A 144,179-nucleotide genomic window follows, 5' to 3' on the forward strand; every position below is an offset into this window, starting at 1 on the left:
TTTACATCAGCACCCCCAGTAAAAGAAAAAAAAAATCATTCCCAGTGCCCTGATTGTGTTCACTCAACTGGCTATGGTGACATAGAGACCTATATGTCTACATTAACTTGTTAAGTATTATTTCACATTTCATACCACCATATATTTCTTCTGAAACATTCTTATTCATTTCCTTGCTTACCTTTCAGCTATCGATGGTGACTTCTGGCGACTCTTGATGCCCGGTCTCTACACAATCACAGCCACCGCTCCAGGTTACGAGCCCCAGAGTCGCGTTGCAACCGTCAAGAGGAACAGGTCTACTTGGATGACTTTTACCCTCCACAAGGAAGAACCCAAACCGGAGTGCATCGAAGAGGAGGAGGACGAACTCGACAATGCGAACATCCTCTTCGAGATCAAAGAAGCTTTCAAGGATATGGGATACGCTAAAAAGAAAGGCTGTGCACCAGAACGTCCGAGAGAGCAAGTAAACAGAGGACCGCTCCTTGCTACGACCTGAAACAAAGAAGAACAGACACTGAATTTAGTGATTGCGACTACAGCATAAAACAAATAGCGATATTTTTGTATTGAAGATGACAAAAAAATTATTAGCATTTAAATTAATGCGATATGCGTACTGGAATCTGTTCTACTTTAGCAGTATTTTGTAGACATTTTGGGACTTAGGCTTCTTTTTAATGCTTGTCCTGCCAGGTATGATGATATATTTTATTTCCACTGGAAATTCTCGTAGATGGTCAGTAATTCTCAGATCATCTGATATCATCATGGCTTAACCCGCTTCGTCTGCTATCAGTTGACCAGTTTGGAGTTACTTCATGGGCAATTATGGCCAAATGACCTTATTTCTTTCATTATGATAGGCAGATTTTAAAGCAAGATATTACGTAAGCATGCCTTACATAGCAAGATGGAGAAATGGAATCGCACAATAACGTCGTTGGCCTATTAGAGTGCTAACAGTAAGCCCAGTCACATCTCCCACATAGTGAAGTCAAAACATTTATTTCAATGTGAAAGTAATGCATTGTCGCTGCCACAACAACTGGTTGTAACAAGGCCTCTGTTTGCGTATTGTTAGCTCTAACAACGTTTCTGTGCGATCGTATTATAGGTGAATGGAATAGCACACCAATGAACACTCTATGAAGGTATTTGTTCCATTTCTGCTTTGAATGCAGCATGCTGTACAATGTACTTGGCAAACTGTGAAATTCCAGTCGTTCGTGGACGCATTGTTTTTGTTATGTGTGTGGATGTAAATGAAAAACACAATTCACAAGAATATATGAATAATCAAGACATCTCATTAGATGTTGAACCACCATGTCGTTTTGGTACCAATGACCAGGCCTCTGATCATGCGGAGAATCTTCTAATCATGCGGAGACTGGAACTACGAACTGGCTTATTACCCGTTTGGTCCAATCATCCCATTTTGTAATACTCACTTGGTCTAACTATCAATTAGTTGAATGCCGGTAGTTTTGTTTAACTCCATTTTCTTCTTATTTACTACTTTGTAAAATGAAACTTAGTTGAAATTAATAGATCCCATAAAATGATACAGAATAAGTTGAAATGCCGGTATAGTCTTGTTTTAACTCCGTTTTCTTCTTATTTAGCACTTTGTAAAATGAAAATTGGTTAAAATTAATAGATCCCATAAAATAATATAGAATACGTAGTGTTTGATGAAGTTCATATTTGACGAAATGGCCAAAGGGGCCAAAGCCTAACAAGAGCTTAAACAAAATCATATTTATGGGTTAAAGAGCAATTGGAATAAATTGTTAGGAGACGAACTGGTTGTAGGCATACAAAGATTTGACCTTGATGATGGGTGGGAGACCAAACGATAGGTAGGAAAAGGAGGTGTACAGCCTAAATGTTGTTTTTTTATCATTCATGCCACATGCCTAAAATACAGGGTTATGACAAAAGAGGGCAGCATTCATTCAATCTCCACGTTGGGATGGGCAGCAAACACGCACATGAACTATTACATTTCTCGTATAGTGTATGCACAGAATAAAATAATGATAAATAATAGTTACAGAAGATCAATATTGCGTAGTTCAATTCCGTATCTAGAAAAGGCTCCCGTACACTATTTTTACTTAATAACGCTTTATTACAAGTCATTTAGTATAACCACCACGGCCATAAAATAGCATGGAACATGAGATAAAGAAAGTTATGACGGATACCATAGACCTAATCCATACGGATACCTTACGATTGGTTTGCGACCCGATTTTTGAACAAAACGTAATAGAATTTGACGCTATTATTGGCCTTTATTCCAAAATATAGTCCTGCAATCATCCAAAATTGTTATATTAGTATTCTTACAGTTTATTTGAACCTCATATAAACAAATACTTTTCATTCACATTTTTAGAAAATGAGCTAAATGCGATTTGTTCCAAAATCGGATCGTATAGACCAGTCGTAAGGTGTGCGATGGTCTTTAGACTTAATTCCAAAGATTTTTTAAATATAAGTGTAACTATAAAATGTATCAAAGCGCAGCAATGAGTGAGAATGGACAATGCAGCACAAAATAAGAATTGGTCCCGTTTCATAAACACTTGTTGTAATAACAAATACACATTTCTATAATAAATTTACGATCAGCCAATCAGATTAAAGGATTTCAGTAGCTTTTAACTGTTATTGTAAAGTTGTTATTGTAACAAGTTTTATGAAGCTGATCCCTGTAGTTTATTAAATGAGATTTGTAAGTACTTTGAAAGAGAAACATTGTAATGTTAGAAAATTTATCCTTATAATAATAGAAGTTCCTGCAGCAGAGTCTCGAGGACACCTGTAATCTTACCGAATTGCGTAATCCTACAGGAAATTGGTATTTGATGTATGGAATCTTACAAATTTCCTTGAATAAAACACCCTTTTCCCCCTTTTTAAACAGACCTGTTCTGTTAAATTGCAGAAAAATTCTTGTTTTATGAATTTACAGAATGATTCTGTTATTGCTTTCTACAAAATCTTCTGTTTATTTTCTGTAAAATCACGGTTTTTTTAATAGTGTGATTGATGATATTGACCAATCTTTGTGTATTAACAAGTATAAGGGACGTCAAAATTATGGCGCAACTTGCGAGCATTTATTTGAAACACACGTATAATGATAGTGCAACAGGTATGTGGATATGTTCAATATTTTAGTTTTATTGCAATTTAAAATATATTGTTCTTATTTCATTACTAAAATTGTCACTATTATTTTCTTTTTATCATTACTATTATGATCATTATCAATGTTATTATTTTTAGGGGGGTTGTCTGGAGAGAGAGAAAAGAACGGGGAAGGACATGGGGTGTATTTGAATGAGACTATCGTGATCTGTGATCACTGTGTAGATATAAACTTATCCTGATTCAAATCTTGTTATGACAAACAACTGTTCATTTTTTTTTGTATTCATTGAAGCGACACAGTTTTGTAAATAGAATGATTGCGATTTAATTCACACTTTCAATGCTCTCCTTATGTGATGTGGACATTCATGTTTTAATTGTTGTAGGTCAAGTCCGTCGCACAGAATACGTTGATTTGAATCATGAGAGAAAAAAATCAAACAAGCATGACAATGAAATGTAATCAAAATTGGATGTGAAATAAAAAAGTTAATGCATTTTAAATCTTCTTATTTTTCACAATACATTACTTGCACAACTTTGTGATTCGCAAATGATAGATTCGATGATGTCACTCACTTTTTTTGCTTTTGTATTGTTTGAATTATGCAATATTTCAATTTTTACGGATTTGAAAAGAATGAACCCTCTTGATTGAAACACACAATGTTTGAACAATGGCAATTTAAATCGTTAGTGAGGAATCTGTTTCACATGACGATGAGAAAACATTTTCTTCTTTCTGCATATTCTTATTTTACATCCGATTTGATGACAGTTTTAGTGTAATGATTTTTTTCTCTCTCTTTAATCAAATTAACTTTTTGTTTGGTTGGACTTGGGTTATGTGTTGACTAATGAGTGTGTCTGCATGGCAGAGAGAGAGGTAGAAAGAGAGATGAAAGAAATAGAGAGGCATACAGACTGTGTGAGAGGGTGTGTGTGTGTGTGTGTGTATATGAGAGAGAGAGGGGGGGGGGGGTGGAGGAATATAGACAAGGACATATAATGTGCTGTATATTGATTCCATTTGATGGAAAAAAGGTTATAAATGGTCGGGTATAAGTGTTTTTGGAAGGTATTATTATCAGCAAACGTGGACGGTTGAAGAACACTATTGAATCGCGGACGTTTGGTCGGCGTTTGGTCAAACAAAAATTGATAGTCATTGTTTTTGTGCTTCTTTAACGGATTTGAATCAGATGTATATTGAGCTAAAATTCTTCGGAAATGAAACAAAATTTGTTTGCAACATAATGTCCCCACTGTTACTGGTAAATTGATACGCATATTCCTCAAACGTCCCTGGTTGCCGGCATTCATTTGAACAGAAAAGTGTGTCTCAGATTTTCTTTGTCGTTTCAAAGTGTGTTATTTATTATCAAAGGTTGATCCTATAACTCCGAGTACTAGGGTGTGAGTGCGAGAGGGTGTGTGTGTGTCATAGATTTAAACACATTATTCAGAAAATGACATATTTCCCATTTCTCCATGGCTTGTTACGATCGTCTGGGATGGAGCGCGGGTGGCCGCATCCTTTCGAGAAAACCGGGGGAGCTTTTCTCGAAAGGGTGGGTTGAGGGAAGGGAGTCAAAATAACGCACCTTTTCGAGACAACCGGGGGAGCTTTTCACGAAAGGCAGTGCTGAGTAGTCTCTTGTACCAGTTGTTGTGTCTGTGTAAATTTGTGTGAGGGTATGGAGGCGGCATATGAGTTGAGGTTGTGTGTGGGGGTGTGTGTAGGTGCATGTCATCTTTGGAACACTTCGACGGACATTTGCATTATACAAGGAAGGAAAGAAGGAAAAACACAAATTTTGTGCATCTTCATATAGGCTTATTTGTTTTCAATATTCTCGCCGGTACACACTTTGTAACTATTAGTACTAGCTAGCAGCTTGCGAAGGAAAGCCAGTTTTAAAGTAATTGCTTCAGTGTTGTACAGATGAGTGGGGTAGGGCTTCGGGCGCTTGTCCCCCCCCCCCCTCCCCCCAAAAAAATCTCTTCCCAGAAAAAAAGAAAAAAAGAAAGGGAAAGAGAAAAGGGTGCATACTTTTTTTTTAAATTAGCCCGATACACCTTACATGGCCCCCCAAAAACCTTTGGCTCATTCCCCGCCACTGATTTGTTTCATCACGTTTCTAAATTCTATGCAAATGCAATTTTTTTCAGAGCAGAATTTTTTTTTTAGTATTCCGACCTGAAAATGGGTTATTGTTTTTACTCTTTATATTGATAGCGTGCTTATTTAATTTTACTAATCGATCAATCCCATTGTATAACGAGAGTTGATATTATTGCTCCGCTAATCTGAAGGGGGGGGGGGCGTTTTAAGGACTGTAATTTAGAGGGATATGAGTCTACTCATGCAGAATAATGCGAGCGCACAGCGTGAGCTGAAAATGTTTGATATCCAGCACTTCTTTTATCATGAACATTTACCATAATCATGATGTGTACTTCTTCATTTTCTTCTTCTGTCTCGTTGTACCTTTGCAACCTGTTAAAAAAATGAAAATTTTTGTCACCGATTGATTTGGAGCCTTCTTTGAGAGGATCAAAAACTTCTTTCCCTTCATCTTTTTTTTTTACTTTACTCTTTTTACTTCTCATTTTTTTTCCTAATTTTTTTCTCCTTTTGTTTAATTTCTGTTAATCTTTCTTTTTTTGTTTTCTTTTTCTTCTTTTTTCTGCATTCTTTCCTTTTCTTTTTTCCCGTTTTCTTTTTACTGTTGGAATTACCAGCTTCCCACTTCAGCCCCTTGTTCCATGCTCTATGGCCAGGTACAAACAAGTTCTTCGCTTGTCAGATAGTTTCTTGGGGCCCATTGTGACTGCTTTTGGTTTGATTGGAAAAGTTTTCACTTGTATCTATACACTTCTCTAGTGTGTACCACCCCAACAGAGAAAAAAAAACAATTATATTATGATTTTCTCCCTATTTTACAGGGAAACACTTTTCTGTTTATCCCACAAGGGCAGCAGTGACGTATTGGTAGCGAGGAGTCCCTGAGTACCTTCATGTCCTTCACCTAGTTTATACGACATAATTGTCATGCTGACATATTCATAATTCCACATTGAACTCTGGATCATGGTGATAATCACATTATTCAGCTATCATTCTCTGTCATCTGGCTCTTCTCCATACCCCCCTTACCCTCCCCCTCTCTCTTTCCTCCTTCCATTTCTCATCCTTTTTTATCTATAAGCCACTCATTTTCTCTGCCTTCTGTAAAGGCCTAGTCACACCGCCCGAGCGTTGTTGGAGCGGTCGTGGAGCGGTAGGGAGAGAGGATCATATTTCGCTCACAAATTTTTTTTTTTTTTTGGGGGGGGAAATGGAAGAAAAAAATCGAAAAAAAAATCGAAATCGAAAATGGTGAACGGTAGCGAGCGGTGATGATTTTTTCTCTCCGCTCCACGACCGCTCCAACAACGCTCGGGCGGTGTGACCAGGCCTTAAACCCTGAATGTTATTACACAGGAGCCACTTATTTTTCTTTTGTTTTTATTGTTTTTTCTCCTGAATTGTGATATCAAATTCAAGTGATATTGACTTAGAAAAATGAATCAAGTACTTTTAAAACACATTTAACACATTGCAAAGGCTATGATTATCATCAAATGTCGAATCATAAACATTGATTGAGCTTAAACATTACTAAATTTTCGTAGAGATGCATTGTTTAAACTCGTGTCTATCCTGTCTGTTTTATCATGGACCCATTCGTAATAGGTCCATGGTTTTATACCCCTGGACAGACAATGCTTACTCCCTAGTTGGTGAACGGGGTCTCGAAACATTTTTTTACAACATTTACCATAAGATTGTGCCAACATAAAAAATCGCTTACAACACCAATCATTTCACCCCAATGGTGTCACTCATCTTTATTGTGGCTGTACACTTAATTAGGATGGTTAGGACAAACAGGTTCTTTTCCTTGACGAACCAATCTCTGCCCTACTCAATACAAAGTTTGTTCGTTGAATGTAAGTTACATTGTACTTCTCGGGGATCACATTTTCTGCCAACATCACGAGCTTGAGTCGCTGGTGCAAAAAGTTATATTGTCTTTCAATTTCTATGTCATTGGGTGTATTTCTGTCCATCCCTCTTTACTCCAAAATATCTTTCACCTTCCTGCGCCTTTCTGCCATATCCAATTCATTTGCAGTTGCCAAGATATCACCACTTTTGTTAACTGGCTTCTGGAAACCGCTAATAGATCCGGTATGAATGCTCATTGTTGTTTGAATCCGGCTTGCAGCAGCATCTGCAATACTGCTTTGGTCATATTGGTATAGCCCCAGCTGTAGAGCCATGTTTAGTACAGCAGTTTTTCTCCCAGATTCTGTTTTAACTATCTCTCTGAAAAACTTTAGAGCAGTTGATTCAAATTTACAAGTCCAGCACTTGAATATGACAGTAACTGCAATTCCTCTTATTATTCTTTTTCTTCAGGAATCATCCAGTCCATGTTTAGGCTGCATGCTGTGGCAAGCTTCATGAATGGCCATGGTGAGCTTCTCTACATCAACAATGCGATGGCCGACAGCGGAACCATTAGTGGATGTCAACATTTTTTGCAAGTGGTACAGAGTCTTCTGATGTCTTTGGCCTGAGAATCATGGTTGTAGAAGAGCGACTGACAGGTTGATCATGCTCGTGAAGAAAGTTACCGCGCTCATCACGTGAAATTGTGCGGTCCAATTCCTCTCTTGTTAGACGTACATAATTAGTCTTGAGAACAATGTTGGAATTATCAGCTTCCCACTTCAGCCCCTTGTTCCATGCTCTATGGCCAGGTACAAACAAGTTCTTTCGCTTGTCAGATAGTTTCTTCGGGCCCATTGTGACTGCTTTTGGTTTGATTGGGAAAGCTTTCACTTGTATTTATACTCCTTTCTAGCGTGCACACCGATCAGAAGGGGAAAAGTCACAATGATGTCACGATTTTCTCCCTATTTTACAGGGAAACCATTTTCTGTTTATTCCAGAAGGCCAGCAGTGACGTATTGGTAGCAAGGAATCCCTGAGTACCTTCATGTCCTTCACTTAGTTTATACGACATAATTGTCATGCTGACATATTCATAATTCCACACTGACCAGCAATAAAATAATGTCCCTTATAGTATTACTGAATCATTACTCTGGATCATGATGATAATCACAATTTATCCAGCTATCATTCTCTGTCATGTTGGCTCTTCTTCCTACTCCCTTTCCCCTTCTATCTCTCTCTCTTTTCTCCCTCTCTATCTTTCCTCCTCTTTCCATTTCTCATCCTTTTTTTTCTATAAGCCACTCATTTTCTCTGCCTTTTGTAAAACCCTGAATGTTATTACACAGGGGCCACTTATTTTTTCTTTTGATTTTATTGTTTTTTCTCCTTAATTGTGACATTAATTTCAAGTGACTTAGAAAAATGAATCAAGTACTATTAAAACATTTCAAAGGCCATGATTATTGTAAGAGAATAATCAATATATATTTACAAAAAAAGAAACAATAGTTGAACTGTAAAATCAAAAGGGTTCACTAACCCAATACTACTTTGTTTATATCCACTTCATCACTACGTCACACTCACAAGGTTTCTTCCATGAAAATGACCATTACGGACTCAAGGTTTCTTCTTCATACTTGGTTCTCTCTTTCTCTCTCCCAGTCTCTCTCTCCCACTCTCACTCACTGTGGTCTTCCTAAACACACCCATTTCCTTCTTATCCAGAAATAGTATGAATAGTCAACTGGTCCAAGAATATAGAAACATTGTGATTATCATATGAAGTCCAAAGTATGAATATTATTATTATTATCCTTAGTGACATCACTGATCACTTTCCAATTTTTGCTAGGTTATCTACAAATAAAGCTATAATGAAAGAAACATTCAATACTCCATTTAGAAAAATAACTGATAACAATATAAACAATCTAATTAATGACTTAAATACAACAGACTGGTCGAGTGTTTTCGAATCCACAGACGTTGATGACGCATACAACTTCTTCATTTCCAAATTAACATCTTCTCTAGATACTCACGTTCCTTTTACTATCAACAGAAAATCAAATTATAAAAAGGTCCCACTCCACCCTTGGATTACTAAATCACTTTTGAGATCAATCAACCGAAAGAACAAACTATACTATCAATACATATCCAAACCAAGCGACAAATCCCGTTCTAAATATACATCATATAAAAACACACTAACTTCTTTACTTCGTATTGCCAAAAAAGAATATTATACCTCCCAACTTGATTTGCACAAAAATGATATGAGGAATACTTGGAAAATTATAAAAGGTGCGTTAAACAAAAAGAATAAAAGTTCCACTATATCAAGAATAAAAACTCACAATACAATCATCGATGACAACAACTTAATAGCAAATGAGTTTAATTCATATTTTTCCAATATTGGCAACAATCTGGCAAGCAAAATCCCATTAACACATAAATCATTTAACAGTTTTCTTGACAACCCAAACAGCAACTCTTTATTTTTTAATCCTACCAACACAAGAGAAATTATCAATATTGTTAACAATCTGCAGACTAAGAAGAGCCCAGGATTCGATAGCATTTCTAACTTCCTACTCAAGAAAATTATTTTAACTATCGTCGATCCTTTGGTGCACATATTAAATATTTCTATGAACACAGGGAAAGTACCTAATCTCATGAAAATAGCCAAAATCATCCCTCTTTACAAAAAAGGCGACAATCAATTTGTTTCTAACTACCGCCCCATTTCATTACTCACCTCATTGTCTAAAATTCTCGAAAAACTTATACATAGACGTTCAAGTACATTTTTTGATAAACATAATATCTTTTCTAACTCACAATTTGGGTTTCGCAAAAATCATAGCACTTCACATGCAATTCTGTCTTTTATTGATAAAATCACTACATCCATAGATAAAGGTTTTCATACTGTTGGTATTTTCCTGGACTTCTCCAAGGCCTTCGATACCATTAATCACGAAATACTTCTTTATAAACTTTCTTTTTATGGTATTAGGGGGAAGGCCTTGGAGTGGTTCAGGAGTTTCCTAACAGATAGGTATCAATTCGTATCAGTTGACAACGCTACTTCTTCTACTCTTCATATCACATGCGGAGTACCTCAGGGTAGCTTACTTGGCCCTCTTCTTTTTATTACGTACATCAATGACATTAAAAAAAGTTCAAATTTACTAACATTCATACTGTTTGCAGACGACTCGAATATTTTCTGTTCTCATGATAACGCAAATAAACTTGTAAGAATTGTAAACTCTGAACTCACACATGTAACCGACTGGATTAAGGCGAACAAACTATCAATAAACCTGCAAAAGACGAATTATATGCTTTTTAGTAATAAACACACACATTACCTGACAATCTCATTTTTGATAACACCGTTCTTGAAAATGTATCGCAGACCAGATTCTTGGGTGTTATTATTGACAATAAGCTATCATGGAAACCACACATTGATAATATATGCAAAACAATTTCAAGAAACATCGGAATTATAAACAAACTCAAATATTTTCTTCCATCTCACACTTCACTTACATTATATCATACATTAATATTACCATACATTAATTATGGCATTTTGGCATGGGGTTGTGCAATCCAAACGCAGTTACAAAGGATACTGTTGTTGCAGAAGAAGGCCCTTAGAATAATTTTTCAAACTAATTTCAGATCACACACAGATGTCCTTTTTTTCCAAAATAATATTCTTAAAGTGAATGATTTATATCTTTTCCAACTCGCTCAATTGTTGTATAAACTAAGTAAAAATGATCTCCCCACAATTTGTTCAAATATGTTTTGTAAAAACTCCTCCATACATGATTACCCAACGAGACAACGTAATTGTTATCATGTACCCCCAACCCGTACTCTTTTAGCAAAAAAACTCTTTCGTCTCTTTTGGACCAGTGTATTGGAATTCACTGCCCAATGACTTTAAAGAATCGCCAAGCATTAATATTTTCAAGCGCAAACTTAAAAAGATATTAATTTGTCAATACTCCACACCAACAAGTCAAGCTAATATATAACCGTAACTTAACGTATTTACAATTAGCATTTAATTATCAACAAATTTGTCTAATATTATATATTCTAAATAATGTCACTACAGTGCCCTATGACCTGTGCACCTGTCATGTTCCTCTTTTCATTTTCAGTTTATTTGCACCACCCTTTTCTTCTCTCTCTTTCCTCTGCCTCCCTTTTCCACTCTTATAATTTCTATAAAAAATTTTATCATTATTATCGTTATCATTCCAATTATTATCTTATTTTCCACTTTTTGTTGTCGCTTATACGCTCTATTTTGGTATTTTGTAGATTATGTATTTTAATTTCGTTTCCACCCGTCTCTTGTATATAGGTTATGTTAATTAGTATTGGAACTATGTTTGGGGACTTGCCTTTTTTACAAGCTCTGCTTCTCTTGGCAAGTCCCTCCGTTCAGTTAATTTTACCTTCAATATTTGTTATGAAATGTTATAGAACTGTATGTATTATTTTGAGTATGTATTATTTTGAACATGTATTACACTGTACTTGGTTTATATCTTTTTTTTGAACGGAAATAAAAAAATAAATAAAATACAGAGTACAAAAATATATTTGAGAGATTTGGGGTTATTGAGCTACCGCTCCTCTCCTCCTCCCCGCCCATCCCATGGCTCTAAACAAAACACACCACTATAGTATCCGGTAGTTTCAGGGTTCCCCTTTAGACCCGTACCGTGATGTTTAGAAAAAAATATTCATATAAAATCAACGGTGAATATCTGAAAAAAAATTATATGGGCATAGAGAGGGATTCCATTGAAGAGTAGCAATTTGCCATTGCTGGATTTTATGGGAACTTAATTAGTTGCCCAAGAAACCCTGTGAGCACTGTGACTGCAACCAAGTTTGCATGTAGTCTGGGTTTGAGCCCCTGTAGCGCGAAAAAACTTGCTGAAAACCCCTTTTCATATTTATAGTGTTTGAAGGATGAACTAACCACTAGCGTACCTAAGGGGGGGGGGGCAGGGGGGTCAGACTGCCCCCCGACAAGTCACAAGCAAAAAAAAAAGAAGCGATAAGAAAGGGAAAAAAAAATCGCGGACGAAATATCCTTCGAAAAATTTGCCCCCCTTTTGGAAAATCCTGGATCCGCCGCTGGAACTAACGAATGATAAAGGTTTGGATGGTGTCATTATTAAGACTTATTTTGGGCGATTTTTTCAAGTCTCATTTTCAACACATGATTTTTTCGGGAAAGGGTTACTGGTGTGTGCCCTGGAAGCACTGCCTACGCCTGATTTTCATTTGAACGCAAATTTCTTACAATGCCCTTTACGGCCTATGCGTATATTTTGTTAAAACCCCCTGTGTAATGTAGTATTCTCTTAAGATACATGAGGCGACCTCAACGTTTAAAGCATATCTTTAGTTTTGGTAAATACCCCAAACGTGCATATCACTATTCCATTTCATTTCTTGTTATTAATGCATGTGCCCCCAAAATCAAGCATACATGTTGATTTAATTCTAAAATGATCCGCTATATATCCTTCAAGTTGGATAGTCAGATATGAAATTTCAGATAAATTTCCTGTGTACTGGAACTAAACCTCAGTCTCCCATTAAAAAGCAACAACCTTATTTCATATGAATATTTTTTTTGTTTTTATTTACTGCTACTTTAATACCAGGGGCGAGTAACACAAAGCTTCGCAATCATCGTAGAACATGTATATGATATAATGTACAGATGTATAATATACATATATATATATATATATATATATATATATATATTATATATAGTGCGTCCCCCCAAAAAAACGAAACCAAGATTTAGCGATGATTTATCATAACTTAATCATAAATACAACAGACAAATGACCTACCAATTTAAAGCTTAGAATCTCCTCTTTCATCTGATATTACTATAGTATTTCTTATTCACGCATGAGTGAGCAAAAACAATTTGAAAAAAGGATACCGAAAATTCACCTGGCGGGGGTATATGAATTTCAAAAAGAAATTCACATGCCTAAAAAGTTCATTATGTTCTTTTATTTGATACCTTAATCACAGAAAATGGACAAGGAGAAAAAAGTTCTGTTCCCTCGAAACAATGCTTGTATTTCCATAATTTCATTGAATAAACGTGTTGTCACCGGTTCCCCACAGAAGCTGTCGTACGGTTCTGCTATGCAGACTCTGAATGTCTCGTATGGTGCATGGGATCTCAGTGCGCGCAGCGCGCTGATGCTGGTTTCCACTGAAGCAAACCAGCCTGAAAGGGTGAGCGATTGCAGCCATAGTAGACCTAGTCTGCTATGCAGACTAAGTTATCATGTTTCTATTCGCAAGTTGTGCTGTTTATGTGAATATAGGCCTGATGTAGGCCAGATGAAAGGCTGAAAGTTTGTTTAATAAGTTGGCCCAGAAAGCTACGTCTTGCGTCATTTGTCTCTTTATCTAAGTTTCCCCACTTCCTTTTCTCTCTCTCTCTTTCTGCGAGGCTCGACTATAAAGCAACACTCAGAGAATTCAAAGGATTAATCCTAGCAGGTACCCATTAACCTCATCCTACATGTCAAGTGCAGCTAAATATGGATACATTTCAGCCAAACGCCAATGTAGGGATTCGAACCGACAACCCTCTGTCTGAAATACGATAGTCAGAAGTCAAAACCATCAGACTGTGTCACCCTCCTCACGCACGCACACCCTCATACCCGGGCCTCATCCTCATACACACACTCTGTTTATTCAATAATCAATAGATGAATGGTAATTCGGAAGCCTGTTTACATCCGAGGTGAGCTTCGAATTTCATTCACACATACCTGTACAAAGTGCATATCCTATTTCCACCATTGAGAATACCCACTGGACCATTTTGATAATTCAGTCGATACGCCTCTGACAAATAAAAGTTTGCAAAAATACAATTATAATGGCATATGTCATGCGTAAAGGATGATGTACATTTAATGTGGAACCTGGCTATGAATTGAGAAGGCTGCCGTTGAATTTCCAATACAGCAGTGTTGCACATATACATTCAGAAATCGATCTTCCGTCGAATACAGGTTCGTATCATACAGCAAATTATAATTAACTTCATGACTTACATAATATTTCTTTAATACTAGAAGAATTTTCTGAAAGAATGGGTTTCAGTTGGGTATTTTTGTTTCCAGCGCGTCGAGATATTTTGACAGTTTGGTACCCAAAGGTTTCACTGGATAAAATTCAATTTGTAACCTGATGTCAAAAAAAGTTTCGTCGCACACAGCAACCACTTCCACGAATGTCTGGATATTTACCATGTGGGGGCGGGGTTTGTTTGTTAATATTTTATCTGAACATAAATCATCTTTATTTGGGTGTGGAAAAGCTTTTCTTTCTTGTCAACAGCACCCCAATTCAAAATCGTTCCCAGAACTCTTACGGAGAGGGGGCAAATTCACAGCTTCATTGGTGAAATCGATAGGCTTTTTTCTTTCAGCGCGCATTATAGTAGTGAAACTACCAAAATACCCATCGGTTATTGTCCCGTCGTATAATGTAGGCCCATGGAGCTAACATGGTAGGCCTATTCATTGTATTAACCCTAAATAGATTGGCATGTGCGTTACCCATGGCATAATCTCCATGACTTCATAACTCTTTACTTGTTAGTTGCAAGACTTAATTCACATTAATATGTGCCAAATTTATTCCTTTTTTCGAATTTGTTTATTGTATTATCAGTAATTCTAATTTTTAGTATTTGTATATATTTACTGTCATATGTGAGATTTCTGTTATGTTTGTTTGCACGGCCCTTTTTTGAACAGCCTTTTAGCTGACTAGGGCTTTTGCCGTGAATAAACAAACAATTCAATCATCATTCTTTTTGCTGGTCGCTACGACATCTTCCGAAACACCACTCATTTGCTAGATTGTCAATGTGGATAAAACTAAAAGTGATTGGTTAACATTGGTTTGACTTTTAAAAAATCTGAGCTAGAAGGTCACACTTGTATGGGCGGCCATAAGTGCCAAAATTACCGATTTGAGAAATATATATGTACCGTTGAAAATAAACTAAAATGCAGAAATATATCTAAAAATAAAGAAATTTTTAAAATAATTAAGATAACAAAAAAATAGAAATTCACAGAATCAAACATTAGTGCAGAAATAAGGACAAACACAAAAACAAGACAATCGCAAAGAATAAATGATAAAAAATACGTAGATAACCATATAATTGAACACAATCACAGAAATATAGGTTCATGCAGGAATAGAGAAAGACTGAGAAATGTAAAGACATTCATAGAATTAAATACAACTTCAGAAATATAGACAACCGCAGAATTGAAGAGAACTACAGGAATAATAGAGACGTCAGAAATAAAGACATTTTCAAAAATATAGACAGCCAGAGAATTGTAGACAACCTAATAAAAGACAATCTCAGAATTTAAGAAAACTTCAGAAACATAAACAACAGAAATATAGACAACCTCAGAACACAAAAACTTCAGAAACATAAACAACAACAGAAATAGAGGCAACCTCAGAAATACAGACAACCGCAAAATTAAACAAAACGACTGAATTATAGTCCATCGCAAATAGCGCTACCTCGTCGAAAATAGAGACTGCAGAAATTCTGGAGAGCACAGAAATTCTGTAGAGCTGAGAAATAAAAGTACAGCACGTCAAACATACTGGAAATGAGAGGGCAATAGAGGGCGTACTACCACCACGCACGTGTATGATGCATGCATGCGCGACGAATGCGATCGAGCATGTGCTATGGTTTTCATCGTTACCGGTATTTTGTATTACATTATCCCACTTGTTTTGGGATTTAATTTCAACCTCTATGGTTGATTACGTTTGTTGGGCCTGAACTTGGTAAAGAGGACTTCGTGAAACAGCGGACAAGTAGCTCACTATCTCCGATTCAGTCAAGAAGTTAGACTTATAACGGTGTTGAGAAACGGGCCCATGATGTCTAATCTACGATGACCGGCGTGAAGTTGGTTGGATATTCGATATTCAAACTGTGAAGTTGGTTGGATATTCAGGTTCGATATTCAAACGCGTGTGAAGTTGGACAGATATTCAATATTCGATATTAAAAAATTAGGGGTTTTGAAAGCTAGCTAGGGGGTTTAAAAGGTGGAACACGTCTCGGGCAACCATAAAATAGCTGGCTTGCCCTAATACGAGGATTTTTTAGGGGACAAAAGTCAGTGAATAAAAGGGTTGGAAATTTCTAATTTAATTGTTTTTTTCAAGGGGCCCCCAGGGATATCCCGACGGCCTAGCCAGGGTAACCACCTATCCTAACTTGTAGAACTCGATTCGGGTAACAAGATAAACACCTGCTTGACCCGGCGCATGGCCATTAAGGGGCTCAAATTAACAAAATTAAAGTGAATAAAGGGCTATTTAGACCATTTTTTAATTTAAAAAGTATTTTTTTCAAGGGGCCCCCAGGGATATTCCGACGGCCTAGCCAGGGTAACCACCTATCCTAACTTGTAGAACTCGATTCGGGTAACACGATAAACACCTGCTTGACCCGGCGCATGTACATTAAGGGGGCTCAAATTAACAAAATTAAAGTGAATAAAGGGCTATTAAGAGCATTGGGAACTACTGCCCGACTTCCTCCCTATCTCTTAGTGCCGGCAATGGGAAGAGTAGAAAAAAAAACCAATAAGAAAAGGGAGAAAAGAGAAAATGAAATAGAAGATATAATTTATTCTACTCTTTTATATTGTATTAATTATATTTGATTTTTTATACAAAATTATGAAAAAACAATAAAAACTTTAAAAGATAAAAAAATAGAAGAGAGAGAAGGGAAAGGGACTCGGAGAGAGAGCAAAGAAAAGGAGGGGGAATATAAAGAAAAATATAGGGAGAACGGAGAGGTCATAATACATGTAATAGTATGAACAGGATACTTTAGGATTGTGCCCCGAGCAACTTTGAGATTGTTTTAGACATGCATGGTGTGCAGAAAATGAACATCATATATCTTTCATCTTCCTTTCCTTTCTTTCCTTTTGTCATTTCTTTTTTGTTCCCAGTTTCAGAACTTTTTGGGGGGCTTGGGGCAGTGTTATCGGATGGGGTCCGGAACAATAATGGCACAAGGGTTTTTATCCTATAAGGAGGCAAAATAACATTCTCGGTGGGGGGGGGGGGGGGTGACACACAATTTCTTTAAATCGAGCGAGAAGTGCGAGCTAATTTTATTTCAAAAATAATGGTGTCCCTCCTGACTTGAAAAGCGACCTGTTAAGGACTAGCTGTTTGCATTAATTGGGTCATGAAGATGATATCTCACCAAATAAATAGTGTGAGCGCGAAGGGATGATACCTGGACGTTCTAAGCACCTTTTTTGTCATCATGAACTGAATGGGTATCTAATTCGCTGAAAATATTTCAGTTATGAAAATTGTGGACACGCAGGATATGTATCTCGCTAAAACAAATAATGAAAACTCTAATGACATTGGATTTTAAGACCCATGTAAATAGATAATTTACTTATTTCAATTATTAGTTACTGCGAGCGCGTAGCGCGAGCGACATCGTGAATTTTATATAATGACCTGAAAGATCTATGTTAGTGACCAAAATTGTCGGGAGCTAAATGCTAACGGTGAATGGATGAGAAAATTTTCAAAATTTTAAGAACAAAAAAAAAAGTCTTGGAGAATTATGACAATGCTTACTAAACATTTTTTTCTTCAAAATTTCGGGGGGTTGGGCAACTCACTGGGCCTCATCCTTTGGTGCCACCACTGGTCTGGGGCGGAGCCCCGGTACCTCGTGATATTTTAAAACTTTGCAGATGGCCAACATTTTTTTATCATATCGCGGGTATATACACCACATATTATATTAAAGGGATGGTCCGGGCTGAAAGTATTATAGCTTATAAATAGAGTAAAATTCACTTAGCAAAATGCCAAAAATTTCATCAAAATCGGATAACAAATTAAGAAGTTTAAATTTTAGCAATGTTTTGTGAAAACAGTATGGTCATGATATTCATTAGGTGGGCTGATGATGTCACATCTCCACTTGTTCTTTTGTATTTTACTATATGAAATTAGGTCTATTCAAATTTTTTTCCTCCAAGAGCTAGAAAAATTGGATTGTCCATTGATTTATTGCATTTGATATTATTTTATTGCTGCAACTTATTTCACTATAAGGGAGACATTATTCACACAAGTATGAAATAACGGGGAAAAAAATTATGTATTAACACGTTAAGAAAAATGAAAGTTGAGATGTAACATCCACAGCCCATCTAATAAATATTCATGATGATTGTTTTCACAAAATATTGCTAAACTTTAAACTTGTTTGTTTGTTTTATTTCATAACAATATAGATACAATAACGGAGGATCGCCCAATTCAGCTGTATTTGCAAAATACTGCTGTTCTTCCTTGGGGTCCTACATTTACCAAACAAAGTAATATACACCAATAAAAATACTAAAAGAAAAACATTTCCAAGTAAAGTACATTGACAGAAAAGTGTTCAAAAAAAGCTTACTAAAACTATGAAAACAAAAAGAAAGAAGTAAAAATACAAATGCTCAATCTAAATAATCATAATAGAGTATGAAAGCAACTTAAAGTTGGTACATTATGAATTTCATTGAGCAATCGATTAAAAATTGATATCCCCGATAGAAAAATGTCCTTTTACAATTGTTAGAATTTGGCTTGGGTAAATTAATAACAAATACTTTAGTATTTGTTTTCCGATTTTAATGAAATTTTTGGCATTTTGCTCAGTGAATACCACTCTATGTATCAAAATATAAAATATTTTCACCCCGGACTATCCCTTTAAGTTCAAAGCAGTTCAGTGCGGATAATAAACGAAATATATTAAAGCAGCAAAACATAGCAAAAGTGGAAAATTTGTATAAGTCACCAGCGAGCGAAGCGAGCTAGAAAATCTTGGCCTTTTAAAAAGATTTTAAATATAAATTCAAATTATGTGATGGTCGCATTGGCAATTTAGCCGATCAATCAATCAATAATTAGTCACGCGATATCGTATAAAAGAAACATGTTAATTCATAATACAATTATTTTTTAGGGGTATAACTCCGTCCTTGTTGATTAATTGAATTGAAGGCTACACGTGCCATAGAAAATGTTTCCTGAGAATTATTTGAAGATTAGAAGAACGTTAAACTCATATTTTCAACAAGACGTTTTGTATCGATATACGGCCCCATATTTTTTCGGTATGCCTATTTTCTGCAAGAGCATGCAGAGACAGCCGATCTACAACAAAAGGCTAAAGATAATCATTCGACCCAACCCATTCTCATTTTTCTTACTTTGTAATCTGATTACAAAAAAGTAAGTATGTATAATGATTAGACTGATTCGAGAAGAAAAATATGGTTAACAACTCAACAAACTTTGTGCGAATAAAACAAAATACATGTATCACTCGGTTTTCGGAACTATGTTAGTGGCGGAGGAATTAGGACTGAGTGTCATTAATGAATAAAATCTGCTGATGAGATGCTTTACCGAGTTGCCCCTAAATGTGCATGCGCCGGGTCAAGCAGGTGTTTATCTTGTTACCCGAATCGAGTTCTACAAGTTAGGATAGGTGGTTACCCTGGCTAGGCCGTCGGGATATCCCTGGGGGCCCCTTGAAAAAAATACTTTTTTAAATTAAAAAATGGTCTAAATAGCCCTTTATTCCCTTTAATTTTGTTAATTTGAGCCCCCTTAATGTACATGCGCCGGGTCAAGCAGGTGTTTATCGTGTTACCCGAATCGAGTTCTACAAGTTAGGATAGGTGGTTACCCTGGCTAGGCCGTCGGAATATCCCTGGGGGCCCCTTGAAAAAAATACTTTTTTAAATTAAAAAATGGTCTAAATAGCCCTTTATTCCCTTTAATTTTGTTAATTTGAGCCCCCTTAATGTACATGCGCCGGGTCAAGCAGGTGTTTATCGTGTTACCCGAATCGAGTTCTACAAGTTAGGATAGGTGGTTACCCTGGCTAGGCCGTCGGGATATCCCTGGGGGCCCCTGAAAAAATACTTTTTTAATAAAAAATGGTCTAAATAGCCCTTTATTCACTTTAATTTTGTTAATTTGAGCCCCTTAATGTACATGCGCCGGGTCAAGCAGGTGTTTATCTTGTTACCCGAATCGAGTTCTACAAGTTAGGATAGGTGGTTACCCTGGCTAGGCCGTCGGGATATCCCTGGGGGCCCCTTGAAAAAAACAATTAAATTAGAAATTTCCAACCCTTTTATTCACTGACTTTTGTCCCCTAAAAAATCCTCGTATTAGGGCAAGCCAGCTATTTTATGGTTGCCCGAGACGTGTTCCACCTTTTAAACCCCCTAGCTAGCTTTCAAAACCCCTAATTTTTTAATATCGAATATTGAATATCTGTCCAACTTCACACGCGTTTGAATATCGAACCTGAATATCCAACCAACTTCACAGTTTGAATATCGAATATCCAACCAACTTCACGCCGGTCATCGTAGATTAGACATCATGGGGCCCGTTTCTCAACACCGTTATAAGTCTAACTTCTTGACTGAATCGGAGATAGTGAGCTACTTGTCCGCTGTTTCACGAAGTCCTCTTTACCAAGTTCAGGCCCAACAAACGTAATCAACCATAGAGGTTGAAATTAAATCCCAAAACAAGTGGGATAATGTAATACAAAAATACCGGTAACGATGAAAACCATAGCACATGCTCGATCGCATTCGTCGCATGCATGCATCATACACGTGCGTGGTGGTAGTACGCCCTCTATTGCCCTCTCATTTCCAGTATGTTTGACGTGCTGTACTTTTATTTCTCAGCTCTACAGAATTTCTGTGCTCTCCAGAATTTCTGCAGTCTCTATTTTCGACGAGGTAGCGCTATTTGCGATGGACTATAATTCAGTCGTTTTGTTTAATTTTGCGGTTGTCTGTATTTCTGAGGTTGCCTCTATTTCTGTTGTTGTTTATGTTTCTGAAGTTTTTGTGTTCTGAGGTTGTCTATATTTCTGTTGTTTATGTTTCTGAAGTTTTCTTAAATTCTGAGATTGTCTTTTATTAGGTTGTCTACAATTCTCTGGCTGTCTATATTTTTGAAAATGTCTTTATTTCTGACGTCTCTATTATTCCTGTAGTTCTCTTCAATTCTGCGGTTGTCTATATTTCTGAAGTTGTATTTAATTCTATGAATGTCTTTACATTTCTCAGTCTTTCTCTATTCCTGCATGAACCTATATTTCTGTGATTGTGTTCAATTATATGGTTATCTACGTATTTTTTATCATTTATTCTTTGCGATTGTCTTGTTTTTGTGTTTGTCCTTATTTCTGCACTAATGTTTGATTCTGTGAATTTCTATTTTTTTGTTATCTTAATTATTTTAAAAATTTCTTTTTTTTAGATATATTTCTGCATTTTAGTTTATTTTCAACGGTACATATATATTTCTCAAATCGGTAATTTTGGCACTTATGGCCGCCCATACACTTGTCACCTGTGTCTGTGATATGTTACAAAAATGAAGCCAAGAAAAAATTGCGTTCGAAAATAATTATTTAGTGCTTCAAAAATTGAAATATAAGTGACCGGAAACAACATCTTAATTACACCCCATACACTTATGTGTACTATTTAGGCATCTATAAGACGCCTATTTACAAGATCGGGGTTTGCCTTGTAGTTTTAGCTTTTCATTCTCAATAATGGATATTTTCAGGGTTTAATAGTTCTAATACATGTACTTGTACACATGTTTCATCTTGGTTTGAGAATTTTTTTTTAAATCGGCTGCTCACAAAGTTAAACAATACCTTTAACAGTGGAAAGTTTCACTGGCCTAAGCTATGGCCCTGGAACGATTTTTTTTTTACTGGGGGTGCTGATGAAAATTTGAATAAAGGTCCTGAAAATTTTGAAATTTTGAAGTTTCACTACAAAACAAGATCAAATTGGTCCCGAGAAATTTGAAAGCCCCCCCCCCCAAAAAAAAAAAATCCCCAAAGGGGGGTTTCACTACAAAATGAGGGTCATTTTGGTTACATTGAATATCTGGGGGTGTTACCTATGGAGAGTAATACATACAGCGCCCCCACTTCCCATTGTCGTGGCCTTAGCAGCAAACTACATATATCTTTGGCACCAACAATACTTCAAGTAGTCACAAACACACACTCGTCCAATCATTGACATGTAATATTGCATACCACCTTCGTTCTAAATATGAATTTTTGATTGGTGAAAATAGCATATTTTCTCAGGCGGTAGCGACGCTCCCTCGCATATTTTCAGCTATTGTGTCACAAACTTCAATCCTTGTTCTGTTTCCCAATTTCTCCACATCTCCTCGTACCTCTAACTTTATGATTTAGAGTACATTACTATAATTTTCACTCACGAGTGTTCAAAGAAATTACAAATATCTTGGGATGTATTCACTCGCCCCTTCACATCTTTTTTTGCCGGTGTACAGTGCGTATCAAAAAAGTTTACACTTTGAAAAACCCCTGGGAATTAAAAAATATACAACAAGTGGGTAATTTTTTCACATATTTTGGGGTTTGGGTCTCATCTATCCAACGAAAGTAAAAATTTTGACAGAATGTTACACTTGAATGAGCACTGTCCATTTTTGTAAAGCTTGCAGAAATCTGTTTGCGCGGAAATGCTTGTTTTCACGCCGTGTCAAAGGGAAAAGGTGAAGTTAAACCTACCCTGCGAAACATTTCTCATACATTTTTCTTGCACTTTGAGTCAATTAAGTAAAACGGATACATGCAAGCATTTTGCCACCTAAATCAAATTTTTAACACTTAGTAAGCATAACCTTTACCCTTTATGTGCCAGCTGGATCTGAGGAAATAACAAAATCCAAAACAATAGCCTATATCAGACATCTCAATTTTTTTCACTTACGTTTTTATCATTTAAAGTGGGTTTACATTTCATATTTCATTTAATACTTGTTTCTCCACACTTTTCCCAAGCTTGACAATGATTAACAAAATGAAAGTCACGCCTAAACCATTTCATGAAAATCACAGCTCAGTGTAAAGCAAATATCGTCACGATGGCCTCGATGTGTGGGGAGGGAGATGGGACGCAGTGGCACTCTTTGAAGTGTTTCGGTCAAGGAAAAAAAAGTTGAAAAAAGTAACAGGTATCTTCAAATCAATTTCACTAGCTAAATTCCATGTGTTGCTCATGATTAAGGTCTACTTTTATTCTCATAACTATTTCAAAGTTCTGCGCAAATCATTTTTCACTAACTTTAAAAAAATAAGTGGTGCTCACTCAAGCGGAAATATTTTTCGACAGTTTTATCGTCATTTGCTTAAATGTATCTGCACCAATGTTAAAATGTCGAAAAATCTTCAGGATATTACAAATGTATAATTTTACAGGACATTTTCTAAGTGTAAACTTTTTTTTATTGATACGCACTGTATAATTCTTAATATCCGTGACTATGTTAATGTTCCACTCAATTTTAACTCAACCAACGTTCACGGATTTGCATGGACTTCGAATGTACTACTTGTTACCTTACCGTTATTTTGAATCAATGTAGAATAACGACATTTTAACAGGTTTTTTTAAATTTCCGTTCAGCAGTCATGGCCAATTCATCGAAACAAGACGAAGTCGGTCCGTGTCGACCTGCCAGAGGGTTTTAAAACGTTGGTTCATCTTAGCCGGTCTGTTCATGGTATCTTTTCTAGAACTAGGATCAACCCGGGTACTTTCTCTACTTCTTGATGACTTTACATTTCAGTTTGATGTCAGTGCGTCCTACATCGGGGCGATATATGGTCTTGTTTCTGGAATGCCGTACTTCTTAGGTATTGTATTTACACCTTGTTAATGACACCTATAGCAACACTGAAAATGATAACCTTCTGTTTCATTTGGCCTCTTTGTGATTCCAAAGCAATGCAACTGAGATTTGGAATCATACCTGCCCATCGTCAGCATACTTAATAGAACGCAGTTCTTGTATAGCGCATATCACATTATTTCAACTCAATATCAAAGCAATTGATAGACAACGGGGAATACGATCATTGAATACGATCCTTGCGCACAATGCTAAAAATGATTATGTGATCATATATTTCAAACTGAAATTGAAATTCTTCTGTTCTTCCTTGTTCCACTTTATAGTTTATTGTGATAGTCCTTTCCATTCTTCTCCATCTTCAGCATTACAGGGCCATTCTCATTGCAAAAGTTCAACCGAGTCTTACTTCTCCCCACTCCCCCTCTCTTTCTCTCTCCATCTTCCTTCCCCCCCCCTCTCCTTCCCTTCCTCCTTGTATTTCTCCCCGCCTCTCTGTCTCTTTTCTCTTCTTGTTCTTTTATTCGTTACCAGAAGTGTGACTGTAATAATTAGCCTGAATCTACAGCAATTTTTGTGAGAGCAAGCTAAGCCGATTCGCAAATGAGAAAAAAACACCGAGTTTTAAAGAAAAGATGGGAGAGAGAGAAAAAAAGAGACCAAGACATATTAATACAGAGATAGGAAGTGACAATTGTCACGTGACAGTAAAATCGTGTAGTTTCGGATCATTGGATTCCACATCAGAAAACTCGCGAGTAATTTACTTTAATCGCGATGACAGAAAATCGCAAGATGACTCGCGATGTTTCGTGCGGTCGTCATCGCGGAGTTTCGTGCGGTTCTCTTTCAGAAAAAACAAACAAAATTATGCGATGTTTGAAATATCGCGATAATTTACTGCCAATGTGAATGGCGCGCCCTAATATTTTACGCGACTGGTCTATGTCTTGTGTTTAATTCCGATTCATCTGCTTGTGCAACCGCATAATACAATGTTTTTTCTATGCCTTCACAGGATTAATCACTGTACCTCTACTTCGCTACTTCTCGGTTCGACTGCTTACGATAATTGGTGGTATATTCGCATCGGGAGGACTGATTGCTGCCTCGTTCACCACGTCAGCACCACAGTTAACCGCATCTTTAATTGCGTTCGGTAAGCCACCACCCCCCCCCCGTCTTTATACTTTACAGTGATAATATATTACACAAATAATTTTGAATGCTCATACCATTTTGACATATTTCCAGTATTTTCGAATGTATAGGCCTACTTGTTGGCTTTGATGTATCTTTTGCCGCAATCACACAGTAGAGCTGTAATCAAACGATTTCGTCTCGCCGATGACATTAATGGTATTTTTTTTTTATATGTCTCACGATTTTCATCTTTATTTGATGCGAAATCTATCTCATGTTTAGTTACCAAAAATGAAAATTTCCTTTATTCTTGTTTTTTTCCACCCCCCTTACAGGTTTGGGTTTCGTCTTCATAGTTCTGCCAACTAACTCGAGCCCGGCTGATTATTTTCCTGATTATTTTGAGATTGCGACTGGAGTCTTAATCTCGGGTGGAAGTGTTGGTGTGATGGTCATGCCTTGGCTCTTTGACATTATCATTGAGAGTTATGGATGGAGAGGTGGCCTTCTGTTGTTGGGTGCACTAAACTCCCATTACATTTTAATTGGTTCACTTCTAAAACCAACAAAAAGCAGACGCAAAAGAAGGGACTCCTGCGCAAATCAGGATGTTGAAAATTTGGAAGGGCAGATGCATGCTACTTGTGAAGCTGATGCGATCGATTTACAAAGTAGAGAAGACGCTCACCAAGGACAACCCTTTTCACCGTCGCCTCATACTGATCATTCTGAACATGCAGCCGGATTAGCTTCTCTTGATCATGACGACAGAAAATTGACACTTAATTCAAACATTAGTCAGGAACTAAAAATCGAGCATGTCGATGGCCATTTAATTGAAGATGGTGCCGATGTGCATGGATATGTAAACACGAGTTATGAAGGAGATCCGCCTGATAAAGAACTAAATAGCAAAACACACTATCAAGGTCAATGTTTAGAAACAAAAATGCAAAGTGCCGTAAAAGAAGAACGTCTAAAGACCATGCGGATTTCTAATCTCGACAAAGATGAGATGGAATCCTCCATTGTGCATCATAGCAATAGACAGTCAACAGGATCAAACCTGAACAGAAAGACAGGACCCAATGCAAATTTCGAAGAAGTTGAAATGAACCGTACAGATACTGAAACCAATGACAAGAACGAACGCAAAGACACAGATAGCTCTTGTTTCTTTGGTGTTGTATCTTCAATTGCAGGGTTCTATAAAGAGCACCCCATAATGATCTTGATTTGTATCCAGGTGTATCTATTCGCCTGTACTTATGTTGCTTGGCTTCTGTTCACCATCCCCAACGCCCAAGCCAAAGGTCTATCTGACCTGAGGGCTGCCCAACTCTCAATCGCAGGTGGAGTTGCGAACTTCATCGGTCGATTCTCTTGTGGCTTTATCACCTCAAAAGAAGTGGCAAGTATCGAAGTCTGGTACATGATTGCCAACGCTCTTTCGACGACTGCATTCTTTTTAAACTATGTGGCTGATTCTTTTTGGTTCCTGACCGCCCTCTCCGTAATGTTTGGCTTTTCAATCGGTTTCAAGTCGCCTGCACAATTTACTCTCGTCATGAATGCTGTTGGAAAAGAACACTTCAAGATAGGATTGGGAATGCTATTTCTAGTTGGTGGTTCGGTGTACCCCTTTGTTGGATTAATATCAGGTTTGTTTAATATCAGCTTTTATCATTACCATTTCATTTAATCTATTGCTTCCCATTTTTCAAGTATAACACATACAGTGACAAAATTAGCATAAATCATATCAATTTCAATGAGGGCAATTAAATAGTAAAGAGTTGGACCTTGGGAGATATACCCTAACTTTACAAATATACGAAAAGCTTGAATAATAAGGAATCAAAATGTTACGTTCTACTGGTAAAAATCTACACACATCCTGTATGTCTTTTAATTCTACACTTTGCATTGGCCTGTATTGATGAATTGAAAAAATACAAATAATATTCCGGTAACGGTAGCTGCTGATTTAGAAAGAAATAACTTCTATGATTTGGCAGATAAACCTACTGTACAAAACACTGTTTTATATCTATTCTCTGTTCATAGGAGCAATCTACGACCGGACTCAATCATATGACATTACATTTTGTATCATGGGGGCTCTAGATGTCATTGCCGGCATTTTGATCATCGTCCCTATTACCTGGAATAGATTTTGCAGAAAACAACCGCCTGACTCTTCGGAATGATAGCAGGCTCTTTTTATGGCTATCGATGGGCAATCTGCCGGACTTACGACGTTCAGGGAAACTCTCTACAACGCACCAATGCCTTTGAAAATGCAAGTCAAATCGCATTGGAGAGCTGAGAGGTTTTTATCGGAAGTTGGTGGACCGGGACAGCATCGGAGTCTCTTGACTTGGGACCTTTCGCAATCCTCACGGACGCTAATATTAGGGTCCCCTAACACAAAAATAAACGCTTAATCATACACTTGATTTTTAAGATTGATTGTACATTATAGTCAATAGAATCAGACGTAGAAAACTGCTCTACAATCAATGCTAAGCTTTGTGTTACAGGGGTGTTACAAGCCCTACAGATCTGCTTTTCGTGTGCAAAATCCTTTCCCGCGACACCCGCACCATACATGTATGTATATTACGACTGATGTCTTGAGATATTCAAAATGCAGGACCTAAAGTAGATTATGACATGGATAAGAAAGTGGTTTTCAAACAAATCGAGTACATATTGAGTGAGGAAAAATTTAGATCATATCAGTCCATCGAATCGATATTGCATTTAATGTGGATTATTGTGGATCACTGGCAATTGATTTCATGGGTCAGATCAACCTCTCCAGCCGCACATTTCGCATGCGTTGATATGTACACAGCACTTATGCAATACGTTTGAACTCGCGGGTTTCTTTTGTTTCTTTTGTCGCTCCAAGGCCCCCGTTTTTTGCTTCGCCCGCGGCACACCCCTACCACTTTTTTGGTCGAGTGCCCCCCCGGGCACCCTCCTCTCGCACGCACACCCTCATACCCGGGCCTCATCCACATACACACACTCTGTTTATTCAATAATCAATAGATGAAAGGTAATTCAGTAGCCTGTTTACATCCGAGGTGAGCTTCGAATTTCATTCACACATACCTGTTCAAAGTGCATCCTATTTTCACCACTGAGAATACCCACTGGCCCATTTTGTAATTCAGTCGATACGCCTCTGACCAGTGGCGGACCGTGACACCTAGGAGACAAAGCATGGGGGGTCACGGCATTGTTCACAAACAATGCAGTGCCCCCCAATTCTTTGTCTCCTCCGGGTCACGGTCCGCTACTGCCTCTGACAAATAAAAGTTTGCAAAAATACAATTATAATGGCATATGTCATACGTGAAGGATGATGTACATTTAATGTGGAACCTGGCTATGAATTGAGAAGACTGCCGTTGACTCCAAATACAGGGTGTTGCACATACACATTCAGAAATCGATCTTCCGTCGAATACAGGTTCGTATCATCCAGCAATGGATTATAAATTTCATGACTAACATAAAATTTCTTTAATACCAGAAGAATTTTCTAAAGAAATGGTTTCATTTTGGGTATTTTTGTTTCCAATGAGTTGAGATTGAAGCGTCATTTCGTACTTTGACATTTTGGTACCAAAAAGTTTCACTGGATAAAGGAGACCGTCAACTCATTGGAAGGTATGTCGGGATCTACGTTCGCAGTTAATACCTTCAATTTTTAGTTCCAGTAGTTTTCGTTTTCAATTTGTAACCTGATGTCAAAAAAAAGTTTCGTCGCACACAACCACTTTCACGAATGTCTGGATATTTACCATGTGGGCGGGGTTTTGTTTATTAATATTTTATCTGACCAAATAATCTTCATTTGGAAGTGAAAAGCTTTACTTTCATGTCAATAGCATCCCCTCTTCAAAAATCGTTCAAAGACCCCTGGAGAGAGTGGGCAAATTTACAGCTTCATTGGTGAAATCGATAGGCTTTTTTATTTCAGCACCGCATTATAATAGTGAAACTACCATCGGTCTATTGTCCCGTCTTATAATGTAGGCCAATGAAGCTAACTTGGTAGTCTTATCATGGTATAACTCCTAAATAGACTGGGCTATTTTGATGCCTAAAAAGACTGGGGGGACGGGGGGCTGAATCAGCCCCCCCCCCCCCCCCCCCCCCATGATCTCGGCCATCGACCGCGCGATCGCGACAAAAATTGGCATGTGCGTTACCCATGGCATAATCTCCATGACTGTGGGATCAAATTTTCTGAAAAATCTCATAATGTTCGACTGTGACTCCATACTCCAAGCATACTACGAACAGCAGCGAAAACTTCCCCCTGGAACCAAGATGCCTTTCACTCTTCGCACAGATCTTCCTCCCAAATTGAAAGAGAAGCGTTACAAGTTGGAGATTAGTGCTTATAGGCTCAGGGGCGTCGATCCATTTTTCAGATTGGGGGGGGGGGCAAAATCATGAATCAATTTTCCAAAAGCGCTCGATCACACAAAACAAACTCACACACACACACACACACACACACATATGCCTATATATATGTGTACATATATATATATACATATCTCACCAGCAGATTAATGCGAGCGCGAAGCGCGAGCTGAAAATTTTGATATTTCGATCTGAAAAAAAATTGAGTTTAATGGACGTTTGTAATAAAGAGCAAGATATATATATCCAATAAAAGATTATTGCAAGTCGAAGTGGGAGTTCTTTTGAGGTTTAGAACTGAAAACGGGACCATATTCACCTATTTAATCATGGAGAGTATAGGTTTTTGTTACAGAAATGATGCGAGCGCGAAGCGCGAGCTGAAATTTTTTGATATTCCAATCTGAAAAGTGGACATTTTGGGCACGATTTTAGACGAAGAACGAGTTGTGTATCTCAATCTCTCTTGCTGATTTCTGTGTAACATTACAATCTTATTTTATTTTTAGCACATGCGGAATTATTGGGGGGGGGGGCAAAACGATATGTTTGCCCCCCAATATTTTCATTGGTGGGGCGATCGCCCCCCTGCTCCCCCCCCATAATCGACGCCTCTGGAGATTAGTGCTTATAGGCTAAGGAAAGAACAAGGAAAATCTACCAGAATTCGACTAGTAGGAACTGATCTTTCCCTTGAAACGCGTAACAAAGGCCAAAAAGAAGCACCATGGGTTAAACATGTTGACTAAATTATAACAAGCCTGTGCCTACCAAAGTACCATGATAAGCTGACACACTACATCTGGATAGATAGTATTTTCGTGACACTTTTTTTTATAGACTATACCAAGATTTATAGATATCTTTTGAGTTGAATTTCAAAGTAAGCTATTATTCACTTTAAAGTGAAAGAACTTACCATTTCTAAACCATATCAATAATACTTTGCTTTCATTTGATATTTCATCAAAAATCGGTCACGGTTTTCTGATTTACTGTTGGCTATTCCGGCCGGAGAGTATAAAGCTCTGGCTGGGGCAGTTAATGGTGGGTCGGGTAAATGTGACTCATGCATGGTGTATTCTTGCTTATTACAACATTCTTTGGTCAAAAATAAAGCAAACTGGGATTTTCTACAAACTTATGCAAATAAACTGAAATTTGCTTATTGCTGTTCATGTACATCTCAGTGTGCCTGCATGTAGATGAAAAGAAAAAAAGTGTTAAAGCTAGTCAAAGGACCAAAGTAACATGAATGAAGTAAAAAAAAATTGTTAAAGCTAGTCAAAGGACCAAAGTAACATGTATGAAGCAAATACAATTTTTTTTTGTTAAAGCTAGTGAAAGGAACAAAGTAGTATGTATGAAGTAAATAACTTCATTATGTTTTCATTTAAGAAAAACAAAAGTTCAAAAACTTATTTTTAGCTTTTATTTATTCATTTATTTTGCTCATGCATTGGAGCAACCACCGGTAAGGAGTACCTACAGGTATACGCATGCAGTGAAAAGTATTCAATATATTTCAGGTCTGATATTAGAGACTATACTATATCTGCAAATTCTTTTTCAGGCCTCACCTGTTTTTAATGTAATTAACATTATTTGAAATTACTAATGACATGTCTGTGCAGTAACAAAACGTAAATTACTCTAAACATGTCTATCTGACTATCTACACATGTATACCATTTTCTCCTCCTTGCTGCATATTGCAATGTGAAGGCCAGTATGATATTGGAAAGGTCTTATGATTTGAGAAGTTAAGAAAGTTACTTATTACTTATTATTTTCAGCTGTAAAGTATTATGAAAAGTTGTGACTTTAAGTGGGTTGGATACCTTGTCACAATGTCAAGCTTTATGGAAGAATTTTACATGTATGTTCGATGTATTGTCTACGTACATGAATTTGTAGATGTCTTTGTTCTATGTTCGTATAAAGAAAAATCCCACAGTAGATGTGTTACAACTTTAGGAAGAAATGTCTTGCAGAAAACATTTTATGTTAAGCTATCGAGTGTTTTTTATAAGGAAACAAGAATGTTGTTTTATTATGGCTGATGTCAAAATAATAACGGTAAATTGTAGAGGACTAGGTGATAAGAATAAAAGGAAGGATGTGTTTGATTACTAATGCCGTAAAAATGGCTCAATCTATTGTTTACAAGATACTCATTTTGATGCAGGATTATCTGACATAATCAAACAAGAATGGAATGGAAAAGGATTTTTCAGTTTTGGAAATACACAATCAAGAGGAACTGCCAGTTTATTCAATCCTAAACCTGATTTTACAGTAAATCAAACAAAAATAGATCCTGAAGGAAACTGGGTAATTTTGGAGTTGGTAATGGTTTCACTGAAATTCACATTGATATCATTGTACGGACCAAACGAAGATAATCCTGATTTTTACGAAAAGATAGGGAAAATTGTAACTGATTTCGATAATCCGCATATCATTATATGTGGTGACTGGAACTTAACACAGGATCAAAATGTGGATTAACACAGGATCAAAATATGGATAACTATAAATTATGTAAACATAAACAACCCCAGAGCTAAGGGAGTGGTTGAAGAATTAAAAAATAATTTTTAATTTAATTGATCCATGGAGACAACAAAATCCATATGTTAAACGTTTTACATGGAGGAGAACATCTCCAGTAAAACAATTCCTTTTGGATTTCTTTTTGTGTACAAAAGAGCTTTTGTCTATTTTAAAAGAAACAGATATATTGCCTGGTTATTGAACAGATCACTCAATGGTCACTTTTAGTCTTACATGCTCTGATTTTGCAAGAGTTAAGGGATACTGGAAATTTAACAACACTCTTAGAAGATCAAGCGTATACAAACTTAGTAGTTGAAAAAATTATTGATATTAAAAAACAATATGCTGTATCTCCATACATAAAAGAGAAAATTCAAGATATACCAAGTCAAGACCTGCAGCTGACTATAAATGACCAGTCGTTTTTTGAAGTCTTACTAATGAAAATAAGAGGTTCAACAATATCTTATTCTGTGAAGAAGAAAAAAGACATGATTGAAGAAGAGGTTTTGTTAGAAAAGAATATACAAAGATTAGAAAGTGAACTGAGCTTTAATCCCAACAGTGATCTAGAAAGACAAGTATTAGAAAAACGTATTCTACTTCAAGATATAAGAAATGTGAAATTGAAAGGTCAAATGATAAGAGCACGTATAAACGCCATTGCATATGGAGAAAAACCTTCCAAGTTCTTTTTAAATTTGGAGAAGAAAAGAAATGTTGAGAAAAGTATGTCGTCTATAACTTTGAGCAATGGATCAGTTGTTGACAACCCAAAAGAAATCACGGATGAATGTAAAAAATTTTATTCTAAATTATTTTGTAACAAAGATCATATTTTAGACACAGAAAGTTTTCATGACAGGTTAAAGAATTTGGAGATAAACAAATTAAAAGACCATAACATTTAAAAAAATGATGAATGGGAAGGCCCCTGGTTCGGACGGATTTACAGTAGAATTCTTCAAGTGTTTTTGGAAAGAATTGGGACATTTTTATGTCAGAGCAATTAACTATTCTTATAAGACAAAGAAGCTCTCAAATTCACAAAGATTGGGAATTATTTCTTTAATACCCAAAGGAGAGAGACCTAGACAATATTTACAAAACTGGAGACCTATAACTCTTTTAAACACGTCATATAAAATTGCATCTTCTGCTATAGCCAATAGAATTAAAAATATATTGCACGAAATTATCCATGAAGATCAAAAAGGGTTCATGAAGAATAGATATATTGGAGAAAATATTCGTATTATTTATGATACTCTCCATGAAAGTGAAGAATTAAATACTCCTGGGATGTTGTTATTACTTGACTTCGAGAAAGCTTTTGATTCAGTTTCACATAATTTTTTATACAAAGTCTTAGAAACATTTAATTTGGGGCCTTCCATTCATCAGTGGATTCAAACGTTTTATAATGAAAATATGTCTTCAGTATACATAAATGGTCATTTGTCAGAACGTTTCTTTATAAATAGAGGCTGTAGGCAGGGTGATCCCCTTTCCTCATATATATTTCTGTTATGTGCTGAAATTTTAGCAGTTATGCTTCGTCAAAATGATTGTATTAAAGGAATTGATAGTAAAGGAAATATTCGGAAAATTACTCAGTATGCAGATGATACAACCCTCTTTTTAGATGGTTCGAATGAATCTCTGAACAGTGCCCTTTCTGTTATTGCGATTTTTTTTATTCACTTTCAGGATTGAAAATTAATGAAGGTAAAACTAAATTTGTTTGGATTGGATCGAAAAAATATAGCCCATATAACATGGTGTTAGTCCATTCGAGGAGGGATATTCTCATTTTCACTTCACTGTCCTATTCTGTACCATGTGTAGTGAATTCAAAACGCTTTACCTGTTAGTTGCAAGACTTAATTCACATTTATATGTGCCAAATGTATTCCTTTTTTTAATTTGTTTATTGTATTATCAGTAATTCTAATTTTTAATTTTACTGTCATATGTGAGATTTCTGTTTATGTTTGTTTGCACGGCCCCTTTGTAGAACAGCCTTTTAGCTGAGTAGGGCTTTCACCGTGAATAAATAAATGTTTCAATCAATCATTCTTCTTGCTCGGTCGCTGCGACATCTTCCGAAACACTACTCATTTGCTAAATGTGGATTAACAGTACAAAGTTTCACTGGGTTAAGCTATGGCCCTGGGAATGATATTTTGACTAGGGGTGCTGATGAAAATTTGAAAAGAAAAAAAATGGTCCCGGTAAATTTGAAAAAAAAAAAAAGGTTTTCACTACAAAGTAAACACATGGTAAAGAAGATAAAATTGGTCCCGAGTAAATTTGAAAGCCCCCCTAAAATAACACCCCCCCCCAAAAAAAGGGGGTCCACTACAAAATGATTGCCATTTTGGTTCCATTTTTCCATCTTACACATTTTCCAGAATACCTGGGGGTGTTGCCTATGGAGAATTATACATACAACACCCCCACTTCCCAGGGTCATGGCCTAAGCAGCAAACTGTATTTCTTGGTCTCCAACAAGTAGTCACACATGCACACTCGTCCAGTCACTGAAATTTAATATTGCATACCACCTTCGTCATGTTCGTTCTAAATATGAATTTTTGATTGGTGAAAATAGCATATTTTCTCGAGCGGTAGCGACGCTCCCTCGCATATTTTCAGCTATGTTGTCACAAACCTCAATCCCTGTTCTGTTTCCCATTTCTCCATATCATCTCGTACCTGTAACTTTATTATTTGGTGTACATTACTCTAATTTTCACTCACGAGTGTTCAAAGAGTGTTCGAGAAAGTATCTCGGGGTGTATCCACCCCCTTCACAACTTTTTCTCAATATCCTTTTCCATCATGTGATTGCTTTGAACAATTCCAATGGCTACTGCAGTTCATGTTCCACTCAATTTTAACTCAACCAACGTTCGCGAATTTGCATGTATTATTTGTTACATTACCGTTATTTAGAATCAATGTAGAAAATCGACATTTCAAAAGGTTTTTTTCCGTTCAGCAGTCATGGCCAATTCATCGAAACAAGAAGAAGGTGGTACTCCATGTCGACCATCCAGAGGGTTTAAACGGTGGTTCATCTTAGCCGATCTGTTCATGGTATCTTTTCTAGAATTAGGATCAAAACGGGTGCTTTCTCTACTTCTGGATGTCTTTACATTTCAGTTTGATGTCAGTGCGTCGTACATCGGGGCGATATATGGTCTTGTTTCTGGAATGCCGTACTTCTTAGGTATTGTATTTACACCTTGTTAATGACACCTATAGCAACACTGAAAATGAAAACCTTCTGTTTCATTTGGCCTCGTTGTGATTCCAAAGCAATGCAACTCAGATTTGGAATCAAACCTGAATCGTCAGCAAATAGGCTGCCATAATAATAATAACAACATAATAGCACATATCACATTATGTAGACTGTGGGATGGGCAAGGAAAATGTCTCTAGTTTTTCATTTCCGTGGGGCGGCAAATGCAACCACGGTTCTTGGACATGATAATATGTAAAATATTATGAGTGAATACATGCAACATGTTCCCATCGCTTAATTCTGCTCCTGACCTCAAAATTAAAATAATAATATGCGAAATCGTACCATTGATTCGACTGGAAATTCCGCCTTTCAACCCACGTGTTAAGGACTTCCGCGAACGGGCGCAACCGTGTACAATGCATGTAACCTCGTTCGCGTTTATTTTTTATTCGTTTTTTAATCTACGATGGCAGATAAGATGTCGTCGTCTTCGTCGTGTTTTGACAGCGAAAATGACGATTTGCCACTAGCAAATATATGCTACATGCACGTCTTACCCAAGGAAAGAGGGCCAGTAAATTTCTTCAAGTAAAGAGCTGGAACAAATTTAGCCTTTGCTGCATTCGTTGGTGTAGACTACCTGGGACTTCGGAATAAAAATAGCTATTCGTGCAGCAGAGAAGTTTGCGATTGACTTGCATGCAGCCCGGCCCAGGGAGCAGTGGCTTAACAGGGGGGGGGGGGGCAAGCTGTCCCCCTGGCGGAGTTCACCGGGAAATTAAAAAAAGGGAAAAGAAGAAAAGGGGGAGAAAGAAAGGGAAAAAAGAGGAAAGGGGGAAGGGAACTAAGAAAAAACACAAAAAGTGAAAACTGGAAAAGGAAAGAAAGAAGAACAGTTAGATTGTCATGAAAAAAGTGATTTTATTTTTAAAAAATCGACTCGAGGTGTGCCCCCTCTTTTGAAAGTAACGCGGTACATCTATATTTATTTTGATCCATTCGGATCTTGCTGAAATGCTGGCCGGGCTGCATGCAAGTCAATCGCAAACTTCTCTGCTGCACGAATAGCTATTTTTATTCTGAAGTCCCAGGTAGTCTACACCAACGAATGCAGCAAAGGCTTAAATTTGTTCTAGCTCTTTACTTGAAGAATTTACTGGCCCTCTTTCCTTGGGTAAGACGTGCATGTAGCATACATTTGCTATTGGTAAATCGTCATTTTCGCTGTCAAAACATGACGAAGACGACGACATCTTATCCGCCATCGTAGATTCTACAACGAATAAAAAATAAACGCGAACGAGGTTACATGCATTGTACACGCTTGCGCGCGTTCGCGGAAGTCCTTAACACATGGGTTGAATGGCGGAATTTCCAGTCGAATCAATGGTACGATTTCGCATATTATTATTTTAATTTTGAGGTCAGGAGCAGAATTAAGCGATGGCAACATGTTGCATGTATTCATTCATAATATTTTACATATTATCATGTCCAAGAACCGTGGTTACATTTGCCGCCCCACGGAAAGTCACAATTTTAGCGACCATCCCACAGTCTAATGTCATAACGTCCTTATATGCGCTCACCCTGGCTTTATCAGCCACGCAGCCCTTTACAGTGCAGTGGCATTTGAAGGAAAAAATCCTGTCAGCTCGGTACCCATTCATCTCACCTGGGTTGAGTGAAGCACAATGTAGATGAATTTCTTGCTGAATGAAATTAAGCCATTCCTGGGATTAGAACCCACGACCCTCTGTTTTAAAGCCAGCAAGCTAATCTACTGGGCCACAAAGCTCCACGTTTCCTTATCCTTATGGGGGAAAAAAACGCTTTAGATCCTGCACAAAATATGTACCATAGTATCTTCAATTGTAAGTCTCAACCCCTTAGCTATTCAGAAAACCGGCTATATTAAAAATTTTCTCTCTATAGTCTCACTCGTTAATGGTTATTCTAACTTCAAATGAATAAAGAAACTAATAACAATGACAAATCTCACTTTTACGAATGTTGTCATCGAATATGTACACAATGCTCATAGATGGGTCAATTTCGGCATGACATCATTATCACAAAAAATAACTTGGTATCGCGAAACTATAAAACCCGAATATCGCGAATTGGTAACAAAGACTGTGCGAAGCGTCAAAGAAGAAGTAAACAAAAAACACCAAGAAAACCCCCAAAAAATGGCGTTATCTTTTTGCGTTTCAGGAAATTGCGCGAAACGTCGAGGTGGGGGGGGGGGTGATGCCCCCATTCCATAAGCAGGATCAAATGCAACAAATCAACGACTTGAACATACTTCAAGCCGCTTGTTTAGTGATTGTCAATGCATTCAAACATCAAGGTAACAATATAACAATTGACATCGTCGTTAACAAACCCATACAGATAGATGATTTGGGAATACAGATATCCCGGCCCCCTTCCCAGATGTGGAAATAATATTTCTAATCTCATTCCCAGTGTTCAACGTTTTCGATTTTGTTCTGGAATGAAATTTGTTTCATTTATTTTTCATAATTTGTATTCATTTCTACAATTTCGAATTCGTATTTTTTTCCTTCTGCTTTCAGCTATAGGGCATCTAGATTTAAGATCCCCACCACCCTTCATGTCTTAGTATTTATGTATTTACTAACATTTACAAGTTTTTTAACATTTCAACTCAATATCAAAGCAATGATAGACAACGGTTCAAATGAACATTGAATATGATCCTTGCACACAATTATTGCTAAAAATGATTATGTGATCATATAATTAAACTAAAATTGAAATTCATCTGTTCTTCATTGTTCCACTTTGTAGTTTATTGTGATAGTTCTTTCCATTCTTCTCCATCTTCAGCATTATAGGGCCATTATCATTTGAAATACCGCGATGATTTGACTTGCAAACTTTTTCGCAATATTCCTCCTCTTGATTCAGACTGGGGCGAAACATCGTAATAAGAAGTGATATGCAAAATCTCGAAGTCAGTTGCAAAAGTACAACCTAGTTTTACCCCTCCCCAATCCCCCTCTCTTTCTCTCTCCATCTTCATTCTCTGTCCATCTTCCTTCTCCCCTCTCTCCTTCCCTTCCTCTTTGTATTTCTCCCCACCTCTCTGTCTCTTTCTCCCTTCTTATTCTTTTATTCTTTACCAGAAGTGTGACTGTAATAATTAGCTTGAAACTACAGCAATTTTTGTAAGAGCAAGCTAAGCCGATTCGTAAATCAGAAAAAGCACCGATTTTAAAAGAAAAGATGGGGAGAGAGACAAAATATTAAAACAGAGAAAGGAAGTGACAATCGTCAGATGACAGTAAAAATCGTGTAGTTTCGGATCATTGGATTCACATTATAGAAAACTCGCGAGTAATTTACTCGTGATGATAGAAAATCACGACCACGGGTCATGAGGTCCAGTGGTTAGAGCATTGGACTCATAATCGCAAGGTTGTGAGTTCGAATCCCAACTCTGCCATTGTCACCACTTTGATAACAAGGCCCAAGAGTGATATCTGTCGTCTACTACGTCAGCCACTATGACTGATTAAGCCAGACGTAAAATGTTTCCCAGGTAATTGGTTTTATACCAGCTTGGCGTTTACCAGCAAAAAAATGCTGTCTTGTCGAGTTCCTACGGGAGTTATCACAAACAGAAACAGAAACAAACAAGATGACTCGCGATGTTTCGTGCGGTCTTCATCGCGGAGTTTCGTGCGGTTTTTCTGTTCTCTTTCAGAAAAACAGAACAAAATTATGCGATGTTTGAAATATCGCGATAATTTACTGCCAATGTGAATGGCGCGCCCTCATATTTACGCGACTGGTCCATGCCTTATGTTTTTAATTCCGTTTCATCTGCCGGTGCAACCGCATTATACAATGTTTTTTCTATGCCTTCACAGGATTGATCACTATACCTCTACTTCGCTACTTCTCGGTTCGACTGCTTACGATAATTGGTGGTATATTGGCATCGGAGGACTGATTGCTGCCTCGTTCACCACGTCAGCACCACAGTTAACCGCGTCTTTAATTGCGTTCGGTAAGCCACCCCCCGTCTTCATACTTTACAGTGATCAGGGGCGGATCCAGGTTTCGCCAATAGGGGGGCCGAAAAATATTTTGATCAACATTTTTTTGATTGGCCGCTACAATCTGGCTTTTTTTTTGTTTTTTTTTCAGGAGGTAGTCCTAACTAAAGACTGAAGTTTTAAGTATATGTTAGTATTTATTGCTATAAACAATATAAGGTATCTCATGTGGTCTTAATATATAATGCGAGCGCGAAGCGAGAGCTAAAAATCTTTGATATGTTATGTCCTTAGAACTGAAGATTCAGAGCAGTTTTTATAATCATGAACAAAGATAAGTATCCGACTAAACAATGCGAGCGCGAAGCGCGAGCCGAAATTTTATCATATAGTAACGTGAAAAGTGACTCAATTAGGACTGTTTTTAGTGATTAATGAAGAGGATACAAGTATCACCAATCAAATAATGAGAGTGCGAAGCGCAAGTTCAAAATTTCTGATATTCCGACCTGAAAAAAATAAACAGTCTAAGCGCGTTTTAAGCTGTGTGTCTCAAACAATTAAATGCGAGCACGAAGCATGAGCTTAATTTTTTGACATACTGACATGATAAAGGAGCATTTTGACAAATTTTGGTAAGAATTTCCAGAGTATAGGTTTCTCACAAATCAAACAATTTGTGTAAATCAAACAAAATAATGAAAGCTTGATGTGCGAGCTAGAAATTGTGTGCAAATTGATATCAGAACTGGATATATTGTATATATATTGGTTCTATATTAGTGTCATTTAACCCTCTTGAATGGGATTCATTACACAGGCAATGCGAGCGCGAAGCGCGAGCGAAAAATTTTACATAAAGTCTATTTTCCAATTCTTCCCCTCACCTTTTTTTGGGTATCCTTTCGGGGTCGGGCCGGTCGTTACGAGGCTGTAAATTACTCATCATGGGTAAAATACCTCTTTTTTACCTTTCTTTCTGTTTTTCGTAGTTTCTATCAACTTAAAAGGTAAAGAGTCCACTTTTTTCTGCAGGTTGTCAAAAAATAGGGGGGGGGGGCGGGGCCGGCTCGGCCCCCTCCTGGATCCGCGCCTGGTGATGATATATTACACAAATAATTTTGAATGCTCATACCATTTTGACATATTTCCAGTATTTTCGAATGTATAGGCCTACTTGTTGGCTTTGATGTATCTTTTGCCGCAGTCACACAGTAGAGCTGTAATCAAACGATCTCGTCTCGCCAATGACATTAAAGGTGTTTTTTCTTTTATGTCTTACGATTTTCATCTTTATTTGTTGCGAAATGGCTTAAGATCTATCTCATGTTTAGTTACCAAGCACGAAAATTTCTTCAATTCCACCCCTTACAGGTTTCGGATTCGTCTTCATAGTTCTGCCGACTAACTCGAGCCCAGCTGATTATTTTCCTGATTATTTTGAGATTGCGACTGGAGTCTTAATCTCGGGTGGAAGTGTTGGTGTGATGGTCATGCCTTGGCTCTTTGACATTATCATCGAGAGTTATGGATGGAGAGGTGGCCTTCTGTTGTTGGGTGCGCTAAACTCCCATTACATTTTAATTGGTTCACTTCTAAAACCTACAAAAAGGAGACGCAAAAGAAGGGACTCCTGCGCAAATCAGGATGTTGAAAATTTGGAAGGGCAGATGCATGCTACTTGTGAAGCTGATGCGATCGATTTACAAAGTAGAGAAGACGCTCACCAAGGACAACCCTTTTCACCGTCGCCTCATACTGATCATTCTGAACATGCAGCCGGATTAGCTTCTCTTGATCATGACGACAGAAAATTGACACTTAATTCAAACATTAGTCAGGAACTAAAAATCGAGCATGTCGATGGCCATTTAATTGAAGATGGTGCCGATGTGCATGGATATGTAATCACGAGTTATGAAGGAGATCCGCCTGATAAAGAACTAAATAGCAAATCACATTACCAAGATCAATGTTTAGAAACAAAAATGCAGAGTGCCGTAAAAGAAGAACGTCTAAAGACCATGCGGATTTCTAATCTCGACAAAGATGAGATGGAATCCTCCATTGTGCATCATAGCAATAGACAGTCAACAGGATCAAACCTGAACAGAAAGACAGGACCCAATGCAAATTACGAAGAAGTTGAAATGAACAGAACAGATACTGAAACCAATGACAAGAACGAACGCAAAGTCACAGATAGGTCTTGTTTCTTTGGTGTTGTATCTTCAATTGCAGGGTTCTATAAAGAACACCCCCTAATGATCTTGATTTGTATCCAGGTGTATCTATTCGCCTGTACTTATGTTGCTTGGCTTCTGTTCACCATCCCCAACGCCCAAGCCAAAGGTCTATCTGACCTGAGGGCTGCCCAACTCTCAATCGCAGGTGGAGTTGCGAACTTCATCGGTCGATTCTCTTGTGGCTTTATCACCTCAAAAGAAGTGGCAAGTATCGAGGTCTGGTACATGATTGCCAATGCTCTTTCGGCGACTGCATTCTTTTTAAACTATGTGGCTGATTCTTTTTGGTTTCTGACCGCCCTCTCCGTTATGTTTGGCTTTTCAATCGGTTTCAAGTCGCCTGCACAATTTACTCTCGTCATGAATGCTGTTGGAAAAGAACACTTCAAGATAGGATTGGGAATGCTATTTCTAGTTGGTGGTTCGGTGTACCCCTTTGTTGGATTAATATCAGGTTTGTTTAATATCAGCTTTTATCATTACCATTTCATTTAATCTATTGCTTCCCATTTTTCAAGTATAACACATACAGTGACAAAATTAGCATAAATCATATCAATTTCAATGAGGGCAATTAAATAGTAAAGAGTTGGACCTTGGGAGATATACCCTAACTTTACAAATATACGAAAAGCTTGAATAATAAGGAATCAAAATGTTACGTTCTACTGGTAAAAATCTACACACATCCTGTATGTCTTTTATTTCTACACTTTGCATTGGCCTGTATTGATGAATTGAAAAAATACAAATAATATACCGGTAACGGTAGCTGCTGATTTAGAAAGAAATAACTTCTATGATTTGGCAGATAAACCTACTGGACATAACACTGTTTTATATCTATTCTCTGTTCATAGGAGCAATCTACGACCGGACTCAATCATATGACATTACATTTTGTATCATGGGGGCTCTAGATGTCATTGCCGGCATTTTGATCATCGTCCCTATTACCTGGAATAGATTTTGCAGAAAACAACCGCCTGACTCTTCGGAATGATAGCAGACTCTTTTTACGGCTATCGGTGGAGAGGGTTCTTGATGGGCAATCTGCCGGACTTGTCGCATTTACTACGCACAGGGAAACTCTCTACAACGCACCAATGCCTTTGACAATCGCACTGGAGAGCTGAGAGGTTTTTATCGCAAGTTGATGGACCGGGACACCATCGGATTCTCTTGACTCTAAACAACGGGTTACACGGGTCTAATTACAACTGGCAGGCAAAAGATGTTCAATCAAGCCAATCCATTCTCAATTTTTTAATTTGATCTTGCTGATTGACAAAAACGAATGAGTATGATTGTCCATCTAACACTGATTCTGTAACTACTGAACTTCCTTTTCCCACATTGGAAAGATATATCACCAATTTGGAACTAAATTTTACTGGCGAAAGAATAAGGACCATTCTACCGTCACAGGTGATGTTGATGATGTTGTTCCCTAAGGTTTTGAGGCGCGTGTCATTCAGATATGAATATTTACGCCTATATCAATTTGTCGTTTTTGTGGTTATAAAATTTTGACGCATAATGGATTAGCGCTGCTTTCAGTAAATTTGAATGAGATCGTGAAAGGCGGCTCATCACAAATCCTTGATTGTTTGAATAGTATTTTCTGGCCAACCCGGATCAGTAATTTGAACGGGCTTTTTGATGGATCCTGCAAGCGTAGTCTTCATAAATGCCGATTTTTCTATTTATATATTTTTGTATCAAGTGCTTTAAAATAGACCTAGATCGAATTAAAATGCTACTCCAGATCCAATATATAAGAAGAGTAAAAAGAGTGAACTTATCTTTCTGATGAAAGATAGCATAATTTTTCAATAGCAGATAATGAAAGAAAGATGAATAATTGAGTATTGTACAGTATTTTGGGAACAATGATGCTTACACATGATGCCCTCATTAATATCCTAGAAATGGAAGTACGATGCCCAATCCCATACCTCATTCCCTTTATCCTGAGTTTACCGTTTACCTTTAAATAAACATAATTTCATTTATACAGGGCGTCCCCCCCAAAAAAAAACTATACACTTTTGAAATGGCTGCCAAATAAAAATATATATCACTTTGGGGAAAAACACTTACATAAAGTCATTTTTCAAATGAAACCAACAAGTTGGAAAATCATTCATGCTTGAGCGAGCACTGCCCACTGAAACAGAGGGTATGAAATTAGGCTGGAATTAGCTTTCCAATTTATGCCAGTTTTGAGAGGCAAATCCTTTGGAACTTTAGTTAAGGGAGTTGTGATAAATTAAAGGTAAAGTCCAGCCCAGCAAAATGTTGATTTGAATAAATAGAGAAAAATCAAACAAGCATAAAACTGAAAATTTCATCAAAGTCGGATGTAAAATGAGAAAGTTATGACATTTTAAAGTTTCGCCTATTTTTCACAAAACATGTATATGGACAACTCAGTGACATGCAAATGAGAGAGTCATCATCCTTCACTCACTAAATTAATTCTAAAATAAAGAATTATTCCCAATTTGATACCTTTATTATGAAAGCCCATATCATAAATTAACTTATGTGAGAATGTTATCGGCCGTGCATCAGTGGTTTGGAATAGTCTGTTATGTAACAACGGTGCATTTTTGTCCATTCCAAGTTTACAGCGCTGCATTTTCTGCACTGTTTTGAACCAATATTATAAGAGTGCGTTTTCTTTCATATATCCATAAGATTTTTTTAATGTTTGCACTTTAAATTTTAATGGTATTTAAAAACATCTGTTGAGAAAAGGACCTCTGAAAAGGTTTAAGCTGTGCAAGTTCAGAACTGAATTAGAGTACATTAAAATGTTACCACATAATTCAATACAATGATTGTACATTTTGGATTCGTCAATAACTTTTATTGAAGAGATTCTGAATAGTCAAATAAAGAATTTGAAAGATGGACAGGTGTAGATTAATAAAAGATTTGAATTTAAAAATTATGATTAGAATAAAGTGAACCATTTTTTTCCATTCCTTACTTTCTTTTGTACTGAACCTGCTGGATGGAAGATTTAGACAGCTTTTAGATAAATTGTAACATAGTAATTTTTGACTGATTCCAGTTCGATCAGCCGACAACTTACTGCCCGTCAAAGGGCTTTCCTTTTTTTAAAGTATGAACAAACACACAGTCCTGTTGCCACGCACTTTTCAAAGGCAATTCCCAGATCAGCCTCTGCCATACCAAGACCATTAGGAGAAATTACATCAAGTATCAAGAATTTGGTACCAGCGAGAACAGAAACAAATGAAGATCTGGTAGACGTCGTACAGGACGAAGTTTGCACCGTCAGATAGGCCATGCAAGCTCTTGACGGAGGCGAATCCCATCCTAAATGCTCGTCGTAACCCCCCTGAACCTGACGTAATAAACTATCAATAGGATTACCAAGCTTGATTTGAAGTGGCACCCCTACCAGATGCAAATTAGACACACCCTCATTCATTCCAGGTAACCGTCAGAAAAGATTAGCATTTGCTCATGGCTTATCAACAGGCCGTAGCGCCTGGGCCGCAGCGATTCATCTCTAAGGTTCTGACTGGAGATGTGGCAACATTCCGGATGAAAAGCACTGTGAACACCAGAAATGTACGCCACTTTGCTGACAAAGAGAACAGCCTAAAAATTTCACCTCCTATGTTCCACATTCTAAGGAGATAGTTACTGTCTGGAATGGCATGTTATTAGGGAACAACCACCTCATCGGGTCTTACCTTTTTCAACAGAATGTTACTGGAGCGGCATACCTGAATGTGATCAATGACGTTGTTGCCCCAGAATTGCATGCAAGATATGGGAGGGGTCGAAATGGAGCAGTGCCACGACTTTGGTGGTGCTGGGATGGAGCCCCTGCACACCGTACAGTCACGGTTAGGGAAAGACTCTAAGAACTTTTTCCCAACAGAGCCGTCGGATTGGCGCATGGTGTACGTGGCCACCAGGGTCCTCGGATTTTACCCCTTGTGAGTTGTGACTTTTGTCTTTGGGGGAACTTGAAGTCAAAGGCCTACACAACACCCCTTCTGAACATCCAGGATCTGACCACACGCATCTTAAGTCACTGCCTTGAGAAGGACAAGAATCGTCAGGCGTGCCGTTCATTCCATGATCAACAGGGCACATCATTGCATCAAACTGGATGGAAGTAAGGCCCGTAAGGTGGAAGGACGTGCTCGGGGACATTATGAAATAGATTGTGAAAGCAAAGACAAACAGTGAAACTGAACTTTTAGTTTTTATTAGACAGTTAAACTTCATTTCATCTTCTTGAAATAAAAGCATTAACACAGTTGTTAAACTGTAATGAAATAGGAAAACACAGTAAGGTGCTTAGTGTTTTATGTTGCATTGAAAACTTGAAATTGGCTAAAATGCAGTGTTGTTACATAATAGACTCTCCATTCAAAACCACTTATGCAACATCAACAAAATTTTCACATAAGTTTCAAAATAAAAGTATCAAATCTGGAATCAGAGGTACATTTTTTTAGGGGACGCGCTATATATATATACAGTGCGTCCCACAAAAAACGAAACTGAGATTTATCGATGATTTATCATAACTACAATAGACAAATGAACTACCATTTTAAAGCTTAGAATCTCTTCTTTCATCTGAAATTACTTAGATTATTTCTCATTCATGCATGAGTGAGCAAAAACAATTTGAAAAGGTGATACCAAAAAAGTCACTTGGCGGGCCGTATCTGGGTTTTAAAAAGAAAACCACACTTTTAAAAAGTTCAATATCTGCTCTTTAATTTGATACCTCAATTACAGAAAATGGTCAATAAATAAGAAAGTTCCGGTTATTTGAAATAAGGCTTGAATTTCAATATTTTCATTAAATGAAGAGGTTTTACAGGCTAGCGTTCAAACTCACTCGACACTCCTTTTTGTTGACGATCAACCATGCATTAAGTCTTTTCTTACCTTGCGATAGCTTTTGTGGGAAACCGGTGAAAACACGTTTATTTATTAAATGAAATTATGGAAATACAAGCATTGTTTCAAAGGATCATAACTTTTTTACTTCTTGACTATTTTCTGTGAGTAAGGTATCAAAGAAAAGAGCAGATATTGAACTTTTTAGTCATGTGATTTTCTTTTTGAAATTCAGATACCCCCGCCAAATGAGTTTTTGGCATCCTTTCTTCGAATCGTTTTGCTCACTCATGCGTGAATGAAGAATAATCTAAGTAATACCAGATGAAAGAGGATATTCTAAGCTTTACATTGGTAGGTCATCGCTAAATCTCGGTTTCGTTTTTTCTGGGACACACTGTATATATATATTTCTGGGACGCACTGTGTATAATATATATATATAGAGAGAGAGACGGGTTAGTGGATAGGGCGACCCAGATCAAATTGACCGTCAGATAGACAGATTTTCGATATATATATATATATATATATATATATATAGTGTGTCCCAGAAAAAACGAAACCGAGATTTAGCGATGACCTATATATATATATATATATATATATATATATATATATATTATATATATATATATATATATATATATATATATATAAACCCGACAAAGGAAATTATAATTGGTATGGTGTCGAAAATCTGTCTATCTGACGGTCAATTGGATCTGGGTCTCCCTATCCACTAACCCGTCTCTGTGGTCTAGTGGTTAAGGCACCGGCGTTCAAAGCTGGAGGCCCGGGTTCGATTCCCGGCGGAGACATTTTTTCGGCATCACCAATTTTTCCAAAGGGTAGATAGCTCTGGGGAACCTTGATTCAAGCTACGCCTACCATTGTTCTCTTCATCCATTTCTTATATATATATATATATATATATATATATATATATTGTAGCCAAACAGACTTTCTTTCCTGACGAGCTGGTTCGTTTCGGCTGCAATATACAACCAGTTGGTGTGAAGTCCGTCTTTTTCACCTCCGACTCCTTGCTCCTTCTCCGTAACTTAGATTATATCTCATGGATTTCAACATCTCCATTATCTCAGTCATTCCAGTATCTCCGTAATCTCAGCATTTTGGTATCTCAGTAATTTCGGTACTTTCCGTATCCTCACTCATCTCAGTAATCTCATTATTTTCAGTATATCGGTAAATTCAGTATTTTCAGTATCTCGGAAATTCAGTACTTTCTGTATTTCAGTTAAGTCAGTATTCTCACTCCTTTTATAGTCGGTACTTCTGCTTTTCCGACCATGTATACTTGTAGCCCCATAAAACAAAATAACGACAAGCAGGAAGCAGGGCATTCAGTTCCTATAACTTTACTAAAAAGTTCCATCGATAATTGAACAGAGTTTCGTTCAGAAACCTCTTACTGCAAAGCATATGCATGGCTTATAATCGAGCATGGAGCCCGATTATACTCGACAATTCAGGAGGGAGATTGTCAGGCCTTAACATTTAATTATCTTTTAAAAACAGTTAAGGTTATCAAATAAATCTTTTCAATTACAGCAATCGTAATTGTCATTACGATTGTATACCCGAACAGTGAAGATCAATGAAAGATAAACATCTAACATAATAAAACAGTTGCAAACATCAGTATTTATCAGCAAATAAATTGTACATTTTAAAGAAAATACCGACATAATCGATTACTGAATTTCCTTATGTAACTATATACATGGATTAACAACTATTCTACGCTTTTCACTGTTACGAAACCAAGCTGAACATTAAATAAACCTTTCATATATCTGTGGCGTCGCGCGAAACCCAGACTATTGGTGAGAGACAATATGCGTGTGTGTATTTGAGTTTTGTTTTGTTTGTTTGATTTATTTCCGAAATCAGATTAAAAAAATATACAATATACAAGAGAGATACATACAATAACGGAGGATCACCCAATTCAGCTGTATTTGCAAAATACTGCTGTTCTTCCTTGGGGTCCTACATTTACCATACAAAGTAATATACACCATTAAAAGTACTAAAAGAAAAACATTTCCAAGTAAAATACATTGACAGAAGTGTTTTAAAAAAACTTACTAAAACTATGAAAACAAAAAGAAAGAAGAAAAATACAAATGCTCAATCTAAATAATCATACAATAGAGTATGAAAGGAACTTAAAGTTGGTGCATTACGAATTTCATTGGGCAATTGATTATAAATTGATATCCCCCTAAAAAAGTACTTTTACAATTGTTAGAATTTGGCTTGGGTAAATTAAGATTTTGGTTCGAACGAAGTGAATAATTAAAAGTTCTTCTAGAAATGTTATCAGACATATAGTTTGGAAAAAGATTGTGCAACATTTTATAAATCATTGTACATATATGCTTTTTATAGCGGCATTCAAGAAATTCCCAATGCAAAGTCTCATGAATATGTTGATTGGAAACAAAAGTGTAGGGATTTATTTTCATAATTATACGGCCAGCTCTATTCTGGAGTTTTTGAAGGGCTGACAGAGAACCTTGTGAAGCGGAATACCAAATGACGTTAGCGTAATCAAAATGTGGCAAAATGGCGGATTTGTATATCAAATTTAAGCTTGATTCGTTAACAACATGTCTTAACCGTCCAAGAAAACTAACCAGTTTACTGATTTTCTGACACATGTTATGTATATGAATATCCTATTTCAATTCAGCGTCAATGTGAATTCCGAGATATTTCGTAGTATTAACTTTTTGGATGTTGGTATTGTTTATTTTTTACATCTAGTGCATTACTCGTGGACAACATATATCTCATACCAAAGAGCATACTGACAGTCTTCGTATAGTTAACCAATAAGTTGTTTTGAGACATCCACTTATCTAAAGCTTGCATATCTGTGTTTAAAGTGGATTCCACAGCTTAAACATCTTTGTCGGAATAATATATAACCGTATCATCTGCATAAAGATGAACACGACATGACTGAAAGACGTTAGGTAAGTCATTAATAAAAATACAAAATAGCAAGGAGCCAAGAAGTGAGCCCTGAGGCACACCATATGGGTTAAATATTGTTCATTGGGCAAAAAGCATCGTTGACCTTAGTCACTATCCTCCTCCCAGTTAAATAACCCCCGAACCACTGAAGAACTACACTTTTTATCCCAATATTAGACAACTTGTTCAGCATAACGGCTTTTTTGTAAGTCGGCGAAGATTGCCCCAGTGTATTCACCTTTATCCATGGCCAAAAACCATTCATCTGTTACCGTAACAAGGGCAGTCACAGTAGAAGGTTTTGCCCTGAATCCCGATTGAACTGGCATTAATACTGTTGGCGTTGAGATGATGTGATAACTGTAACAGAGCTATACGTTCAAGTACTTTCGAAATACAAGGCAGTAAAGATATTGGCCTATCATTATCTGGATTTAACTTATCTCCCTTTTAAGTAGCGGTATTATTTTGGCAATTTTCCACTGTTCTGGAACATTGCCCTCTGTAATAGATTTACTAATCAAATGAGTTATAGACTTAATCAATATATCAGCACATGCTTTCAGAACCTGAAAGCATGTCAGACGTTTATCAATCAGATATGATTATTTACGCCTGGGACCGACCTTTAACGTCACCATCCGAAAGACGTGACCAGGGCTCGAACCTCTGCATCAATTTGTAACTCCCCCACATAGCTTGGATTACAGGCGCACGCCACAACGCCCAGCTATAAATGCGTGTGTGTGTTATAAATGCGCCAGGACAAATATCCGTTTGGGGTCAATATAAACAAAAAATTCAGCTCGCGATTCGCACTCGCATCATTTGGTTAGTGAAATACGCATGGTCTTCGTGAATTCTATACAAAAAAAGCCTTAAAATGCCCCTCTTCAGGTCTGAATTTCAATTTTTTCAGCCCGCGCTTCGCGCTCGCAATATTTGATTAGTGAGATGCGTATGTTAATCATGATTACAATGACTATACAATTGCTTCATGTGCTTAGATGTAATTCTAACAAAATCAGCAAGCACGTGGCACTTGCATTACATGGTGAGATATGTATACTCTTAATGGATTCATAAAATATAGTCATTAAAATGTCCCTGTTTTGGGTCAATATATACAAAAATTTCAGCTCTCGCTCGCATTGTTTGTTTAGCGAGACACGTGTCATGATTACAAAAATTTGCTTATAATGTTCCTTTCAAGGTCTGAATAAAAAAATTACAGCTCGTGCTTCGCGCTTGCATTATTTGATTAGTGAGATACATATTCGTTAATGGCACTGTCCTTAAAATTATTCTATTAGGTCAGTGTACCTGGCAACAGCGCGCTTCGCGCGCTCACTAGGTGACTCAATTTTTTTTCTGGTGCCCCCCCATGCCGTGACCCACGTTACGTCACTGCTTTCAACAATGGGACACACATAATTATTTTGGGCAATAAAGGAATAAGTGTTTTAAAAGCAAAATTATCCACGGTCAACCAGTATTCCCTTCCCTTTTCCCCCATTTATTTATCTGTTCAGCGAAGATCGTTTACTCCAGGTGTTTCCTTGTAGACGATAAGGACGTTGCCATTCAGGACGACAACAGTTCCGGGAACAGGAACAACACATCTTGGATGATAGCGATAGAGGTATGATGTCGGAAACTCGATGACCTTATCTCTTCTCATGTCACCGGCAGAGGACATGAGACTAACGTATCCCATGTATACATCATCCGATCTCTCACGGTATGTCACGTAGATCATGTCATCCGGAGCAACATGAAAATTAATCCTTCTGCTCCAATCAGCGAGTGGGAACCTCATCTTGATTTCTCCCGTCGCTCGAAAGATTCTGCTAATGTCGGAGTTTCCAGAGCGAATGATGATATCCCCGTTGCTAAGTACCCCACATCCCATCATTGGATTGCAGTCGACCTCATCGATAGTTCGAAGGTGTGCTCCTGTCTGGGGGTCAATCACATGGATGTTGCTGGTATTGTGGCTAGCAGCGAGTAGTTTGCCCTTCCTGTCCACAGCTAGAAACGCAAAACGCGCTTCGTCATCAGGTATAGCTAAAAACCTTAAAACATTCCCTTGTCTGTCACAGATCTTAAGGAGGCCTGCATTGTAATCACTGTATACGAAACCCTTGCCAGGAATGACAGCTAAATCCCAAATACCCCGACTCTTCTTGTCGCCCAGAAGCGTTTCCACAGATCTAGACTCTATGTTCACCGTGTACAGACCTGATCCATTTCCGTTCCGAACGATCAATGTTTGCTCATCGATCGATCCGAGAAGAAACGGCTCTTGAATATCAGAAGACAATTTCACTGTCTTTTCTACCTCATAGGAAGCCATCTGTCCTGTCAAGGTACCGATTCTTTGTGTATCATCCACCCTCTTGAAGCTTAACTTCCTCGCAGCCTTTGAGATCGTATCCACGTGATCGTGGTCCAAACGGGGCAAGTTGTCCATACCCTTTTCGTGAAACTCTGCGATCTTCTCATGGAAGGATTTCCCATCGCAATCGACCACGATGGATTTTGCAAGTGCAGCTGCGCTCTCTAACTGATCTTTAGTGGCCTTAGCGGACACCTTGGCGTCTGAAGTCATCTTCTTGAGCTTGTCTGAAATAATGTTTAGCTCTGCCAGTACACTGTCTCTGTCTTTTACCAGTGTTTCGTGTTCGTTGTTGTATTCTTCATTCATTTCAGCAAGCTCCATTTCACGCTTTTCGTTGATCTGCCTGATTAGCTCTTCTGCCTCTGTGTTAATCCTGACTAGTTGAACATTTCTTCGCTCTTTCTGATCTTGTGACTTTGTCTGAAAAGTGACGGATATCGTAGCTCTGATGTCTTCGACGTGATCATCTATCTTTTGCGAGCAGCATTCTACCTTGTTCAGAAAGCTCTGCATTTCGATCTGCTTTGCAGAAATCTTTTCAACATCCCTTTCCATAGCTTCTTTCTTTTCGGTGAAGAATTTCTCGATGTCTTGCATCCGGTGACCATGGTGAGAAGTCAATGCGCAAGTTGGACACACTGCCACTTTGCATTCAGAGCAGAGAAGTTCCACTTCTTTCCGCTCATGTTGCGGACACGGCCACTTAACAGATCTATGTGCTGCATCAGCCAGTATGGCACTGGCCAGATTGCGGGCACAAGTTGGGCATAAATGACGCTGTTCAACGACTTTGTACCCTTGAGTCTCATCTCCATCATCATTCCCACATTCATCGCATTTGAATCCAAGTGCATCGAAAAGGCCTGCCATGTTGATGTCTTGATGGTGGCTTTATCTCACTTCAGAACGAATATTCTCCTCCGTATCACGTCCCTCAAGCACAACTCCGTTTGGTTTCATATGCTAAACTATGTCCTGCATCCCAAAGCAGTACGTGTTCAGAAGTTGAAATGCAGCGATGATCAAGCAGTGCATTTAGTGTAATGTAGTACTCAGAATTAAATATTAAGTTTTTGTTAATATCTGCAACCCTTGTTGTAGTTTACTGGTAAACAGCAATCTCTACATGCTATACACGTCATGTGAATTCTGTATGATAATAATTAACGTACATGATCGTTCTGCCCTCGATCTCAGTGATTTGCAGAACTTCGGACTTGCTTCCGGTTTCCCAAATGATTACATCCGACTGCCTTGTGGTTGTGTAAATAACACAGAAAGCCAGTACAATGCAGAGTGTTAGTCTGCATACACAGACCCTAGCTTATTGAAACTTTTATCAACAAGTGTGTCTCCATGCAAAGACTAGCACATCGCAAAGCTTGCTAAGCGAGAAGGCCTTCAGTAAAGGCATGAGTAGCACTGGCGTAAATCCGTGTTGATGGGTGGGGGGGGATGATTGAAATATTTTGGCATTTTTTTGGCAATCATGTTTTTAGATATATAAGGAATTGTCATTGATATGTCCACAGTGGCGTACCGTGGGTCACGGCATTGTGGGGGCACCAGCAAAATTTTAAAATCACTGGGTGAGCGCGTGAAGCGCGCTCATTTGCCAGTTATACTGACCTAATAGAGACATTTTAAGGACAATGTCATTAAACAGATATGTATCTCACTGATCAAATAATGCGAGTGCGAAGCGCGAGCTGAATTTTTTTGTATTCACACCTAAAAAGGGACATTATAATCAAATTTGTGTAATCATGATAGGTACCTGTCTCGCTAAACAATGCGAGCGCGAAGCGCGAGCTGAAATTTTCGTATATTTTGACCCCAAACAGCGAGATTTTAAGGAACATATTTTAGGAATCCATTAGGAATATTCATATCTCACCATAGTCACCTAATGTGAGTGCCAAGCGCTTGCTGATTTTATTAGAATTACATCTGAACACATGAAACACTTTTTGTAGTCATTGCAATCATGATTATCATACAAATTTCACTACTAATCAAATATTGCAAGCGCAAAGCGCGGCCTGAAAATTTAGATAATTCAGACCTGAAATGGGGCATTCTAAGATTTCTTTGTAGGAATTATAACTAGGACCATACGTATTTCATTAACCAAATGATGCGAGCGCGAAGTGCGAGCTGAAAATTTTTGATATTCAGATCAGAAGAAGGGACATTTTAAGGACTGATTTTAGGAATTCATGAAGAGCAGACATATCTCACCAATCCACTAATGCGAACGTAATCACGGACGGGAAATGTTTTATATCTACGAAGACCTAACCATGGGGCAATCACTTTTTGAGTCATGTGAAAAAAGCATATGTCACTACATAAAACAATGATAACTCAAGTGCTAGGAAATATATTTGGTTTAAATTGACTTGAAAACGGGATATTTTAGTACAACAGGATTATATATCTCGTTAAACAGAAAATGTGAGCACCGAGAACAATGAAGACGCAGGCCCTGGGCAAATTATGTATTATAAAGCTATGATAAAAATGTTTCGTATGTTATGTAACATAACACAATTATAATAATGAATAATATTTTCTTCTTTCCCACGACGTTTCTCTTCCTTTCTCCTTTTCCCCTTTTCCTCGGTTTTTTTTTGTCAGCAGATGTGCCCCTATGCCCCCCCCCGTAGTTACGCCACTGTATGTCCATATGGCAAATACCCTTCCAATATCATTATCTTTTTACCCCATGATGGTTTAATGGTTTTATTAGAGATTACATTAAAAAAAAATTGACATTCCATCTTAATCCCTTCCCAAAGACCCAAACATTGATGAATTGGGGAAAACGGGGGTTTCTCTTCAATGTTATAAAAAGGACATAAGTATTTCGTTTGGAAATGGTGAACTGGCTCTTTATTTGCATTTTATGATTCAATAATATTATTTTGTTAAGCGGTATTTTAGCAAGAATTTTCACCAATAAAACAATTATCTCTTGTGATTTTTTTTTCATTTCTTCGTAAAAAGTGGGGATGTTTGTGCAGGCCACCCCCCCCCTCCCCTCCTCGAAAGGGGGGATATATTCCCCCATCCACCCGGATTTACGCCAGTGATGATTAGGCTGCACATTCAGACCCGTAACTCGAGTGAAGGGTGTGCCAGAAGGGGGGGGGGCAATAAGAGTTGACCGCCCTTTGAAATTCAAGTGATCATATACATGTATATACATGTAAGAAAACATAAACTGAGTGCAACAAAAAATACTGGGAAGAGGGAGCTTAAACGACAAGTCCACCCAACAACAGTTGATTCGATTAAAAAGAGAAAATTCAAACAAGCATAACACTGAAACTTTCATCGAAATCGGATGTAAAATAACAAATTTATGGCATTTTAAATTTTTGCTTAGTTTCACAAAACAGTTATATGAACATCCTGGTCGATATGCAAATGAGGAGACTGATGATGTCATCACTCACTATTTCTTTTGCATTTTATGACATGAAATATGAAATATTCTCATTTTTTCCTTATTGTCAACTGAAACAACGATCAATTCCTCTCTGAACATGTGGAGTTTTAGCATTGTTTAATCTTATACAGTTATATGGTTCAGTCAAGTTGGTCCTTATTGTCAAATCTGTAAAAAATGAAATATTGTATAATTCAAACAATAAAATACAAAAGATAATCGACTGTCTCATTGGCATGTCCTTGCATATAACTTTTTTCTGAAAAATAAGCGAAACTTTAAAATGTCATAATTTTTTTTATTTCACATCCGATTTTGATTAAAATTTCAGCGCTTTGCTAGTTTTGCTATTTTTGCTATTTATTCAAATCAATAATTTTATGTTTAAGAATAAATTCATATTCTAGAACAATCATGTTTGGTTATTCATATACTGTAGTTATCGGCAAGATATGTAATGGATCGAAGCTGATGCAAGTGTAATTGTAATCGAGAGTAAGGGAAGTGCAAGAGTGGTGTGTTTGCTTCTAAAAATATCTCTAACAAATACTGTGAAAAGTAAAAGTTATCTATCGTGATAATTACCAGTCAGTCAAAAGAGTAGGGCACTAATTACGGGCCATACACCGACCTTCGGACTTGAGCGTTAAAGTGATGAATAGCATTGGAGACAAAATGATTGTCTCAAACGTATTTTTAGTGTGCATGGTATACGTAGACGAATGCCTGAACAGTTGAAAGTAAACTTCATAGAGTAGGTGGGTGGAGTCCTAATCTGTGATCTGTTTTAATTTAGCAGCGACTCTCTCTAGGTAGAGGTCATCAAGGGAAGGTAAGTCTAACCCTAATAAGCATTGTAATTTTTTGTGGGTTGATTTAACTTCAATGGCGTAGTAGCCAAGGGGGGGGGGGGCACGTGCCCTCCCTGTGTGCCCCCCCCCCAGGTGCCCCCCCCCAGAAAAAAATTGGCTGAGAAAAAAAGGGAGAAAGAAGAAAAGAAAAAGGAAAAGAAGAAAAAAGAAGAGAAAATAAGAGGAGGAAGACGAATGAATAAAATAATTTGAGGGGAAGACTAGCAAAAAAAAACCTGTTATCTTGATTATTATACATAAGTTTCTTTGTTTTATTGATTATAATTATATCAAGATGTATGTAACAAAACTATTGTAAATGTAAATGATTGTTGGAAATGGAAATAAATGAAATGAAAAAAAAACGTTACTATATAAAATTTTTGCTTGCGCTTCGCGCCAGAATTGCCTGTTCGATGAGATTCATATCTTGCTCAATAGGCTGATATGGAGCAAGTTTTGAAGTCAATATACAAAACATATTTTAGCTCGGATATCGAGCTTTCATTATTTTTTTCATTTACAAATTTAAGTGCTCTGTAAAATGTCCGTTTTATGGTCTACATATCAGTATTTTAAGCTCACGCTGCGTTGTCACATTGTTTGATTTGCCAAGTTCATATTGTCTACGTGTATTCCATGATGTTCCATTAAACAAATGTATTCAGAATGCCCAGATTCTAGGTCTAAATCTAAAACATGCGCGATAATTTAGACTGCATGTTGTTTATTCAAAGTGTACTTAAATTATCAAGTTTCACATCAGAATATCAATAATTGTCTGCTCACGCTTCACGATCGCATTATTAATGATACCCAATTAACTATATCCTATTAATGATTTACAAAATATGAATAGAGTGTCCTGCTTTTAGGTCTAAAATCTCAATTTTCTTCCTCTCGCGCTTCGCGCTCGCATCAACTGTTTAGTTACATACCAATCCGATTTATTAATACAAAAAGTGCTTAGAATGACAATTTTTTAAGTCGGAATGCCAAAAGAAAATTTGCTCGCGCTTCGCGCTCCCATTATTGAAATATATACCGTCTTCGTGGGTAACTGTAAGCAGTCCTTAACAGGTCCCATTTAGATAATCCTAGAACAGTTAATACAAATTTCTGGCGTTCGCAGTAACCATCTAGTTACGAATCTTGGTCAGGATCACACATAACATTGCCCAGAATATTAAATTTTCGGGACAAAGTACATGAAAGTAAAAAAAAATCGCTCGCGTTTCGCGCTCGCACTTTTTTATAAGGCTTATGAGATTATTTCATGTTTATGTTGTTTTATAAGAATAAAACAAAGAAGTGACTGATCGGGGAAAATATAGGTGAAGATAATTTCGGGCCCCGTCCCCTATTGACGAAAGTCGGATCCGCCCTTTTGACACATACACACACATCGGAAAAAATGGCCGGTGCCCCTCCCCCCTGAAAAAGCAAGGACCCCCCCAGTGCCCCCCCCCCCCAGGAAAAAAATCCTAGCTACGCCACTGTTTAACTTCTACAAGTCGCATTTAATTGCTGCATTGGCAAAATAACACTCAATATACATCAGAACAATCTGGATTATGGACTTCAAGTTGTAGAAAAGAAGAACAATGATTCTGTCTTCCACATGAAGCTTTTTCCAGGATCTTACAAAATAAAGCTTTTGATTTGCTTTTTTCTGCAGTGTATCAGTTTTAGTGAATTACATATTATGGTCATACCCAAGTATTTGTATTCTGTGACATGTTCTACTTCTTCAACGTGAACTGTATAACGGCCTTATGGTAGTAGACCTTCGTCTGAAGTCAACAATCAACTCTTTAGAGGACAAGTTCACCCCAACAAAAAGTTGATTTTAATAAAAAGACAATAATCCAACTAGCATTACACTGAAAATTTCATCAAAATTGGATGTAAAATAAGAAAGTTATGACATTTTAACCCTAAATCTCAAGGGGTATTTTGATTCTTGTCATTACGCAGTTGCATTGGTAAATTTCACTAAATTCTTACATTTTTATTTTAATTATGCTAATTTATTCATGAAATCATACTTTTTGCTCTGATTCACTAAATAAAGCTCCTAGAATGCTATTTTTGGTGCAAATATTCTTTATAGCATTCCTAATAATTGTGAATGAAAAAAATTCTGGTACCATACAAGACCAATTTCTTATGTATTTTATTGTTTTTTATTTCTTATGTATTTCTTTGTTTTTTACTTTTCTTTTTTTATTGTTTTTTCGATGGAAATCGTTCTAGACTTAATTCTGACCATATACAAGGCAAAATTAATTAAGTTTAATCAATAAAAGTAGAAATAAGAATACATTTATGAATTTTGGCTAAATACACAATTTGCACTGGATTTGTACATGAAATCACGTTTATGAGCAATTTTGGGTCTGCTTCTGCTACCTGGGCGTCACAAATTTGGTCAAAAAAATTGCGCGAGACTTGAAAGTAAAAAGTCAGTGAGCGGCGAGGTCAAAAAAAATTGAGAACTAGGGTTAAAGTTTCACTCAGTTTCACAAAACAGTTATATTCACATCCTGGTCGGTATGCAAATGAGGGAACTGATGACATCACTCACTTACTTCTTTTATATTTTTGATATGAAAATTTTTCTCTCCCCCTTGTCATGCGACATTGAGATTTATTCCTCCCTGAATATGTGGAATTAACATTAACATTATGTGGTCATGTTCAGTCAATTTTTACATTGTCAATTCTGTAAGAATTAAAATATTGTATAATTCAAAACAACAGAAAACAAAAGAAATAGTGAGTGATGGACATCATCGACTCTCGCATTTGCATATTACTTAGTTGTGCATATAACTGTTTTGAGAAAAATAAGCAAAATTTTTGTTTGCTTATGTCATGACTTTCTTATTTTACAACCGATTTCGATGAAATTTTCAACGTTATGCTTGTTGGATTTTTCTCTATTGGCATACATATTTCTCATGGAAATGTGTTATGTTCATTCATATTTTTCATTCTTTCATTTGATTGATGCTTTGTTTTTTTTCTCACCTCCCTGCCACCCCTATCTCTCTCTGACTCGCCCGTCTCATTATATCCCTCCTCCTTTTCTTTCTTTTTTTTCAGCTTGACATGAATCCAGACTTTCCGGAGTTATTATACAAGAAACTGAATGCTTTGGAGGAAAGCTTTAGAAATAGGTTTTCAAATGGTCCTCAAACTAAAGTCTCCATGTCATGACCTTGCAACTAATCAAGATAATAGTATTATTCAATTTAAAATCATTGACAAGCTTGGAAAGTAATTCTATAAAATATTAAGTATTAAGTAACAAGAATCATTCCATGACTATTTTCAGGGAGAAATTAAGATTAAATTGAACCTTTCCTTTGAAGTTTTCTTGCAGTTTTGGATGACAACATTATGTAAACACTGGCCAATTTTTTTATAATGATAATCATAATGAGAGGGATTTTAATGATTTTAGGACAGGGTAAAGTATTATGTATTCTTATAGGTTCACAGCAGGGTCCTGTTTTATTAACTCTTGTTATACCCCAGGGGCCCGTTGCAGAAAGAGTTGCAATCAATCGCAACTCTAAAAATCATGCGCAACTTGATTTTCAACCAATCAACATCGTGCATTCGGGACTTGCGGTTGATTTTTGACTTGCGTTTAAACGCAACTCTTTCTGCAACGGACCCCAGGGCCCCGTCTTCATAGAGTTATGATTGATTGGATCAATCGTAACTCTATGGAAATCAATTTATACCATAATTTTTCTCCAATAACTTTGCACAATGTCCTTTGTAAACCAAGCGAAGTGCAGTAAATTTTCAAGAAGAAAACAATGAATGCATGAATATACCTCATAGAATCATAGAATCATAGAAATTATTTTGTACAAACATGCATAGTAGATGTTGACGTCGCTGGCCGTCCATAGTTGTGATTGATCAGATCAATTGAAAATCTTTGTAAGACGGGGCCCAGTAATAGCAAACGCTCAATTTCTATCGAGTGATTCCAGTATAACTGTTACTGTCAATTTTAATAAAACAAGTTTAATGAGAACGGGTCTCAGGACGATGCTAGAAAAGTGTGCTTCTCAGTATTCAGTGATGTTCCACTCAACTGCATTTTTATTCCCATGCAGTGAGCATTATGCAATGGAACAAAGTACTTTGGTGCTTGTCATTCTATGTTCAAATAACACTACCCTAAATGAAATTGACTTTTGATTTCATTCCATTCATGTTTTCATACAAGAAGTAGGAGAGTTAAGTTTGTAAGATCAATATTTGGATTCATTGGATTCAGCCAAAAACTTTAGGGGGTGTCCACCTGAAATTTTGGGATGGACACAGGTAAAAAATTTGACAAGCGCCCCCCAAGAAGGTTATCAACCTAAATTTTAGGAGTGACTAACCAAAAAATTTTGACAAGCAAAAAAAAAAAAGAAAAAAAAAAAGGTCATCAACCTAACTTTTAGGGGGGATAACACACATTTCGGGGGACGCTGAAAAAAATTGACAAGCAAAAAAAAAAGGTTATCAAATAAAAATTTAAGGGGGGGACACATCCCCCCTGTCCCCCCCCCCCCCCCCCCCCCCCCCCCCCCCCCCGCTTCCGCCGCCTATGTTTGGATTTGTATACCGGTATCATTATTCATGTCTGCTTCATTAGGAATTTATAAACGTAACTCGCCGTTCATGAACAAATAAATTGACATACGAGTTATCAATGCTGTATTATGCTTATGATATAAAGAGTAAAATATAAAGGCAAACTGCAGCAAACCTGTGCTAATAGGTTTTCAATATAATGTGCTTTGTATTTAATGCAAAAGGACAGATTTATTCTGATTAAAATATATATTTGTTTTTAAATTGCATAATTTTCCTTGCATTTGATTTTCATGAATTTAATTCACCATTATCATCTTTAAAATGTTCATTATTCTAAGAAATGCTATGTGACAATGTTGATATTTGAATATATTGTGCTGTTTAGTATTATCAGTGTGCAGTATTGCTAGTGATCATGAAATACAATTTTATACTGATTCAAAAAGCATCTTTATCATTCTATTTTTCTTGTACTGCAAGTGTATTACTATGTAAGTTCTAGTAACTCCCTTCTGGTGTCAAAACATGTGGGCACGGGCTAACAAAGCTGGCATTTGAACTACAAGTAACCCTGCCCAAGTCAAATTATATGTTTGACTGATGCGAAATTGTACTTACTTAGAAGACGTATATAACTCTGATGGAAGATTGAATTTGTATATTCTCATTAAGTTCATATGAGTGCGGCGGCTCTTTGATCACAATATATACATACTTTTACTGAAGCGTAATCATCAATAAGTTGCTATGATAGCAACTCTTGCTGGAATGTTAACTACCAGGACAACAGTAAAAAATTTGCATCCTAATTGGCTTTTCCATTGAAAGTTGAAATTCCAGCATGAGTTGCTATATCATAATGGTTTAAGAAATGGGATCCAGATGTTCCTTGCTATTAATTTGGACAATTAATAATTTCTCAATATTACTTTATTTAGTGACCACACCTACTTGCCTCAAATTGTAAATTTGCATCCCATGATATCCATTTATTGTGATCATTCAATTTGAGGATTTCCTCCTTTTTTTAAAGAATTTTTTCTTTAAAGATTACTGTAAATTGTAATATTTTTGGTTACTTTGCTTGATAAATTAAACCTGTAGAGAAGGATGTAATAAATACCCTTGGCTGGAGATTTGTTCATTTTCAACCAGAACAAAGATCACATTTAAATATTTCAGGGTCACCCACAGAATTTCATAGAAATCTTTACTTTATTAATCAACATTTGATATACATCATATATCTACAAATCATAATTAAATACAACCTGAATAATTACAGTCCAAACTTGCTTCCTTGGTTGTGTCAAGTCTGGTGACAGTGACTTGACACAATGGTAAGGCAGTGATGACATTTGCTCCTGCAACAATTACTCCAGGCTTTATTTCCTCTAAGTAGGGTTTGGGGGGTAAATTGCCGATTCATCTGTTGTCATCTTGTCTACTTATCACATGGTCTACCTCAAGTCTAATTCCATTCCATCCAACATTTCCTGTAACAAACATTTGGTCCTATCTTCACTTTGTCTAATCACCATTTCATCTCGTAACCAGTTGGTCTAAGATCCATTCAACTTTCATTTACTTCACCCAATTAACACTTCATCCAATTTGACAAAATGGTATATGGACTAAATGGTCATTGGATCACCTGGTTATGAGGGGAAATAGTGACTGGAGAAAATGGCAATTAGATCATGTGAATAGTGGACGAAAATGATGGTAGACCAAATGATAATAGACGATTTGGTAGTTGGTAATTGGACAAACTGGCATTGGACCAACTGTAAATAACAGATTAGAGTCGGGGTTGCAATAAGGATTTACAGGGTAGGGTGTTGTATTAAATACCTGTAGGGTTAAGTTTAAGTCTCATTCAATTTATAGTGTGTGGAATTTATAGCGGAGCAATTGTTGCCAGAGCAAATGTCAAGGATCAGTAAGATTTCTTACAAAAAGTAAGATACATTATTATATGCAGAAATCACAAAAGTGCCTTCTCACCCCACTTATCCTCAGTGGTCATAGACCAACAACAAGAAACTATGGGAATATCATTGTGAAAGATGCATAGGTGGCCCTTGGCTACCATTTACTTTTGACTTCAACAATGGTATTCGGTGTGTGTACGCAATGAAATTTGAATCATCTGGATTATGGCTAAATCCCCCATCCTCGGTTTTATATCAACTGGGCACTCATGTTTTCTTTAACTAACAGTACTATCAAGGCACACTTATTTAGCCCAAAGAACATCTTTCCACATATGCCACATTTCAAATGTCTGGGCCCTGTTGCATAAAAGTTACCATACTTTCTGATCCAATGTGCTGGTATCTTTCATGGAATCCTTGATTTTGATTGGCTGATGATGAGCCTTGTTACCATGGTAGATATTATTGCATGGCAAAGTTACCATAGTAGTAACTTTTATGCACTGGGGCCCTGATATTGAATCTTGATAGCCGACAGCTTTATATTGCATGTACAACAAACTGAGCAAAATCACCATGACTATAATGGCTCAGAGATGCATACATAAAAGTCCTTCTAAATATAGGTCACACACTTTTCTTTTCCAATGATCAATGTTACTACCAGTATGTATCAACTTTTTGACCAATGGTATCCTGAGCTTCTTACCTTTATCAAATTAAAGACCATTGTATCTCATTTGTACGGAGAACAAAATATTCACGGGTACCGGTATTATAATTTTTCATTATAATTGAATGCCTCGCCTCGAAAGGCTGAAAAGAAATTCTATTCAATAGTTTTCACTCTATCATGTAAAGCAGCTCTATATATTTATTATGTCTGACCCCTATCAGACATTTTCAACATTCAGTAACATACGTGCAATGAACTATGTGAAACTTAAGACTACGAACAAGTTTCTCCTGTAATATAACTCCTGAAGTAGCACCAGTAAGAAATAATTTTTTAGATTTTTTTGCATCTAATACTACTGCAGGGCTAAATTCCATGATGCATTGTATATCTGACCCCCTATATTTAGGACTTTAAAGGATTTGTCTCCCATTTTTCTCTGATTAACTAGTTAATGTGAAAAGTCAGAAAACTATCAAATTATTGTCTTGAGCAGTTTATTTTAATGAAGTAAAAGTTGAGGAAAAAAAAAACAGGGTTTGGACAAACCAATGGTTTATCATTTCATGGAACTATCTTGTCACAATCTGGTCTCAACCATGAATTTGAAACATAAACTTTGTCAAGTACTATGTTTGGGCATACTTTGAAAACAGACTTGCTTTTTCTTCTACTTTCTTGCATCCTGACGTCGAGAATACTGGGTTATTTTCTGGGTAGAATACAAGTTTATCAGCAATCCATTGAACATCATTTTCATTCAAAGTCACATTCTTCCAGCTCAATGTTTGCTGAATACACATGATGACATGCTTTCTTTCTAAAGGAAGAAATGGAATGTGGTGATCCACGACTGCCATTAATTTGTCATGGACCTCAAGACGTTGGACATCATGGTCTTCAGAAGCTTCACTCTCTGCTGTATATTCCTGAGTGTAAGGTACTTTAGTCATGATTGGTTCAAGTTCTTTCAGAGTTATATCCTCTCTGTTGTTGCCCTGTTCTAAATGTGACAGAAGGTAGTCTCCTATGGCTTCACTTTGCAGATTGGTCATAAGAAAGAAAATCATTTTTTGCTCCTGTGCTGCCTGTCTCGTTCGAATTCCTGGTAAAGTCAATGCAACTGCCTCCAAGAGGCTGGAAGAACTACCATAGTCTATGTCTTCGATAATGTACAACCCCACTGGACATGTCCTGTAGTTGGATTTTCCGTTATCGATGAAATCCTCTAGGGCAATGGAGTAGTCATATGCTGTCACAAGGTGTTCTCTGACTTCCAGGAAAGATGGAAGGAACTTGTAAACACATTGGGATTGTGCTTCCTCCGGAAACATCTTATTTCCGATAAGCTCGGCCACAAATGTTTTACCTACACCCGATTGGCCATGAAACATCAGAACCAGTGTCCTATCCCTTACATCTTTTGAAAGGATTCCCGACAGCAATTGCGGTAGATGTGAAACAACAATGGATTGTCCAAAAACTTGGGACTGGAGGATGGAGTGAAGACTCTCTCCACCAGCAACGATGACAGGATTACCTCGGTGCTGCGCAACAATCCACAGGCTGAGGTAGAACAACACAGACAAGGAAAGCACCACAAAACACATGATGATGAAACATTTAAAGCAAGGACAACGACTCTGAGTCATCATCAGATCATCCTCTGGATGATCCTGTTCCAAGATCTCTGTGGCTCCTCCTGCAAACCTCACCTTGGTTCCCTTGTCCTTTCCAGATATCTTTCGCCTGCGAGGACCCTTCTTCTTAAGAGATGAAAGTGGCGTGTCACCTCCACTGCTGATTTCTCTACTTGGACTTGATGATAGAGCAGATGGTGGAAGACTATCGCTAGAAGGCTTTTCACTGGAATCAAAGAGAAGGCTGCGACCTGTAGTGATACAAATATAGAATCAAATGTTATTCTTCACTTATTGATTGTTTATTTTGTACATTTTGGACATGTCTGAATAGAGTGGTGTTATGTAGAAAAGCTTTCTCCTTGGTTATGCAATATTGTGTAGATTTTATTTTAAATCTAACCCTTCCATGAGTAGGCTACACACACTTTCTTTCTATCTCTTTAATTCAGTTTGCCAAATTTATGTTCTCTTAATATTTGTAAACAAAAATCACTCTTTCAACAGATCCAAGCTGGTAAAAGTATAAAACCGTTTGAGCAGATAAACATGACTACATTGATAAGTGATATGTACCTGGAAAATTTAACGAAGAATTTCCAATCCCTCCTAACCGAGAATATGGAGAAGAATCCGACCCCATGAAGTTACGAGAAGATGGCTTTGAGCTTGGACTGTATGGAAGAGAGAGATGTTTGATCATACTTGGTGACCCTTTATCAGATGGAGACGGTAGAACAGCTTCCATGGAAGCCTTCAACCTCACTACAGTTTTACCAGATGGACACAGTAAAACTTCTGTTGTTTTATCCAGAGACACTGAGCCCTCTCCATGTGGAGTCTGGATCGTCATATCACTGTGCTCATGACTGCTATCCATCAGAGTTCCACCCAAATGAGTCTTTATGGAGGGAGAAACAGGAGAGAGACAATGTCCTTTGTCATCATCCGCAGTGGGCCACATCAAAGCCAAGCAGTCACTCCCTGGAGTGGAGAGGCCCTTTCTGGAGTTTCTGCTGGCAGGAAGAACCATGATGGGAGAACTCTTTCTTGGGGAGTCTAAACTGGAGACAGGAGGAGGAGTTAAAGTGGTGCTTCGACCGATAGTCAGAAGACTCATTCTGGAATTTTCAGTGCTGTGGAAAAAAAAAATTAGTAATAGTAATAATAATAATGATAATACATAACAACAATTAAAGAAGAACAGACTGGTAGGATGATCTGACAGTCTCACTTGTGATTACAAAATATAGCAATGCTGACTTTGTGAACAAATATGAATGATTTAATTTTTTCCAAAAGAGAGAAAAAAACAAGTGGAACGCTCTTGGCAGTCTCGCCTGCACTACATTATTTGATATAGCAGCAGCTATAGAATGATTACTAAAATAAAAAAACATTCACATGACAATAAAATACTATGCCCATTGACCCAACATGACCTATGACCACGATCATGTGACCTATATGTAAGACGTGTGCAAAACATACTTGATTACCCTTTTGTCTAGAGACAGTGATTTTTCCGTTTCAAAAAAATGGTCATAAATTCAGTTTCTGACAATCTGTATTTCCCTTTCAAATTTCTAAAAATGGAAATTCCATTTTGTTACTGAAAATGTACACAGCAAAAACCTGAATTCCATTTTGCAACAGTGAATTCCATGGATTTTTACATGAAAAGTATGAGAACCAAACATAATTTTTGTTTTATTTAAACCGAAAAATGTGCTCCCCCTTTGTAAAATCCTGGATCCGCCCCTGGTGTCAAGATACTTTGATAAGAGATATAGGCCTACTTCTTGTATCCCTGATGTAACCCATTTACTGTCAAAATGTTTGGGGGGGGGTAGGCTGATTAATTTTCGTTGCATCTGTACTTTACTTAGTATACCCAGTTGTTGTGTGTCCGGACAGGTTGTGTGTCCGGACGATCAATTTTATAAAGTCATTTGGAAAAAAATACAACAAAGTTTCATCAATTTTTAGTACAGAATGTTAGAAAATATTATAGAGAACAAAATAGAAGATAATTACAACTATTGAATTCATATTTTTAGTGTAATCCAAAGACAAAAAAGAAGGCTTCAAAAATATAAAGTGTCCGGACACCCGACCCCCCATCCTACCGGTAATGTTTCTAATGTTATTTTATTCACTCGTCTTCCTCCTTTTGACTTGTTTCCCCTTCTTTTTTCTCCTCTCTTTTCCTTTCGTTTTCCCTTTGGCCTTTTCCCCTTTTTTTTTTGCTCTGCCAATAGGCCCCCCCCCCCCCGGATCCGTCTATGATTTGCATTGTAAAATTTACTCCTGGCTTAGCGATAGCGTCTAACTTTACTGAGTCTGAGCACTACTGTGCTAGTCAAAATATTTCAACCGAACTCATCCAGGGTCGCATATCGATTGATAAGTAACACAGATTTAACAAATTCGATGTACATGCGCGAGTCACACGATACCACTCATTCAATGAACAAGGTTATAATATAACCTTGTTCTCACTTATATCTCCACGTGTGGCAAAATAAGGGTGGCAATGTTTGGCTTATTTTCTCTTTTTCTTTGGGGCAAATGCTTGATTTTTTTACACTGACAGTCTCCATTACACCTATTATTCATACAACTTGACTCTTATTCAAATTTGATTCTTTAAATTATTTTTTTCTTAATTAAAAATAGAGATCAAAAAATGAAAATTTTCTTGCCATATTACTTTCCACCAATAGAGGGCGTACCAAAAAATATGCCCCAAATTCAAGTTTTTGAGCGCTCTGGTGAATACAAAAATTATTCACAAGTTGCTAATGAAAAATAAATTGCAACTGTATGGAAATTAGTAATTTTGGTCACAAAAGTGATATTTTAATGATTTTTTAAAGTGTGTGCTCTGTACAACATTGGCATACCATAGTCCTACCTGTAGATTCCCCACAGGCAGGGTGGTAGCAGGGAACAAGTGCACGATACCATTCCAAGTGACATGCAAAGTCTAAGAACAGGCCGTTTCTTACCTTCTTGTACTCATAAATCGAACGGTTGTTCTCTGTATCTTCCCAGTGAGACACTGCTACCCTTATTTTATTCAAAGAGCTTGTTTCTAGTTAAAAAGGCCTTTAAAAAAGGGTGGATCATCTGCTTACTTTTTAGTGTCGCAGACAGTTGTTTGCATATGCATGCCTAACTCAGTTTTTTTGAATGGCGCTCTCTTGTGTTCACACCTGCTGTAGCTCTTGCAATAATCTGTTGTGTTAATCATTCAGTTCAAAATCAAAGTGAAGGTACATTGTAAAATATAACAAATCAATATTAACAAAACACTGTTCACAAAAGACAAATAATTATCCATCTTTATAATACAAATAATCGTACAAAATGTCATGGTATCAAACTTTTCATTTACAGTGGATAAATTCAGTAACAAAAATTAACCAATCAATAACAGTTTTAGTGATACCGGTAAGTTGAAACAATTATCATGTATTGTTTTGTTTTGTTTTGTTTTGTGGGGGGGGGGGGGTTACGTCAAATCTATCCATACCATCAATTTTATTTTATAAAAATGTCTTCTTTCAGTGATCACTTGCTTCGCTCGCTCTCATCTCCTTAGAATTATATTTGCCATCCATCTACCATGAGGCTGGCCCCACCCCAGGGCCCCATCTATATATTTTTTTTTTCATTTTAGCTAAGCATGCAAGCGTAACTTTAAAGTTCTTTGTTGGTGAAGTGAAACCTTTCTCCTGTAACGGGCTCCTGTATACTCAGTGTGTGACACTGATGACCATATTCCCACGGGCCAAAATATTCGCAAAAGGGAGATCATGAGGCCTACTAGTAATCCAGTTTTTGTGTTGTGTCGTCCGATCCCTTTTCGTTTTTATACTTAGATATCATAATACGAATGTGTTTTGTTTCTCTATCAATAAAAAAAGGTTTCCATTATAATTGCGTTTGCTTTAATTGGTTTCAACTGGATTATGGTCCTGTGATATTGGACCATGGACTTGTTCAGGCCAGGGCCTATACATGTTTAGCCCGTCATTAAATAGGGCCTGATGAGGGTTATTGAAAAGCCCCAAGGGGACTAGAAGTCAAATTGGTCCCGAAATTTGAAAAGCAAAAAAAGAAAAAAGGGGAAAAATAGTTGTTTACTACAAAATGAAGGTCATTTTTGCTGTATTTTTTGTTTTGTTTTTGTGTTTACATTTTTACACATATCTTCCAGAATACCGGGGCTGCTGCCTATGAAAAATAACACACACTTGAGGGCCATGCTTACGTATGTGTCTAAATCAGAATAGGTAGTTTTGCTCAATTCATTATCTCACTCAACAGGCAATGCGAGCGATTACTTTTCTCTATTTCTTGTGCCTTAATTCCCCTCCTTTTTTCTTTCTTCTTTACATCAAATTCTAAAAGATAACATACAAATACAACAAGTAATTCCCAAGTAGCTACATTTTTTTTAGGTATACTCATTGATGACCAACTTTCATGGATACATCACAATGACAATATGGATATCTAGAAACGTCAGGGTGTAATAAACAAACTCGGAAGGATATATTCCACCCTAACATTCTTAAATCGTTATATTCAACGTTAATTCTACCCCACTTAAATAACGGAATATTCGCCTGGGGATCGTGCATCATGTTAAGTAAATCCTTACAAAAAAAAGCTCAGTGCGGAATATAAGTCAATTTTAGTCACCATACAGTCGGTCTCTTTTTTCACAAAACAATATCCTAAACATTAATGATATTTGTCTATTAAATCTTGCGATACTAATGTACCAGTATAAAACCACGAATTATCCCCGTTTTAACAATATATTGGAGCAAATAATGAAATTCGCCATTACCTAACCAGACAATTTACTTTTTATCACCTACCATGAGACTCGTACAGCTCTTCGGAACACTTTCATATTCACTGCACTCAATTTTTTTAAAATTCTCTTCCTTTGAATACATACAAGAGAGAGTTTAAGCTTAAATACATTTAAACTTAAAGTGAAAAAAAATTGCCTCCTCAGCACTCCGAACAAACCTCCTAGAATATTCGAAATTACATCACAGATACCACGTCTGACCCTCTCCCCCCCCCTCACTCCATTTCCCCCTTTTTCGATTTTATTACCCCCCCCCCTTAAAGTTCAAGACCTTACAAGAAAAATGTTGATTCGAATAAATATTAAAAAAATCAAACTAGAACAACACTGAATATTACATCGAATCGGATATCTTTAAAACAGCTATGACATTTTAAAGTTTCGCTTATTTTTCACAAAACAGTGATATGCACCGTTACTCAGTAACATGCAAATGAGGCAGACAATGATATTTCTCACTCACTATTTTTTTTATTGTTTGAATTATACAATATTTCATTTTTTTTTACAGATTGACTGAACCAGTATATCCAACAATGCTTATTCTAAATGTTCAGGGAGGGATTAATCATTGTTTCACATGACAACTTGAAGAGAAAATTAGAACATTTTATGTATAATGAAATACAAAAGAAATAGTGAGTGGGTGACGTCATCAGTCACTTCACTTGCAGACCGACCAGGATGTGCATAACTGTTTTGTGAAATTAAGCGAAACTTTAAAATGTTACAACTTTCTTACTTTACATTTGATTTTGATGAAATTGTCAGTGTTATGCTTGTTGAATTTTTGTCTTTTTATTAAAATCAACCCTTTTTTTTGGGGGGGGGGTGGACTTGTCCTTTTATATTCTCTCTTTTCTTATTCTTTCCTCGCGGATCCCTCACCCCATTCATCTTGTTCAGTCATATTTTCTTTAAAAAAAATCATCCATGACATGCATTTTACTCTGCTTACACTCCTTAATATCTGCTATAATTTACTATATTTTTACGTTTTGCTCCCGGGGGGGCCACTTACATTGACGAGTGGATACCATGCGCGACCAAAAAAACACGTAAAAAGGATGTCCTTTTCACGATAGGGCACATTACGTACGTAACGTGATAAGGGTGTCAAAAACACAAAAATAATGAAAAAAGGGTATCTATTTCGCTAGGAAAATTACGTGTTTAGGGTCGAATTTGCGGAGATCATAAAACAAAATTAAAATGTCTTATTAAGGATGTCCTTTTTGCCCCAACACTACGTGTTTAGAGTCCTATTTGCGCGAGGTGTAGAAGGTGGGGGTCGTACTAAACCAAATAAGGTAAAGCCGACGGACCCGTAACAATAAAACATTCCTGTACTTGTTTAGGGGTTCATTTCAGGGAATATTTGCCAAGAGTTTCGTTTTGTTTCCAATAACTTGTTAAGGGTAGGGTTTCACACGCAAATACTTGTTAAGGGGTGCATTTTCAGAATATGGAAATTACGTGTTTAGGGTGCTTTTCGAGACCCCATGGACGCGCATGGTATCCACTCGTGAATGGAAGTGGCCCCCCCGGGGTTTTGCTTTCTGTTCGAGAGTTTAGTGTCACACAAGCCTCGCTTCTCATTGCTGGTCTTTTTTTTCATTTCTTTTCTTTGACTTTTTAGCACACATAGACAACCATCAGGGGCGAATCCAGCTTTCGCCAATAGGGAGGGGGGGGGGGCGCGAAAAATATTTTCATCAACATTTTTCTCGATTAGCCACTATAATCTGATTTTTTTGTTACGGTTTTTCAGGGATAGTCCTAACTAAAGTTTTAAGTCTTATAAACAAGATAAGGTAGCCCATGTGGTTTTAATATATAATGCGAACGCGAAGCGCAAGCTCAATTCTTTGATATTTTATGTTTTTAGACCTGAAGATTCTGAGGAGATTTTATGATCATGAAAAAAGATAAGTAGGCCTATCCAACTAAACAATGCGAGCGCGAAGTGCGAGCCGAAATTCTATTAGTAACGTGAAAATATTTACCAGGGGCCGCCCCGCGGGGGGCCACTTTCATTCACGAGTGGATACCATGCGCGACCATGGGGTCTCGAAAAGCACCCTAAACACGTAATTTCCATATTCTGAAAATGCACCCTTAACAAGTATTGGCGTGTTAAACCCTACCCTTAACACGTATTGGAAACAAAACGATACTCTTGGCAAATATTCCCTGAAATGAACCCCTAAACAAGTATAGGAATGTTTTAATGTTACGGGTCCTTCGGTCGTCGGCTTTACCTTATTTGGTTTAGTACCACCCCACCTTCTACACCTCAGGCAAATCGGACTCTAAACACGTAGTGTTGGGGCAAAAAAGACATCCTTTATAAAACATTTAATTTTGTTTTATCATCCCCGCAAATTCGACCCTAAACACGTAATTTTCCTAGCGAAATAGATATCCTTTTTTCATTATTTTTGTGTTTTTGACACCCTTATCACGTTACGTACGTAACGTGCCCTATCGTAAAAAAGACATCCTTTTTACGTGTTTTTTGGTCGCGCATGGTATCCACTCGTCAATGTAAGTGGCCCCCTCGGGGCAGTGGCGTAGCTAGGATTTTTTTCCTAGGGGGGGGGTTGCACTGGGGGGTCCTTGCTTTTTCAGGGGGGGGGGCCCACCGGCCATTTTTTCCGATGTGTGTGTATGTGTCACAAGGGCGGATACGACTTTCGCCAATAGGGATCGGGGCCCGAAATTATCTTCACCTATATTTTCCCCGACCAGTCACTTCTTTGTATTATTCTTATAAAACAACATAAACATGAAATAATCTCATAAGCCTTATAAAGAAGTGCGAGCGCGAAACACGAGCGATTTTGTTTTACTTTCATGTACTTTGTCCCGAAAATTTAATATTCTGGGCAATGTTATGTGTGATCCTGAACAAGATTCGTAACTAGATGGTTACTGCGAACGCCAAGCACGAGCAGAAATTTGTATTAACTGTTCTAGGATTATCTAAATGGGACCTGTTAAGGACTGCTTACAGTTACCCACGAATACGGTATATATTTCAATAATGCGAGCGCGAAGTGCGAGCAAATTTTTTTGGCATTCCGACTTAAAAATTGTCATTCTAAGCACTTTTTGTATTAATAAATCGGATTGGTATGTAACTAAACAATTGATGCGAGCGCGAAGCGCGAGAGGAAGAAAATTGAGATTTTATACCTAAAAGCAGGACACTCATTCATATTTTGTAAATCATTAATAGGATATAGTTAATTGGGTATCATTAATAATGCGATCGTGAAGCGTGAGCAGACAATTATTGATATTCTGATGTGAAACTTGATAATTCAAGTACATTTTGAATAAACAACATGCATGCAGTCTAACTTATCGCGCATGTTTTAGATTTAGACCTAGAATCTGGGCATTCTGAATACATTTGTTTAATGGAGCATTATGGAATACACGTAGACAATATGAACTTGGCAAATCAAACAATGTAACAACGTAGCGTGAGCTTAAAATACTGATATGTAGACCATAAAACGGACATTTTACAGAGCACTTAAATTTGTAAATGAAAAAAAATAATGAAAGCTCGATATCCGAGCTAAAATATGCATTGACTTCAAAACTTGCTCCATATCAGCCTATTGAGCAAGATATAAATCTCATCGAACAGGCAATTCTGGCGCGAAGCGCAAGCAAAAATTGTATATGTTAAATGTTTTTTTTTTTTGCAAGTCTTCCCCTCTCATTATTTCATTCACTCGTCTTCCTCCTCTTATTTTTCTCTTCTTTTTTCTTCTTTCTTCTTCTTTTTTCTTTTTCTTTTTTATTCTTTCTCCCTTTTTTTGCTCAGCCAATTTTTTTCTGGGGGGCACCTGGGGGGGGGGGGCACACCAAATCTCAGGGAGGGCACGCGGCCCCCCAGGCCTCCCCGTAGCTACGCTACTGCCTCGGGGGCGGGCCGCGGAGCCGGAAATGGGAGGGGGGCTTGAACCCACTTTTTTCAAAATGAACCTATACACGTGAAAATGAATTCTTCTTTTAATCACTCCCCCCCTCCCTCCTCCTCTCCATTATGGCTCATCACCACTCAAGGCCCTAACGTTGGGTCTCTGCCAAAGATTTAATAACTCTCTCATGGTCTCTGCCCTCCGCCAATGCTCCGCATTGCTGCAGCTTTATTGTTTGGTGTTTTTCGGGATGATAACGACCACGCCCACCTTTTGGCGCGCAGACTCGTATACATCGTGTACGTGTTTCTGCATGCGCTAGTATTATTATAGGCTGGCCGAAATTGCCGTAGGTAGTGCGTTGTAGTACGGTATACGGTGCTTTGCATAACGTATTCGGTGGTGTCCAAGCTGAGGACGACAAACGTAGGACTAGGAGAATTAGAATCATCTATATCTAGATCTACTTTTGTACTTTTCTTTTTTGAGTGCAACCATGCCGAATCTTGGTGATGTATTCCCTGACTTCACGGCTGATACCAGCATAGGCGAAATCCAATTTCATTCTTGGCTCGGTGATTCGTGAGTTTTCCTTGTTTCTTCTCTCTCAATTGGAAAGATGGGGGTCGGGTGTCCGGGCACTTTAAAGTCTTGAAACTTTCTCTTTTGTATTTGAATTGCACAGCAATTATGAATTCAGTAATTGTCATTTGTATCATTTTTTTTATAATATTGCTTAAAACTTTGCACTAATTTGGTAAAACTTTCCTTGTTAGTTGCTATTACTTTTTCAAATGGCTGTTTAAAATTGATTGTCCTGACACAACCTGTCCGGAAAAACAACGGGGTATTTATTCAAAGGTCTGCAGTTTAAATTAATCTACCCAAAATTAACAGGAACCCTTCCATTCTTTCCAACCCATTGCCAGGTCGTTATGTACGTGATTTAGGGCCTATGTGTCTAAAATAGTTGCAACTTGTGCTTATAAATAATTTTTTTCTAGATCTAGGGAAAGATCTAGCCTGCTACTCTAGTATTTTTTTTCTTGTTAAGTATGGTCAGTTCCCCCATGTCTGCGCGGTCTCCCAAGTCTGCGCACCCGCGTATCTGCGCGATTCTAGTAATAGAAGATACGCAACGAGCACGAACTTTACACATGCAATACATAGACAGGTATTCATTAAAAATCCGACACAATGGTGGGAAAATAATAAATTCAGGGCATTTCATGTGACAGCCTCAAAATGCAGCCTTTGTCATCAAAATCCCCGATTTGTGTAAAAAGTGAATGAGTGCGCAGACATGGGGTATCATTTTTTTTTTCAATCTGAAAATGACTGCCTGAGTTTTTTTAAAGAAAATCCTACATTTTCTTTCATTTTTTAATGAGAATTTTAGTACACTTACTCTTAATAATATAAGGAACACTATTAACCAAAAGATTTTGTGAAATAAGAAGAAATTCATTTTAGATCTTAACTCAAATTGTTAGGTGCGCAGACTTGTGGCCCACCATCATACATGTAAGTAGGCCTAAGTCACAGTGGCCTAGATCGCTAAACTAAGTTTGATCAGTGTAGTGGTCTTGACAAGTTGCATTGTTTGTATTAAAGTGTTGGGGTTGACTCTATGCAACATTAACAGAGCATGCACTCCAAATAACTCTTAAAGTTTATCCTGGTGGTAATTGTAACATGAAAACTCCAATTAATTCTGGAATTCATTTAATGATCATTACATGCATATCCCTATTCCTAACCCCAGGGCCATATTCTGAAAATTGTCAACAGTAGATCTACCAATTCAGATCTAAGTTTAATTCCTATTTTGTAGCACTTGTTGATGTGATTGCCCCAAGAAAATCAATTGGGCTTAATTTTTGGCTGCTTTATACATGGTAAGCTAGCCTTGCAAAGATGAAGTATATTATGCAAGAATAGTGTAAGGTTTAAAAATCATAGATGAATCATAAAGTTCTATGCTGCTATTCATGTCATTAATCATCAAACAAAGAGAAAATAAAGTGAAATTTTAGAAGATGTAAATAAACTGAACAGAAATTGAAGAAGTCTGGTAGTGCACTTATTTAATCTCTGGACTACTTTGCCCCAACTCAACTCATGATCATCGAACAATTTACCATGATATTTGGAATATCAACCTCAAAACCAAAGACAACGGAAGAAGGGAACTAAAATGTAAGAACCCAATTCATATGATAAAGCAATTAGGAATAAGGAGATTGATACCCCTTTCTTAAACCCAATTATGCGGCTAATAGCAGCATAATTTGGTCGTAAAATTGGAGGAGGGCCAGAGTTATCCGCATTATTTTGATGCTGCTATTATCCGCATAATAGCAGCATCGGGACAAGATTTTGAGTTTATGAACGCATTTCCAAATAATGCGGGTAATTGCCATGGTGCAGTCACAAGGTCACCCTTTTCCAACACAACCGCATCGGAGGGGGCGTGTCCAGTTGTCATGACGATTATCCGCCTTTTTCAAGACCGGCGCTCGTGAAAATAATGCGGCTTATTTTCGGAGTTTGTGAACGCAATTTTTATTGAATTATCCGCATTACTCTTAGGCGGCTAATTGGAGGATGGGTTTATGAAAAGGGTATAAGATGTCTTGGTGATAATGGAAATAGAAACTAAGGAGTCAGGTGAACACCTGTATAGAGAAGGAATGTAGATGACAAAAGAAAATGAGAGGAAAGGAATTCAATGTGGACAAGGATGAATGGTAACTGGATATCATGAAATTCAAATAACATATTAAAGTTCAGATAGCAAGGGCAGTGCTGAAAAGAAATGCAGCTGATCTCAAGTCTAGATGGAACAAATGTAAAACAGCTGAAAAAAAACAAGTTAAAGGAAGTAAAACTTCTCTTCACTCAGCAGCCAAAAGCTAGAATGTGAATTATCACCAAACCTACCGAATGGATGCCCATCTTATTTTTTTCTTTCAATCAAATGAAAATCCATGAATATGGCAAAATTTAAAATGATTTATTTTTTTAATTTTCTATTTACTAGTTGGGGAATTCTCTTCTCTCATCCTGCGGACTACACTCCAGTATGTACCACAGAACTGGGAATGGTTGCCAAATTGACGGGCGAGTTTCAAAAGCGAAATGTGAAGCTTATCGCTTTGTCATGTGACGATGTAGAGAGCCACAAGGGATGGATTGAGGTAAGACAAATGAATTCAGTTTCTCAAACATCAGCTTAAATAGGGAATTAGAAACATGGAGGAAGTTGACAGTGGTGTCTTTCCCCAAGAATGGAATTAATTGTTTTTGCCATTCCCATTGGTTTTTGATCGTAAGCAAAGACACTGTAAAAATTTCAAGGTATATGCATTGAACAGCACATGATGAAAGAGCCCAAGACATGGTCACATTACCTCCTCAAGCAGGGCAGATAATATTAAAGTACCAAATTTTACAACAATTTTTTATTTGACATTAATACTCCAGTAGGGTAGATAAACATCATGTTACAGTAATATATCAGGAGCATGTCTTTGTAAATTATTGTCAACCATTTCTTTTGCCAGATTTTGAAAGAATTTTATTATATGCAGCTGTCTCTCAGCTTAATTTCAGTCCCAAAATACTTCTTGCCTCATTTTTCTCTCTCTCTCTTCATCGTACTAGGTACAGTATTGTGTGAGCTTGTCACACCATCTTTTAAGAAAGGAATGAAGTGATTTAGATATTCTATAATGAGTTTTTTATCCATATCTGATTGCAGGACATCAAAGCTAATTCCAGCTTCTCACAAGAATGGCCATACCCAATTATTGCAGACCAAAAGCGTGATCTTGCTGTCAAGTTTGGTATGCTTGACCCTGATGAGAAAGATGCTGCTGGAATCGCTCTCACTGCTCGTTGTGTAAGTATATAGGGGCCGTTACCCCATCTTTGGTATGGTTGATATGTCTAATTGTATACTTGAGTATTATCTGACATTCCAATATTGCAAAAGTGTTGTGATCAATGATTGGCTTTTCAGCTGTTGGAAATTAAACTTGGCATGGTTTCAGCTGTTACACTTTAATAAGTAGCTCCCTCTTTCTGCAATGATTTTAATGTCTATTTAGAAATAACCCTTAAATCACTAATTGAACCTTTGAAAAATATTGAATTTATCATTGAGATAGGTCTTTAAAAAATAGCATTTTAACTTGCAAGGATTTGATTTTAACAGCTAATTGGAATGAAACTGATATCAGCTCCTAAGAAAGAAGTTATGCTGGAAAGTGTTGTGCAACTTTACATGTATAAAATACCACCATGGGGATATTTGTGTTGTACAAATAATATAAAATGTAGGCTATACACTTGTTTTTAACTTGTCTTTTTCTATATTCAAATCTGCATCTAAGCCAAACTTTTCAATAAGTTAATATAACAAGAGTTTTTTTTCTGTTATATATTTTTCTTTTTATAAAAGTTTTATCTCACCACTTCTTTTGCAAAAATACCCACAAAAACAAAAAAAACAAGTAAATCTATTAATGCTGTGAAGTGATTTAGGTAATAGGAATCTGAATTGAGTTAAGGCCCTGTAATTCAGAATTTGTAAATAATCTAGTTATTAGTGTGCTAATCAAGTGAATTGCTTTTTAATATCGAAATCTAAATACTGTGAATTGGATACTTTTATGTAGTATAATTGCCCTCTTTTTAAATTGTAGAAATCATAGAGAAAAACAGATTACTAATCATTGCTTGATCATCTAAATAACCCTTAATAATTTTCTATCTGCAACTTTTTTTATCTCTCTAATAGTATTACATGTACTTTAAGCCTCCGTACATTCCACCATTCGAGAAACTTCCAATCAAACAGTACTTTGCTCTATGTACAGATTTAAATGAAAGAGCTTACCCAATTACAAAAACTGGGTATATTTAGGCTCTTGTGTACACATATTCCTGATTTATGCTGAGGTTGCATATGTTACATAATATAAATACATGTAAATAATTTCAAGGCCACTCTGATCTTCTGTTTGATCAAAGTCTTTATTCTGGCTATCTCTCGAAAATTCTCTCTCTCTCTCTCTCTTGCTCTGTATCTCTCGCTCTCTGTGTCTCTTTTTGAATTCAGCGTAAATTTATGGCAGTCATTTCTTACACCATAAAGAACATGATTATACAAGAGCCCATTTATCTTAATCAAATATTGATTAATAAAGGAAGTAATGTGATCAATATCACTTCCCACTTGGAGTGCATGGTATGTTATAAAAGCAAGTTTTCAATAAAAATATAAATTTATGTATAATATCACTTATTCATACCACCATGATGATCAACATCTTCTGCACTAATAAAATCCTTTCGACATTTGAACTAATTGTTGAATAAATGGAAGATCATATTATAGGAATGAAAGATATTATAAGAATGAAAGATGTGATTTAAAATGTGATAATAAAAGGATGTAATCTTTTCTTCCTGCAGTGTTAATCCAAGGACCAGGGTCCGTTTCATAAAACTAGTTGAAAGAATAAAATTACTATAACAGTTGAAGGTAAACAGTAGTTGCTGCAAAGAATTATTCCGTGAGAGAAATTATTATAAATCAAGGATATTTGTCAAAATATCATACATTTAGATCTAGGCCCCGTCTTACAAAGAGTCGCGATTGATCTGATCAATCACAACTATAGACGGCCAGCAACGTCAACATCTATTATGCATGTTTGTTCAAAGTATATTCTATGATGTATATTCATACATTCATTGTTTTCTTGAACTTCACTGTACTTCTTTTTGTTTACGAAGGACATTGTGCCAATTTCCTACAGAAAAAATTATGACACTGATGGCTTTCCATAGAGTTACGATTGATTGGATCGATCATAATACGGGGCCCTGGACAATTAATGTAATCTTATCTTTGTGAAATCATGAAATCATGTTCTTGATCTTTTAATACCCATAATGCAACATTTCTCTAAAAAGATGCCTATTTCACTAAAAATTTTGCCAAGAACCTATATCGAAATGTTTTTCAATGATTATAGAATGACCATAACTGGTCAAAAGTGTCGACAAGGTTTGAACTTGTACATTTTCCTGTATACACAAGGAAATCAGATAGATCAAGGAATGCAAATATTAGTATTACCAGTACTTTGAAAAACTTCCAAATAGTACTTGTAGTTCAGGGTGAGTTCATTTACGTGCATTGTGTGCACATGCCCCAAGCACATGTACTGTGAAGAACGGAAGTTCCCAGGGATGTTTCACAATGTCTGATTAACAACCACTTACATTACATGTACCGGTAATAATAATTAAACAGGTCCATTTATATAGCACGGCTACTATATGCTCTACTGCGCTTTACATATATATGCCTACATATAATACACATACCCTTGCTGTACATGCTCCTAGCTGAGGGAAATTAAAAAAATTACAGATTATGCACAGGGGATGTATGCTAGCTTTCGTTTATCCAACACTGAGCATTGGAACCTCATTAGTATGTCAGCAATTGTGATGTATTAAGATTATATTCTTCCTTATGGGAGGCATCACACCTGGCTGGGGCCCGTTGCATAAAACTTTTGCCTGAGAAAACTCAAGCTGTTTTTACCAGTTTTTTGCCCTGTGTTAAAGCTAAGGCAGAAATCAGACTAACCTTAGTTTTCAGCTTTTACCAGTTTTCTCAGGTAAAAAGTTTTATGCAACGGGCCCCTGGAAGGTTATGGCTAACTTATGCCGATGTACATGTATGTATGGCCTGCCATTTCATCGCATTATCCTATACACCTGTAGTTTATTGATGTCAATCAAAAAGTCAACAGTTTTTGGAAGAATTGCAATTTGGTATCAGAATATGACTTTCTTCACATCAGGAAATTGATTCTTGGTGCCATGCATCAGAAAGTCAATTGCTTGATATATTTCATATTTATTAAAAATGGCTTTAAATATTGAATTAGCTTTGCATACATTACGCTGGCATAATTAACATGAAAAGAGCTTGTCTTTTTCACAGTGTCTGCTCAGGAGTTCCCTTGAAATACAATCTCTAACATGCATTTGCTAGATTCTTTGTCAGATCTGCATGCGGTCTGCATTATGCAGGCATGTTTTCAGTTCTATGTCATGATCTGAAGTAGCCACTACTGAATTGACTAGAATGCAAATTCCATGGTATCTTTTGTGAAACTAATATGAAGACCACACAAAGAGCACAAAAAGAGGCTGGACACTCAGCATTCCAATTCAAAAGCTCATATCTAAACACAATGCAGAAAATCTACAGGTCAACAAATAAAATGGCCCAACCAACCAGGGGCTGTGAAATGGAGGGGGGATGTAGATTGCTTCAGCCCTCAGTATATGTATTAAAAACTACCATCAACTTGTGATTTTACATAGATTCACCACCAAATCTCACTTTTAATTTGTTATCTTCCAAGGCCCCTGCCAATGGGTTGCATGATGGTGTGACCATTTATGTTTAATTTTCCATTTATGTTAATTAACTTCCCAAAGTCTGTTACAACAGGAAACAGGATAATATTAACCACATTTAAGTTTTTAATACATTTTGAAAATTAATTCTTTCTTCCGGGTTAAATATAGAGAAAAAGAATCTGATTCTTCTGTAAGTGCAGTTGTACACGTATGTAAACTGTATTTCCTTTTGTGCTTCGATCTTCTCTGCTTGAATGAATTGGTTACCCATTGGCTGCAGGCAAGTCTGCTTTATTGTGTTTATATGTATTACAAAATAACACAATTTGTAAGGCTCAAAGTCCATACAGTGGTATATAATGATAAATGTGTGTGCATGCATGTGTGCAAATCACTGAGTCACAGTGAGCTGAGCTCTGGTTAAAAAAAAATACACTGAGTGTCAATTAGTATTTCAATCTTTAATACAAAATTGTAGTGGACAGATATTGTTAAATAATGGAGAATTGAGGGTGGGGGGGGGGGGGGATACAAAGCACCACTCTTAATTTTTTTCATTTTTGTCAGCACTGCTGTTATATTGAATCTCATAATGCAGGTGAGACTGCCAGAGGTGTTCCACTTCAATTCAATTCATTTCACTTGATAAAAATAACATATATACAGGTGAATAAGAAATACATAATGACAAGAAAGAACAAAACAAAGTAACGAAAATGATAATACAGTAAATAGTGTACAAAACAGGCTTCGAGTGTGGACTGGCATTAAAGATCTACTGGATCTTTAAGTTCCAGCCCAGTAAAGAAAGAAAAAGGGATACAAAATAGAACATACAAAGACGAAAGCAGACAAGGGAAAACAAACATTAACAAAGTTATGAATTTATTTTAAAAAATATGAATTTATAAAAAAACTTTTGAGCATGAACATCTAGCCTGATCTCAGTGATGAGATAGTTGAAATAATTAAGTTAAATGTTAAGTTAGCTGGGTTCCTTAACACAAAGGTGAGCAATTAACACTTGATTTCATGATTTTTTTGTAGTCAGTGGAATCGATCGTAAAAAAATGTTTTATGTGTTACGGGCCCCATATGAAATTTTCAGCCCATTCCATTTTTATATATTAACAATTGACAAGAAACTATATATTTTTTTTAATCTGACAAATCATCATTCACTCTAGAAAAGTTGGAGGAAATACTTGTTCTTGATATAAACCTGAAGAGAGATACATGGTATTTGTCATGGATTTGTCAAAAGATAAATGATTTGTAGAGGGATTGGCAATATTGTTTATCACTATCTGGGAAGATTATAGCTCTAAACTTATTGTTGGACAAAGTTTTATTTGTTGCTGTTTATTAGGTGGGTCTTTCATCCTTACATGTATCTACATCAAGTTATTTTTACATGAATAGCAGTTGTAGCCAAATAAGAGGGGAAAAATGGGAGAAAAGACATCTTTAAAAAAAGAGGCTGTGGGTTGACATTAATTTATGCTTCTAAATAATTTCAAATTTTTTTGTTTGCAAATCATCTTTTAAGATTATTTAAATTTGTATCTGGTGTGGCAAGGAAATATTACAATAATTCTATTATGGTACAATGTACTTTGAGTACCAGTTACTGATGGACACACTGTTGCTTTCCAGCTTGTGGGTCTAATGAAAAACACACATAATACTCAAGAAATCAAAGATGGTGCTTGTCTCATCGAATATTTAATCCAAATATCAAAGGTCTTTAAAGGTCAAATCCACCTCAGAAAAATGTTGATTTAAATCAATTAAGAAAAATGAGACAAGTACAATGCTGAAAATGTCATCAAAATCGGATGTAAAATAAGAAAGTTATGACAATTTCAAGTTTCGCTTATTTTCAACAAAATAGTTTTATGAACGAGCCAGTTACATCCAAACGAGAGAGTCGATGACGTCATTCACTCACAATTTCTTTTGTTTTTTATTGTTTGAATTATACAATATTTCAATTTTTACGAATTTGATGATTAGGACCTCATTGCCTGAAGCATAAAATGTTAAGATATTGGAATTCCACGTGTTCAGGGAGGAATGAAACTTCATTTTACATGATAATGACGAGAAAATAAAAATATTTCATATTATAAAAAAAAAATAGTGAGTGAGTGATGTCATCAACTTTCTCATTTTGATGTAACTGGCTCGTTCATATAACTATTTTGTTGAAAATAAAGTGAAACTTTAAAATGCCATAACTTTCTTATTTTACATCTGATTTTGATGAAATTTTCAGTGTTATGCTTGTTGAATTTTTCTCTTTTTATTCAAATCAAGTTTTTGTAGGGGTGAACTTGTCCTTTAAATCTTTTAATTTGATACACCCCTTGGCGAAACTGGAATTTCCCATTATACAGTGAGGACACACCCCCTCCACACACACAGGCACTCAGTACACTGGAATTGCCCATGCATGTCCAAGGCACATTGGAGCCCTGAACAGGAGAAATATTTTGGAGTAAATCTAGATCACAATCAACAATAGGCTTAAGTTGTCCCTGGACTAGCAAATGTTGCATAATCTGTTGATAACAACTGGTAATTGGTGGCATAAATTAGGCCCAGCTTACAAAGTTTTGCTTGAAAAAATTGCTCTATTTGCTATTTGGGGTGCGTTTATTCAACACTTTTTTACCCTAGAATCATGATTCAAATCACGATTCTGCAGAATCACGATTGCGTTTAGTCGAAAGTGGAAATAAACGTCTTTCAAATCACAAACATGAAACACGGAAAAAGGAGTGTTTTGAAAGATGTTTCTGTAGAATCATGAACGAAAAAGGTCGTATAAACGATATCGTGATTTGAATCATGATTCTATGACGTCATTGTGTCGTGCTTCCTGGTTCGACTCAAAGGCGCGCGCTGTGTTTCGTGCAGGTTAATTTTCGTGTAGCAGTACTGCCAGTGTACTAGTACCGGTATATGCCAATTGTCACATGCATTTAATAGGAATTATCATTCTGTGTATTGTACCCCCGGGGTTGTACTGTAGCGTCATTTGTATAGTTCATTGTTTTCATCATTCATGTCTTCAAGTTCCATTTGGACTAACGATGAACTCAGGGCTCTGCTTGTGCTTTGGGCTCAGCCTGATAGCACAAGCATCCCTTACCGGGATTCACAGAAATTGAATACAAGTAAACAAAAACTATACGAGGTACAATACACGGAATTCTGGAAGTAAAAGATTTATTTTGATTCGCACTGGATCGGCCCGAATTCAGGGAGAAACAGCGTTAGAAAGATGGTCGTATAAACGCTGATTCTGTCGGATCGTGATTCATGTTGCTGTTTTGAATCATGATTCAAATCGTGATTCAAATCATGATTCTGGGTTGAGGTCGCATAAACGCAGCCTAAGATGGGTGTGTACAGACTACAGATTTGCTATGTAAAAATGCTGGGTAGCCAACTGAAGCTTCCCTTATTTCAATCAAACTAGTGCTATGTGTTTACCTATTCGTTAATGAATTAAAATAAAAGAATTCTATTTGTAGATACCAGAGAGTTAGCTTTTGATTTTCAAATGCTATTGAAATTCCAGCTTCTATTCATTTCTGCATGCATGGTTTGACAAACATATTCACTCTGCTATTATCTCTGTGGTACACAATTTCCAGTGTTTTCTTTTATGCATGTATAACCACACTTCAAATTAATGAAACCAGGTTCAAGTTTTAATCCTGGTATTGGAAACACCACATACATTTCAGTGGTTTACAGTATAACATGTGTTAAGTCCTGGGGAGTGTTTCACAAAGATTTAAGTATGACTGAGGTCGCAGTTAAATGCTGACACGTATCTGAAATGCAACGCGCAATCTTATTGATCAATACGAAGTAGTGCGCGTCCTCTTTGCATATGATCTGACCAGTGCGGTCAAGCCTTTTATACCTCGGGCAACTATGCATTTAAGTGCGACTCTAAGTCATACTTAAAACTTTGTGAAACACCCCCCTTGAAAGGAAAACAAGTGGATAGACTCGAGATATTAGACAAAACAAAAGGCGAGAAATTGGAGGTACTGGATCTTCTTAATTTGAAAATATTTTGTACTCTCAAACCAGATAAAAAAATCTCCAAAGCTGTTCAAGTTACAAAATTTTTATATACTTATTGTTTTCCCAGCTAATATTTATTATCATTTTTACTTTAAATGATCAAAATCATTTATCTTTAAAACTGGTCATGATCCATAGATGCCAAGTGTAATATATGTTCACTGAATGCCAATAACTACTTACTGTAAATTTTAATTTGCTTATTTTTAGGTGTTTATCATTGGACCAGACAAGAAGCTTAAGCTGTCCATCCTTTATCCAGCTACTACTGGCAGAAACTTTGAGTAAGTATAGTAGGCCTATCGGAAGACCAGCATTAGCTTCCTTGAGGGGATGGCGACCCTAACAAAAAGTCTATTTGAATAAAAGAGAAATATCAAACAAACAATTCCGAAAACCATATGAATGCGAGCCTTGTTGGCCCCCAAGAGAGAAGTGCACATATTGTCAGGAGATAGAAATTGGCTTGCCTTTGGTCATGTTTGGCATGATATATTCATAAAGACTATTCTTCAGGGCACTTTCACACATAAGGCCTAAATAGAGGCAATTGTACCATGGTATACAACCATTCAATTAAAATCAGAATTTTCTTTAGTGTACATGATGACATAAGTATAATGATGTAAATCTGCACCGTCCATGGTTTTGTACCATGGTTCAATTTAAACCTTTTCTAGAAAAGGCGAAAGTGACTCTTGAATGCTTTTATATCGGGGACCCATTTCATGCAGAGTTATAAAATGGTAAAATTGTCATAATAACTACCATGAAATCCTTGATTGTGATAGGCTGCTGAGCCTACAATGGTAGTTGCCACAACGGCAAAGTACAACACTTTTAATTTTAAGTCTTTTATGAATCAGGCCCCAGGAGAATTGTGAGAAAGTCGGAGAGCAAGTTTGATTATGTAGATCAGCCCTTAATAGGCTGCCGTCTCATTGTACACGCTTCCATCATATTCTTGTGTGCACTCTGCACTACAGTCCTCAATGGATTTTTCAAATGTATTTTGTATGAGCCTATGGGGGTATATGTGTAAAACATTGTAACATTTGGCAATGCTGCCCTCAATGTTTAATGTTTTACAGGTTTAAAGGCTTGTCTGCAGTTTACAGGTCACATTACCCTTCGCTTGAGTAATCCATGAATAAGATCAATAAAGCAATGGTTCTAGAAGTCTCTAATTTTGTTTTCCTTTCTTTTGTATTTGCAGTGAGATTCTCCGTGTTATCGACTCTCTCCAGTTGACAGCCACGAAAAGGGTCGCAACCCCAGCAAATTGGACGGTATTATGACATGAGATTTAGTATTTCTTATTCAATTTCATAGAATATATGAAATATAAAAGAGACAGAGGCTCTGTTGAATAGATGCACATAAATGCACCTATTGTTTGGTGCTATGTCTAGCAAGCTACCAGCTTGTAAAAAACAAACTGTTTAAATAGACTTATATGTAGACATTTTATTCCTATATTTCTTGCCAATGAAAATTTTGTCATGCATGTACTACGGGTATAATAATGTTGCATTAAATGTTTTTCTCTGTCGTATTGACAAACTATGAGCTGGTTTTTAAACAGGCCTGCTGATTGTAACATGTTATTGTTGGCCTTCTCCATTCTCAAAAGGCGAAAGGTCACATTTTTCAAGTACTTGGTATAAATTAGTTCTGGATCGAACCCATGACCTCCCATTCGTGAGGCAGGTGCTTTACCACTGAGCTACCATGCCTGGTTATACTTATTTACATGTATATCATTTTAAAGGGAATATTTGTATATTTTGTATTCTCACTTCTCATATGTCTTTTGTCGTAACAGAGTGGCAACGAGTGCATGGTGCTTCCAAATATTCCAGATGAGGAGGCTCGAAAGCTCTTCCCGAACTTTAGGAAGCAGGATGTCCCATCAGGAAAAAACTACATGCGATTTACCCCTCAACCCTAAAGTGACTTTTTCACCAAGTCAAGTCTTTACAAAATGAACACTCGTTCATGTCATTTATGTGTATTCTATAAAGTGAGAATTATGTATGTTTTGTATTGAAATGGAATTTTAAAAATAGAGCTTGATTAACATTTGATTTCTTTTAAAAACAATAAATTGAGTTGAAAGGTTCAAGATAGATTAAAGATGAATATTTTCTCTTATCTGTATTACGATTATTCCTTAATCTCTTAAAACATACTAGTTCTTTTAGTATAATTTGGTGGTTTGGTTACTAATATCCATACCTTTCTTCTGTTTAAAATACTTTTCTAGAGAAAGTAACAAGATGGATACATGTGTATATGTATGTGTGTGTGAGTGTTATAAAAAAAATTGATAAAATCATGTTATATTTTCAAAGAAGATAAGTTTATTTTACCAAATTAGAAAATATCTTGAAGAAGTCTTTGTTTCTTAATACTAGTGCTGGATAATGCATGACAATTATTACACATTCCTTGTGTTTTTGTAAAAAAAAAGATTAAAATGCTTATAAAATAGGCCCACTTACAGTGGTTTATAGACAAATTTCTTTGTGAAGTACCCAAAGATGCATTCACAGTAACTAGAATGAAAATTTCCCATAATGCAACTCAATAATCTGTCGAATCTGTTGTATGGAGAATATTAAATTTCCATGTGATAAAATGTTTATGAATATATGGTAAATGGAAGGAATGCACTATGCCAACTGTTATTGATGGTGATATAACTAACTGTTCAATTTCATGCTTGGATAGCCACATTTGTTTTGTACATCAAACCTCTACAAATTGTAGAGAACACTCGTGTAGACTCACTATCAAATTCCATGGATATCCATGAAAGCTTGTTCATGATGAAAATGGACTTTTATCGTAAAATCACAATTTGATTTGGGTTTGAAGGATTTATCAACTTTCAGTTCTTTGGATGGATGGGATAACTAAATCACATCAATTATTGCAATTGCAGTACTTACTTTTTTATGACGCAGCTGAGTCCATCATGTTCATTACTTGAAAAGTGGAAAATGTGCCTTTGCTATTGACACATCACAGGTGTTGACTGTCTTTTCACAATAATTGTCGTAAAGGAGAAATCATGTCTTATGGTGTTTAATAATGCTGATAGATTGGATGACCTTGAATAAGGTTGTGCCTTCTGTTCAAATAAACAGATATGTGACTGTCACCAAATAAAATCAATTGGAGAAATAAAATGTGTGTTTTTTGTTTATTAATTGTTTAGGATGAGAAGGAGGAAGAGGATGATGAGAAAGGGAGGGGGAGGAAAATGGGTGGGGAGGTTGAAGAAGGAAGGGGATAAGGAGCAGTTGTGGAGGATGATAAGAAAGACGAAGAGCAGGAGGGAGAGTAGTAGAAGACGGAAAGGGTTAAAGGGGAATCCAACCCAAATAAAAACTTGTTTTTATAAGAAAAAGAAAAATCAGACAAGTTGGTAGGTGAAAGTTTGAACAATATTGGACAAATAACAAGAAAGTTATGAATTTCTAAAAGTTGTAAATATTGGTAATCACTATACCCATGGAGACTTCAAATTGGCCGCTTATGTGATGTCATAGTGATGTAAGGCAAGGACACTCTTCCATGTACTCCAATACATATTATGGCTAAAATGTCATTTTCCCCAAAAGTCTTATTTCAAATTATATTTTTCTTTCATGAGGACATTAAACAATATACTACCTGGGATATATTTAGATTACTGCCCCAGGGGAATGGGTACTTAGGAGAAAACCACAAATCCCTGATAATAAAGTACATGGCCTATGGGAAAGTTGTCCTTGCCCCTTGTCATAATTTACTTACCCAGTTGCCAATTTGAAATATACATGTTTTTAGTGATCTCAATTTTAAAGCAGCTATAATTTTCTTATTGCTTGTCCGATTTCTTTCAAACTTTCACCATTCTGTTTAATTCATTTTTCTCCTTCCCAACACAACATTCTATGGCCAAGGCTGGATTCCCCTTTAAGAAGGAGGGGGTCCCAGCCCGGATGGAGAAGAAGGAGGAAAGGGGAAGAGAAGCAGTGGAACAGGAAAAGGCGGAGAAGAAGAGATTGTAATAGAGGAGGATGTGAAACTAGAAGAATAATTAGCAAGCAGGAGTGTTGTTCAATGGTTTGGATCGAGGAGAGTGGAGCCAGAGTGAAAAAAACACAAATTTTCGTTAATGTTCTGCATGCCGAATAAAAATACAGAATTTTTTTGTGGAGAATTTTATACATTTTAAAAGTATTTTCATGCCAATGTAATTGGTTTAGTGATTTTAAATTGTAAAAAAAACACCATATTTTTCAATGCGCATTGTGAATTTTTCAAGTTGTCAAAATTATTTGTGGGGTCAGTTTGAACCAAAATGGGGGTGAATTGCTCCACCCCTGATTGATGCATCTGGAGCAAGAGACGGGAGAACAGCAGGAACTGGAAGAAGAAAAGCGCAATGCTAGCAGGGAAAATAACGAATTTTTTACATGTTACAAAAATAAGGTAAAAATAAGACAAAGAACAATGCAATAACAGTATAGGCCCAAATGGGATATACATGTATTGAGAACAATTACACAACCTTCCCAGACTATTTCCCAAAGTACTTTATATCAAACAGGTTCATTAATATATCAATGAATATATCAAACTTAAAATTCGACGAGACAAATATCTGACAGAACCGGCTGATCAACAGAAAAATGCATAAGGAAACATAGACACTTCAGCGGAGTAGAGTGATAAAGCAGAAGGATTTTTCACAATGTGGAAAACAATATCACAAGAAAAGAAAGTTGGAGATCATTGCTTTAATTGGGGAATTGGGCACACCTGAAACATGACTTCAGGTGTTAAATGCCAAATGATATGCATATCAGTTGGGGAGCAAATTTTCTTTTATAGAAAATAGGTATAGGCAAAAAATAAGGGCATTTTCTTTTTTGGACAGATGAAGGTGAAGGGTGTACTGTATAGTAGTTATTTTCTGTATAAAATCAATTAAAAACTGATGGATAACTCATTTTCAGTTTTAAAACTGAAAATGAGTTATCAACACAATAACACTGTTCTTTGGCTCCAGCACCCGATTCGTAACCTATAAGCAGCTAGGGGCCACAAAAAAAAAACATTCAGCTATGTGGTCATTTTTAAGTTTTTGTACAGGCTTGGTTTTGGAAAAAAAAGGGGGGGGGGCTGAAGCCCACCCAGCGCCCTGTCGTTTTGTGGCCCCTGACTAGAACTTGAGGGGTCTTAATATAGAGATGGTCGAGATAAAATAAAATGGACACTGAGTTAAGAGGGGGTATAGGCCTACATATAAAAATAATGCAGCCAACATCTAGTACCTCAAAGTGGAAACTGTAAGCACAAATCAGATGAAATGGGCACTATTATATTATCAATTAAGTTATAGGGCAATTTATCAGGCCTTGGAGGTGGCACTTCTCTATCGGAAGATACTAGATGTACTGGTGAAAATCATCTTTTGCCATTGTGATTAAAAAGGTGTATTGCATGCCTTGTATAGTTCGTTTATAAAAAAAAAACCTTGACTCAAAGAATTCCCACACGCAAAACTTAAGAATGAAACCAAAACCTTCATGTAGACTAGCATAGCTAGGGATGTGAAGTTATCTAGAAACCTGAAAATAATGATTAAACTAAATGACAAATATAAAAAATGAAATAAAAACAAAGCCTGACCAGCATGATTTATCCTTGTATCTTTATCCATGCACATTATAAAGCAATAATTTTGTTTTGGTGGGGTTATTTCAGGGTAGAAATGAACATTGAAAAAATCTTTGTGTTTTCACAGTAGAGTAGGATATGAAAATTGATGTTTTTTTTTCCTTTTCTTTTTTCTTACCTTTTCATAAATGCGTGATAACCAAGCTGGATATGGGAGTTTCGTTTGTTGTTAAATTTTTTTCAATTATAATTTGTACAGTTAATTATCATTTGGTAATCGACTCTTCTGTTTCTGAGGTAAGAATCTGAGTTCAAGTTCATCCCTCATATTTGCAATGAAACTAAAGGAATTGTGATGTATATTTTATGATATAATTTATTGGAGGGCGAGTAGTATGATTGAAAAGAAGAGTGAATGCTCAGTATCGAAATTTTGAGTTTCTGATTGAGAGTACCTGTGCTTGGAAATTGGACATGGAGCGTCGCTCTGTGACAGACTGGCGCTGGGTCACTGCTGCAAGCCTACCGTACTCATGAGTGTCGGCCGCCGGCTGGCGGGGGCGGCGGAGGGGGTGGGATCGGGACCCGGCCCAGGCTGGGCTGGTGCTGTGTCTGATACTACTAACTAGAATAGACAGAGTATTTTAGTTGGATGAAGTCCCTGGCTGTGGTCACACATGTCTACTTCTCCATTTTTCGTACAGTGCCGTGGCCGCCGCCGCCGCCATGATGGTAGGCCCCCGGGGGGGGCACTCGACCAAAAAAGTGGTGGGGGTGTGCCGCGGGCGAGACAAAAAACGGGGGCCTTGGAGCGGGCTTATTGTAAAAAGGAGGGTCCTTGGAACGGGCTTCGGAACGACAAATGTTTGTGAAAACGGGGGTCCTTGGAACGGATCGCCAGCGTGTGAGCGCGTATGCATCCCTACGGAACGGTCATGCGTGCATGATGCAGCTAGCGCGGCCTCCGCCGGCGAGCTCTGCGGCCGCTTTTCACCAAAATTGCAGCTCATTCAACGCGATCGGAGCGGCGTAACGAAAAATATGCGAAGCTTTGGAGCGGATTTCTCTCTTCTTTTTTCTCGATAAGAAGAAAATGCTATGCCTTGGAGCGGCTTTCTTTGTTCTTTTTCTCAACAAGGCAAAAATGCTATGCCTTGGAACGGAAATTTGAGTGTAAAAATGGGGGTCCCCTCCGCGGCACATACCCACTATGCGTTATATACTGAGTGCCCCCCCCCCCCCGGGGGTAGGCCTACCTTCTTACTTCAAATGTTTAGGCCTAATATTAATTATTTTATTAAAATCGGCTTTAGGCCTACTGTTTCCACTTCCAATAAAAAGAAGAAAAGCCTCGGCTGTCGGCTCGGTCTCTTCTCTCAAGCTAGTCTTTAAGATTATTGAAAGACTAAAAGTGAATAATGATGACTGAAATTAAAAGTGACTCTGTAATTGACTGGGCTGATGGCAGGAGAGGATCTAGTCCTTCCGTTGCTGGCGTTAGCTCTGACAAATAAGCTTTCAATCGTGGTGTGCATCAGTTTTTTTGCTCTTTATATTCTTCATGTTACCACTCGGTGAATCACACACTGCGATTTGCAAGATGACAGTAGTGTAGCATAAATGATTGCGTACAAGGTCAAGGATGCATCATTGTAGTAAATTGGAAAGACTTTCATCCCCTCCAATAATAAAAAAAAAATCTACAACAAAACCCCCTAGGCCCCTATGTTTTTATCATTTTTTTTCCACTTCTGGTTGGCCTGAGATTCGAACCTCTGGTTGCAGAACGGGGCATTGCCTTACAGAGCTAGCAGATATTCCTGAAAGCTGTGGGTTTCATTGTCATTATAATCTGATGTTACGACTAGTCTAGTCTCCAAGGTTATAGGGGATTTTTTTTTCTGACTAAATAAACTGATGCACTCTTCTTTCTTAACTCTCTGAGGTAGATATGACTTGATAAACTTCCGTATTTTTTTTTCCAATTTTGAGTGGACATAATGGAAGTCTTCCTCGTAAATTATATGTCTGAGGCATAGTCTTGTACAATGGTTTTTTGTGTTTGTACATGTAGATCCTATATTCACAAACAAGGATATCTCTCATTTGTATTGTTGCATACAGATTGAAAACATTAAGAAAGAAACATCTGTTTATTACATTTCAAGTGCTGCTATTCACGGTGATGATAACATCTACTGGAGTACACTTCCCATGATGCCATGGGTGCTTACAAGTCACGTCCAACTTCTTCTTGTGCAGGTTAGTAAAATATGCTAAAGAGAAACAACCAGAGTTAAACAGTTAACCCATAGAGGGGGATACACTGCAAAGCAGATTTTTACAAATTCTCTTTATCCTTATGGTAATAATCACAATGGAATATGTGTGTGTAGAGAGAAAAATGTACTGAGAATGTTGATACCATTCCCAGTGCAGTAGGATAAAATTTTTGCATGAGTATATTAGGTAAATTCAGTTTGAACACTTTACTGAAGATAACTCTTGTCTCTCAGGTAATGCCCGCACTCATTATTTTGATTATTATGGCATATGAACGTCAAGATTGACTTGAACTGAATTTTTACGGGACCGGCAGGTGCAATGCACCAGGTGAACACCCTACTCTTTGACGAATAGTGGCTTTAAATTAATGTGCATAGGTTGTGACTCTCCTATATACTGGACCAACATTTGCGTCCTTCCTGATGGACAGAGTGTTTTCCAACTGAATTCACACCTGCACTAAATACAGTGGTGAGGCACGCTTACACACAATGCTATAGCATCATTTTTTTTTGTTAGACGCGTTTCGGCATGAGCGGGACTAGAACTCCTCACGTTGAGATCTATGATCTTAATCTGAAACATGCGCTCTAACCGACTGAGCTACGCTGCCTCCCTTGACAGTGACAGAACGAATGCATACATGTAATTCAATTTTTCTATTGCACACAATTCAAATTTGCCTGGTTAAAGTGCAGTGAAAGTAAATCAGCTGCCACTTTGCACCACTTTTTTCTTTTTTTTAAAGAACATTGGTGCAAAGTGATGCTTGATCATAGAAATCTTTGAAATTCAGGTAATGTTAATGAAGTAAATCTTTCAGATAATATTAGTTTTGACTTTTGATGATAATTATTACTATACACATTTTTCTTACAAACAATCATGAAAGTTGAGTTTCCTTACACCCGGCACCCTATATATTGCAGTAGACTAGTTGCAATGCATAAATTTTAAGAACAGCAATATGATACACCACCCAACATGATTAATAAAACAAATTGAACTGAATTGAATTTTGAGATGGAACATTTACAATTATACTCTCATTTCTTTTGTTTACTGTTTTCAGAGGAATGGCATAAGAAGATAAGTGAGAGCTACGCTGTGCTGGAATCTCGTATAAAAGATGATTTAAATCCTAAAGACAGAGAGCAATTTTCAGGCATTCAAGAGGCGTGCTGGTAAGATATAGCTTTTAATAGACAGTAATAAAAGTAATTATTCATGATTTTAAGATTTAATTATTGTGACAGATCTTTCAAGAGAAAGTGATACTTGTTTTGAAAGTTAAATTGCATACTTAATTTTTGGGATGTTGTAAAGCAATTTATGATGCAATTCAAAATGTATTTTTAAAAAATTAGATTGATTGATCTGATTTGTTTGTTAGGAGTGGACTCAAACTATAGCACCATGTGACCAATATAGGTGCTGAATGAAGTGTAATGTAATGTGCTTAAATCATTGTTTCAGATCATCTATTCAAAACCACTTTTGTGAAATTTGGCCATTTAGAGTTGAGATCAGTTCTGCAATAAAACTACTGCTCATCATCAATCTTTTTTTTTAATTAAATTTTTGAATTTTCAATCTAGTGATGTCTGATGAGCAATTGCAAAAAATTGTAATTTTGTAACTGTAATTCTCTGATCGATTTTTGTCAAATCCTCATTAATCTGGGCCCTGTCTTTCAAAGAGTTACAATTGATCTGATCAACCTAAACTATATGGAACTCCAACGGTGTCATATTTTTTTCCTCCAGGAAATTTGCACCATGTCTTTGGTAAGCGAAGAAAAGCACACTGAATTTTTAAGAAAATGTATGACTTTACATCATACCTAGAAAATATTTTGAACAAACATGCATTTTAGATGTTGACGTTGATGGCTTTCCATAGTTGATGGGATCAATCGTATCTCTTTGCAAGACAGAGCCTTGTAATCCCCTTTCAGTAACACACAGTGTAATCCTGATGGTTTCAAAATTCATATCCAACATGCTTCCTTATATATATATTTATATTGCAGTGCTGGAGATACAGACAGGGTACTGGAACTAGCTGATGAAAGATGTATGATAAGTAAAACAGAGAATGGACTCACTCTTTTACATCTCAGCTGTATCTCCACAGGTAAGGATACCCTTGAGATTGTATACCAGTCTTGTTTTGTCTATGGTTGGTTAGTAGAGACAGTCATATCAAATCTCATTAGGTGTGAGAATCTCTCATATCTTTCCATCTCTATCTGCATTGTGTGTAATAGATTTCCTGACATAAAGTGAAAGAGCCGAACGAAAAAATCAACACCCACCCCCCCCCAACAAAAGAGCTCTTATAAAGTCTAGATATTATAGTGTCATTTTTCTTTGCAAATTAAAAAAAACTGAAATATGTAATCTAGATATTAAAAAAATAGATTATTGTATACGTGTGTAAACCTTCATGTAATGACAACCCTTGTTGACACAGAGTTTTGGCCAGTGAGAGGCACAGTAAAGTCTATTTTTTTAGAATCAGCTAATCTGATTTTTTTTTAAAAGCTAAATACTCATCATAAACCTTTTTTTTTTAGCTTTTAGGGTTTTCATATGGCTTGGGTTGGGTACTGAAGCAAAACTCTAGACAGGATTTAACAACTATTTTGTTAGATTATTTGGGTTTTGTTCTACAATTGCTTTAATTTCTCAATGTTTTCTTACAGGGTCAAAGCCGTTTGTGAAATTCTTAATCCGTGCTGGAACAAGAATCGGTAGTTTGAGTAGGAATGGTTTCTCACCGTTACATCTAGCTTGCTATCAGGTATGGATTCTGAGGTCTCGCTAAGTTTATTGAGAAAAAAAATGTAATTTTGTAAGAGTCAAAGACATGTAGGAACTATGTGATCATACAGATTTAAAAGGTTGAGATGAAATTTGTACATATGGATAGCATACTACCAATTTGAGATGAAATTTGTGTATGGATAGCAAACTTATTTCTCAAAATCCATGAAATTATCATCATTATCATTTCTTTATCATTGTAATCATTAGTATTTTTTGTATTATTTTTCAAAATCAAATATACTATCATGAATTATTATTTTTGCTGTTATTTATTAAAAATTTGGATGAGAACCTGTTTTTGTAGGCTTTAATTTTTTGCTCTGCATTCCATGATATCTCCGATCACATTTGACCTTGCTCTCTCATTCTTTTTTCTCTCCCTTTTCCAACACTATCATCACATGCTCTCTTTCTCTTTATTTTCTTGTTCTCCATCTCCTTACCCGCCTTCTCTTCCCCTCTAACTCTCTTTCATGCTTTTTCTCTTCTTTCTTTCTTGCTATCCATCTTACCCACCCTTTCTTTCCCTGCTCTTTTTTCCTGTCTTCTCACCCTCTTACCTGCCCTCTCTCCCTGCTCATTTTCCGTCTTTCTCTGTCTTACTCATTCTCTCTTCCTATTTGCTCTTTCTCGCTCTCTTTCGTCCTATACTTTCTCTCTCTTTTTTTCTTTCTTGCTCTCTCTGTCTCACCCACTCTTCATGTTCTTTCTCTTGTTGTCTTACCCACTCTCTCCCTATTTTCTCTTTTGTCTTACTCTTTCACTCTCTTTCTCTTTCTTTATTTCTCTCTCTCTCTACCTCTTACCTACACTCTCTCTCTCTATCTGTCTTTCTCTCTTCCTCCCTTTTCTTGCCCACAGGGTGATGTAGACTTGGTAAAGGACTTGTTATTAGAGGAAGCAGACCCAGCAGTTATTGGATACAGTTCAGTTACTCCTCTTCACATTGCAAGCTTGAATGGAAATGAAGAGGTACATAGTATGACTCTTAATCCCATCACATACTCAATGATCCGAAAAGGACTTGATATTTGAACAGATCTAGTTTTGCGTTTTGTTCCCAAAAGTGAATTTGTTTTATGGGGGGAGGGATGATGGGCAGATGCCTCCCCAGAACTTTAGAAAAATAACATTTTCACCTGAAAATTTTGTGGAATTCACCAAAAGGGTGCATAAAATACTTAAATTTCATGTCAGAAATAATAGTGCCCAGATGTAAAGCTTGGTCGCTTTGCTCTCTCGTTTTTCAGATTTGATTAAAATTTTGACACTATTTGCCCCCCTCCCCTCACTGGAAATGATAAATTGTGACTTGAGTGTAAATTTGTATGAACAATTGATCTTTGTCGATATCGAGGAATGTTATGAAGCATACTGTAATCTATCTATTTTGGTATTTCCCCTCTTATTTCTTCCTTATTTGTCTGATTTGTTTGTGCTCTCATCTCTCTTTCTCCTTTTTTTTCTTCAGTTTATTTGAAATCAGTGAATGAAATCATTTATTTTTTTTGACAGATTGTTGAGCATTTGATAAAGTGTGGATCTAACATCCATGCTCGAGATACTGTTAAGTTCACACCATTGCATATAGCATGCTACTTTGGTCATGAAAAGGTTAGTTTTCTCACTATATTTGTTATGCACCAATTTTCAATATAACACTCTGAAGAAGATACTTTGTATTCTATGGGTTAATAGATTCGATAGCTAGGGAAGCTATTTCATCAGATTCATAAAATACTTGTCATGTATAATCATTTTATTAATGTCAATGTGCTAGATCTGACCTGATATTAATATCTATGTAAATTAAACATTGGAAATTATACTGTTTAAATTTCCCATAGGAATTATTAAAAATTTCTTCTAAGAACTTCGCACAATGTTTTTAGTAATTTGATTGAAAGGAAAGATAAGAGGAAATCTATATAATATTTACAAATAACAATTTTCTTATCAACTTTCACATTATTAATCAAGCAAATATTTTGAAGTGTGTATTAGAGGTGACAAGAAACAATTAATTCCCTACTGTCAATTATCCTTTCTCATAGGTTGTGAAATGTCTTATTAATCATGGAGCTGATATCAACCTTACTGGTGAGGTGGGTGATGTGCCTCTTCACTTGACCTGTGTCAAAGGTCATCAGAGTATCACAGAGCTTCTGGTCAAAGGTCGTCGTAATAACAAAGCTGATGGTAAGATGGAGTCAAGATTGATATATACGTTTGATATTTACAATTGATTGAAACCTTTTGCATTTTTAAGCTGTCATTAACAAGCCTTCTGTCGATATATGATGATACATAGGAAGAGCAATTTTCCTGGATTTCTCTGGCTGCAATGTGTCGTCAGCAAAACATTAGACCCTTAAATTTCAACAGTGATTTTTGTTCTTGGTGAGAACAATTTGTCTTACAGAAAAATGTAATTGTTTTTTATTTTTGGTGATTTCAAAATCCTACAGCATACACTCAATTCTTAGATTAATTGTAATGAACATTGCCTTTTTTTTCTTCCTGTAGGTTAAAATCCAAGGACCAGGGGTCTGTTTCATAAAACTAGTTGAAAGAACGAAATAACAATAACAGTTAAAAGCTACTGAAGTCCTTTCATGTAATTGGGTATTAAAGATAAATTCCAGTTCTGGTGAAGATCTCAAAATGACTTTTTACAGAATCTAATATAATGACCACCTAATTGTCTGTTTGTATGAATAAAAAATATGTGCCAAAGGATTCTGGAAGAAATTGTGTAATTGCTGAGAAATAAGCGCGGATTCGGTCACTTCCGTCAAGTCTTTATTCCAGCAATAATAATAATACACTGTCCCATGTGTGCCTATCTGTGTTGGCGATCTTCAGTGTGATCGTTTTTCAGCTTAGATTTTATGATTTCACAAAGTTCATTTTATGTAACTGTACCAGATCTAGATCCACAATGATACAGTCATACTTAACCTTGGTTTTACAGACTTTCTCACGAAATTAGTGTTTTACTGCAACTACTATCATTTAGCTTTAATGCATTTGTTATATAAATTGTGCATTTATTATGATAACAAGTCTTTACTGGACCCTGTACATATGTTTGCTTTCAAATGTTTTCACAATGTAGTGAATGCCCAGGACAATGAGCAGCATATGCCGCTTCATTTCAGCTGCCGAGCTGGTCACCTGACCACCGTAGATTATCTCCTTCAGCCTAACCTAGGGACCAAAGCACATGAAGTTAATATATACGGCGATACACCACTACATCTGTGAGTGCCATTTGTTTTAAGTACCTTAATATTGTAGTTCTAGGCATTGCAAAAGTGTCTCATTAGTCTGGGGCCCGTTGCAGAAAGAGTTGCGTTTAAATGCAAGTCACAAAATCAAATGCAAGTCAAAAATGCGCGCTGTTGATTGGTTGAAAACCAAGTTGCGCATGATTTTTTGAGTTGCGATTGATTGCAACTCTTTCTGCAACGGGCCCCAGGGGCCTGGTCTGTTAGCAAAATTATGTGGACACGGTGGACAAAAGCATGATTTTTTCTCCAGACCTTTGTTTATGTACAAGAATTAAAAATGGGGTATGCTCCATAAAATCTGAACAAGAATCAGGAACAGTGAAAAAATGGGTGAAAATGTCAGAATTTATGAGTTTAGATTGGTCTGATATATAGACTAGCGTTAGTGCAAAACTCAATAGCAATGCATTATTTTGCATTGGTTTAGTTCTTGAATTCAGACACCTTTTGAACAGATGTTCTGTTTGTCCTCACATCTCAATGCAACAAATATCTGAATGCAGATGCTAAACAAGCCAAAGGGTGATGATGGAGGGGGTTGAATGTTGGTGTGTATGTACATATTTTGGTCTTGGGGTAAAGATGTGCAACACACATTTTTTGTGCATGTGTTGGAAATTGCATTGCCATGGTAACAGTGTATCATGGCAAAAATAAGGTAAAAATCTTGCAGTTAGAACTACTTCCTCTGTTTTCATCCGATTCTCATGAAATTCGGCACATATATTGGTCTTGAGGTGAAGATGTCCAAGAACTAAACCAATGCAAAATAATACATTGCTATTGAGTTTTGCACTAGCGCTAGTCTATATATCAGACCAATCTAAACTCATAAATTCTGACATTTTCACCCACTTTTTCACTGTTCCTGCAGCCAGATTTTTTGGAGCATACCCCATTTTTAATTCTTATATATAAACAAACTGGAGAAAAAAATCATGCTTTTGTCCACCGTGTCCACAAGTAGGGCATTTTTTACGCTAACAGACTGGACTACATGATTTAAGACTTCATGCAATGGCAAGCTTTGCACAAAACTGTTGATTGATGCAGTATAATGTACAAGATTTGTTATACCTAGCCCACAGTTCTGCTTTCTGAAGTTGACTTCAGTTGAAATTGAACAAAGAGGAGTTGCCAATAATATGCTGAAATCTTCAGATATTTGGATTATGGCATGGCAATGTGACTTTTCAAAATATAAGGCATATGAATATCTGTTATATAAGATACATGTATTCTTTCAGTTGAAAGAACTTTGTCTCAGAATTGTATAACCACTTTGAATGAGAATCTTCATCCCACTTAATTGACATTTGAATCATTTGAAGAGATATGATGTGCATCACACAGGTATGAAGATGCACATTTTATTGTACGTATTGAAGAAGACCATTCTGATCTTTTCTTCACAGAGCATGTTACACAGGGAGACTGGATATAGTCAAGTCACTCATCACAAAGACGGGAACTACCAGTCTACTTGTGGAGAATATATTCAGTGAAACTCCCCTACACAGGTACTTATGTCATCAATTCGAGAAAAATCCTCAAAATTGGCTTGACTGACTTATATTCTCTATCTGCAAGGGACAATGAATTATTTTAAAATGATTAAAATCAAATAATTAATCGTTTGTGTATTTTGAAGATGACTTGAGAGCTTATACAGTTTGAATTGGTAATTTTAGGCTTTTAAAGGAAATAGGATAATATAACATGGCACTCACATAAAGTGCCAAGTAGCATTACCATAATACTTTATTGTAGTTTTAGTGGAAAGCTAGTAAAATTCAAGATTGGAAATGATGTTTTGAATACATGGTTCAGAGGGGAGGGGGTTTTGTGACAAAACCATATCACACCATGTGAATTACCTCCGCACGTCAAAACCATTATTTACATAATGGCTCATAACTTGTTTATTACAGGGCAATGATTTATGGGTAGACATCATAAATGTATGTCTTTGTTTATTGAGCGGAAATGAAGCATTTGCCCCACCAGTATTAAAGAACATGAATAGTCTATTTACATCACTTTTACCTTTGGGACAGGTGGGCACATGCAAAATCTATTCAGAATTCTTAGAAAAAGTTAGCTTTGAGAAAATTGGTGGTGGGGGGGGGGTGGAGGATACTCCCCTTCTGATCGCCACCTATGCATGGTTTAATACAAACTATGTTACTACCTGTTTATTATTACACTTTTTTCTGTATTGATTTCTTTTGAAAGTGCCTGTACATATGGTAAGAACCTAGAGCTTGTGACATATCTACTAAGTCAAGAAGGTGTCAATGTGAACGTACAGGGCAGAGATGGTCATACAGGTAATCAATAATTTTTTTTATAATGATAGTGATAAAAATTCATATAATTGTGATAATAAGTTTATTTCTAAAGTGCTCTTGCATACTCAAGATAAATGAAAAGTGGAAGGTGAAATAAAAAAAATATAATTTTGTTTTATTTAAAAAAAAAGGTGTTGACAAAATCTGGCTCTGAGAAAGGCCAGACCCAGTTCTGCTTTATCTGGTCCTACAAAAGAATTATAGCTTTGATTTATATTGCATGAAGTAATGATGCTATTATTCACAAATTTGACTGCTTTAAGGTGCTTAGTTTCAGGGCAAATCACCATATTTTAAAAGTATACCAGTGATTGTATTTAGGGTATAGATAGCCCCAAGTCTGTGTATTTTTCCCTTTTTTATACATAAAGAATGAATAACTAGAGAATTAAAATGTTTTAAATGTAATAAGAAAGAATTATGCCATTTTTCTTCGGTATGAAACCTTGAATATGAATCATCCCGCAATAGGGAGAAAATAATGAATGAGAATATAACATTAAACACATGAAGCTTTCATTATTACATTTGTTCATATCAGGCCAGATTTCATGCAAGTAATTACCTTTACTCCTTTCCTTCTTTGAAGCTCTACACAGTGCTTGTTACCATGGGCACTACCAGTTAGTCCAGCTTCTATTAGACCAAGGTGCAGATCTGAATCTAGTGGCATCAGAACAGAATGGGGACTCTGAGAAAGACCAGGAACAGACCTGCTTGGTCTGGGCCTACCAGAGAGGTATTCCTTTGATGTATGTTACATTAAATGATAAAATATTTAATGTACAAATATTGACTGATATTTGCACAGCCTACTTGTGACGTCACAATAGAAACAGGCTTAATTGATGTCTTATTAAACTTTCGTTAGATTTGACCTTCAGCACGAATGTCCTCTTTTCAGAGATCAAAAGCTCTTGTTTTTATTTTCCATATGATAAAGAATCATGTAAAGTTACAAGTTAAATGTTATACAAATAATTTAAATTACAGCTGAGAGCCTATTTTCAGCAGCAGCTAGGACTTTTACTGCTGGTCTTCCATGGGCCCAGGTTCGCAAGGACAATGTTAACAATTGGTTATAACCAAACAGATTATATAGAATTAAATGTACAAATTACAAAATCAAAGGAAAATAGCCAGATGAAAACAAAACAAGAGACAGACACACATTGTGGTATAACATAATAGTAATATACTGTGTTTAGATCATGTAGGTGAGCTGTGAAGTTAAAGTAGGTAGTTGACATAAATCAGCAGGTACATGTATCAGTGAGCTCTGTACACAATTCTTTTACAAAAAGATATTTTGGTAATGAAAGCGTATTTGACAGATATGACAGAGAATATGGTAGAGATCTAAAATCTATCTTTCAAATATTCTGGGGTCATAATTGGTGAATTGTGTAATAATACCACATGACTTTCCCCTTTCCTGCCAAGAAGACTTGTCGTATCAATGGTGGCATTTGATTTTGAAGCTTGATGCTAAGCTTTTTTCTCGCAGACCTTTTTCACAATTATTGATGTATTCTCATTATCATTTTTATGAAGGCCATGAAAGATAAGGCAATGCCACCTCAAATATTCTTCAGCTTCATCTTGTTTTCTCATGCTTGCAATTTCCTTTTCCACCTTGTCATTTCACTAATCTGTTGAAGATATCTCAAAGTCAAGACTCTTTCAAATTTTCTCCAACATTCTGAGTTATAACAGTGTTTAGTTCATCTCTGAGAATAGCTTTTATTTTACTCACAAGTGTATCATAGACTGAACTTGCCTCTCAAAGGCATTTGGTACATCCTCGTACAGCTGTATTATACTCAGAATGGTCATCTGCCCCACGTCTCGAAGATTGAATATGGTGACAGAATACACAAACCTTGAAATCTGGGTAAAAACTGTGACAGCTTTCTTTTTGTTATGTTTTTGAAAGCTCCTTGATACATGTAGCTTATTTTTATCAGAAGTGATTTTACCTATTATATGGAAGCATCATGTTGGAGTGGTTCTGACTTTCGCTTTGTAATTAGGGGTTATTCGTTTGAATCCCACCATGTCCTAGTGTTCTTTGACAAGGTGTTATTTCACACTTTGACATTCCTCACCCAGATGTACGAAGGTAGCAGGTAGGTTGCAACAGCCGTGTGTAGTATGAACAATTGAGTTTGGAAACTCTTGGAATGCTTCCCAGGGAGTAAAGAAAGTGAAACATTGTATCCGAATATGCCAGGATCCGATGTACAGTAATGTGAGACATTATTTTGATGTATTTATGGCTATATTTTTAAAAACAGCAGCTTCTTGGTGTTAACATTATTATTATTATTAATCTTGACATTTAGCTTCCTTACACCGTTTTATATGGGTGGAGCTGTATACCTTTCTCTATTAAATTTGCTCTGTTTGTATGTACCTACAGGTCATGATGCCATTGTGACATTACTGAAGCATCACAAAAGACCCCAAGACGAGTCTGCATGTGGAGACTATTCACAACCAGGTAGAGGTCAATGCACTTTTCTTCCCCTCACATGTTACCACAATATGCAACAGTGCTGAGAATCACTTGAAATTTCATTTTGGAAAATGTTGAATTTTGTGGTCTGAATTTGATAGCCCCATGGATTCAAAATCATTTGTGTGAATTCGGGCTGAAATATTTGTTTCCAGGTCTTACCCGCAATGGACAAAGCATTTTCTGTTTCTCAGTCCAATTATGATGTATCATTGTGTATTGAGATAGAGGGAAATCTAATTAGTATATCATTTTGAATTTTTCCTTGAGGATAAATCCCCCCTTGGAGTTTGTAGCTTTTATTTCCATTATTTCTCCTGTGTCGCAAAAGTATTATTGTTTTGGGTTCATTTGTGTTAAATTGTCAATCAGCTTATTTATTGTTTTTATTTTTATTTGCTACATGTTTTATGAATTGCTTTATTTTCAAAGGCCCGTATTCTGAACTCGGGCTTGATTTAAACCCTGGTTTAAAGTTGCGGTTGAACTATGGACAGCCAATTGGGGTCAAATTCCTCACAGTACACATTCAATTTATTAACTCATATGACACCCAAATTGTTTATAATTGTTTGGGAATGATAACTGAAGTATTTTTCTTCATTATGAAAGAAAAAGGAAACAAAGTAGTAAACAAAAGAAATATACAATGTAAACATGATTTATGAATTTTTGGCTCGCTATAATATTAGCACAGAGTTAGACCAAGGTCTAAATAAAACCTTACTTCAGAATATGGGCAAAAGAGATCGCTTGTATTACAGGTATTATTTTATTTCATTGATTTCTAGATGGCTCTTATGTCTCTGTCCCCTCTCCATTAGGCAAGCTGCGGTGTATTACAAAAGGTATTACAAGCATCCTTATAACAATAATAATAACAGTCTTTTATGTAATATAATAATCACATTTTATTAGATGTATCATACCTTATCTCTAGGTTCATTTTGTAGAAGCCTCATGTTACACGTGTTGTGATCCTGCCACTATTATCATTATTATTGTACATGGTATGACATTGATTTGTAATTATTTTTCTAAAGTTGAAATAAATTGAACTGCATTGAACAGAATGGATATATTTATGTATGTGACAATGCATTCATATTTTTTTCTATGCAGAGAAAATAAATGTGTTACAACTAAGAGCCTCTCTACCTAAGAACTTTCACCTGGATATAAATGAGATTGAATTCCTTGAGACGATTGGGAGTGGTAAGATCGGCCATTTTGTTTCCATTTTTTATACGCACTGCAGCGTTTATTTTTTTACATCCACTTTCCAGCTGATTCTTGGCTTACCTATAGGTCTAGTTCCCTCTACTGTAGCCTATAACCTAGGCGAAGGTTGCAGCTTTCGTCTTTGCTATTAGCAATCTGTACTGTTCTGTGAAACGTCAGCACAATGTCTTATTGGGAAGACTATGCACAGCCACCGCATATATACTCCTGTCTTTTGTTTTATTTTCTTTGACAATTGTCCGGTGTCCTCACCGAATCCTGACGTTTTGTGTGACAGCATCAGACACGTAAAAAGGAAAAGACAAAAGCTGCATCCTACGCATCTTTATATGGTTGTGGTGCCTGTCAACATAACCAAATTATTTGGATTTTGTCTCCCTAATTATTTCTATCATTAATATTTCTTTTTATTTTTGTACAGAATACAGGTTAATAGTAAAAAGACAAAATGTAAACATACAAAGATAATTAAGAAAAATAATGGTCAATTCAGAATAGACTAGATAATGCTCCAGGCTCTGTGTTAATATCATTATCATCTACCTTTCAATAAACTGGTCTCTGTGTGTGTATTTCAGAATTTCCTAGGGGACCACCCATCAATATTGCATGTTTCTCTTGGTCATCTTAATAAATCCTGCCATATGAAATCCATTTTTGTCTCACCTGCGAAGCAGAGTGAGACTATAGGCGCCGCTTTTCCGACGGCGGCGGCGGCGGCGTCAACATCAAATCTTAACCTGAGGTTAAGTTTTTGAAATGACATCATAACTTAGAAAGTATATGGACCTAGTTCATGAAACTTGGCCATAAGGTTAATCAAGTATTACTGAACATCCTATTAGAGTTTCATGTCACATGACCAAGGTCAAAGGTCATTTAGGGTCAATGAACTTAGACCATGTTGGAGGAATCAACATCAAAATCTTAACCTGAGGTTAAGTTTTTGAAATGTCATCATAACTTAGAAAATATATGGACCTAGTTCATGAAACTTGGACATAAGGTTAATCAAGTATCACTGAATATTCTGCATGAGTTTCACGTCACATGACCCAGGTCAAAGGTCATTTAGGGTCAATGAACTTTGGCCAAATTGGGGGTATCTGTTGAATTCCCATCATAACTTTGAAAGTTTATGGATCTGATTCATGAAACTTAGACATAATAGTAATCAAGCATCACTGAACATTTTGTGCAAGTTTCAGGTCTCATGATCAAGGTCAAAGGTCATTTAGGGTCAATGAACTTTGGCCGAATCGGGGGTATCTGTTGAATTACCATCATAACTTTGAAAGTTTATTGGTCTATTTCGTTCAACTTGGACATTAGAGTGATCAAGTATCACTGAACATCCTGTGCACATTTCAGGTCACATGACCAAGGTCAAAGGTCAATGAACTTTGGCTGAATTAGGTGTATCTGTTGAATTACCATCATAACTTTGAAAGTTTATGGATCTGATTCATGAAACTTGTACATCAGAGTAATCAAATACAACTGAACATCCTGTGCGAGTTTCAGGTCACATGATCAAGGTCAAAGGTCATGTAAGGTCAATGAACTTTGGCCATGTTGGGGTTTTTTGTTGAATAACCGTCATATCTCTGTAAGTTTATGGGTCTAGTTCATAAAAAGTGGACATAAGAGTAACCATGTATCACTGAACATCTTGTGTGAGTTAGAGTAGTTTTCAAAGTCAGCACTGCTGCTATATTGAACTGCGCGATGCAGGTGAGACGGCCAGAGGCATTCCACTTGTTGTAAATAAAACATAAATAATCATTTTTTATTCCTTTTTTTCCTAGGATCATTTGGGAATGTATATAAAGGCTACTGCAGAGGAAAAATTGTTGCAATAAAAAGGTAAATCACTATGCTCTCTATATTGGCAACAAAATGAAAACACATCAATTATTCTCTAAAATGCAAATTGACAACTCTTTCATACAAATTTTTGCAATTATTTATTTTGACTTGTGTTGATTTTATTAATATGGGTATAAACTTATTATTGTTGCCAGTTTGAGGACTGAAAGAAGATTAATCAAAATCCTTAAAAATTTGTTCATCTCTATGGGTTAATCAATTCTCATGATACTTTATTCCCAGATATCGTTCTAGTGCTTTCAGTGCCAAGTCAGATGTTGATATGTTCTGTCGAGAGGTGTCTATTCTTTGTAGATTAGACAGCCCTTATGTCATCAGGTTTGTTGGAGCCTGTATTGAGGACCCAAGTGTAAGTATGATTTGTTTATTTCTGTCTGCTCATTTATTTGTTTATTTATATTAAAGTTTATTTATTTATATATATTTATAATTATTTTTTATGTAATCATTTATTTATTTATTTAATATATTTATTTATTTATTTACTTATTTATTCCTTCATTCATTCATTCATTCCTTTATTTATTCATTTGTTTATTTATCAATATGGTGATAAGTTCGGTCTAGTTTAGATGTGTCCATTCTTTGTAGACCTTTGCTATAGCTCACTCAAAGCAAACATTTTCTAAAATATTATCTGTATTGGCAATGTTCTATACATTACAGTGCATATTGTCAACATTGTCAACATTCATGTATTTTAACATTATTCATTTTCTTATTACCAGCATTTTGCAATAGTCACACAGTATGTGGCCGGAGGATCTCTGTTCTCATTACTTCATGTACAAAAGAGGTAGGTGTGATGTTTAATTCATGTAATATTTTGATTTGACCTAGATAGTGATGATAACAATAATGATAATATATCCAGTGACAATGGTAATAAGGATTGTGATGAAAATATAGATGACAATTTTGATGATTATGATATTGTAACTTCTGTTACTGCTTCTTCTGCTGCTTCTGCTACAACAACAGCAATGGCAAGAACAGCTGCTGCTGCTGCTGAAGTGCAATTATGAATTGGTGTTCCCACCGTTTAAAAGGGATTTTGTATATGTTGTGTTGTTTTCCTAGAACTATTGATCTCCAATCCAAGCTATTGATAGCTGTTGATGTGGCCCATGGCATGGACTACCTTCACAATCTACCACAGCCTATTATACACAGAGATCTTAACAGGTTGGTCATGATTCAATTCATACATTTCATAATACAAGTGTCACCAACATTCATTATGGGTCAACGAACTTGATTTTCGCTATAGTCAAGCTGCCAAGTAGTGTGGATTTTCCGTATTTAGTACTGAAAAATGAGAATACTGATGGTTTCATACAAAATACTGATTTCCAAAGTTTCAGTTTTATATGTTGTCCTATGGTATTTCTTTGAAAATACTGATTTCCGCAACAAAATACTGATTTTCAGCTGTAAAAATACTGAAATGTCCTTGTTTAGGTTTGCAGCTCTGCTATATTGTAGAAATTGAACACTTAATTAAGTATTGTAATAAATGAGTGATTAATCCCAAGTGCAGGGAGGAATATGAATTTATCAGTAGTCCCGGAGGTGTGGTCCCAGAATGTTTAAATGAGGTTTGTAATCACATGATATAGAAAAATGTTGATTAATTCATGGTGTTGAACATATGTGGTTGACAAATCTTTTAATATTAACGTGAAGGAGCGATGTCATGATAAGGCAGCAACTTGCATTTTATGTATTATGAAACTCACAAATTTCTTGTCTATGACATGGGAGCCATTGTCACATTTATTCCTTGAATGAGGTGTTGCCTGAAATGTTAATTAATTTGGCATTTTGAATGTTTACAATAGTTCAGTTTTACTGAAGCAAATTAAGCTATGACCGATTTGAGAACCTACCAACCAACTCACAAGAAGGAAAAATAGACCTCTTGCCTGATTTTGTTCTGGATATAATATCTTCATTCTTGAAAAGGAATTTATAACTTTAATGTTTCCATTCATTCCATGAAAGTGGTATGTCAGAATCAATCTGACCAAAAAGTGTTCCCCTCTTTCTCGGTATCGGCAAATGATATCAATAATTTTGTTTATCTTGATGATTATTATCTTGACAAACATTACGCATTTTGATCAATGCTTGATTTGTGATTCTACTTTTCCAACCAATTATATGATAATTGGGCATTCTTATCATGCAATAATTTGACATTATGTATATATGATGTCGTTTTGATTTTGTTTTTCAACCCAGTCACAATATTCTTCTGGATGAGTTTGGACATGCTGTGGTAGCTGATTTTGGTGAATCTAGATTTGTGAAGTCTATGCATGAAGACAACATGACTAAGCAACCAGGAGTAAGCTTCTTATTCACAGTCATTCTTTTAAAATAATATTTAATTATAGTACCGGTATGCCATTTTGGCTGCATTCTTCCAAACTGTCATGTCAGCCAGATCATGATATTGATTGAGATATTGTGCAAAAATCAAAAGGGGAAGTCAGATTTAGATCCAGCTAAATTTGTTTTATTTTGTTCCTTATTTTCTGTAGATTAAATAATTGTTCTTCATGCATGGACATAACATTAAAAAAAACAGATGTTGGAAATTTGAAGACTTACAAAGCTAGTTTTAGCATCTTTCATTTTTTTAGCAATAAAATATTTGATGTCTTTGCACAGATCTTTTTTTTTTGCGTTTTATTCAGTATTTTAATGGAATTTTCAGTAAATGATGAATTTGAGCTGAACATGATGAGTACAATAATCAATTTTTTTTTTTTTTCTTTTATTAGAACACCCCATCTGCAGGGTGAACTTCCCCTTTATAAAGGAAACTTCATTTGGTTTTCTGACAGGTTAAGAATATAATAAAGCTCAAAATGATCAGCCATAATGCTGAGATTAAGTATTCCCAAAATTATGTTTAGATTATTAACCATTTAAAAATGTTATCATTCGTATTATAGAATCTTCGCTGGATGGCACCAGAAGTGTTCTCTCAGAACACCAAGTACAGCATCAAGGCTGACATCTTCAGTTACGCCCTCTGTATCTGGGAGCTTCTCTCCGGAGAATTACCCTTCGCTCATCTCAAGCCGGCAGCAGCTGCTGCTGAGATGGCGTATAGGAGCACCAGACCGCCCATAGCCATCTCTATACCAAAGTCCATTGTTAATATACTACAGATGATGTGGAGTCCAATTCCTGAGGTAAGGCATTCAAGCATTATTTCAAGAAACAGAACTTTGTTATCTCCTGGTCATTCTCTGTAAATGAGATATCAAATTAAAGAGCAGATTTTTGAAATTTTAAATGTGTGATTTCTTTTTAAAATTCAGATACCACAAGCCTAGTGAATTTTGGTATCCTTTACTCACTCATCCATGGATGAGGAATCATCTAAGTTACACTAGCTGGAAGAGGAGACTCTAAGCTTGACCATGATAGGTCATTTGTCTTTTGTATTTGTGATTAAAATATGATAAATCATTGATAATTCTCAATATTTTTTGCGGTATGCACTGTATAGTCTGTTTTACTGTTTTTATCGTTGCTGCAGGAAAGACCGACATTTGCCCAGATCATCCCGATGTTGGATGAGTGTCGTCAAGAGTACCTGGCCGTAAGCAAATCATTGTCTGGTGTGCTCAGCATGTTGGATGCAGAATGGGTAACTTGTGGCATGCTGCCCTCTATTGTTCTTAACTGTACTAATCACCAATCTACCTAAGTTGTTTACTTTTTATTCAACAAAATGATATGATAATTGTGATGAGAGCTGGAAATACAGCTTGACCTGATTTGATGATAAAGTACGAAGACATGGAATTCAAGGCCTGATTTTTTTTACCACACATGATAACACTGACCGGCATGGTGTGTAATTTAGTAAGACTTATGTTACACTTGAATTAAGATGTTATCATCGCACTTTATCCAAAAGCTATTTTGGTATCATCCATCGTTGTCTGTTCATGTTTCATCTACAAGGTTTTTTGTTTGACAACCATTAACATCAGTGACACTTGATCCATTAACAATTAGCTTATTTCAAGTTGGAATCAGTTGTTTTGTTAAGGTTTTACCAAGGCTGAAATAGACCTGTGATTTGTCCATTTGTTAACACATGTGCCTTCACTCCTTCACGTTAAACCAGATAGGATGATAGACCACTGTGTACTCAACAGCATGCATTTTAGTGTTTCTCTTTCAAAGTGATTACAAACCTCATTCAAATGCTGCAGTGTTTATGAAATCTCACTTGTAGTTCTACTTATTAATCCTAATACTTTTACCTGTACTTGACATTCATTGTTCAGTTATTTATATTTTTATTCAATTTATTTAATATTTAGCTACTTGTTTAGTTTTCACTTGCAGCTTCTTATGATAATGAACAATTGTGATGCGTGTATATTATAACACACAAATTGATTTGGGTCTTAACAAAACCGTAATTGACCTATGATTTGAGCGTTTTCATAATACATGTGTACAACTTGCTCTCTTAATTTGATGCCACCCCTTGGCGTCAATCCTGAGAGATTAGTCGACCGGTGTACTCGACACTATGTTTCTCTTACAAACCCTACAGTTTTTATGGGATCTCACTTACATTTCTCTTGATCAATTCTTATTCTTATTCATGCATTTTATTCGTCATTACTCTTGGCACTTGCTATCTCGGAAAAAGTAGTCGACCTGCAAGGAAAATGTCTCTCAATTTAAATGCTTGTGGCACATGTATTATGAAATGCACACCTTGTCAACTATCTTTTACATATAACAGGCCCCTCATTTTCCATTGGTACCTTTGATGTTTAATCAATTTAGATATTTCATACAAAATGTATATTGTAGATGCCTTTATTTCTTATCTTCCACATCATCTCCTCTCTTCCTCCAGGCTACTCCACTGGATGACAGTGAAGATGGTCTTGAAATGGGATACAGGGGATTGGAGCCCTCGCCCAGTGATCTTGAGCCAGGAGAACTACCTGCTGGCAACGTTACTGCTCTCAGAACACAGTGGGAAATGTGTGCAAAGTCGCTCAGGTAGGAATAGCTCAGTCATTCCATTGGCTACTGGTGATGTCGCACTACAAATTGTTTTACCCACTTGGTCTAACAACAGTTGGACTGATTCTCTGTTTTTCTAATAACACATGGGCTTAACCCATTTGGTCTACCAATAATTTGGTCTAATTTGCAATTGGTCTAATATATACTTAGTCTAATTCTCATTTGGTCTAATGACCAATTTGTCTAATAGCCAAATTGTCTAATTGCATTTGCAACTCTACATGAACTATTTTGTTTGTTAAGTGTTTAGTGAAATGGGTCGACAATTTTTGGTGTCCCATCCTCCACAAATTGTTGCCTAACTGAGATGACAATTTGTGGTGCAACAGGGGACCGTTTCATGTAAGGACTTGTCAGATGTTTTTATCTGACATAGTCCTGTTTTATCCGACAGTTACCATGCTTCTTATCCAATCAAAATAAAGGATAGTTGGAAGATCTGACAACTTGTTGGACATATATGTTGATGAAATGCTTCCCTGGTTCCAGTGGGCAACTGGTTATGGTGCGGTCACATAGGCAAAACAATCACCAGACTGACAAAATGTATCACATTCTTTCCAAAGACATACCACATGTCGGATAGTATCAGTTCCATTGGTGTGGCTTTAGCATTCAAGTAAATAGGTTATCTTTTAGCACCATGTTATACAGATATGTCCCTGATTGAACTACAGTTTTATTTCAGTTTCACTGCAAGTATATTATCTCAAAGGCCCTAAGAGATGTATTTCAGAATTATGGCTAAGATGACAACCCATATTGTCTGAAATATGTGCAATTCCTTTAGAGAACTCTTTCAAGCAAAAGAAGAACTACAATTTTTGGACTGTCCCTATAAAATCAAAGTAGAAGTTATTCACTCACTCCAATGATATGTGTATATATTTTTTTCTTTTACCACAGTGGAGAAAAGAACGGTAGTAGTGTCTTCCCTGCGACAGACAAGAATGGTGAGTAATTGGAATACATGATTTATGTTTGGTTTTGTATCAAGGTCTGAAGTGAGACTATTACTTTCATGAAATTTAAAAACAGGTAGAGGAATTATGTTGTCCACTAAGTGCCACCACTGTGTGCACCAATTGTCTTAGCACCAGACAAATAAAAAGGGGGTAAAAGGTTATAATGTAACAATTAAAAGGCAGGATGCCCAATCTTGTATTGATATTTTGTAGCGCTACAAAAAAAACAAGATGGCATTTAGCGATGCCATTGCCAGTCTATAAAATGGAAAGTTGGGTTATTATTCCACATATTTAAAAAATTTAGTTGAATCTAACGGTTTACTAGCATTTTCCCTTGAGCATGAGTTAAAGTCACTTTTAAATTGACTTTTTGTAAATGTTGTATTATGTTTGTTTGAAGGTTATGTATCTTTTGCATTATGATATCTGTCTTATAAGGTTATATATCTGATCCTCGTAGTACCTTTCGAATGAGCCAGTCACCAATAATACCTCCGCAGGATTGAATGTACTGTATCTTTTGTTTCTATCTTGTTTGTAGGTTATGTATCTGATCCTCTTAGTACGCTACGAGTCAGCCAGTCTCCAATACTACCTCCGCAGGATTGAATGTATAGTGTGCAATCATGGTAACCTGGATATACAGACCAGCTTCATGGAAAGGTTAGATCTTGTTCATGTTTATAATACTATAGGCCTGTGTACATGTAGATGTTATATAATCTAATGTGCGTTACAGTTTATTATATTATTACCCTGGCTGAACTGCAATGGGTGCTAATGCTTTCAATGAACAAATTCTTTACGGGTACCTGTTTGTTGGGTCGAGTGCAGCACATTGTGGATGAATACCTTGCTGACAGCTGTTAACACCTGAAGTCAGACTTGAACTCACGTCCCTGTTTTTGAAAGATAAATAGTTGTAAAAACTACACCATGACCTTTCCATGCAGTCTCTTTGTCTGGATTGCTAGAGTGTGATGTTTTGCCAATGAATTTAATGTAAACTGTTTTTGTAGTCTTCATTTCATTATGATTTGCATGTAGTTTATCATGACCATTGCTGTCGCTCCCGGCAACTCATCTAACTTGCCATAATCAACATAGTAGATGAAACTGTGCTTTTTTTGTTTTCAAATGTAACCTTGCCAAGTGATAGTTATGAGGGTGAATCAAGTAAGCAATCATTTATTCTGAAATCTTGGGGATTGTAACAAGTAGATATATGTCACGATAGAGCTTGCATCCACAAAATTTGAATGATGTATTTCTATATTCTCATATGTATGAATGGTTTGTATAATTGAATAATATGAAATATATGACAGTATTTTATCTGAGAACAAACAGCAAGTTGTACTGAGAGCTAAAGAATGCAATGTCTGCATTTTTTTTTTTGGGGGGGGATCATATGAACTAAGATAGTGTGTCAATATTCTTTTAAAAAGTATCAAAAGGGTATAAAAATATTCTTGCAAGTGTGTGATGCTCGGGGGGGGGGTACTCAAATTTTAACATGATACCTATGTGCCACACCAAAGTCGAAAATAGGGGGCTCTGGAACTAAAATTTGGTCTAAAATTGGGGTCTCCGGAACTACCCTAGAAGCGACGATTTCTAAAATATGTGATGCTCTGGAACTGACTATGTCAGAAAATTGGGTCTCTGGAACTACCCTAGGAGCAATGGTTGCTAAAAATGTGATGCATGGGGTCAAGGGCCCTGAAAGCGCTAGGGTTCTAGATGCTATCTGGTGCTATCTCAGGTTTATTTTTCAACATGAATCAAATCATACATTTTGGTTTAATAAAACTTCATGTCATATATTAAATGCATGCATATGAAATTTATAAGCAACAAAGCCATGCTACATTTTTGTGAAACCTTTATTCGTATCAACCAGTGAAAACATATTACCTCACCTTAAATTGACATTTCCATATCCATTTTGTTTCATCTATAAAACTGTCTCTAAGACTGAATGGTAAGTTAGATACAGCAATCCACTTGCAGAACAAGATTTCTGTCTTGGTAACCTTGTCTTGAAAGGATTTATTTTCCTTTGATTGGCCAAAGTAGTCCGCAAGCGTCATACTGAGGGGTCAGGCCACGGAAATGATCTTCTCGAAACTATTCTGGCTTCCATGAGCATGCTCACTTCTTTTTAGTTTTACCGGTTTTTCCTTCATGACCACCTGCACCACAGGTAAACACGCAAATGAAAAAAACGTAGCTTGAAAACAAGTTAAGCAAGTTTTACTGCTTCAAATATAAAGTAGTTTAAAAAAATTGCTTCATGTACCTTGAGTGGAAGACCAGGACAGTCTGGGGGACTGTTGTTTGCACAGTTCTCCATCCCTGCATCCAAAGCAAGTTTCTTTGTTTTCTGTTTGCCATCTTGCCAAGCAATTGCTTAATTTCCCTGGATACTCAGACATGTTTGCTGAGGGAACATCACCAGCATACCGTTTGCCCCAGATTACCTCAGCTTTAGGATGAGAGCATGCATAATCTGGAGCACTTGGATGCCAGGTATAAGTAAACATGCTTCTTGCCTCTGGTCATTGGACCAAAACGGTCCATGGATATGAAGATAGCGAGATGTGATCCCATATGAGTATTACTTCAAAGAAGGTCTTCAGAGTGGCCTTGTAACATTTCCCTTCCTTCTTGACATGAAGATTTCTACTGACGCTTCCAAGAAGTCTAAGAAGAATGTGCTTGTTGGTTAGCTTGCCCTCATTTGATGCTCTGACAAGTTGGTGACATATCCCTGCCATGGAACCTCTTATTGCAAATTCTTGTATTTTTTCATGGTAATTCCGGCACTGAATATTCTTTCGAAGGGACTTGCTCTGCAGGAAGAAAATCTGTGACTTCTTAGATTCAATCGTATTCTTTTGAGCCTCCAGTTTTTGTAGTATCTCGGACTTTGAGAGATAATCATTGCAGATTTTTGTTGTGTCATGCTTTCCATCAGTGCAGACTTGATCGCACAGAATGACTCTTTTCGGAAAGGATTGGAACTTAGGGATTTGTTGACATTTATCGCAGATGTTGTTGGTAAAACATCCCAGTCAATAGCAATTTGTGCTTCAAAATGTCCCTTTCAACTGTTGCTGGCATCCATCAGTTTCATAAATAATGAAAGTTGTGTGAGGCTCCGAGAACCAGGTCAGTTGTTTGCTGTCATCTAATAGACATCTGATGTTGAATGTTTCTTCTTGGGCTTTACTAGTGGAGTATTGTATGTTTCCTTGTAGTATCCATATTACACTTGTTTACTGGAAATTTGATATGCAGCTGGCTTGGTAGATGTTGTAGGCTGCGTTTTGAAGAAGTTTTTAGTCTTGTGAGAGGAAGAGTTGTGGTTTATTTTTGCCTTCTTTTTGTGTTGGGTAATGTCAATATGTCAATTTGCATTTTGTTTGTATGCTATGGAAGTGAGATTTATCGAACCAGATTTCTAAAGAACCAGAATTAAAAGAAGCTAATTTCAACTGATTTGAGTAGGTATGGGTACGGACAACTACCAAAAGAAAGGAGTGATCGAGGTTGGGGAATTTTTTTATTCAAGGTCAAAGGTCATTGACCTTTGTTAAAATTTGTAGTACTAGAATTTGTATCTCAGCAACAAAATATTGTATGCAGTTGATTTTGGTGTCATATTGCACAAAATCAAAAAAGAAATTAATAGGTCATATTTACAGACCATGAGCATTCTACTCTGACCTCCAGAAATGAGTTTCAACTTTCAAGGTCAGTAGGTCATTGACCTTTGCTCATGCCACTTAAGATTATATCTCTGCAACCAACTATAGTGACCTTAGCTTTTACCACTAGAGATTGTATTTTGGCATTAAAACATGGTATGCATTTGAGTTTGGTGTCAAAATGCTTGGATCTCTGTTAGGAGATGATTGGAATTTACTATTGTCCTCTCAAACTAAGGTCAAAGGATTATTGATTGGTGTTTGATATAGGAACATTACACATTGGTTACCTGAATATATGAATTGTACGCATTCGCACATTGAAATCGAATTTTAGATGATATTAGTGTCAAAATTCTCGCCACCATGCAGATTTAGACTTAACATCTCACCAGTCTTGTTCAAAATAACATTGGCAGTTGAAACCTTGCACAATCAACAATTGGTACACTGCTTCTCCCAACTGTCAATAGCTTCCTTTCAAGAAAGTTGTTTGGTGTGATACCACCAGTGATCATCTTATGTCTGAGCTTTCTGTTGCCATTTAACTCCCACCCTCTTCTTTTGGATCAAGAACAGAGGTATCAAGATGTTTCCATACCACAACTTGTAGATGTACACAAGGAGAATGTTGAGCTGTTGCATCAGCAGTTGGTGGGTGTCGGTTAGGAATGATCAATTTTCCCTTTGGCTGCTTGCTTCTTGAACTTCATGTAGCAAGTCTATTAGGGGAGTGTCCTCACAGCCATATGTGATCTGCATTGCTTTTAATCCAGCTGGTAGAATTGTGGAATCAGTTGATGTTTTACTTGTGAATGCATTGATGACACTGGCAGGAAATTTGCATTTATAGAGAGCACATTTAGTATGCCCATGAATGCATGAAACAGTGTCTTTTCCCGACCAGCCATACTTGACAAAGAACTCTTCTCTGTCTCCAATGTCTATGCTAGAGATGTCATAAAGCCCATCAAAGTCTGCTTGTAAATACAAGTCGGTACATTGGACAGGCCTATGATAACAGAGCAATATCAAAATATCAGTGTCCTGAGCAACAACAACTGGTGTGTCAACACGTGCAACCAAGTCAATTGCAGATTTTACAATGAGGGTGTCTCCATCATCTCTTGCTTGGTGTACAGTGACATTGTGGCTTGACATCTCTGAAGATATGACCTTAATCAAGGCTCCTTTGTTCTTATCATTAGCTGGGAAGACTTCTCTGTCACATGATGCGATCAATTCTGATGTGACATTCATGTCTGGAGAAACATTCTTTCCAACCATTTGGCAATATGTTCATGATCTTTAGTTGATGATTCTCCTCCATAGCTGTCAAACACTACAGCAGCATCTTTGAATTTGTTGTTAATTTATTTGACGTATGTATCAACTATGGCCTTGATGGTTGCACCAGTATACCTGATGAAGTAGCCATCCTCCATCAACAACATTGGTCTTGGTGTTAATGTTCATGTCTATTTTTGATGCTACTGTCTTCAGCATCTTGCCAAATTCATGCTTTTTGGGTTTCCTCATCAAGCAATCCATTTGTGAAGAGAGCTGTTGGCACATGTGTCAGTTCAAATTTGATTACAGTGTATATCTTCAACCCCCCCATCTCTCTCTGCCATGATGATCATGCTGTTGAAAAGAAGGGTCTTTTCCAAGTATATCTTTTTGTCACCTACTTTTACTTTCTTCTGAAAGTAACATCAGCAAGGTGTTTGCATTTGTTTTGATGTCTTCATGCTCTTTAATGGTGACTTATCAAGATCCTTTTGCATTTCATGGCCTATCCTCACTGCATCATAACAGTTGACAACTAACTTGTTTGTAGTCATTACTCCACGAGAAAGGGAAGCAATAGCGTTTGGGTCTTGAACCTGAAAATGTTATATATATGATGGTAAATTGTTTAACAAATACCAATTGAAATACAAAAATATTGTTGTGCAACAAGTAGTCAAATCCCTACTCACCTCTAGAAAGGGGTCATGGGTTGAAAACCAAGTAGATATCAACTTGATGCATTGGCTGTCTTTCTCTAGACGCTTTGCCCCAAGGTCTGTTTGGATCCTAATATCCCTCTTTCCACCTGTCATTTCTTCCATTAGGTCCCCCAGAAGTTTGAGATGGAAAAAGTGCCAGCCGAAAGTTGTATGAAATCTTGGGCTGTTCTCACAAATTGATGGTATAGAACCCACAACTTTGCAGGTCTTGATATTTCCTGCAACTCATTGACTCTCTCATCAAGACTTCCATCTTTAGTTCCACCCATCATGTGTTTGACTAGGGCAGCATTTGTCAAGAAGTGTGCTCTCAGTGCCTTTGAATATGCAGCATCTTTCAGGATGTATTTCACTGTGTTAGGACCTCAGATGACTTCCATGGCTTCGCTGGGGACTGATGTGTTCCTTTGATAGCTCTTATTATTGTTTTGTATATTGTCTGCATGTCATTTGGATTACCATTGATGATGCTCAGAAACCCGATAGTAGATTTCAGTGCTAGTCCATTGTATGTTTGATGCATGAAACCCATGAAGTTTGGATGAATGGTTCTACCTTCAACCCATCCATTGTACCAGTCTATGACAGATGCATCTGTTGGAGTGGACCCTTCTGGTACTTTCTGCTGAAGCTTATCATACTTGAAAAGTTTTGTGTCAAGCAGAGCATTTGTTCTTCGAGGCACATAGTTTTGCAGAACTTCCATATTTGACAGAGTAACATTCTTAACAATCATTTTTCTTGGTAATTTCCTATTCTCATCGATTTCAAGTTGATTGGTATTTTCTGGAGTAGTAATTTTGATCTGTCCCATTGCATGCAAACCTGATTTTCCATCTAATGTAATCAGATCATGATCTATGTTGTCACCAACATGCTGCTCTACTTCCTTCTCAAGGGTTGCCGTTGATGCTGCATTTGTGTTATTAGTTGAATCAATGTACGTGTACTTGTAGTTCATAGTCTCCTTTTTACTTTCACACATGCCTAGTCTGTGCATGACATCAATCAACTTATCAGAACCAAACTTGTGGTCAAGGTATAAGCTCATGCCAAGCTGGAAAGGCATCTTAGATGATCTTGGACGCTGTGAAGTTATGATATTCTGCCCTACAACATTTTTCCTTATTGACGAACAAGGCATTAAGTATGTCGAAATTAGTTCAAGAGAATCTGGCATCTCATACACTGATGTCATTTCTTTGAGAGAAGGAAATTCATCTTTGCTGAAATTAAAACACTTAATATCGTTAAATAATGAGTGATGCCGCCGTTGTGATGATAGCTTTTTTCTTCGCGTCCTCATCATCAGTCTTCATCGCATGGAAGTCTCGGATGATGCTCGCTGTACAAGTCCTAAAGCAGACAACATCCTTCTTCTGTTCTTGGTTAGTGATAAATATGCTATTACCATAGTACCTTTCAAGAGCATTTTTTAAGTATCTTTCATTATACACTGGGATGTCATTGCCTACTATCGTCTTCATTTGTTCATGCAGATCACGTATGGTATACACTCCACTCTCCAATTCCTTGTCAATCCATCCATAAAGCTGGAAGAAGGCTTTCTCCTTGAACCTGTCTACAGGCCTGCCAGTTTTCTGAAAGATAAAAAAAAATGTTTTTCAGATATGGTTTTACACTTGGGATAGATAATCATAACATGCAACAATGTCAATGAATAATTATCAGAATGAATAAATATCAGAATTATCAGAATTTGGGAAACTGAGAAGTTTAAAAGAATATGTACAGTAGATTGTGCCTCAACTCTTATGCATCTCCTAATTTACACAAATCACTACAGAGTTCAAGGAGAATTTCACATTTTTTCGTGTAATAACATCACATTGACTTGAAAAAAAAACTTACCTTGTGATTCTCATAATTGACCATTCTTTGAATCTGTTGGTTACAGTTGCTGCAAAGTCCTTTGAACATAACAAACTCATATCACAAATTTATGCCAAATATAAAGGTTTCTTGATATACCTTAAACAATGGGCAAGTTAAAATGACAAATTATTGTGACATTGACTGACATCAGTCTGCTTTACTTATTGCCAAAGTAAAATAAAACATCTTGTTTCACTTCAGTCCCATGAAATTTGACTTGGCCAGAATTGAATCGGAAATTGAATGTGCTATAACACTAAGAATAAAAAATATCACGATCATTTTGAGATTAATAAATATGTAGCTATGTTTTTTATTGTACATTAAATTTCACTGAAACTACAAAGGAGACAAAACCAAGTAAAGGAATAATGCAACACAGTGCATCCTCCCCAGCGCCTGCCCAGCGGCTCCCCACGCACAGGGCATTGCATCTGCATCCCATGCCGGAGTGCATCCCAGGGCCCCATTGCGCGCATGCGAAAGTGCATTCTCTCGGGAGCATTCCATCCCATCAAAACAAGGCAGCAATTCTCTATCGCCTCATACCAAATCGACATAGAATTTCATTTTCCTACATTTATATGAATTATGAGTCATATATTCAGAGAATCTGTTTTCTTACCGATTCCGCACAGATGCGTGTAGTTCGATAACTTCCATTACTTCTTGGATTTCTGGCGGGTTTTCCGTCAAAATCTGAGAATAGCCTCGGTGTTTCCGACTTTGCTAGCACTATTGTTTACCTAAGGCGGTGTTGGAAGCGCACTGTACCCACATGCACTAGTACGTCTACTGTAGTCAATTGATTTCCAGGTTTTCAAATTTCGATAATTATTTATTGATATTTAGCAATCTGATCACGAGCCAAGACCATAAAAGAGCAAAGAAAAGGTGGCCGGATATCGTTATCACTATCAATATTTTCACATGCCATCCTCGAGAATTACATTTGAACCAATTTGGAACCAGCGAAGCAAGGAATCACAATTTGAGGGTCTCCGAAACGGGAAAAATAAGAATTTCTATGGCTTTCTGAATCGGTGATGCTCTAGAATGGAAATTTAGGCTGAATATTTGGGTCTCGACAGTGGCACATACGTATCACACATTTAAACCTAATACCCCCCCCCTGGAAATGCTCCAAATACTCTCTGTTTCTATGCAAGTGTTACACCTCTCCGTTCTTTGGATTTTTTGCAATTTTGAAGTGTCAGAATTTTTTTTTCTGTAACATATTGGTTTAAACAAATAATGAATTCAGATATTTGATTGTGACTTGCACAACACAACGCCTGAATATTTTTCTTAACATACTTTACTGGACTTGATGTTCATAAGTCAAGTTCTGACCCTGTTTTATGCATATTTTTCTGAAATTAGTTTCGAGATATTACACATGATAAGCAAATAGGTCTTATCTCTTGGCAATCAACATATGAAACTATTTGTGTGACATTTGAGTCTGAAAATAGCATTGAAACGGGACTTACTGAAATCTTTTGATGTGCACTCGTCAGAATAAATTTGTATAAATGAACACAATGCTAGAATAAATTAATGTATCATATATATATGTATTTTTTAAAAGCATTCTCTTCATTCAAGTATGTCGGGTTTTAGTGCTATTTTCTAATATGGTGTAGCATAGTCATGAGATTAAAAGTTGGAACAGATTATCATGATTAGTAGAAGGTTGGAGGTGGTAAAAAAACTAACTCACACATTAACAAGTATGCACATGGCCAGTCTTTATGTTTTGAAATTTAAAATTTGATGATTTAAAAAAAATTGATTTAACTACAAATTTCAAGATCATAGTCTACATAATTAGTTAATATGTAATGCCTGAGCTTCTCATGATAAAAGCACATCTCAGGTTTACATTATTTGAAATGAAGTTTGCATCTCTTAAATAAATGTACTGCCACCACAAGAACTATTGTAGGGGTATTGCAATGCAATATTTGCAATCAAATGCAAAGTTCGATTGCAAATTTACAAGTGAGAGATCAGTTTGAACTAAACCAAATCAATTTATATCTGTTGATACAAGAGACAGGCCAAGGAGGGATTGTAAATTTACAATTACTTGTAATTCGCAAATTTTGTGATTGATTTTGGGACCTGAGATTGACTTGTAATCAGTTGCAATGCTCCATTAGACTAATTGGAGATATGACTTTACCTCCTGTGTGTTACTGGAGTTTCATATGCAAAAAGCAATCAATGCCCATGCTCCACAATGTTGCTTTTTATTGGAACACCTTATACATGTAATTTGTTATAAATAGATAGTACAGTTAGATTGAATCATACGTTGTAGATGCTGCATTTCTAAACAGTATGTTGGATGATAGACCTGTGCAATATTTAGTTGCTTTTCCTTATTTAATGATTCGTTTTGAAGTTAGAGGATGATGCTTATTAAAGCTGATAAAGTTGTGTGCATTGTGTACTGGTAACTGGAAAGGTATACTTGTGACATGTTATAAAGTACTTTCAAGTGTGACATCTTCAAGTCTGTTTCTGTGCTTTTCATGTTCAAATTTAGGTAGAGCATGATGAGAAAGCTCCACACACCATATTGACATGAATTGGTTCACTGTGGCCTGCGTTATTACAAAATGAAACCTAATAGGCCTTATTGAAATCAGTGTAAATAGGTCAGATTCACAATTGTTTGAAACCTGACAAATTTACAGTGAATTAAATAGGGCTAGTTCAGTTGGCCACATCTTGGGCCACAGCAGCAGATTCCCATTAAACATTTATGTTTGTGGCCTTGTGGATGCCTTTCATCATGCTCTGCCAAGTTTTGGCATCAGAAATGCTGAAATGAAAGGAAAAACGAAACAAAATGAATTGTGATGAAATTTTGCTTTCATACACACTGCCCTTTATTTGATATTGCCTAATATAAAGAGAAACAAGTAATATATGAATAGAAGTAGATGTGATTTAAATTTAATATTTTGCTCAAATGATGTGATATATTTAGAAATAATTTGCTTGAAATTCGTAAAATGTATTCAAATATTATTAGTATGTATTGTATGCATGGCTGTGCAGTGGCCTCCCCCTCCGCCAAAAATTGTTTGAAATTTATTTTTTTTTGCTGAAAATTTTCACAGAAATTACCCAAAGTGCACACAAAATACATTTCAATATCACTTAAGAAAATGCAAAATAATGCCACAATGAGATGCTCCCTCATGTTGGGTTTTTTCAAATCTTTTATGCATCTTCCCTCCCCCCTTGGAAAAAACTTCATGCTTACGGCCATGATTGCATGTTCAAAATTCTTGTGACAATGGGATTGAGAATGCACAGAGTACATGATGCATACAATATTCATGCAGTTCACCTTTGATTTATGTTGTGTGTTGCCTGAATATTTGGTTTCTTACCTTTCACCATGGATGTGATGAAATTGACAATAAATGTTGGTCTGCATGACAACAGAAAGTAAATGTATTATAGTGGATGTATATATTTCAAATCCTATTTTGCTAGTTTTATGATGAGAGAATATATACCAAAAAAAATGGCAAAGCAATACCTGTTGGAATTGATCCTTCTTTAATGTATGCGATGAAATATTTTGGATAAGTAGTAATTAGGCATTATAAAAACCAGGAGCAATGTCATCATGAACATTTTTTGAAATAAATGTTACATAATGATGTATAAATACAGGTTCCATAGCATTTGCTTCGGCTGTAATTGCTGCTCTCTAAATTCCACACACTAATCAAATGACTACAACCCTGGTAACACTATAACTGAACCCTAAACCTAACATAAACCCCTATTGCATCCCCAATCCTAGCCCAACATCTTAGATGGAATAAAGCCCGGAGCAACTGACTCCGGAGCAAATGTCTTGTTACTGAAATGTATTGTATGAAAGTATAAATTCATTATTGTATTTTCAACTGTAGCATGATATTTAATGTGATTATATGTCAGATTGCGATACTAATGTACATCTCATTGTAAGCAATAGGTTTATATCCATGCTTGAATCACATATTTTTGTAAGACTTTGTGAGGACACAAATTGTGGGAGAGTTGACTTGTTGAGTACTGTTGAAGAAAATGTAACAGTATTGTGTCAGATACAGTACTCTTCATGTTTAATATATATATTTTAGAGATATATTATTGTGTGTATATTTCATTCTGTACAATAATTGATCATGAACAAGAAAATCACATTATGCTTTCATGAAAACTGATGATAATTTCTGATTCAATAATGATAGCAATTATATGATAACATATTGTTGTCATTTAAAGTCAAATAGACATGTCACATGCTTGTTTTAATTCATATATTTGAAGAAAACAAAGTAAAATGTATTTTTGTGTAGGATGTGTACCAAATACTGGTAGCCTAGAATGGTTATTTTGATAAGTGGTCATACTATTTATGAGAACTTGGATATCCAGGGTATTGACATAAAAGTTAAATTTTATATTTTTATTTCGTACAAAGTCTTTTTTACAGCAATTTATTATAATTTTCATGTTTTTTTTTGCAATTTAGTACTAAGGAGCATGATATTGATGCCGCACAAATGCCAACACCGTGTATTCTTCAGAGTTGAAGGGATGATTTAATTCAATGCTATTATGGGGAATTAATATTTTTTTTACTAAAATTATGTTTGGGGGTGGTGTCATAAAGATGGACAATTTCTTATAGTTCCTGCCAAAAATAGTTATCAAATTGACCATCATAGTAAACTGAATCTTTTGTCTATATTATCAGTTATTATTTCACCAAGACTGTTTTGATGGAAATTCTCGCTCTTTTGAATTAAGAAATAAAAAACATCCCTAAAAGCCCGCCTATTTTTTCTGGTTATTAGTTGCAACTATTAAACTAAAAGAAACATTTTTTTTTAGTTTTTAAATATAATTATTGAGGCTTGTTTCCTTCTCCCTCCCTCACACAACATTTAACAATGTTATTAATTTTTTCATCTGTCATAATATGTTAGATGTACATGGGGTGCTTAGTCCTAACAACTAATGAAATGCAATTATTTGTTGCCCTAAGGCTAATTGATATGGGCAAACATTCAAAGGTGCTTTCATTGTATGAGTGTTACTCAAATCTATTTCTTTTTTATTCAAAGTTTCAAACCAGTTTGCCTTTACATGGTATTTTGTTACAAAGTTTGTGTACTTCTCTTGCTGTTTTTGTGTTGTACTTTGTACTTAAAAAATTAAGTTTGTACTTCTTTTTATTTCATTTGAGATTCTGTGCTTGAAACTAAAGCTGGATATCTAGTGATCCAGAGAAGTGGGAGGTTAGAGTAGTTGCTATATTGCTCCCAGTGGTCCTTGGAAAAAAGGCTAAGTGGGGGTGTGGGCAAATCTGCCCTGGAAATGCCCCCATCCCCCTTGGATATGCCCCCTCAAATGAATGTCCCGAATGGGTACTGGTTTTGCAGTATGTCTTATTGTTGTATGTCTTATTTGATGTATGTTAGATATTTACTTGTCTTGTGGTGCAGACGTTGTGGATTAAAAAAATAGAATTTATCATGTGATTGTAGTGAAAGAAAGATAAAAATGAATGCAAATTAAAAGTTCAAAAATATCATATTTCATTAGGCAAATGTATTGAAGGAAGTGATGTTATGTGATTTTTCATTTGTTAATTCTTCATGCTTGCAAAAAATGGGGAGGGGTGGGTAAAAATTGGCTGGTAAATCAGCTGATTATTTGTATAATCTTTGTGCTTACTAAGAATGTGAGAATGTTAAAAACCACAGTAAACAAAGTAACCAACTGCCTGTTTGTTTAAATCGTCATGCTTGCTAAAAAAAAAAAACATGAGTTAAAAAAGCCTGGTAGAGTGAAGGTAAAATCGGAGTTCAGAAAATGGGCCATAGACATGTCAAACATCTTCATTTTCCCGGGGCTTGGGTAAAGTGCAATTCTTAGTTTCATGTGGGAACCTGTATAAAGCACTGACCATTGAGTAATGAAATAATTTTCAGAGTGTAAAAATGTAGAAACTAGATTTGGTTTTGAATAAACATATTCTTGCCAGAAAGCCAGAATAATGCATTATTGTTTTTGTGAATATGTATCGAAATATTCAGGAAACTTATTTCATGCGCAATGTAATGCGGAAAAGAAATGTACACTGTTAAAACGCTTTTTGAAATTCTAAACACATCGTTTAAGTCTGTCACTCTCACATCTGTTGTTTAAAGTTTTGAATAAGGCGTTTAAAAGTCAAAACAAAAAAAAAATAAAAGTTTAAACAATTTGTTTTTAAAGTGACGGGCTTAAACGTGTTTAAAAATGTAATCGACATTTTTACAGTGTACATGTAATTTACGAGAGATATAAGAGACATTTAGAGAGAGAGAGAGAATGGAGGGGAGTAAAGGTCTAAAAGGGGGAGATGAATAAAGAAAAAGAGGGAGGAGCAGAAATGAGAGGAGAGGTTGGCGAAGAAGAGTAAGACAGAATGTAAGAGAGAGAGGAGAGGGAGGGGTGCAGAAACTAAGAGGGACAGGGGCTAATGCTGCTGTACTTTGGCAAAAGGAAGCAAGTTACAAAAGCATTAATGAGCAATGTGTGTTCGTCATTTACATAAACGTCAATGCAATTTATCAGTATTATTTTCTTCAATATCTTTCCATAGAACTATCATTTTCTCCCCCCAAAATTTGCCTGAACGTGCAACATACGTGTACAAAGGGTGTTTCAGAAACAACAACTCTAATTTGACCGATGTGTCACTTGATTCCTTTTGCCAAAGTTGGGCAGAATGGCAGCAGAAGGAGAAAGGGGAATTAAGAGAGGAGCGGGATTGATACCGAATGAGACGTAAGACAGGTTACACAGGTGGACAAGGTAAGGGTAATATATGAGGATTGGTTTGAAAAGGAGAATGAACAGAAAACAAGTGAAACTTAACCAACACGATGACTTTAATCACGAGTTTAAAAAAAAGAAGAAAACCAGTTACCAGAAAACTTTATTTTGTTCATGCACTTTATTTTTTAATAGTCACTCGTACCACATGATAACGTAGTGTCTACATGAAAGACAAGGGTTACTACTCTGAAAATTCACTGCAAATTTATAACCTCTGATTAAACTTCTGATTGGCGAGGATAAAAACAACTGATCACAAGCATTGCACAATTTGTTAATTACTTCATTTAGATATGGCACTCAAGATAAATTATACAACTTCGGGTTAAATTTTGTAAAGAATGAAGAATCATAATTTTACCAAGCATTAGGGTACACCAGCATAGAAACCCCGATTTTGACTTTTTTACAGTGGTGGGTTTATATCATCGTGGTCAGGCTACCATTATTGGAAATTCTGTCTAAAACTGGACCCGGAATGAATGTAAAATTTCATATCATACCCACCGTCTGGATTCAATAAAGAAGTTAAATGACACACACACACAAGAATCCCGAGAAAAAAATGTTTTGCCATGAAAAATCCATGTTTTTTGGGGGGGGTGGAGGATTCGCATTTTTTTTTTCAAAATTGTCAGATAATCGAAGGGAAGAAAGTTACCATGACAATTTATTTGAATCTTACATTAAATGTAATTCGATTCATGTAAATTTTTCATTGATTTTAAATTCATATTTTGACGAAAACTGTACTTCGATGACTCAGACCATGGTTAAGACCAACCCCAATCCCGCCCGAGATGCCCTTTCTAAAATCTGCCAAAAAGAATTATTTAAACAAATCGGCAAAAGCGAATGTATATAATGAGGTAGCATAATCAAACGAAAGCGGACCAATAAACTTATTTCCATCCCCGCCGAATCTTCACACTATAAAATGATGTCGGCTATTGTGGGCTGCACCTCTTCGAGCTTGTGGAAGAAGATAAAAACTGTAACGACGACTTTTCAATATCCGAAGCACAATATGCTTTTTTATGTTAACGTAATATTCGCAATTATGAATTTTATAATTTTATTATGATTGTATTATTCATTTTGGTAAATTGCACCCATATCAACAATTTCAGATAAACAATTTACCAACTAATGAATAACCAAAAACTTTGTTCCAAAAACCTTTATAATAAACTTCTAATAAGATGAAACATGTAGATATGTTTATTTTGAAAACGTTCTTTCTCAAACACAGTCAAACGTTTATAATGACACAAGAGGAATATAAAATATTCAACTTTGGGAAATACTCCATGCCTCAATTCACACAATAAACGGAGATCCAAATACCATGTATTCAAATGATAAGAAGACATAGGCATACACAGCCATTTGCTCTGAATTGAATTGCATGCTTATTTATGCAATAAAACATAAAAACGACGGTTACATTTTGATAAGCTCAAATAAGTTAAATAATATGACACAAAACATGCAAAATATCATTTACAAACTTATAGATGAAGGCCTGTATACTTTCGATTGATTGCACCATTTTTTAAAATACTATTGAGCTGCATATCAAAATGAAAATGGAATTTGCAATACCAGATTATGCTGAGAACTGAGCTGCAGCTTGCACCTATACTGCTAGTAAAACTCATATATTAAAAAGGCCTTGGCTCTAATAGGATCTTATATTATTCGTTAAAGAAAAAATAAAAGTTTTTTGGGTAAAATATCGGATAAAACTTGTGTCTCATGGACGAATTTCCACACAAAACTGCGAATAAAATGTAATACAAAGTGTGTTGCTAACTTCATACGCTGTTTTATAAGGAAATTAAACAACAGAAATGACTTTCCAGACTTAACGCAATACTGGGCAAACCTTTTCCCTTTTCGCAATTAAAGAGAGGAAGTAGAACTTGATAATCACACGAAGTTTATACACACTGATCATTACAACACACCTGATTCAAGTTAACTCCACGACAACAAAACATTTGAACATTCTTATTTGAATAAAAACAAATTATTCTCAACAACGCAAAACCTAATATAGGTCATGATAACTGAAGTAATTCACATCGTTCGCAGAATGAGTTGCTAAACAGAGGGGAAATATGGGAAGTATTGTCGCACAGCACAGCAATCACATTTGTTAAAAATACTTTGCCTTTTACTTACGAGACATACTAGTCAAAATGGTCTGACAATAAATTCTATTTTAATAAGTTTTTAAGTGTGGCGAAGTCGTTACAATCATCATTTCCAACAAGAAAGGTCGTACTTTTAATAGTTTGACAAAATGTTCTGTTATTGTCATCTGCTCTATGTGATATACCTTTTGCTTGATCGAGATAAAAATTTTGACAGATTCTATGATAAAGAGGATTTATTTATCATTCCATCCTCAGTCACATTATATTCTCGCTTAATCATCGTTTTGATTTTAAAAAAAAAGAGCTGAGTGAAACATATACAATGCCGTTGTATGTAAAACCTGATTATGGGCGATTTCGTACCTTTATTCTGTATGCGCGGCTATGTAATCCTTAAATCGTTTGGCATATTTTTCGGAATTTACCGAAGAGAACGGCGTCCTTGGAGCAAGGCATGACTTCAGCATGGTTTCCATCCTCTTCTTCAACGTATATTGACCAAGAATGTCTATCACTCCAACAAAGTAACGATCCTTTTCACCATCAACAACGTGGATGGCATTGTGTACGTTTGGGAGGAGTCTTTGGTTGTGTTCTTGAAGCGTTGTCTGTGACGAAGCGCCCTCTGCGGTTGCCTTGTAAGAGTCACTGTGGACTCGTCCCAGCTCGAAGTCTTCTAGTTCTTTGGACATCTCCTGGTTTCCTTTCACATTCTTGTTGTACTGGACGTTGGTTCCATGGTTATCGGGGATGTCGTCATCGAGGGAAGGATCTCCGGAACAACTTACCGTTCCTGGAAGTTCAACCGTGTCATCCAGGGCTGTACTTCCTGCATTGGAGCCTGTCGTTGATGAAGGTCTCTGGTGGTTATTAATGACATCAATCGTAGGTCTTGTTCTTCTTTTTCGTGTTGACCTAAACACAAAAAACACAAAGTTATTAAATTTTACTTACAGAAAAATATCGTTAAGCAAATGGAAAACAAATTAATCGCCCAAAATAACGTTTCTTCTCAAGACGAACAAGGTAAGCTGTCAAAAGAGAAGAATCCGGGGGCGCAGGGTTTAAGTGCCCCCTTCTGCTCCGGAATTGACATTATGCCCCTTTTTCCCAATGTGCCCATTTAGAATAGAAACCTACTTTTTCCTCAACATATTTCCCTAAATATATTGTCTTCTCGAGTACCCACAATATTTTCTCCTCTCTTGCTTGTCAGGATTTTTCGGAGATTCATGTGCTTTATCTTGTATGCATTCTTGGATCTGCCTCCGATTGTGGAATATAGAACCGAGAAACTTACTTTCTGACCCTGATGACCAAGTCAGCCAGATCTCCACCGTTCGCTTGTTCGACGGAGTGGAGAGCTCTCTGTTCGATCAGAAGACTATAGTCCATTATGTTAAATTGCTTCAGAAACTCGACATCCGCATCAACCTGTCGTAAAAACCATTCCCTCTGATTCTCTGGAACCAAAGAGAATATACTTTTTATCATAATAAGCCACAAGATAAATTGTTTAACTTTTTGAATAAAAAAATAAAACGAAATGAAATGTTAATGTTAATGATCAAAGGCAATGCAAGTACCGTTTGCGAGGAGTGCCCTCGTGAAGTTTTCTTTTTATTTGAAAAATATGGATGTTTGTTTTATATATTTAGTTATACCCAACCCAGCATATTAACACTCTTTCAATATTCATGACAATCTTTCTTTATTTTTTTTCTTTATTCGTCATTCTGTCTCCTTTTCTCCGCTTTCTCATTTCAAAATTGAAAAAGTATTACTGGAGGTGATCGCCCCTGTCCCCATCTGTGACGCAACCTCTGATTATCAATTGGATCATTACTTAATGTTTGGTGATCATTGTCAATGAACTGCATATTATATATAGCTTGAAGATTTTTTTTCTGACTTTTAATTTTTTTTATTTTTCATAAACTGAAAAAAAAATCATCGACACCGCCCATCCCTGTGACTTCGCCCTGCTTTCAAGTGATAAGTATGGGGAGATATTAAAACAAAACTAGGAAAATGATCACTCACGGAGGTGCAGTTTTTGATCACCAAAGTTGACATCCTTCAAGACGGTAACATATTGGCTTCCAGCTTTCTCTGGCTTCACGTACCGGTTCAACACACAACCCTTGATGTCATACCTTGAGAAATTGATATGAAAACAGAAATGAAGAATAAGAATTTCAGACGAAAAACCCTAACATGTTTTAAATAAATGAATTATTGTGTTGTTCAGTTACGATAGGTATGTGGTATTGATGGAAATATCTATAGGGAGAGTAATACTGCACCTTGTTCATTAGAAGATAAAATGATCTCGTGGTTAAGATTCAGTATTGTACATGTGATATCTCTACCGGTATGTTAGATATATTTTACCTCTTACCTTTTTTCTTCCAAAATACGACAGCTGCAAATATATCGGGAGGAAAGATGGTAAAGGATCATACTAGGGGGTGTCAGGTTGCTGTCCCATCCCAGGCCGAGATCCACGTCAAAGAACGTTTTGAGAAATAAATTGTTATTTTCCTCTAATACGATGTCTAATCCCGTCAGTTCATGCCTTTTTATTCTGATATTTCGACGTTATTCTTGAAGACCACGATCAATTTTGTGTAATTTAATTTCATTGTTAGCCCCCGCCCCCTGACAAATAACTTTGAACACTGTTAAATGTTGGAACAAGGATTCCGTAAAAGACTATTGACATTAAATCTCTGGAAATTTTTCGTATGCGAAAAGAGGGCAATTATCAGAGTAGTAGCAAGCATAATGACAATCTAGGGGACGGGGTCAGGGGGGGGGGGTATAAATGGTCCCTGTGACCATCTACAGCTATTGCATGGAGGGCCATTTTTAAACTCTTCCTAAAATAGACTCGTCGTTCTCACCTGTTATTTCCCTCTTCTGGTGGAAATACACTCTGCATCACAGTGAAGAATTTCTGACGTTAAAAACAAAACAAACAAAAGAGAATAAAAATAAAACCCCACACAAGGTAATCATCATCAGATTCTACATGGCATTGTGAAAATAAAAACAGTTATTAGCATGGCAACTGGAGAAAATCAATTCTAAAAACTAGAAAATATAACTGAAGGATCTCACACAGGGATTAATTACTAACAAGGGTCATTTTGCATTACCATTTACGGTAGATTGGGGAGTGTACGTGCATTAAGTAATTCACTACTGTAGAGGGTGGGGCGAGCACTATAAACCTCGGGCTCACAGGAAATGGGGGTAGGCAAGAGGTCTCCATTTCGATTTCCCGGTCTTTTTAACGAGACTCTCAAACCTGTCAACCCCCCCCCCAAAAAAAAAAATAATAATAATAAATAAATAAATAAAATAAAATAAAATAACGAGACCGCTTATAGAATGTCTTTTTTTGGGGGGGGGGTTGAAGATGTCTAACCAAAATACCAAAGCTTCCAAATGCAGAATGGCGTAAAATGGCCCACTTTAACTGGTTTTTCAAATATATTTTTGTGAGTATGTGTTTGGGCAGCCGGTGGGTATTCCGGCCCTGTTAGTTCATGTTTACTGGATGTGGGTGATTTCCAAAGCATTTTTACTTACTCCTTTCTTTCCCGGCAGCTTGAAAAAATAAAGTCCATGTATTCTAACAAGTAGTGAGTGAGGGTATTTCGTAAGATGCGTGACGTAATCAGGGAGAATGCGAAGTAGAACTTTGACGTCTTTTCTGCTTTCTGTCTTCAGAAAGTATCTCTTATCATTGCTGAAAATATAAGAAAGTGGGAGGAGAGAGGGGGTAGAGAAAGGGAACGGGAAAGGGAACATAGTCAGAGAGAATCTGTCAATTAAATCATAAGTTGCGGCGACTTGATAATGCAAAATTTTAGTCAGTTTGGGTTAACTATAATTGCAGTTACAATAAAGAAAGTTTGCTGGTTGCAAAATACCGCGTCCCAAGGGAGGGGGTTGTACATGATAGGAAGAATTAATCTGTGTATATTTGATTCTTTACAAAATGTTTATTTCGATAGAGATAACAAGAACCATGCATATCTGGCTGTCTCTCTTCAATCAAAGATCGCTTAAATCGTAAAAAAGTAAATAAAATGTAAAATGCAACGGAGAAAAAACAAGGCAGTCACTGTGCAGCCTAACTAGCCGAAAGGCCATTCCTATACCAACCAATATGCAAGGGATAAATGAAACTTACGTCATGAAGAACATTTGTCCACTTCTTGAATTGCTTTTATACTGTAGGTACGGTTCTTTTTCAAGACATTCATTGTATTCTCGACATGAAATACCCAGCATGGTCCTTAGATCTCCGAAGACTTTAGGTGCGTAGCATCTGAATACAGCTTCCTATAGAATTTGAAGAAAGAAAAAATCCTTACACTGCTATTTATGAAAATTAACATTTTAATCAGTATGTTCGCATCATTTTATATTCAAATGAGTGACCATTATCATTTAGCCTCCCAGACTTCGATTCCTTCTTAAATTCTTTTCAATCAAATTTCAAAAAATTTACTTGCGCTTTTATCACAAAAATTTACTTTGGTCATACCCCTAACCCCCTTAACGACGACATGAAGAAATATTAACTTGATTGTCTTGATCCATTTCCCGAGTAACAGCATTGGACTTAACTCGGACCCCCCCCCCCCCCCCCATTTTAGAAATAGGGGAACTGTCATTTCTTTCATTTCATATTTCGTTAACTCACTTTCAAATCAATTGTTATCATGATTAGGTCAAAATATATATACTATCATCTCAAAACAATGTTTTCCTTCTTTTATAACAGTAAATTATTTTTCAAAAATGTTTTCTCTTCCTGGCGATATTTTAAGGTATATGCCAACGATGCTCACCAGTGCCCATTTTAGAGTTAGAGATGTTATGAGAACGTTGCTTAGAGACAAGCATTTTCACCCACGTCCGATATGAAATAAATTTCACGATAGCAGATGAATAATGGGGTGTGTTTTTGCCTTGTTCTCTCTCAAAGCATGGTCCTATAGGTCCATGCTCAAAGCAAGCGGAACACCTTTTTGTTTGTGATCCATCTGTTGTCCATGGGGTAGGGCGACCAACGCGGTGGAACCTTCTAATTTCATTCTTAGTGATAGGGACTTCTAACAATGACGTTTAACAATTACTGTTATTGTCATCGGTGTTCTCATTATGAGATCGTATCGATACCACATAATGTGTGGATTTGATTTTGATTGATATTTGGTTTTATCACGCATACCCACCAAAAAGATGAATATTTTCACCAATTATCTAAAACATTTATGTCACGAAATTTACCAAGAAATGAAATTATTAAGTGTAGGCCATGGTTCCCAGCATGCTTTATAGTTTTCAGTGAAAGTAGAGTTAAAATCCTGATGTTTAAACCAAATTTAATTTCGAAATAAATTTCAGATTGTTTTGTGAAATGGAATATATTAAAACTACCCTAACACACATGACCCTCAGGCAAAACGTTCACTGTGTGGTCCCCTGTACGAATTATTTTCCTACTCCTAAAAAAAGAACAATTAACACAATAATGCACGTTGACACCATAAGCATTAACATGAATGATTGTCTAGTCACTATGGAGACATCCAAATATCACCCTCCTAAAGAATGCAACTGCTTAAAAAGGAATCCAATCTTGATGATAATAACACGATTTGTGTGAGGTTAGAAAAAAAGAATGAGAGTATCATACAAGAGAAAATGAAAGATAAAGTTCAATGTTTGAGAAATGAGAATTTTGTAAGATTATGCAAATCTCTAATTGGCAATTGGTGATCAGAATATGGCAATAAAAAGTTAAACAGACAACTTTTCCTCTTACCATGTAATGTACTCAACTATCAGGTATTGTGATTTTCTCCAAACCACTTCTACCCTTGGGGGTGTTGATATATCATATCAATATACTAATGCCCTCATGAAAGGAAAAAATACTAATTTAGAAATAAACATTTTTAGAAAATGACATTTTATTCATGTATTATAGCGGATCAAAATTTATGGAACAGTAGTTCCCGACATAAAAACGATACACTGCGGCCATTTCGAATCACAATTGATATCTCTTTCCTACAATGTTAAAAAAAATATTGCCTTCTTTGTGTGTGTGTGAAATCCTACACCATTGAATATTTGGTTTTCTATCTTTTCTTGATGCTTTTTGAAGAATGTTCACTTGGGATGGATTGTCCTTTAGTTATACATGTGTACTTGTTAATAGAAGAAGTAAGCCTACCTTGGTTTTGGTTTCTATGGTGATCAATCGTTCGTCAAATTCGCAATAATCCCCATCTTCCAGACATTCCTATGATTAACAGAACCAAATAAATAGAATCAAAATTGTAATCGTCATGGAAAAGGAAAGAGGGAAATACGTAAGAGGGAACATGTGACATATTATCTTTAAAAGGAATTACGATTGTGGTAGACCTATATTGCTCTCATTCTTTTAATTTTTTTTCTTCATCACTTGAAAATAATTGTGACCTTTTTGATATCCAAATTTAAACCATAACTTTAGAGTTTAAATCAAACCAGAGAGAGTGAGAGAAAAAACTGAGTCGCGGGAGAGAAAAAAAGTAAGATATTTTTTAAAATCCAAATCTAATTTTGTGGTAGATATTTTATTCCGAAAATTGTATGAAATTACATTCCTTTCCATTTCCTTTTATTTCCCTTTCTCCTTTTTTCATATTCTTTCTGTCTTTCTATTTTGCTTTCTACTTCCTCCCTCCCTCCCTCGATCCCTCCCTCCCTTTCTTTCTTTCTTTATTTTTTCTTTCTTCTTCATCTTTTCCTTGTCTTATTTTTTGGGGGGAGGCCGGTCTCCAGACCCCATTTACATATGAGTGCATCTTAATTGGTAAAACAATGGTAAACAAATAGGGGCAAAATAAGATGAGAAAGTAAAATCAAAGCCTTTTTTAATAAGACGGGTCCCATCCAAAAACAAATAACCAATTTTTTTAAATACCTCATGATTTTCTTGTTGGTCATTCCTACTGGTTGCTTGGAGCCCTTTCCTGATTGCCGATGCCATGCTGTGTAGATAATGGTCATCGTTGATCTCCTCCAAACCTCGGAGCTTTAACTTCACACGGACATCGCTCACGAACTGTTTGAAGGTCCTCGAATAGTTCCTTGCCGACGAACTCGGTGACGACCTCGGAGATGATTTCTCCTTCGGACCGTCATCGTTTTCGGAACGGTTGTCCATTGTGGAGCAATCTGTTGATGTTATGGTTGTTGTCTACATGAAGATCTGCTGAAACCAAAAGACCGCGTATAATTGGCCAACAGTTGATTGACAATTGACGTTTTGGTCACTTCATTTTATAACCATTGCCTCTGAAAGTTCCCAAGTCATATTCAAATGATGACTAATTACCATGCATTTCCATGTTGCAACCAGTTTAAATTTTCGACAACGATTGTTGTAAAGGGTCAATATATACGCCTAATGTACGTATACAGGTGTCTATTGTTGAACAGAGTTCGTAACTATTCAAAGTTTGTTCTCCCTCCTGCATTGCAATTGAGAAATGTAAATATTATTGCTTGTACTCCTGACGACAGTTTATTCTTGCAATTATAAGTATCCATATAACAAACTAGAATTATGTCCAGGCCAATTTAGTAATAAACATTAACAAAGAAATATAAATGTCTTTACCTTTGCGTCCAATTTCATTTTTAGAGATTTTAACAAGCCACAAGAAAATACAATGGAAGTCAGGATCGACATCTGCCATTATACAATATTCATCATGTCAATAAATGACTACATATATGGGGGATATCGAATATAAACTAGCTAAACCAACATTCATGGGCAAACCACATTATTAGAGCTTGTAGCATCGTGACCATGTTGACAGATCTAATTAATAATGCAGTTTCTAATTTACATTCTAAAAAATATATATTCCACGCTGTATATCAATATTAGTCTCTTCCTAATAACAAGTGGCATAATGTATCCTTTGTCACGAATATGGTAAAATTTACATTTCAAAAAAAGATCTGCGGCTACGATTAACCGACTTTCAAAAAAAAATAAATGATTGTGGCCAAACGGGAGGGGGGGGTCCGAAGCAGAATATATACACGATTTTAATGGTTTATGCTATTAGCTACAGCTGCGTTGCTAGGTCCGAGGGCGGCAATGTTTCCACACTCTAAAGACAAATCAGTCAAAATTACTTAGTGATAGGGTAAGCTGGGTGCAACTGTTATTCTAGTCATATTTGACTATTTAGTCGTATTTTACCAGAACAGAGTTATTTCTGACTAGAATGTCACAAATGTGATTAGAAATATCAGTTGCACCCAGCTGACTACTGGTCTAGTCAATTGACTGATTTGTTATAAGTGCAGGGCATAATATTAAAACCACCACCTAGAATAATTACCACAAGTAACAGAACCCAAATTGAATAGGAATATACACAATAGTAAGTCCACAGCCTATACCTAATCTCTGTATACACTTTGTTTATATATTAATTCTAATGCATTTACGCTAATCAATTTAAACTGCATTGTTTTTCTGTTGGAAACGAATACAAATAAGTAAACATACCTCATTTACAGCCGAATAACACCAGTATCATGAGCTTGCTCAACGTAACGCGATGAAATTCAATCTATTTCCCTCATGATGTATCTTTAAATGGTGCATCTGCAATAGCCTGACGTTTAACTAATCATACTAATGGCGCCAGTATGCGAAAATATATGCCACCAGTCATCCAAATTTTGAAATATATAATGAAGAGCGGGCTCTCGATCTAGCTGTATATGGAGCACATGACGGCTTCGTGCGTGAATAAGACGTAACTGAGATACATCCCCACTACTGCACGTTTATTGACAAAATGTATTAACAATAAAGACTCTGTACTATTTGCTTGCAACGTCTTGCGTTTTTTCATTACTCCTGCCTCCGTGCGCGACCTGGGCGCCACAGTCAGGAGCACCGTAGCGTGACGGCTGCTCGCATGGCTGGTTATTAAGGGTTTACTCAATGATGTAAATACATGGGGGGGGGGGTGCTGAGGACGAGCATCTTGGGCCCATGGGCCATTCTCATCTGCCTTTGAAAGATGAAGTACCAACGGGTTTGTTATATGATTATCATCTATACATGATGAAAAATTCGAACAGTTTCTTGATGATCAGAATGATTAACTTTTGAAAATATTTAACCGAATTCAGCATGTAAAGGCAGACGCCCAATTAAGTTACAAATAAGGGTACATCCCCGTAATGATAATAATAACAACAACAACAATAGCAATGATGATAATAGTAATTATAACAACAACAACAGCAGCAGCAACAACAACAACAATGATGATGATGATAATAATAATAATAATAATGATGATGATGTTGATCAAATGATAATAATATAATAATAATAATAATACTATGCAATAATAATAACAATAATCATAAAAACTATAGTAATAATAATAATAATGATGATAATAAGTAATAATGATAATAATAATAATAGTAATAATAATATTGACCCAGCTTTAGCTCGATCTGCGCCTGATCCGAAGTGAGCATCAATCCTCCTTACCTGGGCTGTGGTGTGCATGCCTAACTGTGAGGGAAAATAGGTAAATTTCTTGCTGAAGGGAAACGCACCATGGCTGAGATTCAAACTCTGATTGTAAAAGTTGAGAGTTCATTACGAGACATATATCATTTGTCTCTCAGTTATTCTAATAATGTTATATACTCAAAGAATATGATTTTTTATACTTATATTTTGAATAATAAATGAAATCCACCATTACACCTAAGGGGAAGAAGAAGAAGGCCTTTAGTGCCCCCAAGACAGGTTCCCCCCTTTTCATATTGTGGGAAATTGTGATGTCCTTATTTACCCCCCCCCCCCGCACCCTGACGAGGCCACTTATCACATAGGATACTAAAAAAAAGATTATGTACGGTTCAGTGGGCACGGACCTGGGAGCGATTTTCTAAGACTTCTAAAACAAGGTGATTGTGACGAAAGAACAACTGACAAGCAAAAAAAATGAAAATGAAAAAAATAAATAACAATAAATAAAAAATAAAATAGAATAGAATAAAATGAAATAAAATAAAATTTGAAAATTGAAAAAGATAAAAAAATAAACGGATTAAACTTCTGATTTTGGTAGATTTGAATTTGAAGGAGATTCTTTTAACAAACATTTTTGTGGTCCAACATAAGACTTAAAAACACGTATAATTTATTTGCTTGATGTAGTATCAGTTATTTTCATTTCTTTTTTTTCTTAGTATGTTAATAAATCAACATTATTACAAATTTTCAAATTTGGAATGATAAAATTAAAAAAAATGTATAAAATACATTTGAATAAAGGAAGAAAGACCAATCGTAATGGAAGCAATGTGGCAATAGAAATAAGAAAACTGATAAAAATCAATTTTAGTAAACCATACAATACTTTTTTTATCAAAAGAGTCATTTAGGCTCTATATTGCTTTTATGAAATTGAGAGAAAAAAAATTATATTAATTATCAACAATTGGCTTGCCATAGCTTATCGACGAAGATTCTGCGGATTCTGCTGCTAGCCGAACCAGCCGAGCTAGCGCTAACGATAGACAATTTTGCTTGATTATGTTATTTGGCGATGTCTGCCGACACTTTTTGCATATTACGTGAGTATGAAATGCTATTATTAGGGTTAGATACCTCATTTAAATGTTAGCTTGCAAATGCTGAAGATCATCTGTCAGATTTATCATTTTGCATTTTTGGGGGTAGGAGAGCTGGCGACAAGCAGGCCGACAGACCCGGCGAGGTCGACGGGTGCTATCCGATGAATCGATGGTCAGACGGTCATAATGTTAGTGGCTGACTTGATGAAAGTGAGCGTTTATACTATAGCTAGACTCATAGAGCAGAGGCTTAGCCTGTATGTTATGGTAAATCGAAAGCAGAGCCACTGTCAAAGTTTGAATTTCTTGTCAAATTATATCAAGCAAAATTATTTATAATCATGAATGATAAAAAATAGGCCCTAGGGCCCACTCATTCAATGAACAAGGTTATAATATAACCTTGTTCTCAGTTATATCTTCATGTGTGACAAAATAAGGGTGGCAATGTTTGGCTTATTTTCTCTTTTTCTTTGGGGCAAATGCTTGATTTTTTTACACTAACAGTTTCCATTAGACCTGTTAATTCATACTGCTTGGCTCTTATTTAAATTTGATTCTTTATATCATTTTTTCTTAATTAAAAATAGAGATCAAAAAATGAAAATTTTCTTGCCATATTACTTTCCACCAATAGAGGGCATACACAAAAATATGCCCAAAATTCAAGTTTTTGAGCGCTCTGGTGAATACAAAAATTATTCCCACGTACATTACTAATGATAAATAAATTAAAACAGCATTGGCATACCATAGTCCTACCTGTAGATTCTCCACAGGCCAGATGGTAGCAGTGAACAAGTGCTAGGGCCTAGAGTCTATAAAAGTAAAGCAAATTAAAAAAAATATACCAGTATTGTCACACTGTATAATCTATTGATCTAACATAAGACCGAGATTCTAGACTAGAATCTAGCAAATCCGATCCATATTTAAGTTGCCAACATTGCATTAGATAGCTTAATAATAACAAACTTAGATTGGCTTAATGATTTTTTTTACGCACATTAATTATCTAGGCCCTCCAATAGAATAGTAAGATCATCTAACAATTGTGTTAGACATTGAATCTAAAAAAAAAAAACAATCCTTATTTTTCATTCTCTTAAAATACATGGTCATGGAATTTTAAAGTCATTATTAATAAATTGAGTCAGAGTGTCAAATGATTAAAAGAAGACGTGTTTATTTCACATTGTAGTAAGAGAATGGGAATGGGGAGAGGAAAAGGAGGGGAGTGGGAGGAGGAAGGGAGAAATAAAAGAGGTACCGGTAGGAGGTAAAAAAAAGCAAGTTGTTTAAATATCACAAATCATAGATCTCAGTGAATAAAAAGAAAGAGTTGACTTTGTATTGTCATTTGAGGTACAAAATAAAGCAGATCAAACATGTTATGGGCCTTAGAATGGGACTCATTAAGACAGACGTAAACATAGTAGACTTTGCCTAATGTTCCAAATAATAAAAGGTCTTGATGCCATCAACCTCGAAAAGTTTATCTAGCAAACCAGTCAGCAGACTAAGGGAAATAGTATCAAGCTCCGATGTCAAATAGTCAAAAGGATGCTCATAAATACAGCTTCTTCCCTCGAACTACTAAAGACTGGAACAAATTAAACATGGACACAACTCTAATAAACTCATTGGACTCTTTCAAATCCAAAATCACCCCAAAACCTGGTAAGTAGTAATCTGCAGGCTCGGTGATCTCACATTCATCAACAAAGTTGGGGGAGTACAGCAAGTCTGCATATATGTCAACTCAACCCAAGACCAGACAAGACAAGACAACAACTTCACAAATTTAAGCCAGTAAAATATGCATTAAAATTTAATTTCTCAATCAGAGACAAAGGAGTTTCCTGGAGACCTTATCCCCTCAATTATTTATTTACCTGGGAAGTAAGTATAAAGTTTTATACAACTTATTTTCAGATTCCTCTACCGTTGATGATTTTGCCACATTAACTAGCCACTTGCTGCATCATCATGGAGGAGAGTACCACCATGGTAATTGACTGTGATGCAGGCATAGATGATGGGTTGGCAATCATGATGGCGTTGGCCAATCCGATGGTCAAACTTATCGGCATAACATGCGTCAATGGGAATTCTCCTCTTGAAAAGGTTGTCATTAATATCCTTCGGGTCCTTCGGAAGTGCGGACGACTTGATGTAAGTTGTTTTTAAAGATTTGTTTCATGATACATGTACATTATTTTGTAGGATAGTTTACTGAAGGATTAATCATAGGTTATTGCCTATTTTGTTTGTGGCATTTCAGGATATTTAAAGCTATTGTTTGTAAAGAAACAAAAGAGTTATTAATATTCATTTTTTAATTTGGGTGCTCCAAAGTTGATTAATGTAATTGTTTTTTTTTCATAACTTTCCGCACTACACTGTACATACAGCAATATGTTAAGTATATGAAATCTTCTACGTGAGGAAGGAAGGGTATCAACCTACTATAAACTGCAAATACCTATTATTATAGAAGATTTTGAGGACCATTATAGTTCATATGTATCTACATGGTAATTTTATTTTATTCATTGACTCAATTTTTTTCATTGTGCTCATATTTTTCAGCCATATTTGGGATATGTTCTTTTTTATATTTTTCCTGTGGAAATTGAATATTTATGTATTTGTTTACAGAGACCCAGTAAACTAGTATCTGAATTCATACATCCATCCTTGTATTTATTATTGGAAATTGTTATTTTCATATGCACACACATTTTCCCTTTTTATGAGTATTATTTGATTCAGTTAAATAAAATTGACATTTTTTGGGGAAGGAGCTAATTTTACCGATTTGTGTAGTATTGTTTTTTTTATGATAAAATGAATTGGCAACTTACCTTTGACCTTTGAACTTTTCCTGCAGGTTCCTGTATACTCTGGTGCTACAAAAGACATCCTTGGCACGGCTCAGGTGACCTCCACTCATGGAC

The 144,179-nt window shown here is 36.4% G+C and overlaps 8 protein-coding genes and 1 long non-coding RNA gene across 11 annotated transcripts in view; 6 read left to right on the top strand and 3 right to left on the bottom strand.

Moving 5' to 3' along the window:
- LOC121428428 (carboxypeptidase E-like) overlaps positions 1-1,268 on the top strand; it is a 22,016-nt gene extending 20,748 nt beyond the window's left edge. Inside the window, exon 7 of the mRNA XM_041625029.1 lies at positions 189-1,268. Within this exon, the coding sequence (XP_041480963.1) occupies positions 189-502 (314 nt within the window). The 3' untranslated portion in view covers positions 503-1,268. The remainder of the gene's footprint in view (positions 1-188) is intronic.
- A 22,751-nt stretch (positions 1,269-24,019) lies between these two features.
- LOC121428946 lies at positions 24,020-43,230 on the top strand. Of its 2 annotated transcripts, XM_041625841.1 has the most exons (5): positions 24,020-24,122; positions 25,137-25,277; positions 25,597-26,922; positions 27,329-27,477; positions 42,812-43,230. In XM_041625841.1, the coding sequence occupies exons 1-4, from the start codon at positions 24,107-24,109 to the stop codon at positions 27,469-27,471; spliced, it is 1,626 nt and encodes a 541-aa protein (XP_041481775.1). In that variant the 5' UTR covers positions 24,020-24,106; the 3' UTR covers positions 27,472-27,477; positions 42,812-43,230. The 2 variants fall into 2 exon arrangements, with proteins under 2 accessions (XP_041481775.1, XP_041481776.1); XM_041625842.1 differs by lacking the exons at positions 25,597-26,922; positions 27,329-27,477 and adding an exon at positions 40,931-42,256 and having other exon boundaries at positions 42,663-43,230.
- LOC121428947 lies at positions 28,522-39,498 on the top strand. Its single transcript, XR_005971857.1, has 3 exons — positions 28,522-28,745; positions 35,277-35,504; positions 39,428-39,498. It is a non-coding gene; the product is annotated as an uncharacterized LOC121428947 (long non-coding RNA).
- A 7,715-nt stretch (positions 43,231-50,945) lies between the features above and the next one.
- On the bottom strand, positions 50,946-53,323 carry LOC121428734. The gene has a single exon (XM_041625549.1). It carries the CDS (start codon positions 52,985-52,987, stop codon positions 51,245-51,247), a length of 1,743 nt encoding a protein of 580 aa, XP_041481483.1. The 5' UTR covers positions 52,988-53,323; the 3' UTR covers positions 50,946-51,244.
- An 8,915-nt stretch (positions 53,324-62,238) lies between these two features.
- LOC121428729 lies at positions 62,239-68,482 on the bottom strand. Its single transcript, XM_041625540.1, has 3 exons — positions 68,298-68,482; positions 65,863-66,422; positions 62,239-65,537 (listed from the first exon to the last, which is right to left on the bottom strand). Exons 1-3 carry the CDS (start codon positions 68,309-68,311, stop codon positions 64,276-64,278), a joined length of 1,836 nt encoding a protein of 611 aa, XP_041481474.1. The 5' UTR covers positions 68,312-68,482; the 3' UTR covers positions 62,239-64,275.
- Positions 68,483-74,475: 5,993 nt separating this feature from the next.
- On the top strand, positions 74,476-88,862 carry LOC121428758 (peroxiredoxin-6-like). Its single transcript, XM_041625577.1, has 6 exons — positions 74,476-74,700; positions 77,162-77,318; positions 77,882-78,022; positions 85,891-85,964; positions 86,897-86,969; positions 87,506-88,862. Exons 1-6 carry the CDS (start codon positions 74,615-74,617, stop codon positions 87,629-87,631), a joined length of 657 nt encoding a protein of 218 aa, XP_041481511.1. The 5' UTR covers positions 74,476-74,614; the 3' UTR covers positions 87,632-88,862.
- Positions 88,863-93,059: 4,197 nt separating this feature from the next.
- On the top strand, positions 93,060-114,457 carry LOC121428473 (serine/threonine-protein kinase TNNI3K-like). Its single transcript, XM_041625101.1, has 24 exons — positions 93,060-93,618; positions 94,715-94,826; positions 95,675-95,778; positions 96,350-96,447; positions 97,335-97,445; positions 97,989-98,087; positions 98,528-98,672; positions 99,592-99,736; positions 101,182-101,286; positions 102,002-102,096; positions 102,707-102,856; positions 104,540-104,620; positions 105,427-105,483; positions 105,758-105,850; positions 107,686-107,743; positions 107,990-108,116; positions 108,496-108,563; positions 108,848-108,952; positions 110,012-110,117; positions 110,731-110,973; positions 111,324-111,434; positions 112,671-112,819; positions 113,753-113,799; positions 114,356-114,457. Exons 1-24 carry the CDS (start codon positions 93,579-93,581, stop codon positions 114,421-114,423), a joined length of 2,517 nt encoding a protein of 838 aa, XP_041481035.1. The 5' UTR covers positions 93,060-93,578; the 3' UTR covers positions 114,424-114,457.
- Positions 114,458-129,805: 15,348 nt separating this feature from the next.
- LOC121428651 (phosphatidylinositol 4-phosphate 5-kinase-like protein 1) lies at positions 129,806-139,432 on the bottom strand. 2 transcript variants are annotated; one of them, XM_041625426.1, is made up of 9 exons: positions 139,115-139,432; positions 137,507-137,794; positions 136,769-136,837; positions 134,711-134,862; positions 134,104-134,263; positions 133,413-133,465; positions 132,550-132,662; positions 131,807-131,969; positions 129,806-131,421 (listed from the first exon to the last, which is right to left on the bottom strand). In XM_041625426.1, exons 2-9 carry the CDS (start codon positions 137,747-137,749, stop codon positions 130,872-130,874), a joined length of 1,503 nt encoding a protein of 500 aa, XP_041481360.1. In that variant the 5' UTR covers positions 137,750-137,794; positions 139,115-139,432; the 3' UTR covers positions 129,806-130,871. The 2 variants fall into 2 exon arrangements, with proteins under 2 accessions (XP_041481360.1, XP_041481361.1); XM_041625427.1 differs by having other exon boundaries at positions 137,507-137,797.
- Positions 139,433-143,149: 3,717 nt separating this feature from the next.
- Positions 143,150-144,179, top strand: part of LOC121428629 (uncharacterized protein C1683.06c-like) — a 6,170-nt gene continuing 5,140 nt past the window's right edge. Inside the window, exons 1-2 of the mRNA XM_041625394.1 lie at positions 143,150-143,394; positions 144,113-144,179. The exon at positions 144,113-144,179 is cut by the window's right edge and continues 225 nt beyond it. Coding sequence (XP_041481328.1) covers positions 143,209-143,394; positions 144,113-144,179 — 253 coding nt within the window. The 5' untranslated portion in view covers positions 143,150-143,208. The remainder of the gene's footprint in view (positions 143,395-144,112) is intronic.

Source organism: Lytechinus variegatus, chromosome 15 (assembly GCF_018143015.1).
Source record: "Lytechinus variegatus isolate NC3 chromosome 15, Lvar_3.0, whole genome shotgun sequence".
Classification (NCBI taxonomy): Eukaryota; Metazoa; Echinodermata; class Echinoidea; order Temnopleuroida; family Toxopneustidae; genus Lytechinus; species Lytechinus variegatus.

What these genes read in the sequence shown, in the direction of transcription:
- LOC121428946 (XM_041625841.1), top strand. An exon ending in CGCATCTTTAATTGCGTTCG is followed by an intron (nt 25,278 to 25,596) that starts GTAAGCCACCAC and finishes CCCCCCTTACAG; the next exon opens with GTTTGGGTTTCGTCTTCATA. An exon ending in CTTTGTTGGATTAATATCAG is followed by an intron (nt 26,923 to 27,328) that starts GTTTGTTTAATA and finishes CTCTGTTCATAG; the next exon opens with GAGCAATCTACGACCGGACT.
- LOC121428758 (XM_041625577.1), top strand. Translation starts at nt 74,615, where the DNA reads ATGCCGAATCTTGGTGATGTATTCCCTGACTTCACGGCTGATACCAGC. An exon ending in CATTCTTGGCTCGGTGATTC is followed by an intron (nt 74,701 to 77,161) that starts GTGAGTTTTCCT and finishes TCTATTTACTAG; the next exon opens with TTGGGGAATTCTCTTCTCTC. An exon ending in CAACCCCAGCAAATTGGACG is followed by an intron (nt 86,970 to 87,505) that starts GTATTATGACAT and finishes TTGTCGTAACAG; the next exon opens with AGTGGCAACGAGTGCATGGT.
- LOC121428729 (XM_041625540.1), bottom strand. An exon ending in TTCTTCGTTAAATTTTCCAG is followed by an intron (nt 65,538 to 65,862) that starts GTACATATCACT and finishes GTATCACTACAG; the next exon opens with GTCGCAGCCTTCTCTTTGAT.
- LOC121428734 (XM_041625549.1), bottom strand. Translation starts at nt 52,987, where the DNA reads ATGGCAGGCCTTTTCGATGCACTTGGATTCAAATGCGATGAATGTGGG.
- LOC121428651 (XM_041625426.1), bottom strand. Translation starts at nt 137,749, where the DNA reads ATGGACAACCGTTCCGAAAACGATGACGGTCCGAAGGAGAAATCATCT. An exon ending in GGACAAATGTTCTTCATGAC is followed by an intron (nt 134,264 to 134,710) that starts GTAAGTTTCATT and finishes TTATATTTTCAG; the next exon opens with CAATGATAAGAGATACTTTC. An exon ending in TTGGTCATCAGGGTCAGAAA is followed by an intron (nt 131,422 to 131,806) that starts GTAAGTTTCTCG and finishes TTTTGTGTTTAG; the next exon opens with GTCAACACGAAAAAGAAGAA.
- LOC121428473 (XM_041625101.1), top strand. Translation starts at nt 93,579, where the DNA reads ATGGGTGCTTACAAGTCACGTCCAACTTCTTCTTGTGCAG. An exon ending in TCGTAATAACAAAGCTGATG is followed by an intron (nt 98,673 to 99,591) that starts GTAAGATGGAGT and finishes TTCACAATGTAG; the next exon opens with TGAATGCCCAGGACAATGAG. An exon ending in CCTGTATTGAGGACCCAAGT is followed by an intron (nt 108,117 to 108,495) that starts GTAAGTATGATT and finishes TCTTATTACCAG; the next exon opens with CATTTTGCAATAGTCACACA.